General features: G+C 38.8%; 6 protein-coding genes across 8 annotated transcripts; 2 read left to right on the top strand and 4 right to left on the bottom strand.

Annotated features, from left to right (window-relative positions):
* Positions 1–7,909: 7,909 nt before the first annotated feature.
* On the bottom strand, positions 7,910–38,637 carry LOC141500234 (uncharacterized). Its single transcript, XM_074203254.1, has 2 exons — positions 38,592–38,637; positions 7,910–13,751 (listed from the first exon to the last, which is right to left on the bottom strand). The coding sequence occupies exon 2, from the start codon at positions 13,690–13,692 to the stop codon at positions 12,652–12,654; it is 1,041 nt and encodes a 346-aa protein (XP_074059355.1). The 5' UTR covers positions 13,693–13,751; positions 38,592–38,637; the 3' UTR covers positions 7,910–12,651.
* Positions 38,638–40,151: 1,514 nt separating this feature from the next.
* Positions 40,152–44,374, bottom strand: LOC141500235 (large ribosomal subunit protein uL2). Its single transcript, XM_074203255.1, has 6 exons — positions 44,272–44,374; positions 43,821–43,968; positions 43,040–43,181; positions 41,940–42,158; positions 40,859–40,974; positions 40,152–40,365 (listed from the first exon to the last, which is right to left on the bottom strand). The coding sequence occupies exons 2-6, from the start codon at positions 43,956–43,958 to the stop codon at positions 40,207–40,209; spliced, it is 774 nt and encodes a 257-aa protein (XP_074059356.1). The 5' UTR covers positions 43,959–43,968; positions 44,272–44,374; the 3' UTR covers positions 40,152–40,206.
* A 7,613-nt stretch (positions 44,375–51,987) lies between these two features.
* LOC141500237 (uncharacterized) lies at positions 51,988–63,727 on the top strand. Its single transcript, XM_074203258.1, is given in 6 exon segments — positions 51,988–52,068; positions 52,375–52,501; positions 58,067–58,168; positions 61,639–62,105; positions 62,108–62,700; positions 62,702–63,727. Coding segments are annotated over 6 exon segments (2,217 nt in total). The 5' UTR covers positions 51,988–52,035; the 3' UTR covers positions 63,597–63,727.
* Positions 55,722–56,521, bottom strand: LOC141500236 (ribonuclease H1-like). Its single transcript, XM_074203257.1, has one exon. The coding sequence runs from the start codon at positions 56,519–56,521 to the stop codon at positions 55,790–55,792; it is 732 nt and encodes a 243-aa protein (XP_074059358.1). The 3' UTR covers positions 55,722–55,789.
* A 9,216-nt stretch (positions 63,728–72,943) lies between the features above and the next one.
* LOC141500232 (uncharacterized) lies at positions 72,944–88,069 on the bottom strand. 2 transcript variants are annotated; one of them, XM_074203244.1, is made up of 6 exons: positions 88,031–88,069; positions 80,148–80,400; positions 79,211–79,299; positions 77,692–77,818; positions 77,063–77,176; positions 72,944–76,008 (listed from the first exon to the last, which is right to left on the bottom strand). In XM_074203244.1, the coding sequence occupies exons 3-6, from the start codon at positions 79,244–79,246 to the stop codon at positions 73,901–73,903; spliced, it is 2,385 nt and encodes a 794-aa protein (XP_074059345.1). In that variant the 5' UTR covers positions 79,247–79,299; positions 80,148–80,400; positions 88,031–88,069; the 3' UTR covers positions 72,944–73,900. The 2 variants fall into 2 exon arrangements, with proteins under 2 accessions (XP_074059345.1, XP_074059346.1); XM_074203245.1 differs by lacking the exon at positions 88,031–88,069 and having other exon boundaries at positions 80,148–80,907.
* Positions 88,070–88,193: 124 nt separating this feature from the next.
* On the top strand, positions 88,194–108,255 carry LOC141500227 (uncharacterized). 2 transcript variants are annotated; one of them, XM_074203229.1, is made up of 4 exons: positions 88,194–88,344; positions 97,211–97,333; positions 98,025–98,138; positions 101,193–108,254. In XM_074203229.1, the coding sequence occupies exons 1-4, from the start codon at positions 88,290–88,292 to the stop codon at positions 102,386–102,388; spliced, it is 1,488 nt and encodes a 495-aa protein (XP_074059330.1). In that variant the 5' UTR covers positions 88,194–88,289; the 3' UTR covers positions 102,389–108,254. The 2 variants fall into 2 exon arrangements, with proteins under 2 accessions (XP_074059330.1, XP_074059331.1); XM_074203230.1 differs by lacking the exon at positions 88,194–88,344 and adding an exon at positions 96,508–96,611 and having other exon boundaries at positions 97,207–97,333; positions 98,022–98,138; positions 101,193–108,255.
* The last annotated feature ends 3,988 nt before the right edge of the window (positions 108,256–112,243 follow it).

The raw sequence follows: 112,243 nt of genomic DNA, 5'->3' as shown, positions 1-112,243 counted from the left end.
CACATTCAATTTGGATCAATGTACAACATGGAAACAAAGTAAAGAATGACAGATTGCTTTCTGTGGGGGGTGGGGGAGGGAAGTAAGATGGGGGAAAAATTGTAAAACTCAAAATAAAATCTTTAACAAGAAAAAAAAATAAAAATAAATAGACATGAAACCACTAATCAAGAAGTCTGGGTCCCTGGGGCAGGAGTTCCAAAGATGAAGGGATTAACTTTCTCCAGGCTTTTCTTAAGGACATAGATTCTGGAGGTATAGAGTGCAGGGGTCTAGGTCAGATGGTTAGGGTGCTCATCCAGGTAAGTAGGCAAGTGTGAAAGAAGATAGTAGGAGGGCATGAGTGGGGTGGCTAGGTGGCACAGTGGATAAGAGCACTGGCCCTGGAGTCAGGAGTACCTGAGTTCAAATTCAGCCTCAGACACTTAATTATCTAGCTGTGTGGCCTTGAGCAAGCCACTGAACCATTGCCTTGTAAAAAGCCTAAAACAAAAAAAGAAAAGGAGGGCATGAGTGAAATTCGGAAGGCAGATGGATAGTAAGATGAAGAGCACAGGTGAAGAGCTGCATAAGTTGTAAAGATCTGGAAGTCTGTGGCCACCAAGATCCTGGAGACTAAGTGAGATAGTTTGCACTCACATAATTAAAACAGCTGGATCCCAGGAAGGGCTCAAAAAATGGTCATCCACTCTCTGCTTGAAGACCTTCAGTAAAGAAGAGCCTACTACTTTGCAAATTAAGTTTTTTTTTTTTTTTTTTTTTTTTTTTTACAGAAGACACAGAAAGGCAAAGGGAAGAAATACCCACCATGCTCTAGCCTGCCATACTGTGAAGTGAACTGGACCCTGATCTAAGAGGCAGGTATGGGACCAGCAGAGAAGAAAGCTGCTTGGACAGGCAACCCTGTGGATAAATGCTCTATCCTGTCAGGCCAAGAGTGAAAGGGGAATAGACTAGGCAGAGTCTGGCAGAATATATCAGGCAACCCTGTGGATAAATGCTCTATCCTGTCAGGCCAAGAGTGAAAGGGGAATAGACTAGGCAGAGTCTGGCAGAATATAAACCTGGGGCTTATCAGTTTTCCATTTTCCTGTATCAATGGGTGATGGGAAGAGGGCAGGCAGCAAAAATTAAACCCCCCCAAAATAAAATGAGATTTTCCAAAATGTAGCTTCGACCCAACAACCCCACAGCTGCTACTGCAAACACCTAACACACCTGCTGGAGTGAGTTGTCTGTGAGGAGGTAGCAGTATAGATCAGCATTAATTCCCTCCCCACCCCCATCCCCACTTGAATATGGGAAGGATAGAGCCAGTTCAGAATTGGACCATTTTTGCTTCATTTATGCCTTTGTGATTCACCTTAATTTTCATTTCAAGTAATGCCTCCTGCTTTGAGTTAATGTGTTCTCTGACTGCCTGTTAAGTGTTTATTAAGCATTATTATGTGGCAGGCCTTGTACTAAGCAATGGGGAAAGAAAGAAAGGTAAAAACATAGTACCCATCCTCAAAGAGTTCATATTCTAATGAGGGAGACATGCAAACAAGCGTGTACCTAAAAGATATATACAGTGACAGAAGGCAGGCACTGGTGGGGGGGGAGGGGAGATAGATGGGGACCAAGGAAAACCTTCAGGAGGTGAGATTTGAGCTGTCTTGAAATAGGCAAGAGAAATCTCTCTGGGGGAGAATTTGTGATTTTTGTTCCAGTTGACCATCCCATCCTCCTAATTACGCAAAGACCCTGAGGCAGCTTTAAGGGAAACACTAGATACAATTACATGCAAGAAAGTCTGGGAGAAGCAAAGAACTGTAATAACTAGGGAGGATTAGGAAAGGTTTTCCTGGGGAGAAGAGGGAGTACATTCCAGGCTTGAGGGACAGCCTGTGCAAAGGTGGGAGATGGAATGTGAAGCTCAGGATAATAGTTGGCCAATTTGGCAGGAATGCAAGGGAGTAATGTAAAGTTTAAGTCTGGAAAGGTGAGAGCTAATTGTGTAGGTCATTAAATGTCCAACTTAAGGAGTTTGTATTTGATCATAGAGGCAATGTGGAGTCAATGAAGATTTTTTTTTTTTTTTTAGTTTTTGGGTTGTTTTTTTTTTGTTTTGTTTTGTTTTTTTGCAAGGCAAGGGGGTTAAGTGGCTTGCCCAAGGCCACACAGCTAGGTAGTTATTAAGTGTCTGAGTTCTGATTTGAACTCAGGTACTCCTGACTCCAGGGCTGGTGCTCTATCTACTACGCCACCTAGCTGCCACCTGATGAAGATTTTTGACCAGGGATCTGATATGATCAGGTGTGTATCTTGGCAGCTGTATTGTGTAGGGGAGAAACTGGAATAAGGGAGCCTTACTAGGAAGTTATTGCAATAGTTCAAGAGATTCTGAGGGCCCAGTCAGTTACTATGGCCAGGTGAATGAAGAGGAGACAGAATTTAGAGATGTTGTAAAGGTAAAATAATAGATTGGGGGATGAAAGAGAAAAGACAAATTAAGGATGACTACTGGGTTGTGAACTGGGATGACTGAAACCATGGTAATACCCTCAAAAGAAAGGGAAAGCTTGGAAGAAAGATGGGCTTACATAGGAAGCATAATAAAGAGTTCTGTTTTGAATATGTTGGATTGGAAACATTAATCCAAATGCAGAAGTCCAGCAAGCAGTTGGAGATGTGGGATTGGAAACTGGGAGTATTTAGATATTTAGAGATGGATATATATATTTGGGAGTTATTATAGGGATGATAGTTGTACCCATGGGGGATGCTAAGATGAAATAAGAGTTGAGAGAGTGAGAGCGAGAACGAGAGCAAGAATGAGAGAGAGAGAGAGAGAGAGAGAGAGAGAGAGAGAGAGAGAGAGAGAGAGAGGTTAGACAGAGAAAGAGAGAAAGAAAAAGACATAGAGATAGATCCAGGGAGAATACTACTCTTAATGGAGAGGTTAGACATGAGAATGACATATAATGACATGAAAGCCAAAGGAAAGGAGTATTCGGGAGGATGAGATGGTTAACTGAGACAAATACAAATATTTGAAACAGTTATCATTTACTCCCTTAAGTCTTCTTTTTCTTCAGGAAAAACTTCCTATACCTCCAGGAGTCTCACCATCTAGGTCACTCTCTTCTGTTCATGCTCCAGTTTGTCAGTGTTCTTCCTAAAACATGATCCTGAGAACTGCATACAGGAATCCATGAGTTGCCTGACTCTAGGGAGGAGTAGAATGAAACTATCACCTCACTCATTCTGAATCCTGTGCCTTTTTTTTTAAAATCTTATCCCATTCTTATTGATCTTGTTTTTGCATATTTTCATTTCCAGATATATCCTTATCCTCTCTTCCAGCCAAGTTGATTTTTTTTCACAAAATTTAAGAAAGGGGGAAAAGTTAATCAGCACATCAACCATATTAGATAGTATATGCAACATGCCATATCCGTACCCTCTCACCTTGTTGAACTGAAAGTCTCTAGGATTCCAAAAGACTACAAAAAATATAAGACAATATAAAATTGACCTAAGCTGGCAAGATGTGGTAAGACAAAGTTGATTGTTGCCAAGTCCAAACAAAAGTCTTGTAACAGAAAGGAAAAAAGACAGAAACTAGAAATTCATCAGTTACTAAAATACCACTTAATAATTACAGTCATTATTACTCATACCTGTGGAGGAATGTGCTCCCTGCCAACATAAGCTTGTGTTCCAGACTTTTTTGAATTTGGTATCAAGAGATAAAGTGCATTTTTTCCCAATTCTTCTCAGACCAAATAATTACACAGAGTTCAGTATCTTTTCTTTTTCATTCTTTCCATTACCATTTAAATATTTCATTGACATATTTTTACATCACCGTAATTTATATATGCATACATATAAGAGTATATATGTGAATGTCTAATGTATACCCACATACACACATATGTATATGTATACACACACACACATCCAATCTCAGGGAAAAGAATTTTTTAAAAAGGCAGAAGGGAGAAGCAGTTCAGTAAAACTAATGAACACATCAACTAAGTCTGACAGTAAATACAATGTTTCAAGCCACAGTTTCCTACCTCTGCAAAGAAGGAAGGAAGGCACATTTACTCTTCTCTTCTTTAGGGTCAGGACATCACAGTGTTCAGTTTCATTATTTCTTGTTCTTTTTAAGATTTTTGTAGTCATTCAGTATTTTGTTTAACTCACTTGTATCAGTTCATATGTTTTCCCCAGGCTTCTCTGATTCTTCATATTCATTGTTTCTTATAGCCTAGTAATATTCCATTACATTTATACACCACAATTTTTTAAACCATTCCTCAAATGGATACCTCCCTTGTTTCTCATTCTTTGTTGCAACAAAAAGTACTACTATAAATATTTTGATATATATGGAATTTATGTTTGCCATCTTTGGAGTACATGTTTAGGAGCAAGATCTCTGGGCCACTGACAACATTTTAATCATTATATTATCATATTAAGCCATTCCTAATGCAAATCAGGATAGTATTAACTCTTATGGCTGCTGTCATACATATAGAGGCAATGTGGTTCAGTGGAAAGGTGGACTCTGTAGTGTTGGTCAGGATTTGGAGAAACACATAATTTGAAAGCTGGAAAGCATGTCAATAGCTACTGAGTCCATTCCATAATCAAAAAGAATCTTCACTATAATACTCTGAGAAGTGGTCATTCACCCTTCTCATTTCTGCTTCTTGAAAATTCTTCTGGTTCTTTTTAAGTTTCAACTCATATTCCACCATCTATATAGGCCAGCTGTCATGGTGCTCTAGGTTTCTAATATCTTCCTAAGATGACATTCTATCTATATTGTTAGTATCTTACATTTAACTAGCTCCATGTTGTCTCTATTTGAATGTGAGCTTCTTCAGGATAGATTGTTTTTTATCTTTCTTTGTCTCTGATGTGCTTAGTACGGTGATTGGTACATAGTAAGTAAAAGATTTTTGTTTGATGGGTCGATTGCTTAGCCCCAGCTTGAAGACCTCCAAGAAGGGGAAACCCACCACTTGAGGCAGCCCCTCCCATTTTGGGGATGTTCAAACCTAAATATGCTGTTTTGCAACTTCTACTCATTGTACTTGATTCTCTCTTTTGGTGCCAAGCAGAACAAGTCTTACCATTCCTTTATAGACCTTCAGAGATTTGAAAACAGTTAATGTGTCCTGATTCTTCTTTTCTTCATGTTAAATATCCTCATCTTTTAATAAATTCTCATATAATATGGGCTAAAGACCTTTTACCAGGGTTGTCTTCCTTTGGATATGCTCTAGTTTCTTGGATTCTTTAAACCATGGCATGAATGCAATACTTCAGATGAAGTATGATCAGGGCATGGGGTAACCCCTGATTCCTGAAAGTTGTTTCTCTTAATGTAGCCCTAGTTTGCATTAACTTTTATAGCTGCCATATCTCACTGCTGATTCATATGGAGCATATAACACATTGGCGACTCCCACATCTTGTAGAACTGCTCACTAGAACCTCACCCATCTTGTACTTGTGAAATTGATTTTTTTAATATAACTTTAACATTTGGCTTTTATCTCCACTGAATTAAAGCTAATTAGATTCAGTCTTATTAGCCATTTCTATCCTTTCCTTTCCAGTTCAAGGATTATTTATCTAAGCAGAGAACAGAAGCAAATGTTAACAGCATGTTTATGCCTTTATTTTGCTGTCAGTTATTATTTTCCCATTCACCATATCAACAGTTCTGCCCCTTATTTGGTTACCCTCTTCCATAATATGGCCTTTAAAAATTCCAAACTGTTTTGTCCTTCCCTAATTTTGCTTGAGAGCTGAGATGGAATTCAGAGTTTTAGCATTTCTGACACTTCTTATAGGACTATATATTGAGCTTTTAAATCCATCCTGTTACCTGTCCTTGCTTCTAGTTTCCCTATATTCTTTTAAAAATCTATTCAAATCAGATCCTTAAAAGAATCTTCTTTTTTGTTATTATACCTTTTTTTAAAGCTGAAATTATTATTAAGGCAAGTCAAAAAATTGTTATCTGCTATCTTTGACACAGGAAAATCTGGATAAATGGAGTTTCCAACACTACTGTATCATACCCCTGTGACACTCTTATTATCTATTTCCCAAACTCATTTACTTCCTCTTTCTTTCTAAGTATTCTATAGTAAATTTTGAACAACATCATTCATTTCTTCCTCCAATGATCTTTCATCACATTATTTCCTCCATGTTTCTCCAGATTTCTGGGTATCCTCATGAGTTTAACTTCCTACATAAAACATTACCCCACTTTGGATCTTACTTATCCTGTTTCTTTTGAATAAGATACACTAATCCACAATCATGGCCCACTTATGGGATTCCATTCCCCACCCCCATCTTAGCAATAATATCTACGGGATAAAATTTGCTTTCTTCATTAGGGTTTCTAGTTCATCTGCTTATTGTCTATACTTTGTACATTTATGAATGAATATTTGAAGGTCTAAAGCTTAGTCCCAAATATCAAATATAGATATCTAGATTTGGGAGTCATCTGTATATAGAGATAAAGGTTGAAACCCTGGGAGACAATAAAATTGCTAAGGGAGAGAATCTAGAGAGAGGACATAACACCTAGGATAGACCCTAGAGCAGTACCAACATTAAAATCTGGGGAAAGGATGAAGAGCTAACAAAGAAAAAAAGACAAGGGGAGTGGTTAAAAGAGGCAGGAACATCAGTTTTCTGGTAGGAAGAGAGCCCTTAGCAGTCATCTAATTCAATTCCCTTAATTTAGAGATGAGATCAAGACCCAAAGGACCCCAATTTAATCTGTGTAAAATGTAGACCTGAGAGTGAGATTTATAGGTCTTCTGTACTCTAGAGGTGCAGTTTCTAAAAAAATCAGGAGAGGATTAAATATCCAATAGGAGGGAATGATCAAGAGTCAAAAGTTGCAGAGGACTCAAGAAAGGGAATGAGAAAAAGCTGTTGGATTTAGTGATTAGGATACTTTTGAGAGAGCTAATTAACTGGCATGGTGGGATGGAAGCTTGATTGAAAGAAGATGAGAGAGAAGATAGTGAGGAAATGGAGGAAATGGGCATAGATGACTTTTTCATGATGTTTGGCAATGAAGGGAAGGAAAATGATGGTCTGGAGCTGAATGGGGTAGAAATATTAAGGACAGCTAGAACTGAGGAGCCCTAACAATATCCAATCTGACTTTCTCCCTTTCCCTCTGACCTTCACCCTTCTAATTTTTCTATGTCCTCCTTCACCCTCTCCTATGAATAGAAAAGTCAATCAGGTGGTCAACACACATTTAACAAGTATCTATAATTTGCTAGATACCATGCACTGTTACAAAGACAAAAGTGAAAATCCTTCTTTCAAGGAACTTATATCCTATGGGGGGAGTAAACATGTACATATATTCATAAATTCAAAATGAATACAGGATAGTATAGGGAGTAAATTGGATGGATCAAGAAAGGTTTGGGGTTTTTTTTTTAGTTTTTTTTTTGCAAGGCAAATGGAGTTAAGTGGTTTGCCCAAGGCCATACAGCTAGGTAATTAAGTATGTGAGGCAGGATTTGAACTTGTGTACTCCTGACTCCAGGGCTGGTGTTCTATCCCCTGTACCACCTAGCTGCCCCAGATCAAGAAAGTTTTAATGTAGAAGGTAGTGCTTGAGGTGATTCTCGAAGCAAATTAAGGATTCTATGAGGCAGAGATAAGAAAGGAATATTCCAGGTATGTAGGACATCTAATGTAAAGATGATGAAGTACCAAGTATAAGAAACAGCAAGAAGGTCCTCAAACTCAAAAACCCTTGCAGCGGGGGGGGGGGGGGGGGGCAGCTAATGGCACAGTGGATAGAGCCCATGCCCTGGAATCAAGAGGACTTGAGTTCAAATATGGCCTCAGACATATAATAATTACCTAATTCTGTGACCATGGGTAAGTCACTTAACCCCATTGCCTTGCAACCCCCTCCAAAAAAAAAACTTTTTGCAGGGCACATACTGATTTAGAAAATCATACATCAATGTTATCTGTTATAATTTTATTTATTTTGTTAAGCACTTTCTCAATTATTTTAATCTTTTTCATGAGAGCACAGTTTTGCTGTAACAGACTACAGGAAGAAGAGTTTTGTGTGATGAGACAGGAACAATAAGTTGGGGTCAGGTTGTAAAAGTTTTAAGTCATACATAGGAAATTCTATACAAGAATAGGGGGTTAACAGGGAGCCATGAGAATAGAGGAATTATATGCAGACCTATGATAGAGAAATCACTTTTGTAGTCTATTCTAGAAAGTAGTCTGGAACTACAACCACAAAATCACTAAACTCTGAATGCTTTCTGACCCAATGATACCACTACTAGGTTTATAGTCTAAGGAGGTCAAAAAAAAAAAAGGAAAGGGGCACTTCGGTGCCCAGATTGTGTATAAAAGCCCATTTTATTATAAATAACTATATACAAGGTAGGTACTCATCAGTTGGGGAATGGCTGAACTAATTTATGGTATACAAAGGTAATATAATATTCTGCTTTAAGAAATGAAAGGAATGCTTTCAAAGAAACCTGGATAGATTTTGTAGGAACTATACATAATAAAGTGAGCAGAATCAGAACAATTTATATGGTTACAATATTGTAAAGAAAAACTGAGATTTAAGAACTAAGATCAACACAATGATCAAGAATGCCCTAAAAAACTGATAATGAATCATGCCTTCCACTTTTTTTTTTTTTAGGTTTTTGCAAGGCAATGGGGTTAAGTGGCTTGCCCAAGGCCACTCAGCTAGCTAATTATTAAGTGTCTGAGACCCAATTTGAACCCAGGTACTCCTGCCTCCAAGGCCAGTGCTCTATCCACCGCGCCACCTAGCTGCCCTCTGCCTTCCACTTCTTGGTGCAGAGATGCCAAAATTATATAGAAGTCTTCAATGACATATTTCTCAATATTTAGAATTTATATATATATATTTGTTTTGTATGATTATACTTATCTGTTACAAGGACGGGTTCCATTTTCTCGGGGCAAGGGAAGTTGGGAAGATGAACTAAAAAAGAAAAAAAAGACTGTCAATGAATCATTAAAAAATAAAAGAGCATAAGGAAGTCCAGAAGGGAATGCAGACAAGAAGGGTTGTATTGGAACTACTATGTTAAATGTGAAATATTCAAGAAAAAACTTTAAATGTCACAGGAAAAAACCAAACATAACAGAAGTTCATAATTTTATATATAACCTCCATCTTATTTTCTTTGTATACTGAAATATGTTTGTAGATGTTTAATTTATGAGACAAAAATGTTAAATCACTTTAGTACTTGTGTGGAAGATGGACTAGCATACAGGACATGAGGTAAGTTGACCAATTAGGAGGTTATCTCACAATAGTTCAAACCATATGAGTAGTGAGAATGGAATGGATGCAAGATCTAGTGGGTAAAGAAAAATGAGGTCTATTTTAAACATATTGAGATATTTATGGGACATACAGTCTAAAAAGTCCAACAGCTAACTGGCAAAAAGAAGCTGGAGTTAAGGAAATAAAATGTAGTTGGATATCTGGCACTTAACTACAAAGAGATGGTTATGTTTGTAAAATGTCTTTGCAAACCATAAAAGGTTATCAGCTGTTAATAGATTATGACTTCAAAAGATCTAGCCACTGTATTTCTATCAGTCACAAGATCCTAGGCCTATAGGGTGTGACTAAACTTGTAAGCCAATTAGTTATGCAGTGCTTTTCTTGATGTCAAACTTCTTTTTTAGCATGCTCCAGAAATTACTTCCCAAACCCCATTATTCTTTTCATTTATCTTCATTCCAAGCTTCCTGTCATCTAAGCTTATTTTTTTTCCTGATCTGCTCAAGCACTGGTCCCTATCTTATCTTTCCTCTATGCTGACAGTGCTAGAAATCCCATGGGGCTATTACATGGAGCATGGATTTTGAGTGCCCAGCATACCTGGCCATACTCTATGAAAATCTTTGGAGACCAAATACAAGGATACCCAGCTTCTGGGATCCTGATTATTTGGTTTCATGTTTCATTGAAAAAAAATACACTGAGTTTTCAGGTTTATAAAACACTTCCCTCATAACCTTAGATGGTACATGTGCAAAAATCACTCTAAAAATGAAACAAAGGTTCATAGAAATGACACATGATCAATGATTAGATCCAAGACTGGAATCCTCATCCCTCAAACTTTAGGGCCAGTTCTCTTTTCATAACATGCTGGTTTTTTGATACACTCAAAAGTGTCAGTCAGCCCTAGGGGCAGTTAGGTGGTACAATGGATAAAGCATCAGCCCTGGAGTCAGGAGTACCTGGGTTCAAATCTGGTCTCAGACACTTGATAATTACCTAGCTGTGTGGTCTTAGGCAAGCCACTTAACCCCATTGCCTTGCAAAAAAACCTTAAAAAAAAAAGAAGTGACAGCCCTGGAGAGTTTGACTTAATTGGTCCATTGGTAGGAACACTTGGAATGGAAAAGAGCCTTGAGGGGGCAGCTAAATTGCCCAGTGGGTAGAGCACTGGCCCTGGAGTCAGGAGTTCAAATCTGATCTCAGACACTTGATAATTACCTAGCTGTGTGACCTTGGGCAAGTCACTTAACCCCATTGCCTTGCAAAAACAAAAAAAGTGAAAAATCAAAAGCATACAAAAAGAATGAAGCTTGAAAAGAGCCTTGGATCATAATCAACATTCTTGTTACTGACTTCCAATGACCTTCCTAACCTTGAACCAGTTATTTAACCTAGGATCATGGGATTAAGATTTGGAAGGGTCCTTAAAGATAACATAGATCCATTCTCATTTTACACATGAGAGGAAACTGAATCTCATGTGACTATCCACAATCACATATGTAGCAAGTAGTAGTGCCAGCTCTCAAATACATGTTTTTGAACTCCAAATTAGAGTTATTTTCAACATAATAAACTGCAACATTTACATACTTTAACTTCCTTATGGAAAAATGAAAGGATGAGATTAAATGGCCTCAAAGGTTCTTCTAGTTCTAAAAATATATTCCCCTCATTAAAATGTTATGGGACAGTGGTGGAAAGAACACAAAACATCATCAAGCACTCTAATAATGACAACTGGCAGACTAGTTGCCTATGAATCTATTCATTGATTAACTAAATATTTCTATATGGGAACCCTTCCTAATGTAACTACTGTATACTTGAAAAGAATATTCAATGCAATCAACATTTATTTAGCACATACATTCTACTGGCACTGGGTTAAGGGCTGGGAACATAAGGATGATTCACTCATCCGTATCACTCATCACACCTGCCCTCAAGGGACTTAGAATCTAATGTGTGCATATGCACACATGCATGCACACAGAAAGGTTATGGTATATACAGATATATGACAAGATAAAAATATGACTAGGAAAAAGGAGAGATCTATGGAGGTCAGAGATCACTTTCATGATGGAATCAAGAACAGTTTCAGAGAGGAGCAATCCTTAATGATTGTTTTTCACACGTCCTTGATTCTGATTGGCCTCACCTTTACTAGGATGATTCAGTGACATTACTATACATTACTGAGAAGTTCCTCATTCTGTGCTGGCTTCACTTGCTATATATTAATTCCCATCTATCCCTGTCTCACTCTGAACCTTTGGCTATCTTCTTCTATTCCATCTTCTATTCCTTTGAGTATTCCTGATGTTTCTCCTCTCCTAAAGTTTTTCTTTTTTTCTCTTCTGACCCACTTCAGTATCATAATAATGTATAAGATATTCATGATTCATATTTTCCCACATGTTTTCATTTTATTCTCCACTTGAATTTGATACCACCTCATTGGATAGAAGTCACCCAACATCTTCATAGACTTACCCAAGTGAAGCCTCACCTGTTGTAGGGTCAAACAAATGGAAAGGCTTTGAGAATAGTCCTCAAGATAAATGGCATATCTTTAGTTTGAAGACCAGTCAAACTAAGTTGGAAAGATTCATTTTCACCAGATTGATAAAGGGTAAGGGGCAGGGCAGGGGAACCATAGCAATTCTCAAAAACCACGTACTGAGTTGTAGAGTAGGAGTGATCTGTTCTGGTGAAGAAGATCCATACAAGAAGAAAAATCACAGATCCCTTGAGTATAAAAATATCCTTAAAACAAATAACAAAACTTCTCAAAACAAACCCCTATAAGGTTAATGAAACAGGTATTATTATCCACAATTTATTGTTTTGAAAATGGAGGCTAAGAAAGCCCAATTAACTTGCTGGAGATGCCATAAGTTGGGAAAAGATTTGGGACCAGAATCCAGGTATCCTGAAGCCACCTCTTTAGGAATCACTGGTCACTATTTCCACAAAACTATAAAAGTGCCTTTTTTCTCTCTTCTCCCCCCAGATGATGTTTCTGATGGAGAATAATGGGTAAACTCTAAGTAAAAACTTTCATACAATAATCCCATTTGTGAAACAAAAAAAGTATTTATTGAGGGATCTTTGTGCTTCTATAAATGGCTAAGATGCATTAGACAGTTTCTGTCCTTAAGTGACTTGGCAATTTTTATGAAGTTGTAATTACATGTGAATTTGTTGGTGAATTTAGCAAACTACAAGTCTGATTAAAGTTTTCTATCACATTCATTATATTCACAGTATTATTTTCTAGTATGAGTTCTCTGATGTTGAAGAAGTCCTGATCGCTGATTAAAGGCTTTCCCGCATACATTACATACATAAGGTTTTTCTCCAGTGTGAATTCTCTGGTGTTCAATAAGGGATGAGCTCCGGCTGAAGGCTTTCCCACATTCATTACATTTATAGGGCTTTTCTCCAGTGTGAATTCTCTGATGTTGAATTAGGGTAGAGCTATGACTAAAAACTTTCCCACAATCATGACATTCATGAGGCTTCTCTCCAGTGTGAATCCTCTGGTGATCTATAAGGTTTGAGCTCCGGCTAAAGGTTTTACCACATTCTACACATTCATAAGGCTTTACTTTAGTGTGAGTTTTGTGATGTTCAATAAGATTTGAACTACGGCTAAAGGCTTTTCCACATTCATTACATTCATAAGGCTTCTCTCCAGTGTGAATTCTCTGATGTTGAATCAAGGTAGAGCTATGACTAAAAGCTTTCCCACACTGATTACACTCATAAGGTTTCTCTCCTGTATGAATGCTGTGATGCTCCAGAAGAGTTGCGCTCCGGCTAAAAGTTTTCCCACATTCTATACATTCATAAGGTTTCCACACTGCATTAGTTTCCTGATATTCAAGAACAGAGCTCTTTTTGAGTGACTTTCCACCTTCATCACTTTTTAAAAGTTTCTTCTGTGCATGGATTTTCTGATGCTTAATTAAATCTGAATTCTGTTTGAAGCTTTGGCCATATGTATCACCCTGCTGAGGCTTATCTCCTATTGGAATTCTTGGATGTGAAAGTTTGGAGTCAGAACTGAAGCTTTTCCCAAAGTCATGATGTTCTTGGGCTTTGCCTCTTAAAGCATATATTTTGTGGATGACTGTTGCTTGCCTACAACTATTCTCTTGGGGAAAGAGCTTACTTGGTTTCTCCAGAATTTCAGTATTTGTTGACTGTTTCTCTAGCCTGCCTTCAAATTCACTGCCTTCTTCAAATTCAGGTCCCTGAGGGACATCTCCTGTGAGTTTTTCATATTTCACTTCCTTTAACTGCATGTCTTTTAAAATGTCCTGTTTTGGAGTCAACACCTTGTTTTCAGTTCTTGGCTCACAATCTGAAACAATTGACACAAAATGTAAATGTCAGTTTTGTACTTGGAGGAAGTGCCGGGGCAAGAACAGGACACTCCCCAAGAAGCAGACTGCTTCCATGAGCAGATGGTGCTGACAGATCTCAAATCATCCTCACAGTCTGGGGGAGAGGAGGGAAGAGAGGAACAGAAGAAAACAGCTGAGGGAGGGGTGAATGGCACACAAGGCAGGGGAGCCCAGGAATTCAGGAAAATGGGATGGAGGGTACCAAGATATTAAAGTAGATAGATTATAGTGAAAGAAATGGTGGGTACAGGTAACAAAGGGAATTCATAGAAAAGGATGAGAAGGGGAAGGAGGAAGAGAAAAAGTATGAGAACAAAGGGAAGCCAAGGCTGGTGAGCACAGCAGATAGCAAGAAAACAGAAAATGAAGTCTATTAGGGGTGGGGAGGAGAGGGAGGAGGTTGAGAAGAAGAAGAAAGCATGGAGCTAAATCCAAAGAGTAATATCAAGAACGAACAGATAAGAAGAGGAGTCAGCTGAGAATGGAAAGATGAGCTCTCAGTGGGGAATATTATAGAATGGGAAAGAAGAGGAAGAAATGGTACAATGACAGGAGTTGAGTGTCTGTAAATATGACTCTTAGCACCAAGTGAGCCTGGAGATGAAAAGGAGAGAACAGTCTGTCTGAACAGTCAAAGATGCTGAGGGGAAATATGCAGATAAATAAGATATAATACCTGCCTTCATGACATAATGACTATTCATTTTCACAGTACTTTACAAAGAACCTTTCAAATGGAATTTACAGTCTTATAGAGGCCACCTCCTATATACATAAGCTAAGTCTATCATGTGAAACTGAGGCAACCATCTCTTTGGCATTTCCCCCAATCCAGGTCTCAGCTCCTTGCATTTCCAAGACCTGAAGATAGAAGGAACACCATGTATCAATTAACCAGCAAGCATTTACAAAATGCTTACCATGGGCCAAGGCACTGTGTAAAGTGCTGGGGCCTCAAAGGAAAAAGTGAGTGTGTGCTCTTGAGAAGCTTCTTTTGTATCAGGGAGTGCTACAATATCTAAATGAAAGAGATTGGTGCTAGGGAATACAGGGCAGTGGACTTCTACCCAGTTCAAATCCTATATCAGATACTTACTAGATAAGGGACATCATAGAAGTATGACTTGATCTCTCTGTGCCTCAGTTTCTTCATCTGAAAAATAGAGTAGGAAGCTCAGAGTGGCAGACTCATTGGTCTCTAAGGTCTCTTCCAGTTCTAAATCTATGATCCTAAATATATACAAAAAAATACAATGTAATTTTGAGGATAGGACACTAGCAGCTTCAGGGATCAGGAAAGGCTTCATGGGCCAAGAGGTCCTTGACTTGAGTTTTGAAGGAAACAAAGGATTTGAAGAGAAGCTAAGGAAGGAGTGAATGCACTCTATGTGTGTGGGAGCATTGGTGCACAGAACAACCAGGAGCTGGAGTGTCCTATGTGATAGCTAGTTATAAGTCAGTCTGACCAGACCAAAGAAAGTGGGAGGAGTTGCCTTGTGTAACAAAGTTTAATGGGCAGGCTGGGAAGGTGAAGAAGGGTTTTTTAAGTACAAGAGGGGATTTTATATTTGATCCTAAAGGTGTAGAGTTTACTGAGTGGCAGAGAGACATGATTAAAATTGTGCTTTAGCAGTTGTATGGAGGATAGATCAGAGTGGGATGATGAACATGATGAAGGAAATCAACTGGAAGGCTATTGCAATATCTCAGGAGAGAGGTGATGAAAGCCTGAATTAGAGTGATGGTTGAGTGATATATGTATGAAATGTGGTGAAGTTAAAAATTATGAGATTTGGATAAGTGAGGTAACAATGAGGGGTCAAGGACAACAAGAGTTTGTGAACCTGAATGAATATGAGGATGTTAGTGGCCTGGGCAGAAGTGGGAAATAAGAATAGGATGTTTAAAAGAAAAGTAGGTTTCAGGGAAAGATAATGACTTCTACTATGGACATATCAAGTTTGAGATGAAGATAATTTATGTGAGAAAACTCAAAAATGAGAAGGGGAAAGCATGGTAGAGTATAGATCAATGGAAGCAGAAATAGAAGCATTATATGATAGACTTCTTGGACAAAAGAAGAAAACAGATGAGATATTCAAGGGATAGATCATAAATCTGGCACAGATGAGGAATTTAAATTATCTGGACTATTGGAGTTCTCTCTCTACCAAAGGCTCGCCAATTAATGATTTCTCAACTTGTCTTAATAACTAGCTCATTCTTCAAAAAGTAGAGGAACCAACAAAGAGCATTTTTATTCTAGACTTGAAGAGGAACTAGTAGTCCCTGGAGTGGGCCTGAGGATTTCAAAGATTTAAGAAAAAGGACAGGTAGTATCCCATGGACATAGAAAGTCAGTCTAGGAGGAATGAAAAGCATTCAAGAATGAAATTCTAGAGATTCAGAAAAATAATTCTGACGAGTATAAAAATGGGGAAGGTATTTAAAGGAATCAGTTTAAGATAGCAAGAAAAGCTAAGAAAACAAAAAAAGTTTTTTTTTCCCTTAAGTTACAATGGAGAAAAGAGAAGGATGAGATTGCTACCACTGGGACTGTGGCAAAGAAAACAAATGATAAGGTTTTAATTGTCTTTCTTTTTTAAGCCAAGGAAAATAAAAGATAATAATAATAGCAGTTAAATTATGCTTTAAACATTATTTCATTTGTTTCTCATAATAACCTTGGGAAATAGTTGTTATTATTATTATCAATATTTTATAAATGAGGAAATGGAAGCTGAGAGAGATCAAATCAATCAATAAATATTAAGTGCCTGCTATATGTTATGCTATGTATTGGGGATACACAAAAGAAGGGAAAAGACAGGCCCTGCCCTCAAGGACTCACAATCTAATACAGCAGATGACATACTAATATATAAAAAATTCATGTGGGAAAAATAGAAATTAATGAAAAGAGAAGGCACTAGAATTATAAGAAAAGTTGGAGAAAACTGCCTGTAGAAGATGGGATTTTACTTGGAGCTTAAAGGAAGTTGAAAAAGTCAATAATCAGAATGGAGGAGGGAAAGAGATCCAGGCCAGGGAGATAGAAAGAATGCCTAGAGTCAAGAAATGAAGTTATCTTGTTTTTGGAAGAGTTTGGAAGCCAATGTCACAAATTCAAAGAGTACATGATAAGGGAGTAAGGTGTAAGACTGGAAAGGCTTGGAATGCCATTGTATATTGAATAATGGAACTGATAGGAAGTCTCCCAGAGTTTATGGAATAAGGGAGTGACATAGTCAACCTTTCCAGTTTAGGAAAATCCCATTAATGACTGAATGAGGGGTGGATTGGAGTGAGGACAGATTGGATGAGGCAGGTGGATCCTCCAGTAGGCTTTTGTAATAATTCAAGTGAGGTAATGAGGGCCTGCACTAGTTGGGTGTCAGGGTCAGAGGAGAGAAGGAGGCATAGTTGAGAGATGTTACAAAGGTGAAATCAATAGAAACTGATTTTCTACAGCTAGGTGGTGCAGTGGATAGAGCACTGGCCTTGGAATCAGGACAGGAGTTTGAATCTATCCTTAGATACTTACTTAGGGAAATTATTTGACCCTGATTGCCTTATATCCAGGGCCATCTCCAGTTGTCCTATTCATATCTGGCAGCTAGAACCAGATGACTGTGGAGGAAAAAGTGAGGCTGTTAACTTTGCACAGCAACAATTCACTCAAATTCAATTTATGTGCTTGTCATGGCATCACCTCCCCTGATGTCATGGTCTTCTTGGAGAATGAAGGACAAACTTTAGGATGACTCCTAGATTTTCAGCCTGAGGAACTAGGAAGATGGTGTTGCTTTTTACAGTAATAGGGAATGTAGAGGTAGAGAGGAGGATTTAAGGGGAAAGATAATGAGTCCTTTTTTGGACATAGTGAGTTTAAGATGTCCATTGGTCAGGGTGGCTAGGTGGTGCAGTGGATAGAGCACCAGCCCTGGAGTCAGGAGTACCTGAGTTCAAATCCAGCCTCAGACACTTAATAATCACCTAGTTTGGCTTTGAGCAAGCCACTTAACCCCATTGCCTTGCAAAAATCTAAAAAAAAAAAAGATGTCTATTGATCAAGTCAATTCAAGATGTCTGAAAGGCAGTTGGAGATGTCAGACTGGAGCTTAGCAGAGAGGATAGGGCAGAAAATCTTAAATAGATTTAAGAATTAGCAGTATAGAGATGGTTATTAAATGCATGGGAGCTGATGAGATTACCAAGTTCAGAGGGAGAAAAAAGAGGATCCAGGACAGAAGATTAGAGGGTAGAATCTGGAGAAGGATCCAGCAAAGAAGACTGGGAAGCTGATAGGTAAATGAAAGGTCAAAAGATGAACACTTGGTAAAAAGGAACATGGCTATAAATGGAAGTAAATGCAAAGCTGTTTATTGAAGGTACAGAGGGCAGGATCCAAGCAGATTCCAGCAGTAGGTAGTGGGGAGAGCAAATCTTCTTTATAGGGTATTGGATATAGGAGGCAGGGTGGTATGGTTTCTATAGGGCAGTCCCAGTAGTCCCCAGCCATTGGGGTCTCTATAGAGGATGTGTTTTATTTGGGGTTCACCAAAGTGAGATTGTGTGTTGTTTGGAGTTTCTATGGAGGTTGGGGTTCATATCCTTAGGAAAGGATAATCAATGGGGCTCTACTGGGCAAGAATGAAGCTCAGGCCTGGATCCAACAGGTAGGAGGGAAAACCAGGAGAGTGGTATCCCAAAAAACTTAGAGAAAAGAGTAAATAAGGAAAAGAAGATGATTAATAGTGTCAAAGGCTGCAGAATGAGGACGAAGAAAAGATTATTGTTATCAACTATGAGATTATCAGAACTTTGGAGAGAGTTCATTTAGTGGAATGATAAGGTCAGAAGCTAAACTGTAAGAGGTAAAAAACAGTGAGAAGAAAGTGGAGGTATATATTGTAGATGGCAATTTCAAGGAGTATAACCATAAAGGGTAAAAGAGATAAAGGATGATAGCAGAGATGGAAGGATCAATTTAAGGTTTTTTCAGGATAGGGAAAGACACAAACATGTTTGAAGGCAATAAGGAAGGAGCCAAGAGATAGAGATTGAAAATAAGTGAGTAGAGGGGCTGCTAGGTGGCACAGTGGATAGTGCACTGACCCTGGAGTCAGGAGTACTTGAGTTCAAATCCATCCCAAGACACTTAATAATTGCCTAGCTGTGTGACCTTGGGCAAGTCATTTAACCCCACTGCCTTGCAAAGACCAAAAAAGAAAATAAGTGAGTGGAGATGAGAGCAAACAGGGAAAGGATGGCTTGAACAAGTAAAATGGTTGGTAAGGAAGAATATTCTCATGAGAGACGGTTAAAGGAGAGAGTGGCAGAAGTCATCTGAGTGATAGAAGATCAGGATAAAGATCAGTGAAGAAGCTTATGGTGAGTTGTCTCAATCTTTTCTGTAATGAGGAAATGTTTTGTGGGGTGTGGGGGGTGGTGTTTGAGAAAGGATAAAAAAAGCTTTAGAAGAGCCCTTCTATGAAGAGTAAGACAGTGAATTGATAAAGGAGTTATTGTAGAACTGCCCACTAGCAGTTAAGGTGATATAAGATAAATCTGTAATGGAACCAGTCAACATAGTTTTCTCCACCTTTGTTTAGTAGAACTAAGAAGTGTCTGAGGAAGGATCTGAATTCAGGTCTTCTTGACTAAAAGGCTAGTACTGGTCTTTGGTCTGGAAAGGATGGAAAAAAAATTGCTAATAGGCAGTTGTTACCCAAGAGAAGAAGGGAGACATAAAAATATGTCTAAATAAGCTGTTTCAAATCACCAGGCTCAGATGACATTTCATGATACTGAGAGAAGTGCCAGATATAACTACTAAGATATTGTCAGTGACTTTTGAAAGATCTCAGAGAATAAGAGAGAGATGCTACAAGACTGAATAAGGGCAAATATTAGCCTGATTTTCAATAAAGGGAAGGGAGTATATAGTCTACAAACTTTAGGTTTGTGAGACTAGAAGATAATTATTAGATATTAGAAAAGGATGCAATGATCACAAAGGTACAGCATCACCAAAAAGCAGGTTATACTTTTTGACTAAGCACAGCTCCTCTTCTGAGAGCACTACTAGATGGGTAGAGCAGGGGAAAGCTATAATTATAATTTATCCAAGTTTTAGCCAAGTATTTAACAAAGGTTTTCATGTCCCAGAGGGTTGAAAATTACAGAGGCAAGTTCAGTTAGATGAAAGAAAAACCTCAGGATATGCCCAAAGATTTGTCCAAGGTAGGATTTGGACAGTGTACATTTTCCTTGATTTCTGTCAAACTTATTTTGTCTTTGTAAAGTTGTTTTGTGTGTCTTGATGAGTTAGTGCCCAAACAACTGATACACTTTCATTACTATAAGGGCAGTTCTCATGCTCTTGGTGGAAGTATATAGAAATGAAGAATTTGGTAGGTGGGGGGAAGGCAGGGAGGGACTTTATATCCAGTCATTATTAGCTCCATTAACTTTTTTGATTGTTTTGAGTTTTTAAGTAATACTGTCCATAAGCAAAGATATTGTAGCTTCTTCACTGTTGATGGTTATCCATTCAGTTTTTTTTCCCATGATCTGTTCTTGCTAATATTTCTAGGTCTACATTAAACAAAAATAGGGAGGGTGACATTTCTATTTAGCATCAATTTTTTAATATGGATACTTCTAGTCTTTTTGCCATTGAATATAATATGAACCTCTGGATTCTGAAATATATTTTTGTTATCTGCTGGAAAGATACTTCAAATCATAAATTTGTGTTTCCAAGGGGGTAGGGCAGAGCCAAGATGGCAGTGTGAAGGCAGGATTTCCCTAAAACTCCTTCCCCCAAAAACTCCAAAGACCATCAAATTATGACTCTAGCCAAAATTTAGAGGAGCATAACCCACAGAAAGACTGAGTGATGCAATTTCCCAGTCCAAGACAGTTTAGAAGTTCTGCGGGAAAGGTGTGTTTCACTGGAATGGGGGTTGGAATAAAGCTGCAGCCCCAGCACAGCACAGGGATCACCAGGAAAGCTTGAAGGGGCAGTGAGAGAACTCTGATGCACCAGAGTGCAAGAGGACCGACCTCAGAACAGCCCTGCAATGAGAACCTGCAGGAGGAATTGGGGAAGCCAGTCTGTACCTTCAGAGCACAGCCCACGGATAATAATGGGGGTTGGGGGAGATTGCAGAAATCTCTCTGCTCTCCCCAGGGCAGGACTCTGCTGTTTGCCCACATTCAGATCCAGGTTGCAGTTTGGACTTCCATACTAAGATAGCCAAACAGGGACCTTCCTCACAGCTGCAGGGCAAAGGGGAGTGCTTGTGGTCATCTACATATCAAAGCACAGGCAAGAGAGCATAAGACCTTGAAGGAATAAAGGTCCCAGTGGGGTGTTACAAAATCCCCCAAAGCCTTGGAAGTGCTGTAAATCAGTCATAGGCTGAGAAAATGAGCAAACAAAAGAAAAAGAAGAATCTGATGATAGAAAATTACTTTGGTCCCATGGAAGGTTCAGATGATGACAAACTCAAAGCTTCTGTATCCAAAGCCTCTAAGAGAAATAGAAAGTGGGCTCAGGTTATAAATGAACTCAAAAAGACTTTGAAAAGCAATTAAGGGAGGTGGAGGAAAAATTGGGAGGAGAAATGAGAGTGATAAAGATAAATCATGAAAACCAAATCAGCAGCTTGATGAAAGAAATACAAAAAAAAATACTGAAGAAAATAATATGTTAAAAACCAGTTTAGGCCAAATGGAAAAAGCAATGCAAAAGGTAAATGAAGAGAAGAATACCTTAAAAAAGCAGAATTGGCCAGATGGAAAAGAAGACAAAAAAGCTCTCCTTCAAATGCAGAATGGAACTAAAGGAAGTTGATGACTTTGTAAGAAATCAGGAAGAAATAAAACTCTTCCAAAAAAAGCCAAAAATTAGAAGAAAATGTAAAATGTCTTACTGGAAAAAACAACTGACCTCAAAACAGATAGAGGAGAAATAATTTAAAAATTATTGGGCTACAAAAGGCAACAAAAATGTGCATAACCCAGCAATACCACTACTGGGTATATACCCTGAAGAGATGATGAAAAAGGGTAAAAACATTACTTGTACAAAAATATTTATAGCAGCCCTGTTTGTGGTGGCAAAGAATTGGAAATCAAGTAAATGTCCTTCAATTGGGGAATGGCTAAGCAAACTGTGGTATATGTATGTCATGGAACAATATTGTTCTATTAGAAACCAGGAGGGATGGGAATTCAGGGAAGCCTGGAAGGATTTGCATGAACTGATGCTGAGTGAGATGAGCAGAACCAGAAAAACACTGTATACCCTAACAGCAGCATGGGAGTGATGATCAACCTTGAAGGACTCACTCATTCCATCAGTGCAACAATCGGGAACAATTTTGGGCTGTCTGCAAAGGAGAGTGCCATCTGTATCCAGATAAGGAGCTGTGGAGTTTGAACAAAGTTCAAGGACTATTCCCTTTAATTTAGAAAAAAAACAGATATCTTATTGTCTGATCTTGTTATCTCTTAGACTTCTCATCTCTTCTTTAAGGATATGATTTATCTCTCATCACACTCAATTTGGATCAAGGTACAACATGGAAACAAAGTAAAGACTGACAGATTGCTTTCCATGGGGGGGGAAATAAGATTGGGGGAAAAATTGTAAAACTCAAATAATACCTTTAATAAAAAATAAATTTAAAAGAAAATTATTGGGCTACCTGAAAGTCATTATCAGGAAAAGAGCCTAGACTTCATTTTTCAAGAAATAATACAACAAAATGACCCCTAGATCCTAGAAGTAGAGGGTAAAATAGAAATTGAGGGAATTCATCAATCACCTTCTGAAAGAGATCCCAAAAGAAAAACTTCCAGGAATATTATAGCCAAATTCCAAAACTCCAAGTCAAAGAGAAAATACTAAAAGCTGTTAGAAACAAACAATTCAACTACCGTGGCTCTATAGTCAGAATTACATAGGATCTGGCATTAAGGGTTTGTAGGGATTGTAATATGATATTCTGGAAGCCAAAAGATCTTGGTTTGCAACACAGAATCCTAACTACCCAGCAAAATTGAATATTCTCTTTCAGGGGAAAAGTTGGACTTTCAATAAAACAGGGGACTTTCAAACTTTCCCAATGAAACAACCAAAGCTTAACAGAAAGTTTGAACTTCAAGTGCAGGACTCTGGTGAACCATAGAGGGGATGGATGAGAAGGACTAATTATGAGAAACTTAAAGATGTTGAATTGTTTGTATTCCTGCATGGGAAGAAGATACTGATAACTCATATGAACCTTGTCATTTATAAGAACTGTTAGAAGGAGCATATACAGATAGGACATAGGAAGGAGCAGAATATAATGATATAATATGGTAAAAAGATAGAATCAATGAGTGATAAAGGAAAGTACTGGGAGGAAATAAAAGGAGAGGAAGAAGGGGCTAAGATATTTCACATAAGTGTTAAGAAAAAGCTTTTTCAATGGAGTAGAATGGGGGAAGGTGAGGGGGAATGAGTGAGCCTACATTCTCATCAGAAATGGCTCAGAGAGGAAATAACATACATACTTAATAGGGTATAGAAATCTATTTTACCCTAGAGAAAAATGAGAAGAAAGGGATGGGATAAGGGGGAATGTGGGTAGGGAAGGGAAGATAGGTGATAGAAGAGAGGGAAGATTGTGGGAGAGGGTACTCAGATACAACATACTTTTGTCCAGGGACAGGATGAAAGGAGAGAGAGAGAGAATAGAATAAATGAGAGTGAGGAGGAGTAGAGAGGAGGGAAATACAGCTTGTGATAGAAACTGTGGGAGAAATATTGAAGCAACTTCTCTGGTGGACTTATGATAAAGAAGGCAACTCACCCCATTTGGAATCTGATCACAGACTGAAGTACATTTTTTTTCTCTCTCACTATTCTTGAGGTGTCTTATCTTCTTGGGGGGAGGGGGGTTTAATGCTTACTCTCACAACAAGATTATTGTAATAATATAAAGTAAAAAGTAAAAAAAGTAAAAAAAATTGTTTCCAAGATAAATTAATTATTTTAAAGGTCTCTGTAATGTGGTCATGTTTTTTTCTTTTATTGATAAGATGTATATTGATTTGTTTTCCCAGTATCAAATTACCCTCTTAATTCCCTGTGTAAAATCCTTTTCAATCACAAAAAAATAAGCAACGAAAAACTTCCTAATAATAGAACTTTCCAAAGTGCAATGAGATGCTCTGAACATGTGTGTATGTGCCTGTGGTTTCTGCTCCAGCCTTCTGACCCCTTCCATTCCCCATGCTGAAAATTCACATGCCAATAAAACCAGAACCAAGTCACAGAAGAGTATCCCCACTATTCACTAAAATGAATTCCTCTCCCTGGGCCCTTCATTCCTTTCCCTCTCTCATCCTGAGACATCGCTCCCACAGTCATCTTCCCCAAGTGATCTATTTTCAGTCTTATTCTCTTTTTTGAGTTCTTTCTCAGCTATCTATAAACATGCACAGATCTCCCTGCTCCCTAAGGGGGAAAAAAGCCTTCTTATGAGACTTTTAGATTATCCAGTTACTATCTCATTTTCCCCACTCCTTCACCATTACAAATTCTTTTCAAATTGATCTACAGTCTAATTGTCAAATTCACTGGCCTCTTTTCAGACCTCAACTTCTTTGCCCTCTCTAATGTTTTGTTGAAAATCCCCTCCTATTGGATTCTTTCTCTTGCCTTGACTTCAGAGAAACTATATTTTCTTATTTCCTCTACCCTACTTCTCTAAAAGTTGTCTATATTTTCCTAGTTCCTCCCTGTCTAAAAAGCATTCTTTTTCCTTTTCCTTGACCTTAATGTAGATGTTCCTCAAGGATCTGTCTTTGGTTCTTTTCTCCTTTCTTTGGTGATTCTACTGACTCTCAGAGTTCATCTTCTAAATTAATATCTTTAGCTTTGATCTCAGCATCCCCATATCTAAATATCTATAATGTAATTCCACCTGAATGACCACTGGCACCTCAAGCTCCACATGCCTACAAACTGAGATTACATTATTCTCTTATTCTGATCTTATTGTTTGTATCATAGTTCATCTTATCTCCCACATTCAAAACCTCTGACTGTTCTCTCTCATATCCTATAGGTTACATAACATCTTTGTCAACCATCACTTTTACTCTATACCATACTTTACACCACTCTTTCACTCTACTGGCACCACTTGTCTAGAGTACTGCAATAGTTTCCTAAAAGGTTTCATTATTTTCACTCTTCCTCCACACTTTTTTTTTAAAAGTTTTTGCAAGGCAATGGGGTTAAGTGGCTTCCCCAAAGCCACACAGCTAGGTAATTATTAAGTGTCTGAGACCGGATTTGAACTCGGGTATTCCTGACTCCAGGGCCAGTGCTCTATCCACTGCGCCACCTAGCTGCCCTCCTCCCCACTTTCAATCCTTATATTAGACTATCAGAATAAGCTTTCATATAACTAGTGATTTTTTTTTTTTGCTCAAAAACAATTTAGTGCTTCCCAAAGTTCAAATTATTCTATTTGCCATTCAAGGTCCTTCAGTATCTAGTGCCATCTTACCTTTCTAGCCTTATTTCATATTATTCCTTCTATACTTTGTGGATTCCAGTTAAATTATATACCTGTCTCCAGGTATACTGGATTTCCCATTTTGTGTTTTGGCTTATACTCTCGCTTATACATATTCTTTTTTTCCTATATGTATGTATATGTATATATATATATATATATATATATATATATATATATATATACTCTTTCCTCCACACCAATCTTAACTTAAATGCTACAATATCCAGGGTCCTTTTTTTCACCTCCCCCTGCCATCAAATCCCCCTTCCTCCCCAATTCCTTGTCATTAATGACTTCCTCCCTCTGACCTTAACTAACACATTTTTTATCTCTATAAATGTAGTTATCATAAAATGTTGTGGAATTCAGTTATTGCATTACATTATGAACATAGATTTCATGCATTATTTCAACTCTGTTACTCTCCCAAAGTCTAGCAGAGTTCACAGTATGCTGGAGTCCTTAATAATTGCCTCTTGAATGAATGCATGACTATACCTGGCTTTATGAACTTAAGAGCAGCCCAGGACCAGAAGGCATGAGTGATTATAATGCTGAAGAATACCTTGTTTGGGATCATGGAAGGGGAGCAGAACCTTGTGATGGCCATGTTGAGGCTATGTTCCAAGGGAGGAGGTGCTGATATGGGGCAGAGTTGGTGGAGATTCCAATACTACTCCAAGGTTTGTTATTGCCATCTCCTGTTGCTGTGCACTGTCTGTAACCTGAGGACCATTAGTGAAGAAGCAAGGGGGAAAGAAGGAAAGTTTGAAACAAAGAACACAGGATTTCTATTCCCTTAAGTCTTCAGAGGAGGAGGCAGAGCTTATGGCCTCAGCTTCAATTCCATCTAGGACAAGATTCCTCCCTAGTTCTGCTCTCAGGAAATAGGAAGATAGATTTCACAGACATAGACCACAGTTCCAGGAGGAAAAGCTGCCAGTGTCCAAGAAGTCAATCCAGGGCCTGTGGAGATGAGCAGTTCTCAAAGTACAATGCTAGATGGTATCAGAAAGGAGCCAAGAGAAACCACATCAGGGGAAGATTCAGGCTACATATGGCTGCTGTCAAATAACTATGCCCAAAGGACTGTAAAACTGTACATACTCTTTGATAAAGCAATGCCACTACCAGATCTGTATCCCTAAGAGATCACAACAAAGGGAAAAATAAACACATGTATATGCACAAATATTCGTTGCAGCTCTTTTTGTGGTGGCAAAGAAGTGGATATTAAGGGGATACCTCAATGGGGAATGGCTGAACAAGTTGTATCTTAATGTGATGGAATACAATTGTTCTATAGGAAATCATGAATAGGCAGATTTCAGAAAAACTTGACTTTGCATGAACTGATGCTGAGTAAATAACAGGCAAACTATACAATAATCAACTATGATAGGTTTAGCTCTTTTTAGCAATACAATGATCAAAGACACCTCTAAAAGACTTGTGATGGAAAATGCCATTCACATCCAGAAAAAGAAATCTAGAATTAGAATTATGACTAAAGGACATTATATTCACTTTAAAATTTTTTTCTTTCTTGTGGTTTTCTCTTCTGTTCTGATTTTTCTTTCACATTATGTCTAACAGGGAGATGCGTCTGACATGATTGTACAAGTTCAATCTATATTGGCTAGACTGGAAAGGAGGGAGGGAAGGAGAAAAATTTGGAACTCAAAATCTTATAAAACATGAATGTTGAAAACTATCTGTATTGTCATCTTTGATTCTCTCATACTGCTTAAGATCCTGTAACAACTGTCCTCTGCCTTCAGGGTAAATAAAGTCAGATAAACCTGTCTGGAATGCAAATTCAACATAAACTTATTAAGTGCCAATCTCATACAATGTTTATATTAGGCTCAGAACTAAGGCTATAAATAGTAAAGGGAAACAATCCTTTCTTTTAAAGACATAAATCATAGGAAAATAAATATAAGGAAAATTAAGGAGGGGAAAATCAGTAAAGAATGAGAGGGAGAAGGGGAAACCCTCACAAAAGAGATGTGTGCCATTCTGTGACTTGGCTCTCAGTCTATTAAAAAATTTATTTTTGTTTTTGCAAGGCAATAGGGTTCAGTGACTTGCCCAAGGTCACACAGCTAAGTAAGTATTAAATGTCTGAGACTGCATTTGAACTCAGGTCCTCCTGACTCCAGAACTGGTCTTTATCACCTAATTTCTCCCCTTAAATATCTGTTAAGCACCTACTACATGCAAGGCACTTAGGGTTATTAAAAAAAAAAGGAAAAAATGTTCCTTCCCTTGAGGAGCTCACATTTCTTTTCTTTTTATTTTTGAATTTTACAAATTGAATGTGTTGAGAGAAATCATATCCTCAAGAAAAAAAATAAAAGAGATAGCAAAATTACATAAGATAAAGTTGTTTTTTTTTAATTAAAGCTAAAAGCGTTCAAACTCCACAATTCTTTCTCTGGATACAGATAATATTGAGCTCACATTCCAATGGAGAGGATAACAGGAAAACAATTATGTACACAAAAGCTAAATGTAGAACAAACAGGAAATATTCCACAAAGGTGCTAGTAAAGACTTCTGTAAAAGATGAGATTTTAGCATGGTCTTGGAGGAAACCAAGGAGGTCAGAAGGTAGAGATGAGGAGGAGAGTATCCCAGGGATGGGGGAACAGCCAGAGAAAAGGTCCAGAGTTCAGGAGGAGGATATCTTGTTCAAAGAATGGGAAGGAATTCAGAGGGAATGAAGAGTGAATGCAGAGTGGGAAGAGGGTGGAGGGAACATAAGGATTTTGTATTTGTTTTTAGGAGTTCATAGGGAACCACTGTAATTTAACGAGTGGGAGAGTGACATAGTTAGACATACACTTTAGGAAATTCACTTTGGCAGCATCCTGGAGAACAAGTTGGAGAGAGGAAAAGACTTGAGGCAGGCAGGCAGACCCATCAGCAGGCTATTGTAATAACCAAGGCATGAGGTGCTGATAGCAGAGCCTGCATCTGAATGGGGACAGTGGGAGAGGAGAGAAGGGGGCTTATTCCAGAGACACTGCAAAGATGAAACTGACAGGCCTTGGCAGCAGCTTAGATGGGGGGGGAGAGAAAGTGAAGAATCAACAACTAGGTTGTCAGGCTGGGAACTGAGAAGATGGCTTTGCCTTCTACAGTAATAAGGAAAATGTATCTTCAGGGAAGGTTTGGGCTTCTATATAGGGGAAAAAGCAATGAAAGAAGTACACAGTCCTCCACAATGTGGTCCTAACCTACCTGTTTCCAGTCTTATTTCCGGATGCCCTATATTGAAAGGAACATACATTTGCAGTCAGGAGACCTCAGTCTGAATATACTGTCAGATACTTACTGAATGACATCCATTGAGGAAATGTATTAATGAAGTGTTTATATTCTAACAGGAGACGAGTAAAATGTTAATGTCTTCAAAGGTCACAGAGGGAGTTAAATAGTCAAAAAAGAAGGCTTGGGTAATATTTTATTCTTTTTGATGATATTAACTAATGAAAATAAAGGGAAGAGAGAAAGGATATACTAGAGAAGAAAGGAGAAGGAAAGAAATAGGCAATAGAATGCTGTGTGTAAAACAGATCAAGGCAGTTGACTGGACAGTACAAGTGTAAGATGGGGAATAATTTTTTTATTTAATTTTTTAAAATAAATGCATTTATTTTCCCAATTACATTCAAAAGATTTCAACATGCATTTTTTTGTTAAATATTTTGAATTCCACATTTTTCTCCCTTCCTTCCTCTCTCCCCTTGACAGCAAATAACTTATTGAGGTTATACATATTACAACTGTGTTAAATATGTTTCCATATTAGTCATGTTGTGAAAGAATCAGAACAAAAGGAAAAAAAATAGAAGGGGAAAAAAAGCATAAAACAAATTTTAAAAGCTAAAAATAGCATGCTTCAGTCTGCATTCAGACTCAATTCTTTCTCTGAATGTGGATGGTATTTTTCATCACAAATCTTTTAGAATTGACTTTAATCACTATATTGCTAAGAAGAGCCAAGTCAATCATAATTGATCATCACACAATATTCTGTTGTGTTCAACGTTCTCCTGGTTCTGCTCACTTCACTCAGCATCAATTCATGTAAGTCTTCCTGGATTTTTCTGAAATCTACCTCCCTATGATTTCTTTGTTTTTTTGTTTTAGTTTTTTGCAAGGCAATGGGGTTAAGTGGCTTGCCCAAGGCCACATAGCTAGGTCATTATTAAGTGTCTGAGGCCGGATTTGAACTTAGGTACTCTTGACTCCAGGGCCAGTGTTCTATCCATTGCACCACCTAGCCACCTCTCTTCCTATAATTTCTTAAAGACCAATAGTATTCCATCACATTTATATACCACAATTTGTTCAGTCATTTCCCGATTGATGAACAATTGGTAATACTATTTTTGTACATATGGGTCTTTTCTCCCTTTTTTATAATCTCTTTGGGATACAGACCTAGTAGTGGTATTGCTGGATCAATGGGTATGCTCAATTTTATTGTCCTTTGGGTGTAGTTCTAAATTGCTCCCCAGAATAGTTGGATCAGTTCACAAAGAAAATTTTTTTTTATTTTAGAAAGATTTTATTTATTTTGAGGTTTTTGTTTTTTATGATTTTGCAAGGCAAATGGGGTTAAGTGGCTTGCCCAAGGCCACACAACCAAGTAATTATTAAGAGTCTGAGGCCAGATTTGAACTCAGGTACACCTGACTCCAGGGCCAGTGCTCTATCCACTGTGCCACCTAGCCACCCCTATTTTGAGTTTTACTGAAGGTGAAATGCTAGTTTGGGATATCTTGGTAAAGAACGTCTAAAGCTAAAGAGAGGAATATATGAAACATAAGGATACAAAGTTAAAGGGCTGGGGCATAATTTAGAGTTAACATGATCTCAGACAAAGTGACAGTAAAAAATTAAAAGAGAAACGGGAAAATATATTATACTTAAAGGCATTATAGAAAATGAATTGGTATATGTACTTAACTGTTGCTGTTTGGATGACATATTATCAAAGAAAAGGAAAAGTTAATTTACATGGGGATATCAGTGTACCTATTTTAGACTTAGGTCTGACAAAAAGGTGAACAGGAAAGGAGTTACGGAGTTTAGGACTTAAACAGAATTACAGATAAGTCAGATATGAAATCTCTCTGGCAACTGCTAAATGGGAACAGAAAAGAATATACATATTTCTTAGTTGTAAATGAAAGTTTTTCAAAAATGAGTCATGTATTATGGTAGAAATGCAGAAAAGCAGAAATACCAAATACATCCTTTACTGGCTACAATATAATAAAAATTCTGTGAAATAAAGATTAAAAATTGGAGATATTTAATCTTAAAAATTTGTTATTTGAAGAATAAATCATAAACCCAATAGATAATTTCACTAAAGAAATTGATGATTTACTTATTCAGTGCCATACTAATTAAACTATCCAAAAATTATTTTATGAAGCAAGGAAAAAATAATAACAAAATTCATCTGGAAGAAGAAAAGGCCAAAAATATCAAGGAAATTAGTGAAAAATGTGAAGCCAGGTGGTCTAGCTATATTAGATCTCTAACTGTATTATAGAGCTGAAATTATCAAAAAGGTCTGTATCCCAAACAGATTTATTTTTTTTTGTTTGTTTTTTTAGGTTTTTGCAAGGCAGATGGGGTTAAGTGGCCTGCCCAAGGCCACACAGCTAGGCAATCACCAAGTGTCTGAGACCCCACCGAACCCAGGCACTCCTGACTCCAGGGCCGGTGCTCTATCCACTGCACCACCTAGCCACCCCTCCCAAAGAGATTTAAAAAAAAAAAGGAAAAGGAAAAGGACCTAAATGCACAAGAATAATTATATCAGTTTTTTGTGGTGGCAAAGAATTAGAAATTGAGGGGATGCCCATCAACTAGAGAATGGCTAAACAAGTTGTGGCATATGATTACAGTGGAATGCAACTGTGCTATAAGAAATGAGGAGCAGTTTGTTTTCAGAAAAACCTAGAAAGATTTACACAAAAACTGATGCAAAGAGAAGTGAGCAGAACCAGAATATTGTAACCAGTGATGATGATCACCTATGAATGTCTTAGCTATAATCTATACCAAAGTACCTGTCTTTTCAATAGAGGAGGAGGGAAAAAATTTGGAACTCAAATTTTTTTTTTTTTAGGTTTTTGCAAGGCAAAAAGGGTTAAGTGACTTATCCGAAGTCAAACAGCTAGGTAATCCAGTCTGAGGCTGTTTGTGATCTCAGGACTTCTTGACTCCAGGGCTGAGAAAACATCAAAACTTTAAGTTTTACTAAAGTAGTCCCTAGGGGAAAATTAATGTGGAAACACTTTTATTAATAAAGAAAAGAGATTGAGAATGTAATTGAAATAACTAGAAGAGGAGGAGGGAAAAAATTTGGAACTCAAATTTTTTTTTTTTAGGTTTTTGCAAGGCAAAAAGGGTTAAGTGACTTATCCGAAGTCAAACAGCTAGGTAATCCAGTCTGAGGCTGTTTGTGATCTCAGGACTTCTTGACTCCAGGGCTGGTGCTCTATTTACTGCGCCACCTAGCTGCCCCTCAAAATTTCTTAAAAAACGAATGTTAAAATTATTTATATGTAATTGGAAAAAAGAAAATGAAGAGAAAACATCAAAACTTTAAGTTTTACTAAAGTAGTCCCTAGGGGAAAATTAATGTGGAAACACTTTTATTAATAAAGAAAAGAGATTGAGAATGTAATTGAAATAACTAGAATAAACACTAAAACTGAAATGTTGAAAATCAAATTAACAAAATCAAAAGCAAAACCACAAATGAATTGTTTTAAAAAAACTAGTAAAAAAAACCCCATAAAATAGTTAGGCAACTAACCTAATTTTTTTTTAGGTTTTTTTTGCAAGGCAAATGGGGTTAAGTGGCTTGCCCAAGACCACACAGCTAGGTAATTATTAAGTGTCCTGACTCCAGGGTCCATGCTCTTTTCCACTGCACCACCTAATTTTAAAAGGGGGAATCACAACTATCTAAAACAAAAAGAATTCACAACAAATGAAAGAGAAATAAAATATATTGTCAGAAATTATTTTGCCAAATTATAAGCCAACAAAGATGAAATAGATGAGTACTTAAAAATATAAAATGTCTAGAATAACAGATAAATATAGAATTTAAATAACTTAATTGCATAAAAAGAAACTGGTTAAGTGGCCTGCTGAGAGGGTCACAGGCCTAGTAGGTGTCTGAGACCAGGGTTGAACTTAGGAACATGACTCTTCCTGACTTTAGGTCAGGATCTCTTATCTGCTGCATTATCTCATAGCCAGAAGTGAATACTGATGCAGAAATAGTAAGTATAATATTAGCAAATAGGTTACATTTAAAAAACAATTTTACCATGAGGTTGGATTTATACAAGGAATGCAGGTTGCTTCAGTATTATTCAAATTATAAACATAACAGATCATATCAGTAAGCATAACAATAAAACTATTTATCAGTGGTTGCTAAATTTTCTTCTCAAAACAGAACATTCCATTACTGTTAAAAATACTCAAGAGTTCAGGAATAAATGGACCTATCCTTAACATGGCAAATAGTGTCTTTTTAAAACCAATTCCAAAGCACTAATAATTAAAGATTTGAAAAAATAAAAGAATTCTGAGGTTACTACTCCTATCAGATTGGCAAAAAAAAAGTAAAATTAAGATTATTGGCAAGGCTATGGAAGATATACACCATAATGCACTACTGGTGGACTTGAGAATTCAGTCTTTCTGAAAAGCAATTTGAAACTTTAAAGGCATATCTTTTGAGTCAACAACCCCAAAGATATCATAAAAAAAGAAAAAAGACCCATTATGTATAAATATAGTTACAGATGCTTTATTTGTTGTAGCAGAATACCATTAACTATGTTGTTCAGTTGTGTCTGACTCTTTATGTCCCCATTTGAAGTTTTCTTGCCATTTCCTTCTGCTAATTTTACAGATGAGAAAACTGAGGCAACAGAGTAAAAGGACTTTCTCAGAATCACACAACCAGTATAACAGGATGAGGCCACATTTAAACACAGATCTTCCGGATACCAGGGTCAAGGTTCTATCAACTGTACCACCTAGCTGCTTTACTATAAACAAAAGATGTACTTATCAACTGAGGAATTGTTGAATATATGTGATAGAAGAGTACTACAAGTAAAAATTGATGAAATAGATAAGTTTCAGGGAAAACTGAAAATTTTTGTACAAAATGATACAGTGAAGGTGGTGGAACTACTAAACAACATTTAAAGACTTTAAATTTGGGGCAGGTACCTGGAACAGTGGATAGAGCACTGGCCCTTTAATGGGTCACTTATCCCCATTGCCTTGCAAAAACAACAACAAAAAAAGGCTTTAAATTTAAAGATCAATGAAATAGTCAATCTCCTGCCCCTTCCAGAAAACTCTACAGGGGCAGAATTTTATATATATATATATATATATATATATATATATATATATATATATATATATATATACACACACACACACACACACACACACACACACACACACAAGGTTACTGTATTTGTTTTGCATGTGCATTTACATACATATTCATTTATTAGAAGGATTTTTTTTTTATTTTTAATTGGGGAATTAGGGAGAAAAGGGAGCCTAGCAATCAAAGGGGGGAAAAAAAGTCACTGAATTATTTAAAATGCACAAAAGCAAACAGAAGTTCAAGAGGAAACATAGATGTGCAGGACAGCTTCTGAAAATAACAGTGAATCAACAGGATTAATGTGGAAATATATTAAACACAATTGTACATGTTCAACCTATATCAGACTGTTCCCTGCCACTAGGAGGGGACAGATGGTAGGAAAATATTGAACTCAAAAGCTTGCAAAAGAATGAAAGTTGAAAACTATCTTTGCACATAACTGGAAAAAATAAATAAATGTTTTGTTTAAAAAAAAAATAGGGGTGGCTAGGTGGCGCAGAGGATAGAGCACCAGCCCTGGAGTCAGTAGTACCTGAGTTCAAATCCAGCCTTAGACACTTAATAATTACCTAGCTGCGTGGCCTTGGGCAAGCCACTTAACCCCATTTGCCTTGCAAAAACCTAAAAAAAAAGAAAAAAGTGAATTAATTATATGCTTAACAGGAAAATCAGGTTGTATATAACAGAATCCTGATTTCATATAATCCTCACTTTCTGTTCAAACTTTTTATTTATCTATTTTTTTATCTTTTCAAGGCAATGGGGTTAAGTGGCTTGCCGAAGGTCCTGCAGCTAGGTAAATTATTGTGTCTGAGGCCGAATTTGAACTCAGGGCTTCCTGACTCTTGTTCTATCCACTGCGCCATCTAGCTGCCCCATCTGTTTAACTTTCTGTATGGAAATGCTTAGTTTATTTGATATTTAAGTTCTGGGTTTTAAAAAACAAATTGAAAAAGACTACTGAGTAGTCAAATAAACATTAGGAAAACTGACAGAGTAAGGTCCCAAAACCCAGAGAGGTCCTATGAAGAAAGATGAATGAAATGACCAAACCCCTGCCCTTCCAGAAAACTGTTAATAAATACTATCCAATGCCTGACAAAAAGAGGTAAAGTTCACCTCCAGAGAAGGAATTTATAAATAAAATAAGTATAGAATGGTTTTACACCTATATCTGTCTTTCTATTTATCTACCTATATCAAATGATGACATTTCTTTAATGCAGAGTGGGGAGAGAGAGAGGGAAGGGAGGCAGTATATAACTTAAAATAATAAAAATTAAAACATCATAAAAACACATGTAGAGGAATTTGGCTTTGGAGAACAATCAGTTCACTCCACTATCAAAGATTAAAGGAAAGGAAGGGAGTAGGAAATTATATCATAAGGTTTCAATACAGAGGAAAGGAGGGAACAAATCATAAAAGGGAATTAAGAGGTGACATATTCAGCTGAGATAGTAGAAGAGGAGGTCTTGGGAGAGTAAGGAGAAAAAACTCAAAACAAGAAGCATTTAGAAAACCCTACTCTATCAAGGAACTATCCTAAGGGCTTGTTTGATTCTCACAACCACCATGAGAGAGGGGTACTCTTATCCCCATTTTACAGTTGAAGAAACTGAGGCAGGCAGAGGTTAATGACTTACTTAGGGTCATACAGCTACCTCTGAGGTCAGATTTGTGAGAACATCACTGAGCTGTCTCTGTACAAACAGGATATACATACATACATATATATATATATATATATATATATATATATATATAGATGGAATATTGGAGATAATCTCAAAGAGAAGGCACTATTAATAATGGGGGTTAGGAAAGGCTTCTTGCAGAAGATGAAACTTTTGCTGATGCCTGAAGGAATACAGGGAGAGTGATAAAGAGGAAGAACTCCAAATACTGGGGACACCCAGTGAAAAGGTAATAAGTTGGGAGGTGGAGTATTATGTTTAAGTAACAGCAAGGAAGCCACAATGAATAGATGGAGGATGTGGAATAATGGGGGCCTGGGCTTGACTGAGGTAATATGTAATATGTAATATGTAATAAAACTGGAAAGATAGATCAGGTTATAGAAGGCTTTAAAAGTGAATAAATTTTATATATGAACTTGGAAGCAATAGGGGGCAGAATTGATTGAATGGAGGGTAATATGGTCAGACTTAAGCTTTAGGAAAATTTGAAGTAGCTTTTGTGGGGACTGAAATACAAAATCAGTAGGGAAAGAGGAATGCCTTCCTATGGTGAGGGTCTAATATAGGTTGAAGAAAACTATTGTAAATCTAAAGTGCTATATATTTTGGGTTTTCTTTTTTTGGCAAGACAATGGGAGTTAAGTAGCTTGCCCAAGGTCACACAGCTAGGTAATTAAGTATCTGACACCGCATTTGAACTCAGGTCCTCCTGACTGGCAGTGGATAGAGCATCACCTGGCTGCCCCTAAAGCACTATATAAATGTGATGTAATTATCCTGTGTGAATTCCATATTCAGATCAGTCTCCCTAGTATCCTTCTAGCCCTTCCCCATTCAACTGGCTATGCCCATTTTCACTCAATCCTTATTTCCTTGGAATGTCCTATTTTTTTGTCATATTCTGTCCACTCTTTAAATCTAGGTAAAGTTCCAGCCATTTCCTCAATAATTTATTTCTGTTTAAAGTTTTACAAAGTGTTTTCATTATACTTTAGTCTCTCCTTTCTCAATTTTCTTTTTTACTCACTTTATTTGTAAATATATATCCTTGAAAAAGGGATTGGTATTTTTTCCTCTTTAAAGTCCCAATCCCCAGCAAGGTGACATACACATTTAGACATTTAATGTTTGTTGAATTTTAATTTCTGACAGATTTAGACTTTATTCCAACAGCAGTTATAGTGGAGTAATTAGATATAATCAGAGGGCCTAAGTTTAAATCCCATCTCCCATCCCTCTGGGTGACCATTCCCATATGTACAAGGTGAGATAGTTGGAATAGAAGAACTTTTAAGATCTCTTTTAGCTCTAAATGAAACAGAGGATTCTTAATATGGGGTTCAGAAACCTGAAAGGATCTGAGGACAGACTTCAAAGTGTCCCTAAATTCATAGGGAGAAAATTATATCTGAGTTTTTACACCCAAAGGGCAACAAAAATGTGCATATCCTTTGACCCAGCAATACCACTACTGGGTCTATACCTTGAAGAGATGATGAAAAAGGGTAAAAACATCAGTTGTACAAAAATATTCATAGCAGCCCTGTTTGTGGTGGCAAAGAATTGGAAATCAAGTAAATGTCCTTCAATTGGGGAATGGCTTAGCAAACTGTGGTATATGTACGTCATGGAATACTATTGTTCTATTAGAAACCAGGAGGGATGGGAATTCAGGGAAGCCTGAAGGGATTTGCATGAACTGATGCTGAGTGAGATGAGCAGAACCAGAAGAACACTGTACACCCTAACAGCAACATGGGGGTGATGATCAACCTTGATGGACTTGCTCTTTCCATCAGTGCAACAATCAGGGACAATCTGGGGCTGTCTGCAATGGGGAATACCATCTGTATCCAGAGAAAGAACTGTGAAGATGGAACAAAGACCAAGGACTATTACCTTTAATTCAGAAAAAAAAAATTGATATCTTATTGTCTGATCTTGTTATCTCTTACACTTTATGTTTTTTCCTTAAGGATATGATTTTTCCCTCATCACACTCAATTTGGATCAATGCACAACATGGAAACAATATAAAAACTGACATTGCTTTCTGTGGGAGGGTGGGGAGAGGGAAGTAAGATTGGGGGGGGAGATTGTAAAACTCTAAATAAAATCTTTAATAAAAAAATAATCACATGAGTTTTATTTTAGCATTTAAAATATTATTCTATGTAAAAAAAATACCTAAAATATTATTCTGAAATAGAATAAAAGAAGTTCATAGATTTCAACAGAAGACCCAAGAGGTCCATCAAACACACACACACACACACACACACACACACAAATACGAAACCCTTGGTTTAGAGGACAGGCTGGATTTGGGAATCAGAAAGATCTGGGTCTCCCACTAGCCAAAGGCCTCTGGGTGAAAGTCCCCATTGCAACTCTGGAAGTCTTGAGCTGCAGAGCAGCTGTTGATCTGTTGATTGGGAGTTACCTAAAGCTGCAAAATTATAAGTTTCGTTTAAAAATAGAGCAGAAGATACAATCTAGTAGTGAAGCTCATAAGACAATGTACTTTTCAAATTTTAAAAACCACAGATCTAAGTCAGAGGGTCTGAAGTCTGATCCTTTCATGATGATTATTTTGCAGCCAGATAGGGAAAGTCCTATTTGGATCGCAAAGTTGAGTCTTGTCAAAAATAGAATTGATACCTCCCTGAACTTGTCTTTTATTTTCACTTTTCATTCAATTATGTTATCTATTTTTTTAGTTTTTTTTGCAAGGCAGTGGGGTCAGTGGCTTGGCCAGGGCCACGCGGCCGGGTCATCATGAAGTGTCTGAGGCCGGTGTGCCCTCGGGCCCTCCTGACTCCACTGCGCCCCCTAGCCGCCCCGCGTTCCTTTGCTTCACAGAGCCCCGTGCCCCGCACACAAAGGCGGCCCCCGCCAGCCGTGCGGGCCTCGGCCGCGGGCAGCCCAGGCTCGGCCCCTGGGCGTGCAGGGGCGGAGGCGCCTCCCCCGCCGCCCGGCAGCGGCCCAGGGCCAGGCCTGCCCCTCCCCGCCTCCCTCGGGCCCGGACTCACCCACCGAAGGGAAAGGCCCGAGACGCCCCCACGCAGAGCGCGGCCTCCGCCTCCGCCCACCCGGAAGAGACGCGTCCCGCGTCCCGACCCCCGACCCCCGACCCCCGACCCCCCGGGCGCCTCAGGCCGGACGGAGGGCCCCGCCCCTCGGCGACGCCGGGCGCCCAGTGCCGGGGCCGGGCCGGGGCCGGGCCGCCGGGCCAGGGAGGAGGCGGCTCGGGAGGCCCGCGGCCCCGGGCCCGCTCTGCGCCGGTGGAGAGGCCCGGCCCGCAGCGCTTCCCTCTACAAAGATGGCCGTCGCGGCCCTTCTCTTCCCTCCTCTGCCCCCGACAGACATGGCCGCCGCGCCTCCCGCCCGGCCGGCCGCCGTAGCCCGGCTTCTCTCCTCTGCCGCCGCGGCGGCCCGCGCAGCCCCGGCCTGCGCCCGCCCCGCCCTGGCCCGGGCGCCCCCGGCGGAGCCGCGCAAAGCAGCCTCGGGGCGCCTGGCCGGGGGTCTAGGCACGGCCCAGGCTGTAGCGGGGGGAGACCCTCTCGGGGGCGCCACGGGACGCAGCTCCGGGCCGGGCCGCCGGCACAGCGGCCTATCGGGCCTGGGGGCGGAAGGGCCCACTCTACACGCGCGGCTTGGCGGGCCATCCCCACCTGTATTATCCCTAGCATCATCTAGCCTGCTAAGAATATGAAGTGCCTGTGGGCACACACAAACAATACAGACACAATTTTTCATACTACTAGTTTTTCTATCTCAAGGGTATCTAATTAGTAAAGCCTAGCACAAGTAAATGATTAGTAGGAAGATAAAATTATAACCCACTTTTTTCCATGCCAAGACTTTTCCTGACGCCATTTACAATTTTTCTTAGCAAAATACTTGAGTGGCTCGCCACTTTCCTCTATTGTTTATTTTACAGAAGAGGAAACTGGGTCAAAACAAGATGAAGTGACTTGCCCATAATCAAGAGCTTAAATGTCTGAGATTTGTCAGAAACCCTACCCCAAGTTCACCTCTTTTTCCTAGAGCTAAGACCCAGTAAACAAACTGACCGAGTTTGGCACAACAATCCTTCTCACTAAACTCTCAACTGTCACAGCTAACCTACACAAGCCCTAGGTTGGTTGCTCCCCTTCAATGGAATAAAGCATTTTGCTTATGCCTGCTATTGATCCCATTTTCATTTCTTGTTATCTGGTTGTTATGACCTATGTGAGCTGTTAAGTTCCAGAGTTAATTGTGGTCATGATAACATGTGAGCTCCTTGGTCCTTTTTTTTAAAAGTTTGCAGTAGTTGTGACTTTTTGGTCATTTGTCTTCACACTTGACAGGCTACATTTGAACTTGGGTTGTCTTCTTGACTCCAGGCCCAGCACTCCCTTCTGTGCTACCACACTTTTAGGTGTTGCCTTTTACTGGAGTTTGTGTAGATCACTCATTTGAATCTTTTATTTTAACTTAATGGATCATATCCCCTTGTTCTCAGCTGATCACTCTACTTGGTGACTTTATTATTTAGTCCCCCAACACTGTTATTCCAAATTCTAAAGCAAGCACTAGGCGAGTCATAAATATAATTCTATTTATACAATTTCCAAAATAATTTTTATTGTCAGGATTTTGTATTTTAGTTCTCCTTCTCCTGTACAGTCTTGGTACCCCGGAGTCGACCTGTACGCCGAGCAGCAATAAGACCGACCTTTCGTCCAGCTGGGGCATCTCTTCGAATGGTGGATGGTTTTCCAATATGCTGGTGATTACCTCCTCCGAAGGGATGTTCCACAGGCTATAAGAAAAAAGTATGTTTTCGCATCAACAGGCATGCAAAGGAACCTCTGCTGACTCAATTTGGGAAAAGGAATAGACATCTCACCCTATCCCCATTTTCAATATAAACCCAGAGAGAGAACTGAAAAAGAATGCTTCTGTGTTGCTACAGTCTAATATAGTGGTCATATTTAACTGTTCTTCCCTTTTATTTGTTGCTATAGAGGGATAGTTTTTTGGATAGGGGTAAGGAATGCATCTGAAAATGATACAAAACTAGAAATAACAAATCTTAGAGAATTAACATAAAATTCCATCCTCATTTAGTTCCAAAATATCTGAGTAATTTCAGAGATGTAAATAGCCAATCAACTGACCCACCACATCTGAAAGAGTAGTTAATAATACCTGTAATCTTAATCTAGAGTGGCTTATTTCATAAATTCCCATCTAATACAAACAATACATGAAACAGACTCAACATCCCACCCCATAGTCCAGGAGATACTCACATTCATGGCCACACCCCGGACACGAGGCCAGCAATTTCTCTTGGCCTTATATTTGTGGTAGGCACGACCTGCCTTAAGGATGGGTTTATCAATACGACCTCCACCAGCAACAACACCTATGAAATAAATGTTAGGATCCAGTGATGTGACATATTAAAAAACTGGACGGCATTCCCTAAATAATCAGATTCTCGCTTCCTTTCTAATTTGATCAGAATGCTCTTTACAACAGTCCTTTTCTCTAAGTAAATTTTGAAGAGAAAATAAAAATATCCTCAGCTGGGGACAATTTCTCTATTCCAGAAACCCTATCCTGAAATTCTTGACTGGTTAGTATAACTTGTATAACTAAGGAAAATTATTTCACACCCAAACTTCAAGTTTCTAAGCAGTAATTCAGGGTTATTAATTCTGCTATGAAAATATACAACCTTTATTTACTACTGATAAGTAGACAAACCAACAGCTTTGTGTATACACAATATTAAACTTTCTGGGGCACCCTGAAGGATAATTTCCTTTTACTACAAAATAAGTTTCCTAACACAATTTTATACAAGCACCAATTAGTTAACCAGTTTTCATTTGTAACTCATTGAGGAGGTACTGGGAACAAAAGCTAAAATAACCCATAAGACTAAGGCATCATCCATGAATTTTGACAGGTAAAGAGGTTAAAAGGTTAAAATAATAAAAAAAGATGCCAGGAGAGGTGGACAGATGGAGTTGAACACTTTGAAAACCTTTAAAACTATGTAAATGAGACTTTTGTCTCTCAAATCCTAGTTGTGTCAAAATCATACTCTCTTGACCTAGTTCCTCTGTAAAGTGGAATTAACAAGCACCTATCTCAAAAGGTTGTAATGGCCAAATGAATAATGTGTATGTAATGTGTTTTGCAAACTTTATAGCTTCAAAGGAATGAAACAATTTGCTAGTTTAAAATATCTACCAGACACAACTTGTTTGCTACAAGGTCAAAGTTCATTTAGGAAGTTCAAGTAGAAAGTATAATGGGGTCAGTGATTCTACAATTCTTACACACATTCATCAATGAGGTACCTTGCCTCAAGTCACTTACCAACTACCGCTCTGTTTGCAGAGGAGATCACTTTCTTGGAGCCTGAAGGTAGCTTCACCCGTGTTTTCTTGGTTTCAGGATTGTGGGAAATCACTGTAGCATAATTTCCAGATGCACGGGCAAGCTTACCCCTATCCCCAGGTTTTTCTTCAAGACAGCACACTATGGTCCCTTCAGGCATAGTGCCAACTGGGAGGACATTACCAATGTTGAGTTGAGCTAAAAGACAAAGAAATCAACAGTTAATTCAATAAAAGCATCCTTGTAGCAAGGTACTGTGTTATGGATTAAAAAAACACAACAGACTGTTACTCAGATACCTTACAGTGGAACAGGGGAAAGATGATACATCAACTCCTATGATAAATCATTTTTACCTGGGAGCCAAGAAATACATGCTGGAGAAGACTTATCAAAATGATTTCAATTTAAATTCAGAACTCTTGAGGGACCAAAGGGTATAACCCAGGGCTGTCTAAAACCTGGTGAGCCTGTGGGTTTACTAAATGTTTTAGTAAAGGAAGCCAAGTAAATTAAAATATATTGTCTATTGTTTCAATAAAAATTTTTAAAAGGCTGGACAGCCCTATCTAATTGAAACCAGAAGTTTGGTAAGATTAAGAGTAAGGTCTTCTCAGAGAATGCTCACTAAGGGCAGTCCAGGATTAAAGCATGGTTTGAAATACCCTTTTTAAGGCAGTCTATGTTAGCATGTGAAATCTGTACGACCAGGTACAATCAAAGTATTAAGGATCACTGGTAGAGTAAGTGATGCTGTGGTCACAACATATACTTCCAATTTGTAGATGCACTGGGTTACACAAGATTCTTTAATATCTTTAACATTTCCCCAAAGCTCATCATTTATAATAAAACAAAAAGAAAACTTTCTGCCAGGAATACATACTATAAAAAAAGGTAGAGGAGCAGCAAAGTAAGTGCTAAACTTAGTAAAGTTAAACACAGTATATGACCAGACCTCAATTGCTTTCTGTTAAATAGACATAATACTAATCCAGTAAATCACATCCTAGGTGAGGTGACTGTGAGGCTCAAATGAATATTATCAACTATTATCTAAAGAAAGAACTACAACTTACCTTTTTTACCACAGTACACAAACTGGCCTGTATGGATGCCTTCAGCAGCAATGAACAACTCTGTCCTCTTTTTAAATCTGTAAGGATCCCGGAAAGCTACTTTTGCAAGAGGAGCCCCTCTCCCTGGATCATGGATAATGTCCTGGATGAACATAAGAATTTACTTAATCCTACCAATTGAAGTTATCTTTTAGCATGTATAAGTTAAAGCACTAAGACTATACTCAAATCAAAAATTGAATTGTCACAAATTAAGTTAAGAAAAATCATTACTGGAAGATAAGTGAATTGGAATTTCTGGTCTCTTCCTACTTTCCCTATCCTAACACCCCTTCCCTCTTAATCTATAATCCAGAATCTGTCCGATTACAACACTGCAAATACTCTGCCTCAAACAGCACTCCAGAGCTCTTGCCTGGAAAACCTCTCCATGACCAGGCTTTCTTCAAAATTTCCACCTTCTGTAGGTCTATCACAACCCTCCCTTAACCCCAACCGCTGGTGCCTTACTTTAAATTATCTTCCAATTATCAGGTATAACTGTTGCACACCGATTTCCTTAGAACGTCAAGTTGAGCAGAAATTGTTTCTTTTTAACTTTGTTTCTAACATTCAGCACACAGCTTACACTTGTTGAAAGGACTGATTTTCTGAAGTTACCCCATTGCCCTGACGCGGACAGAAGAAAGGGAACGGAGATCCGGACTGTTGCCCTTCTCAGGGGTTTGAGGCTTGGGACCTGAGGCCTTCTCCCAAGTGGCACCCAACTCTCCAGCCTCACCTTTACGATCCCCTTAATGTAGCCATGTCTCTCGGCGAAGTCCACAGCCCGGAGCTTGGCGGCTCCTTTCCTGTGCTTCACATGAGCGCGGAAGACGGAGCCCGCGCCCTTCCTTTGACCACGGATCACCCGGCCCATCTTGCGCGGTCTGGGAAAGGAGGGAGAAAGGGAGGTGAAGAAACGGAGCCCGTGGGTCGGAGGCCCCCAAGCCCAGGCTGAGCGGCCTCGCAAACCGCCAAGTCAGCCCGGCCGAGGGAAGGGTGGGGGCGCCGGGTCTGGCTCACGGCCGTCACCTCCTTGGGCCCGGGGAAGCGGCACCCCCAGGGAAGATTTGAAACAGGGAGTCCCCGCAATTGCGGGATCGCTGCTTGAGGGCGGATGGCGCTCCGAAGGCTTGGATTGGGATCGGATGGCTGAAGGCCACAGAGAGACCCAGCAAAGTAGCTCTTACCTGCCTCCGGACTTGCTAGAAAGAGGAAGTCAACCTTCCGACGGCGCTATATCTTCCGGGGCGAGATAATCCACCGGAAAAAAGGCGCAGGGGCTGACTCACCGGATGTAGTTTTAGGAGTGTTGCGGCATGGGACATGTAGTCCTGCCGCACTGCGCAGGGTCGCTTCCCGGTGCACCTCGGGAAATGTAGTTCACGAGGTCTTTGCTCGGGGGCATCCGGGAGCCGAGCTCTCTTTCCGGAGTTGGATAGTCTCCCTCCCTCACCCCTCCCACCCCTCCACCACGGCGCGCGTGCGCACTCTGCTGCCCGTCGTGGGGCGCCTGGCAGGTCTGTCGGGGTCGCGAGCCCCTAAGGGGCCGGTAGCAGCCCGGGGGCAGTGTCGGGAGGGAAGCACGGCCCAGCCCGGCCGCCCGCCGGCCTCGGGCTCCGGGCACCAGGAGCCCCCGGGGGCGGGGCCAGTCCGGTGCTGACCGGCTGGGGCCCCTCCCCCTCCCCCGGCCGGGGCTGGGTCGGGGCCGGACCAGGGAGGGACAAGCGGGCGAGCGAACCCGGGCAGCAGGTGCCAGGGCTCCTCCCGCCGCGGCTGCCCTCCGCGGCACGTGTCCCCGGCTGGTCTGTGGCCTTCAAACGTGACGAAACTGCCCCGGCCTGAGCTGCGGAAGCTGGGCTTTCTGGCTCACTTCACTGGGCGGCGTGACCCTCGGGACCTGGGTTTCAGGATTGCAGAAGCCCAACACAATTTTTTTTAGGGTTTTTCAAGGCAAATGGGGTTAAGTGGCTTGCCCAAGGCCACACAACTAGGTAATTATTAAGTGTCCGAGATCGGATTTGAACTCAGGTCCTCCGGACTCCAGGGCCGGTGCTCTATCCACTGCGCCACCTAGCCCCGCATCCCTAGACTTTTTCATAAGTGAATCACCTTCCCGATGCCCTACTTCTGAACTTGAGGTGTTGATTTAAAAACTAATAAAAAACTTAAGTGTAAAATCTTATTTGATCCCATGAAATTTCATCTTGTCAGTACATTTTTCCGGCCTCTTGATTTATCTGGATCTGAATTCTTTATGAGTATGTTAATTATCTTTCCAAGTTTTGGTCATCCCTCCCAATTGTTAATTGTGCCAACTTTTATGTCATTGATACAAATGAGGAAGGAAGAAAAGGAAGGGAAGGAGAAAGGAAGGAAGGGAGGGAGGAAGGAAGCAAGGAAGGAAAAGTCCAGAGCCAAGGACAGATCCCAGAGGCACTATAGAATTCCTTCCAAATTGACACTGAGCCTTTAGTAATTCAATCAACTCACTCCAAGTCCTCCTTTCTGAATTTGTCTTCTATTTCTCCAACTAAGGCACTCAGATCACAAGAGAAAAAATAGTTTCCTTAAGAAAGCATTTGACAGTGTCTTTAGCATTCTCCTCATTTTCTGGTCTGGTTAACTACCTTGCTTGAAGAGAAAATTAGATTTATCTGGGATGAACTAGGATTGACTTTTAGTGATTGTGGCTTCTCTTACCAAATGTTCACAAGCCACCCCTTTTAATGTTGTTACATATTTTTCCAGGAATAGAAATCAGGTAGACAGGTCTACAACACATGCATGTTATTATATTTTCTTTTTTGAAAATTGGTACAGCATTTCCCATCCTACATTTCCTATCCCATTATGATCTTTTTATTTGCATGGGGTTAAGTGACTTGCCCAAGTATCTAGTGTTTGAGGTCAAATTTGAGCTCAGGTCCTCCCGATCTGGAGTGGGTACACAATTCACTGTGCTACTTAACTGCCCCAGCTATCTACATACTCTTTAAGTTGTCATTGACCCTGGACCAGCACAATCATTTTGTAATTCTTTTAGTACTTTAGAACATTGTTCATCTTGGCTTTGTAACTGGAACTCATTGAAAGCAGCTTTTTTGCTGTTTACTTATCTCCTCATTTAAATTGAATTTCAACTTGTTACTAACCATTTGGTTCTCTCTAGATCAGATGTTCCTAACCAATTTTGTGTCATGACTCCCTTTGGGAATCTGGTGAAGCCCACAGAAGCCTCAGAATAATATTTCATAATTTAAGGAAATGCCAAATTTCAGTTAGAGTTAATAAAAAATAAATATGTATGGATAAAGCACCAGCCCTGGAGTCAGGAATACCTGGATTCAAATCCAGTCTCAGACACTTAATAAATACCTAGCTGTGTGGCCTTGGGCACACTTAACCCCATTTGCCTTGCAAAAAAAGCTAAAAAAAAATGTAATTTTTTCCCCCTTCCAAGTCTATGAACCCTTCCTCCCCCTCCCCCAAATCTACATGGACCTCAAGTTAAGAACTGTGATCTAAACCTTAGCAGAAAAATCAGAAGCAAAATGAGAACTGAAAACTCATTTTTCCTCACCATTATTCATTATATTCATTTTATTGAGTGACTCTGTTCCTTCTTTGATCCTGTTTTTTTTTCCTTGAACACAGTTTAAAAAAATAACCATACCCACAATCAGGTTAATCTCTTATTTATCTACTAAATGTTAGGTGCTAAGGATATAGAAGCACAAATGAATAGTCCTGAACTCAAAGAACTTATATTCCTCTAGGGGATATGATGGATGTGTTTGAAGGTTTCATCAAGAAACTTATTCCAGAATAAGCTTATTTTCTTTTTTTTATTAATTACTAAAAGAGTAATTCAAAGGTAGTGAAGTACTGTAATGTATAAAGCACCAGACTTAGAGTCAGGAAAAATAGAGTTCAAATCCTTCCTTATTAGTTATAAAGCCTTATGTTGTATATGTAGTTTATCTAGATTTTAAACAAAACATTTCATTAAATCCTTTAAGCTTTTCTTGTGGTAAAGATGAAGGAATGTAGGCTGTATGATAATGCAATTAGATGGGTTCAGAGTAGTAGAGAATGTCAATTTAGAAGGAGTTCTCCAGGACAGACCCCATGAAGTCAAGCTCAGGTCTGCTTGAACTTTTTTTAAACAAATTTGAATACAGGTCTGAATGCTTATAAAATTTACAGATGTCAGAAAGCCAGAACAGATACACATTGGATGGAAGAGTCAGAATCCTAAAAAATAGTGACAGATTTGTACAATAGGTCAAATCTAACAAGATGAAATTTAATAGGGGATATTAAAGTCTAATGCTTGGATAAAAAAAACACACAAAAGATGGTGGAATTATAGTAGGGCAGTTTCTCTGAAAAAATATGGGGCTTTAGTGGTTTATAAATTTAGTGAATGATAGAGTACAACTAAAGATAGAATATATATATATATGTGTATATATATATGTGTGTGTATATATATATATATATATATATATGTGTGTATATATATATAATGTGTTATTAGGCAACATTAAAGAAAACAGTATCCAGGCTAGGGAGATTATATAGCTTTACTATATTCTGCCTTCATCTGACCATATCTGAAGTAAATATAAAATTCTTCTTGCAACATTTTAGGAAGTAAACTGATAATCTGGAAAGTATTGAGAGGGGGACAAGTTGGTAAAAGCTTCAAATTTATGCCATATGAAAATTAGTTGATGGCAATGGGATGCAGTAACTTTCCTTAATAACATGAAAAGCTTTTGTGTGGAGGAGGAATTAGATTTATTCTATTTGACTTAGAGGGTAGAGCCAGAAAGAATGAGTAGAACTTGCAACTTGGGCTTGATAGTAGGGAAAAAACTATGTACCAATTAGAATCATCTTAAGGGAGAATGGGCTCACTATGGAGATGGTGGGCTGCCTCCCAGTTATATACAAAAACAAGTTTCAACATTTACCTCCAAAACTTTTGAGTTTCAAATTCTTTCCCTTCCTTCCTCCCTAGTCTCCCCTCATGGAGAAAGCAAGTTACTTGATGTATGTTAAAAATTATACTCTATTTTTCAAATCAAAGTTGGATGATCACTTGAGTATTTTGTAGAAAGGATTCTTTTTTAGGTATGGATTAACTTAGAGAAATGGCCCATGGGCTACATGAAGACTACTACCACTGAGTATAGTCCAAATCAGATTAAAAGTAATTGGGAAATATTTAACAAATTAAATAAAAAATAAGTGTAATATTACATTTTAAAACTAAGTCAATATGTGCCCCAAGGGGATCCTTATGTATAGTTTAGTGACCCTTGTTTCCATTTAATTTTGGCACTACTTGACTAGGTGCTCACAGAGATCACTTTTATCCCTGAAATTTACGGTGAATACAAGAAAAATTGAGGAGATAGAAACTATAGAAGAAAACTATGAAGACTTCATAGAGTAGGTGACACCTGAGTTGAACCTTGAAGGAAGGCAGGATTTCTGAGAGGTGGAGATGAAAGAAGAGTACGTTGTTGGAATGTCTTATGTGAGGGCATAGAAGTGGGAAATGGAGCATAAGGTCAGGGAATGACCAATACTCCAATTTGGATGGATTCTAGACTCCCTTTCGAGTTTTATTTTTGTATGCCCAGAACCTAGTAGAGTACTTTGCACACAGTAAATGCTTAATTGATGCCTATTGAATTGAATAGAATGTAGGATCAGTTAAGAGGCCTAGCATAAATGAGGTCCAGAAAGGGAGGTGGGAGCTGGATTATGAAGGTCCTTATGCTCCAAGTCAAGAAGCTTGTATTTTACTCACTAGGTATCACTGAGGTGTGGGAAGTTTTTGAGCACAGGATTGATATGGTAGAATCTGTGCCTTCATAAAATTATTTTGGTAGCTTTGTTGATGTGGATTGGAGAAAAGAATGTTGAGTTTGGAGTCAATTAGATCTAGGTTTAAATTTTACTATTAATCATACTTCATGAAGCAGAGGGGTAGTGCCTTGGATATGGTGCAGAAAGATTGCAGGTCAAACCCTGTTTCAGACATTGACTATCTGTGTGATCACAGACAAATTACTTAGCATCTCTCAGCCACAGTTTCATCATCTGTAAAATGGGAATAATAACAGCACCTACTCATAGAGTTGCTATGAAGATAAAATGAGATCATGTCTGTAAAGCTTAATAAACCCTATGGCAGAGTTTTGTGAGAATATGGATGAAAGTTATACAAGATGAGTGGGCATGGATGGATTATAATCTGCATCATTGGAGACAACAACCAAGTCAACATGAACATACCTACTGAGTAGTTTGTATATGGGATGTGCATGTGTAAGTTGTTTCTTTCAGTAGAAAGTAAACTCTTTGGGATTCCCCAAGATGGTGCCACTTGAACACCAGTTCCAAGAATGGGATATAGAGGCTCTCTTGGCCATTTCTCCAGATCTCCATCTGCTTGCATGCTAACCACTGTTGAGACACAGTGAGATGATGAACTCTATGGGATTCTTCCTGAAGCTGTCACTCACTCCCTATCCCACAATGAAGCCCACTTCTTATCTCCTGATGATGTCACTGAGTCAGCTATGATTACAACTCTGGTATTATGAAGAATGCTCCAAATTCAGTTTCTGTCTTTTGGGAGGGGGGGGATTTGCAAGGCAATGGGGTTAAGTGACTTGCCCAAGGTCACACAGCTAAGTATTAAGTGTCTGAGGTCAAATTTGAACTCAGATCCTCCTGACTCCAGGGCCAGTGCTCTATCCACTGCATCACCTAGCTGCCCTGAGTTCCTAGCTTGATAGTAAAAATGCCACATCTTCAAGTAATAATTTAGAATGTACTGACACTTTATCTCTACTGAGTCCTCCAGCTAAACCTTATTCCCTGGAGTCTCATCCATCACAGGTATCATCCCAGTTAACCCTTTAGGTGTGCCAAGTGCTACTCCAGACCTTCTGTGTGAAAATCTCCTTTGGAAGCTGTTAATTTAATTGAAGACATTGTTCTTGTTCTAGGTGTTCAGGCTATCTGAGCCTTCTTTCTCTACTGTGACTCCAAAGCACAAAACTACTGTATTTCTGTAATATTTAACATTAGAACATGGATTGTTTATGTAGTTTATTGAAACCAAAATATTATGTTTTGAGTTATTCCACTTGGAAGATTGTTTCAGGTTCTTTAAATCTCCAAAGAATATACATAGGATATTCTGCAGCATCTTTCTTGAAGAAAAAGAAATTCAATCACTTTTATACAATAGAAATAATTATGCTATTAAAGTTTGTAAAAGTGGGTAGCATTTATTTTACATGGATGCTGTTGTGGGGATTTTTTTCTTTTTACAGTTACATGCCCATTGTTGGATTTATTTATTTATTTATTTTTTAGTAATTAGTATCAAAACTATCCTGAGTAGACAGTTTAGTAATCTTTTTTCCTATCATGTTTTACATGATTTACATGCAAATTGAACAATAGTTCCCTGAATTCAAGCAAGTCATTTCCCAGTCTGGGCAAGAATTCTTCCTCATCTCAGCCTTTAAGAATCTTTGCCATTTTTGAGGGTAAGTTCATACTTTATCTCCTCTGTAAAGCCTTTCTTGGTTCTCCCTCAGCTGTTAATTCTTTCTATTCAACCTGTGTATTTACATACACACATACATACATACATACATATATTTGTTTATACACACTCAACACAAATCATATTTCCTAGAAGCAATGGTGTGATGAAGTTAGCTACTTTTCATTGTGAGCATTTACGCCTTGAAAATAAAGCAAATGCTAGAAATTAGGGCTTGATTTATTGTTTTGTGAATTGTCCAGACTCAAGAAAGTGATGAAGAAAATGTTAATAATTCAGATTAAACTTAAACCTATGTCCTTCCCCCCCACCCCCAAACTGTTTGTTAGGCATTTAATCACCATACCCTTGTCTAGAACTGCTTTGATTTTTGTTTAGACTAGAGACAATGTGATTGTAGAATGGATTATAGATTTGTAGTCAGGAAGAACTGAGTTCAAATATTGCTTCTGTTCTTAATTACTTGTGGGACTAGGAACAGATCACTTCTCCTCTCTGAGTTCAGTTTCCTCATCTGTAAAATGGGGTTGATATTAGCTGTGGTACCCACTGTAAAGGGTTATTGTGCAACTTAAAGAAAATATTCCACTTTGCAAACTTCAAAGTGATTAATCAATAAGCATTGATTAAGCCCTTATATACAACATAAACAGCTGCAAGGTAAGGATAAAAAGATGGGGAAGAATGTACCCTGTCTTAGCATCTGGCTAAATATAAATAAAATGGGGGAGCCTGCTGATAAATAAATAGTTATTTATAAGATGCACATAGAGTAGAAAGAGGATTACTTTAGAGGGGGGAGGTTCAGGCAACTAAGGACCAGGATAGTTTCCTGCAGAAAGTGGTACTTGAATAAAGTTATGAAAGAAACCAGGATGTCGAGGCAGAAATGAGAAGGGGGAGCTTGTTAGGTAATGGGGAACAGCCAATGCAAAAACGCAAAGATGGGAGCTCGAGCACTACCTAAATTTTGGTTATTGTCTTCCTTTGTTTCAACAAAACGTAAAACAGCATCCTACATGTAGAAGCTCCTTAATATATGTTTGTTATGCTAGAATAGGACTGTTATGTGGGGGGTCAGTAGAGCAGGGGATCCTGAAGGTAGTGAATCTCAGGTATAACTTCATAGTGCCTTAAGCAATTGGCTAAACATAGCAAGTTCCTCATGGATACACTCAATATCTGAAGTGCCTTGACCAGGGTCAGGATGGGAGTGGGGAAGAGCTAAAGAATGCCAAGCTAGCAAGGAAGCCAGAGGCCAACACTCATTTCCCTCCCATTTCCTTTTCTTTTCCCAGATCTACCTTCTAGTTTTCTACCTGTAAAGGATAGCCAGAGAGGGATCCAAGGGATGACCACCAAGTTATTGTTACCTAGGCTTCAGGTGAGCTGTCTGGAATTTCTGAGATCCCCATTGCTATAGTTTTTCATAACCTTTATCCTTTCTCTTTTCTTAGGTCTCTGTGCTTAGGAAATCCCTTTTCTTCAAAAAAGGTCTGAATCCCAATCTCCTTCACTGAGGGCAAAGGCTTCCATATGCATGTATTCCCATTATGGAGAAGAAGACTAGCTCTTTTGCATAACCCCATCTCAATCTTCACAATGATTATATGACTTGTAGACTTCTTTTCTTCCTCCAGCCCCACCCCAAGAACTATGTCTGTGATTGCAATAGGACTCTTGTTTTCAGGCATTGGTGACTTTCGAGGATGTGGCTGTGTACCTCACCCAAGAGGAGTGGGGCCATTTGGGCCCTGCACAGAGAGGCCTTTACAGGGACATGATGCTGGAGAATTATGGCAATGTAGTCTCACTGGGTAAGACCTCTCCCTGGGACTCAGATCTGAGAATCTTGGCTTTATTCTTTGTGAATACCTGGGGGGGGGGGGGGGGGGGAGTCTGAAAAGTTACAATGAACTATTTTAGAGCCAAGGCTTAGTTTTCTCATTTGAAAAAAAATCCTGACAAGAATGACAGCTACTTCATAAGATTTCTGAGATCATTGGGAAAGAATCAAATTCAATATAATGAATTCTGCTTCAGTAAGTCTTGATGTACCTGTTAAATGCAGAACTCTTCTTGACGCGGGAGGACATATATAATTTAGACTCACAGTCTAGTGAAAGGCTGTTAACCACATAAATAAACATAACACTCAATGAGCAAACTTAAATAAATTGATTGCTCTCCAAGGTGAAGTTTCCTTAGTGGATAATATTGAAGCTGGGCTCCTTCTAGATTCTCTGGTATTTGGGAGGTATTAAGGAAACAAAAGGTAGAATGTAAGCTTTTGTTAGGAATTGTTTCTTTTCTTTTGGGTTTATGTCACCAACTCCTAGTACAATAACTATACCTAATAAATGATTATTAAATACTTTTTGAGTTGAATTATAATGAAATCATAAAAGTACTTTGCAAATGCAAGCTTAAGACCTGTGTGAATGCCAGTTATTATTATTATTATTATTATTATTATTATTATTATTATTATTATTATTATTATTATTATTATTCCTAATCTTGCCTGGGCTTGATGATAGGATATTTCTGTCTTTTTATTCCTAGGGAATTGAATCTACATTTTTTAGTTTTCTATGAGCAGTGAATGTAGCAGTGGTCCAGCTTTGGTAACCCAGCTCTAGATTTTTTTTTTCTTAGTAGTAGATTACCATTCTATCAAGGAGATTATATTTCTAATGCCATATCACCAACCCTTTTGAATCCCTATCTTTTTTCTTTCCTTTTTTAAAAATAATTTATTTATTTATTCTTATTTTGTACAAATAATGTTTTTATACATTAATAAAATATTCTTGTTTAAGAGTACACAAAATACCCCCTCCCCCCCCAAAAAATAGACTCGCATAAGTGATAAAGTAAAGGGGAGAAAAAAATTAAAATTAAAAAAATAATAGTAATGTAGGTTTGGCCAGGTGGTGCAATGGACAGAGCACCAGCCCTGGAGCCAGGAACACATGAGCCCAAATCCGGTCCCATACATCCAACAATCACCCAGCTGTGTGATCCCATGCAAGCCATCCGAACCCCACTGCCCTGAAAAAACCAAAAGAAAAAAAAAGACCCGAAATAAAATAAAATAGTAATAATAATAATAATAACAGTAGGGGTGACTGGGTGGCAACAGAGCACCAGCCCTTGAGCCAGGAACACCCGGGTCCGAACCCGGCCTCAGACACCCAATGATCACCCTGCTATGCGGCCCCAGGAAGGCCACCCAGCCCCATTTGCCCTGCAACACCCCCCCAAGAAAAAATAATGATAATAATAAATGTGCTTCAGTCTGTGTTCCAACACCACCAGCTCTGTTGCAGGTGGATCACATTCTTTCTGATAAGTCCATCACAAAAGTTACTTCCATATTTTTCCACCGTTGCCATTGCTGATCGCAACTCCCTCCATTCGTACTTCTCCACTATCACATACTATATTTTCTCTCTCCTTTCACTCTGTCTCTGCTGTAGGGTAGCTGAGTGGCACAGCAGACAGATCTCCAGCCCTGGGGCCAAGAGGCCCCAAGCCCACATACCACCCCTTAGGCCCAGCATCCACCTGGCCCTATGGTCCCAGACAGGCCATTCAACCCCAGCCCCTTGCAAGAAGTAAAAAAGAAAATGTGTTATATCTGACCACTCTCCCCCCATGGTCCATCCTCTCCTCCATCACTCACATCCCCCCCTTCCCCCTGATCCCCCCCCTTCTTACTCCAGATGTCTATACCCCATTGGGTATATATGCTATTTCCTCTCCTAGCCACCTCTGATGAGAGCAGATTCCCTCATTCCCCCTTGCCTTCCCCCCTTCCATATCATTGCAATAGCTCATTGTAATAAAGAAAAATCTTATTATATGAAATATCTTAGCCTATTCCTCCTCTCCTTTTTCTTTCTCCCATTACATTTCCCTTTTATCTACTGACTCCATTTTTACACCACATTTTATCTTCAAATTCAGCTTTCTCCTGTGCTTCCTTCTACCTGCTCTGTTAATTGAGAAGGTTCAGATGAGTATTATCAGTTTCATTATTCTATACAGGAATACATGCAGTTCATCATCATTAAGTCCCTCATATTTTCCCCTTCTCCTCCAATCTCTATGCTTCACCCGAGTCCTGTATTTGAAGATCAAACCTTCTCTTCAGCTCTGGCCATTCCAACAGGAACATTTGAAATTCCCCTGGTTCATTGAAAGTCCATCTTTTTCCCTGGAAAAGGACATTCAGTTTTGCTGGGTAGTTGATTCCCAGTTGCATTCTGGGGTCTTTTGCCTTCCGGAATATTATATTCCAAGCCCTACGGGCTTTTAATGTAGTTGCTGCTAAGTCCTGACTGCAGCTCCATGGTATTTGAATTGTGTCCTTCTGGCTGCTTGTAATATTTTCTCTTTGACTTAGGAGTTCTGGAACTTGGCTATAATATTCCTGGGGGTTGGTTTTTTGGGATCTCTTTCTCGGGGAGATCAGTGGATTCTCTCCATTTCTATTTTTGTCCTCTGCTTCTAGGATATCAGGGCAATTTTTCTGTAGGAATTCTTTGAAAATGATGTCTCTTTTCCTGATCATGACTTTCAGGTATTCCAATAATTTTTAAATTATCTTTCCTAAATCTGTTTTCCATATCAGTTGTTTTTTTCAATGAGATGTTTCACATTTTCTTCTAATTTTTCATTCTTTTGGTTTTGAAGTATTGTGTCCCGATTCCTCGTAAAATCAGCAACCTCGGGGCAGCTAGGTGGCGCAGTGGACAGAGCACCGGCCCTGGAGTCAGGAGTACCTGAGTTCAAATCTGGCCTCAGACACTTAATAATTACTTAGCTGTGTGGCCTTGGGCAAGCCACTTAACCCCATTGCCTAGCAAAAAAAAAAACAAACTAAAAAAAAATCAGCAACCTCACTCAGTTACATTCTTTGTCTGAAGGATTTGTTTTCCTCAGAGAGTTTTTCTTATCTACTTTTCCATATGGCCAGTTTTGCTTTTTAAAGCATTCTTCTCCTCAATAACTTTTTTTTTAGCACTTGGTTTGCTCTTTAATTAGATTTTAAAAATTATACTAAGTTGAATCTTGAAATTTTTTAGCTCCTTCTCTTGCTAATCTATCAGCTTCTTCATTTCCTGGAAACCCTGAATACCAGGAACATGCATCCATTCAATGTCTATGCCTTGAATAAGTTTATCAAGCTTAATGAAGTCTTCTTTGTTAATCACATCTTTTCCTGTGCTTGTTTTCCAGCCATTTTTTTTCCAGTCTTTAACCCAATTCGTTATACCATTTATAGTAAACATACTATCTGTGTAGAGAACCAGCTTACTGATGTTTTGATTCTTGGCTTGTTCAATTGCTTTACAGGCAGCATGTATTTCTGCTCTTTGATTTGTCTGTCTCCCAGGAAGTCTTTCACCTATATTTAAGGGATGGCCTGGTCCCCAATAAACACCAATGCCTGCTCTTGCTTTCCTCTTCCCATTACTGGAGCAACAGCCATCTATGTAAACCACGGTTGCATCTCCCATATAAGAAAATTTATCTTTGCTAAGTAAAGGTTCAGAATCTTGTTTTGCAATTTTTTTGCAAGGCTCATCTTCATCTGATGATTCACAGGGTCTCTTGTTTGGTTTCACTTTGGGGTCCTCTGTGTTGCATTTCTTTGTCTGCTCTGTTGTAGGTTCAGGGCTTGAAGTATCTTGGACAAAGGCCCAAGCCTCATCCTCAGTAGCAAACTTCTTGAACCGAGCAACAGGAAATCGGTTCACTTGTGCTTGGCATTCACTCCAGGTGGGGAACACTCCGGTCTTGCGACCCCTCTTGATGGCATAGAACATGGCGGTGCTCAGGCGGCGGGCACCGCCGCAGCCGAGGACACCCGTTGCGACTCAGGGGAGCGCCACCCAGAGCCTCAGCATGGCCGGCTCCGGGGCATAGTGGGCGCTGGTAGCCGAGGACACGGGCGGGCCTCAATAACTTTTTGAACTGTTTTATCCATTTGACCTAAGCTGGTTTTTAGCATGTTATTTTCTTCAGCATTTTTTTGGATCTCCTTGACTAAGCTGCTGACTTCATTTTCATGTTTTTCCTGCATCTCATTTCTTTTCCCAATTTTTCTTCTATCTCCCTCACTTGATTTTCAAAGTCTTTTTAGAGCTCTGTCATAGCCTGAGCCCAATTTCTATTTTTCTTGGACTCTTTAGATGCAGGAGCTTGTACTTCCTCATCTTCAGATTGAGTGTTTTGATCCTTCTTGGGATCATAGGCAAAGTATTTCTCAATGGTGTTCCTCTTTTATCTCTGCTTACTTATTTTTCCATCCTGAGCCTGGTTTTTGGGGTGCTTCCTGAGAGCTTTTGAGTATTAGTGGGACACCTCCACAAGGATCTCTGTGTGGGAGGTTCTGTCTTTCCTCCTGGTCTGTGAATGACCATAAGCACACCCCTCTGCCATGGGGCTGAAGTGGGGGGGGTGCTGCTGTTCTATGGGGGGCCTAGACTGAGATCAGGATCTGAATGTGGTCAGAACCCCAGAGTCCTGTTCCACCGACAGAGGACAGAGCTCAGCAGTCTCTCTCCCCTCCCCTCCCTAGGCTCAGCACTCATGCCCTGGTGTCTCCTGCTTACTGGCTTCTGCTTCTGGTTCCTGGATCTGGGCTGCTTGCTGTGTGCCTTGAGGACTGGACTTCACATGCTCCCTCTGGCAGAGGTCCCCTCTCTGATCCCCCAAGTTGTGCCTGGTGCTCCCTGGGGTGTAAGTCAGGAAACTCCCCCGCTGCTGTGAGCCACGGCTCCCAGCACCCTGGGGCTGCCTCCAGGAGGCTGAAGTTCCTTTGCTCTGGCAGGCCGCCCCTCCAACTCTGGGGAGCAGAGCCTTTCTGCTCTTTTCCAGGTTACCTTGGGTTGGAGAACTGCCTCATTGGATCCCTCTGTGGGTTCTGTCTCTTGAAAATTTAGTTACAGTCCTTAATTTATAAGTTTTAAGAGAGAGCACCTAAGAGACATTCCTCTCTTGTAGCCATCTTGGCTCTGCCCCCCCATCTTTTTTTTTTTTTTTTTTAGGTTTTTGCAAGGCAAATGGGATTAAGTGGCTTGCCCAAGGCTACACAGCTAGGTAATTATTAAGTTTCTGAGACTGGATTTGAACCCAGGTACTCCTGACTCCAGGGCCAGTGCTTTATTCACTGCGCCACCTAGCCACCCCCCCCATCTTTTTTCTAAAGAATATAAAATTCTATCAGAGAATGCATGGGTCTTCCTATTATGACTTCCATGGATCTTGTCCATCTGTCTGTCCATCCCTGGTAGATTCAGTGGCTTGTACAGTGCTGGGGACAATTCTTGTACACAAAAACTAATCTAATTTTCGGTTTCTTTAAATAGGATTTCCAGTTGCCAAACCTGATGTGATCTTACATCTAGAACAAAGAGGAGAACCATGGTTCCTGGACATGCAGGGAACTGAAGCTAGGAAGATCTTAAAAGGTAAGTAAAAATCCTTGATTCACTGTCTTTAAACATAGGATTGTTTAGAATTCCCCTCTGAGCAATTCAATAAATATTTATTAAGTACCTACAATGTGCCAGACACTGTGATAAGAGATGGGGACATAAAAAGAGGCAAAAGACAATCTCTGCCCTCAAGCAGCTTACAATCTAATGGGGAGAGTGGGGGACACAACATGCAAACAAATAGAGCCTAAGCAAACTATAGATGTGAAGTAAGAAATAACGAACAATAGGACAGCACTGAAATTAAGCAGGGTTGGGGAAGGCATCCTATAGGAGCTGGGATTCTGATGGAACTTAAAAGAAGCCAAGAGGTCAATCATTGGAGTGGAGGAGGGAAAGTATTCTAGGCATGGGTTGCAGCCAGAGAAAATGTCCAGAGCTGGAGTGACTTTTTTATGGAACAAGTAGAAGCCTGGTGTCACTGGATCAAAGAATATATGTCATGGCATGGAACAAAGACTGGAAAGTGAGTGAGGTTAAGAAGGACTTTGAATGCCAAATGGAACATTTTGTATTTCTTCCTGGAAATAATAGGGAACCACTGAGTGGAGTGTTATATGATCAAAGAATTTGTATCTGATTTACTTTTTTCCATTGAAGGCTTGTATGCAATAGGAAAAATCATCTTTACTTCTTTTTCTGTAAAAATCATCCCCTAATCAGATTTTATTTGATTCTTCTTTCTCTAGGTCACAATGCTTTTTGTAGCACTCCTGTGTTATTTCTGGTAATACAAACATTTTTGTCTATGTCTTTAATTTTTTTTCTTTAATTTTTTACTTACAGAATGTGAATTTAATTTTTTATGATAACTTTTACCTAGCCCAAGTGTTCTTAATACATTAGGCTACTTTTTTAACATCAAAAAATTTTGTGGATCCCTTCCCCTATAATACTAGTTATTAATTTCCCTGATTGAGAAGATACATAACGGGCAATGAAACCCTGGAAACTTAAGTTCCTCAGAGTTTCCTGATCTGTAGATGGTGTCCTAGTTGTCAAACCCCAAATTCTTCTTGCTTTAGCTTTTTTTTTCTGGTCTTCAGAACTGGTTTAATTTTTACCTTGCTTGTGGTTTCAAGACTTTATTGTTCAAAAAAAAAATAATAGTGATGACAGTAACAAAGCTTGAATTTATATATGGTTTATAAAGTGCTGTCTTCCTGACAACCTTGTTAGATTTAGTAGTGTAAATATTGTTAACCATAATTTCCTTAGGCTAAAAATGAAATGACAAAGTTAGTTTATAAATGAAGTTTAATGCTCTAGGATCTTAACAAAATCCATGGGTGGATGGCATCCTTGCAAATGCCAACAACAGAACTAACTGAATAATCAATATTTATAGAATTTTGACATAGCATTGTAAAATTTTGGTGGCCAACCAATCAGGTTACACACCTGTACATGAAGGTGTCATTGATTACTTTATGATTCTCTAACCCATCCCATAAGGCCTGTTCCATGTCAAAACTGACAAAGACCAAATTAGCCCAGGACTACTGTCACCTCTTCTGTCATGATATTTCATGTTGTTATTAGATATGATATAGGCATATAAAACATTGAATTTTCTTCCTTCCTAAAATGTCCTAAGTACAAGAATTTATTCAGGTTCTCATTTAGATAACCAGAACAGTTCCTGCCTTGTCAGGATGGATCCTTTATTGATTGTTTACACAGCTTTTGCAGATGCAATTAGAAGGGCATTAAGATGTTTCACACAGAAAGAACCTCCCTTCAGATTTATAATTGGAGACACAGACCTTGTGGAGGGGCAGAGGAGAAAAATCCAGATTTACAGAACTCAATTAGAGGTTGATGGAACAACTTTTGTTTCAAAAATATAGTTCAGAAATATTTAAATTCTAAATTAATGAACATCAGATCAGATAGTATTAACCCCATTTCACAGATAATAAAACCAAGTCTTTGATAGATGAAGTGATTTGTCCAGAGGCATGTAGCTAGCAGATGTTCAAGCCAATATATTGACTCAAAGTCTGACATTCAGTCCAGCAACTTAACTGCTTCTGGTTAGCCTCTTCAAGCAAATGCTTTTGTTATCCAGAAACCATACCTGCATATTCCAGTCTGATGATATACTTTGCCAAACTGTAGCTAACCTATTACATGCTTCTATGTGTATAATTTGGATTAATATTTACTGTTCATTCTTATTTATTCTTATGTCTGTATCATATCTAATAACAACATGAAATATCATGACAGAAGAGGAGACAATAGTTCTGGTTATATGGTCTTTAACTGCTATTTTTTTCCTCTCTTTATTTAGTATTAAATTTCTACTCACACTTATTAACATTTTTACTTTGTTATTGAATACTGTCAATAAGGTATATGAAAACTCAGGGGAAAAAATGCTGGAGATAAAAACTTTGGGGATTATATAAGACTTTTACTTTAAAAGCTTTCTCCTTCATGTGCCTCACTTCCATGGCAATTTCAAGAAAAGTGGGGAAAAGTTTTCTTCCCAACATTTTTCTGGTCTTCCAAATCTTGAATTCTGAATAGCTAATATGTGTCCAATTCACTATATAATTTTAAGTTTCTAACTGTATAGATGAATTTTTATATTCATTCCTTATTTTCCCCTATAGTATACTTAATTTACTCCATATTTTCAGAAAGGGGAGGAGATTATATCAATATAAAGCTAATACTATTCAAGATTCATCTATCCCTAATAGTTTCATTTTTTAAAAAAAGTTTTATTTATTTAAGGCAATGGAATTAAGTGACTTGCCCAAGGTCACACAGCTAGGTAATTATTAAGTGTCTGAGTCTGGATTTATACTCAAGTCCTCTTGACTCCAAGGCCAGTACTCTATCTACTATGTCACCTATTTGTCCTTAGAATTTCATTTTTAAAGTATTTTTATTGAGTATCCAGTAGATAACAAATGCATAATATTTAATAACCTGTTTAGGATATCTAGAAAGGATTTACACAGTAAGAATGATTTTCCTTTATATTTTTTCCTATATTTTCATATATATATTTCTATTCCTATTCCTGTATTATTTCCTCTATTTTTTAACCTATTTATGCTACTCAAGAGCTCATTTTCCCTATCTCTAGTCAATCTCTTTTTTTCTCTATTGAAGTCTTAATATTCCTTTTTGTCCCTTCCTTCTCAATTGACTTATTATCCTTCAATTACTTTCCCTTGCTCTCTCTTCTTTATGGGAACTCCTCTTTCTCTCATTTTGGCTCTTCATCAGTACCTACCACACCCTCTTCCATTTTTTTCTTCCCTCTTCTCTCCTTTCTTCCAATTATGATGCTAATATTTAAATCTAAAAATGTCTTAAGTTTTCTAGGGAATAATTATTTTGAATTGTTTTGTTTCTGCCCCAGCTATTTTCCATTTCCCTAATGAAAGGTGACATTTACTTTTGCTTTTTTCCCAATATTTCAGATTATGAGACCAGGACTAAGATCAAGAAGTTGTTACCAGAACAGGAAATTCCAGAGGGAATGGAATTCCAGCATATGGTGTCCAAACAACTCACAGGGAATAGTCTGTAGAAGCCAAAGCTGAGAAAACCTTGGGAAGTTAAGGGAAAACTAAAGTCACATTGGGGAAGACTTTCAGAGGGGAAATTGAAGAAACCTCTTTACCATGAAAGAGATTTTAACCCATTGAAAACAATTCATAAGAAAATCTTTATGGGGCAGAGTGGCAAGGAATGTAATAAACTCAGAAGTTTCAGTCTGAACTCAAATCCTGTCGCACATAAGAAGAGAATTCCTATAGAAGAGAAGTCCTGCAAATCTAATGTATATGAGAAAGTAAAGTTTAAGCAGAATTTAGTCCTTATTGAAAATCAGAAAATTTTCTCTGGAGAGAAACCTTATGAATGCAATGAATGTGAGAAATCCATCAGTGCAATTCATCTTTTACTCAACATTATAAAATTCATACTGGGGAGAAACCCTATAAGTGTAATGAATGTGGGAAAAGCTTCAGTCAGAGCTCTCACTTTATTGATCACCAGAGAATTCACACTGGAGAAAAACCCTATGAATGTAATGAATGCAGGAAAAGTTATAGGCAGAGCTCTAACCTTATTCATCATCAAATAATTCACACTGGAGAAAAACCTTATACTTGTAATGAATGTGGGAAAGCTTTCAGTTACCACTCAGTGCTTATTCAACATCATAAAATTCATACTGGAGAGAAACCCTATATATGTAATGACTGTGGAAAAGCTTTTATCCAGAGTTCTAATCTGATCCAACATCAGAAAAGTCACACTGGAGAGAGACCTTATGAATGCAATCAATGTGGGAAAGCCTTCAGTGTGTGCTCATCTTTTATTCAATATTGCAAAATTCATACTGGAGAAAAACCCTATGAGTGTAATGAATGTAGGAAAGCTTTCAGTGCATGATCATCATTTATTCAACACCAAAAAATTCACACTGGAGAAAAATCTTATGAGTGTAATGAATGTGGAAAAGCCTTTGGTACCCGTTCATTGCAAAATTCACACTGGTGAGAAACCCTATGAGTGCAATAAATGTGGGAAAACCTTTGGTACCCGTTCATCCCTCATTCAGCATTGTAAAATTCACATTGGTGAGAAACCCTATGAATGTAGTGAATGTGGGAAAATGTTTAGTGCTCGCTCATCCTTCAACAGACATAAGAGAACACATATTGAAGAGAAATATTATGAACAAAATGAACATAAGAAACCCTGTGAGTGTAGGGAATGTGGGAAAACCTTCAGCTCACGATCATCATTTATTCAGCATTGTAAAATCCATACTGGGGAGAAACCCTTTGAGTGCAATGAATGTGGGAAAACTTTCAGTCAAAGTTCTAACCTTATTGATCATCAAAGAATTCACACCGGAGAGAAGCCCTATGAATGTAATGAATGTGGCAAAGCCTTCAGTCAACAATCTAGTCTTATTCGACATCATAAAATACATACTGGAGAGAAACATTATGAGTGCAATGAATGTGGGAAAGCCTTCATTCAGAGCTCCAATCTTATTAAACACCAGAGAATTCATACTGGAGAGAAACCCTATAAATGTAATGATTGTGGCAAAGCCTTCAGTGACCCTTCCTCTTTTATTCAGCACCGAAAAATCCATACAGGAGAAAAACCATTTGAATGCAATGTATGTAGTAAATCCTTTATCCTGAGCTCTAATCTTATTAAACATCAGAGAATTCACACAGGAGAGAAACCTTATGAGTGTAATGATCATGGGAAAACCTTCCGTGCACGCTCAACTCTTATTCAGCACCAGAGAATTCACACTGGAGAGAGACCCTATGGGTGTAATGACTGTGGGAAAGCCTTTAGTCAACACTCTAACCTTATTCAGCATCAGCGGAGTCATACTGTCACTTAATGATTTTTGTTCAGAAAATTGAACTCTGAAAGAAGTTTATTCATACTTAAAATTTAAAATTTGTATATTACCATTCTGTGACCGTACTGGGGTCCTATCTGTGATTTGAATTCCAAAGTGTTTGTTTGCCCTTCTTGATATTCCAGGTGGCTTTCTTCTAGCCTTTATAGATTTAATCATTGATTTTCTCTTTTATCTAAAAAGTATTAAACGCTTAAAAGTAATATTAAAATTGTTGAACTTAAGCAGATACTAAAGATACTATTTTAAAGCAAACGTTTTTTGGTTTTATCTTTATTTTTCTATTTGTTTGTTTATTTTTATATAAATATTTGTTTTCCAATTATATATAATAGTAGTTTCCACCTATAATTTTGCAAGATTTTGAATTTGAAAAGAAGGCAATCTAATAATCTTTACATTGTTTTCATGCTATTCATTGATCAAAATTGAATGTGTTGTGAGAAAAAAAAATCCTTGAGGAAAAAAGTAAAATATTAGAGATAGCAAAATTATGTAGTACATAAGACAACTTTTTTAAAATTGAAGGTAATAGTCTTTAGTCTTTATTTAAACTCCACTTCTTTCTCTGGATACAGATAGCATTCTCCATCACAGATACCCTAAAATTGTCCCTGATTATTGCTCTGATAGAATGAGTAAGGCCATTAAGGTTGATCATCACCCACATGTTGCTGTTATGGTAAACAGTGTTCTGGTTCTGTTCATCTCACTCAGCATCAGATCATGCAAGTCCTTCCAGGCTTCTCTGAAATCCCATTCTTCTTGGTTTCTAACAGAACAATAGTGTTCCATAATGTATATATATATCAGAATTTGTTCACCCTTCCCAAATGTTGGATAGTCACTTTATTTGCAATTCTTTACTAGCACAAACAGAGCTGCTATGAATATTTTTGTACAAGTGATGCTCTTACCCTTATTCATGATCTTTTTAGGGTATAGACCCAGTAGAGGTACTGCTGGATCAAAGAGTATGCACAAGAAATGGTTTTATCTTAAACTAGACCAATGAAGTCTCTATCTAGATCATACTAAAGACCCCTCTTACAGTAAACTTTTCCTGGTTGATAGAAGCCTAAGCTCCTTCCATTTATATTGACTTTCAGTTTAATAAAGTTATTTTTGCTATTACTTCCTGGCTCTTGTTTTCTCAGCATTTCCATAATCCTCAAATCTAGAACCTTCTCAGAATGAGCATGGAGAATATGTGAGTGAAGGATAGAGTTGTTTGTCCTTTTTTGTTTTGTTTTTGTTTTTGTTTTTGTTTTTTTTGCAAGGTTGTGAGGTTAAGTGACTTACCTAAACAACTGGTGATGGCTTGGGATGTGGTGGATAACTGATATCTTTGTTGTCTAACCAAGCTTAAGACTCCACAGCACCTGTTTCAACCACCTTCATGCAGTTAGAACAACTTGTTCTCATCTACTCATTTTGCCAGGCAAAGTCTTTACATGCTTTGGGTAGACATCCCCTTGATTTACCAAAGGTCCTCTTTGAGAGTGAAGGACAACAATCAACCAACCCCATACCTGGAATGCTCTCCTTCCTCATCTTTGCCTCCAGGCTACCCTGATTTCCTTCAAATCCAAACTAAAATCCTATCCTCAATAGGAAGCTTTTCCTAACACTTCATAATTCTAGTTCCTTTCTTCTGATACTTACTTCAGTTTACCTATAGCTTGTTTGTACATATTCATTTTCTAATTGTTTTCTCCATTAGATTGTGAGCTCCTTGAGGGCAAGGGTTGTTTTTTGCTTCTTTTTGTAATCTCAGCAATTAGTTAAGTGTCTGATTCATAACAGGCATAAATTAAATGCTTATTTACTGAATGATCAACAATTACTTTGAAATGAACTGCCTCAGGGCAGCAAGGCAGTGGATGGAGTACCTGGCCTGGAGTCAGGAGTACCTGATTTCAAATGTGACCTCAGACACTTAATAATTACCTAGCTGTGTGGCCTTGGGCAAGCCACTTAACTCCATTTGCCTTGGGGGGGGGGTGAAAGAAATGAACTGCCTCTGGAAATAATAGGCTTCCTCTCATTGATGGTCTTAAAAAAATCTAACTGACCTGGCAGATAGTAGTAGAAATTCTTTCTAATAATAATGTTTGTCCTTAATTTTTGAAGAAGACCACAATATCAGGGAGGTGATGCCATGACAAGCACATGAATTAGATTTCAATGAGGAGGTGTCACCAGTCTCACTTTCTCCTCTAGAGCCCTCTTCATCCAGTGGCCAGATATGAATCAGGAAGACTGGAGATAGTCCTAGATGTGAGGCAATTAGGGTTAGGTAACTTGTCCAAGGTAACAAAGCTGGTAAGGGTCAAGTATCTGAGGCTGAATTTGAACTCCTGTCCTCCTGACTCCAAGGTCAGTGTTCTATCCACTGTGCCACCCAGCTGCCCTCATCCTTTACATGGTCAGCTCTAGCCATGTCACCCTGCAGCTCCCTCTCCTATTGCCATGTTTTTGCAAAGGCAATATCCACTCTGCAGCAAAGCTTCCCTGCACCTTCATGCCCCTCTCTCCCGATCGGTGTAGGGGATAATTGTGTTTCTGAGAATTCTAAGATGTAGATGAACTCTCCTATAATCCTGACAGACAACTCAACACCTAGACCTCCCTCTCCATTACACACAGCTCAAATTGAAGGTATGACCTTGGGGGGATACTGGTGACCTCTACCTCCCTATGGAATCTAAGTTCAAAGTTAACATATAGAATCCCAGAGGACAAATACTACACCCCTCCAGCTGATAAAAACCACAATCCCCTTCCAAAGGACAAATCTCAGCCCCCCAACAGGCAAGTACTGCAGGCTCCCAGCAAACAAACAGCATAACCCTCACTCTGACCCTTCTAGGACTGCCTCTGTTTCCTCTGGTAGAGAACTCTCCAGAGCCACTCCTCCTGGAGCTGCTCAGATATCTGACCCATCCTTTACTCACCAAATTAGAGGTCTCTAACTAATAGTAATTTTGGAGACAGGTGTTCCTCCAAGTCCATACATCCTCATTGAGCTTGACCTACAGACTGTACCACCTCTAGGGTCCTTGCTGGCCAGAGCACGTTCCCTCCTGTTCCTCCTCTTCTCAACCTCCTCCACAGTGTCTGTGCTCAGATTCCCAGATTTAGTCTAGGGGCAAAGCAACAGAGGATGCCTGGCTTCTCCATCAGCATCTTGGGATCCCAGGATAGAAGAGCATCTCTAACCAGCATCCAAGAGATCTCTCCCTAATATATCCAAGAAGGTTGGAATGCCATCTGGGAAACCATCCTCACTCAGACTCAGATCCCTTGCCTATCTCCTGCCAGCTGTGGAGTAAACCTCCTTTGGAGCTCCTAGGTTTCTTTTTGCTCCTCCCTCTTGTAGACACAGACTCCCCTGTAAGCACTCAGCTGGAGTATTGAGATCCCTTCTGACTGAAATTCTGAGATTTCAGGATACCTTCCAGTTCTACTGATCTGGGCTTAGGTTATTTTGTAAGGTGCTCCTAGATTTTTAGCTTCTTTCCCAACTCCTTCACCTCCTTACATGAATGAAATCTGATTTTCCCCTCAGGCGATTCAGGCCTCAAACTTATCTTCAATAGATATTCTATTCTATTCTGTCCCTTCCATTCTATTCTATTCTATTCTATTCTATTCTATTCTATTCTATTCTATTCTATTCTATTCTATTCTATTCTATTCCATTCTGTTCTATTCTATTCTATTCTATTCTATTCTATTCTATTCTATTCTATTCTATTCTATTCTATTCTATTCCATTCTGTTCTATTCTATTCTATTCTATTCATTATGTTCTCTGTTAATACATATATAATACATGAAAAACTTTCCTAGAGTTTGGTTTAGTAAGAGACAAATAGAGTTAGGATAACAGCAAGTATTTATTAGTTCACTAGGTCCACAAACAATCATATATGAAAGGGAGTGTGTGAAAACTGAACTGAAAAAGGTTTTTAGAAGAAGCATAAGTACACTGGCAGAATCAAAAGGTGGGTTCTTCAGTAGGTGGGATTTTTGGTACTTGTCCAGCAAAGAAATTCCCTGATATGTTTTGAATCACATCCATCAAAGGCAATTCATTAAATTATTTTTAGAAAAAAGTCCCTTCTTCCTCCTGTCCTTAGGGTTTTTCAGTTATGCTAAAAGATCTTCACAAAGCAAAAGGGTAGACCTTATCAAAGTAGGAGTGAAGAGGGCTTGGGGTTAGGTCATATCTTGATGGCATTTAGGGAGGCATGTCTTCTCTACTCACATCCTGTGGCCTTGGGCTATCTTCTAGATGCTGAGACATTTAAGTTTGGGAGCTGCAGAAAAGATATGGGGTGGTCTAATGACATCAGTACCAAATTGGAATGAGTTTTCCTGGAATGGGAAACTGGCAGACCTGAATTTCTTTGCAGATGAGCATTTCCATTGTCATGTGGCTGTATGTACATGTATTATAGTTTTTTTTTCCCCTCTGTTAGTATAATCAATCAATCCTGGATATGTAGAAATGCTTGCTCTGTGTCCAGGAGGTAACTTGTCCTCCACAAATGTTAGTTTGAGAAGTATTGTCTTGTACCCCTAGTAATTTAATCTCAACTGTCTATTCCTTTCCTCTATATTCTTATTCTAATTCATGTTAAAAGAATATATATGTATATCCTCAGACCACATTTCCATATTTCCAGTATTAACAAAAGCTACTCACATTTTCAAAACTTTAGCTTTCTTAAAAAAAGGTTTTCTAATTGCTAAATTGATCTGATTACCAGGAGGTCTTTATATGAAAAATGACCTCCAACTAACTTCTCTTACAGGCACAGAAATAAGTAGAATATGAATGTGTGTTTTGTGTGTGTGTAGGACAAAATTCTTTGTTTACATAGGTTACTGTGCTATTCTATAAATAATTCTACACCACCACCTATTTTTATTATAGATCACTTAATAGGAAAAGATAGTCATCATTGTACTTTGTATATCTTAACACATTTATGACACTACATTTTAGTAAAGACACATTCAGAAGAATTCATCTGTCAGAGAGAGGGAAATATGAGAATCACTTAAAAGTATATTCTTGGGGCAGCTAGGTGGCGCAGTGGATAGAGCACCGGCCCTGGAGTCAGGAGTACCCGAGTTCAAAACTGACCTCAGACACTTAATAATTACCTAGCTGTGTGGCCTTGGGCAAGCCACTTAATCCCATTGCCTTGCAAAATCCTAAAAAAAAAAAAAAAAGTATATTCTCTTCAAAAAGAGAATTAGTAGAGATAAATTATTTTTTCTTTCCCTCCAATAGCTAAAGGGCTGTAAAAGGGAAAGGGATGAAAATTATTCTTCTTGCCATTAGATCAAAGCATTGAGCAGTGTATGGAAATTGCAGGTGGACTCAATAGTATAAACTTATTAATTAGAAATCTTCAAATCAAAATGGTGTTAACATTCCAGTTAGATTAAGTATTTCACAAGGGAGCATTATAAAGTCCTTTGTAGATGAACTGGATGGTGTTTGGGCACCAGGTGGTGGTGAACAAAGGAGACTAATAAACTTTCTTGACAAGTTAGATTTGCCACTATTGTGGAACTCCTAAGATTAGGCTACCTTTGGAGGGCAACTCAGATCAAGGTAAGCCCCTGGCATCTAGAAAGAACAAGGTTGTATTGTACAGATACTTAGAAGACTACATTATGAGTATTGTCATTTATCTGTCCCAGTGAAGGCAGCCCAGGGAACTGAATTTTTTCCTTTCTCTCAATCCTGTTTGTCACCTTTCAATTATCAGCTGGAGGGTCAGTCTTCTGCTGGTGAATATATGATGAAAAAGGTCTTTCTTCTTAAGAGAAACTAGGGTTATATCTCTGACATCTCAGCCTGTGAGACTCAGCTCTACTAGACTCACAGATGATTAGGAAATGATGGACACAACATATGGGATTCTCAGCAGAAAGGGAGTTCCTACCACTGAATTTCTCCAAACATAAACTGGATGATCACTCCTCAGGGATATTATGGAAGGTATTTCTGTTCAAGTACTGATTGGGCTAGATAACTTCTGGAGTCCTCAACTCAGATTCAGTAAATCTGATAACTGTGAATCACACAATTTCAAAGGAAAGAGAGGTTCACTTCTAATCACAATAAATTTGATTAATATTTAATGGGTATAAAATGAAAATTAGACTCCAAATGCAAACAGTTAATGTTAATTACTTTTATTAAGACACAAACTGGCAGAGCCAAGATGGCGACAAGAACAAATCGTGTCTTAGGCGCTCTCTCATAAAAGTCATAAGCTAAGGACTCTAACTAAATTTTTGAGAGACAGAACCCACAGAGGGACCCAATGAGGCAGTTCTACTCAAGGTAACCTGGAAAAGAGCAGAAAGGCTCTGCTCCCCAGGGATGGAGGGGCGGCCTCCCAGAGCAAAAGAACTTCAACCTCTCGGAGGCAGCCCCAGGGCACTGGGAGCCAGGGCTCACAGCAGTGGGGGAGTTTCCTGAGCTACACCCTGGGGAGCATCAGGAACAAATTGGGGAAATGGGGCAGGGGAACCTCTGCCAGAGCCCCCAGGGCATGAGCCCATTGAGCCAAGGGGGGGGAGTGAAGAAAGAGAGACTGCAGAGCTCTGTCCTCTGCCCCTGGAACAGGACTATGGGGCTCTGAACACATTTAGATCCTGATCGCAGTCTAGGCCCCCCCATAGAACAGCAGGGGCCCCCTCCACCTCAGCCCCATAGCAGGGGGGGGGGCATATGGTCATTCACAAACCAGGAGAGAGGATGGAGCCTCTTGTGGGAGTGTCCCAAAAGATCAGGAAGCACCCCCAAAACAGGCTTAGGCTTGGAAAATGAACAATCAGAGAAAAAAGAGGAACACCATTGAGGAATAATTTGCATATGAGCCCAAGAAGGATCAAAATACTCAGTCTGAAGATGAGGAAGCACAAGCTCCTGCATCTCAAGACTCCAAGAAAAAACAGAAATTGGGCTCAGGCTATGACAGAGCTCAAAAAGACTTTGAAAATCAAATGAGGGAGATAGAAGAAAAACTGGGAAAAGAAATGAGAGAGATGCAGGAAAAACATGAAAAAGAAGTCAGCAGTTTAGTCAAGGAAATTCAAAAAAATGCTGAAGAAAATAGCATGCTAAAAAGCAGCTTAGGTCAAATAGATAAAACAGTTCAAAAAGTTATTGAGGAGAAGAATGCTTTAAAAAGCAGAATTGGCCAGATGGAAAAAGAGATAAGAAAGCTCTCTGAGGAAAACAAATCCTTCAGACAAAGAACAGAATTCAGGGAGATTGATGAATTTACCAGAAATCAGGAATCAATACTTCAAAACCAAAAAAATGAAAAATTAGAAGAAAATGTGAAATATCTCATTGAAAAAACAACTGATATGGAAAAAAGATTTAGAAAAGATAATCTAAAAATTATTGGAATACCTGAAAGTCATGATCAGGAAAAGAGCCTTGACATCATTTTCAAAGAATTACTACAGGAAAATTGCCCTGATATCCTAGAAGCAGAGGGCAAAATAAAAATGGAGAGAATCCACCAATTCCCCGCCCCCCGCCCCGAGAAAGAGATCCCAAAAAACCAACTCCTAGGAATATTATAGCCAAGTTCCAGAACTCCCAAGTCAAAGAGAAAATATTATAAGCAGCCAGAAGGACACAGTTCAAACATCATGGAGCTGCAGTCAGGATCACACAGGACTTAGCAGCAACTACATTGGAAGCTCATAGGGCTTGGAATACAATATACCAGAAGGCCAAAGAGCTTAGAATGCAGCCAACAATGAACTACCAAGCAAGGCTGAATGTCCTCTTCCAGGGAAAAAGATGGACTTTCAATGAACCAGGGGAATTTCAAATGTTCCTGTTGGAATGGCCAGAGTTGAACGCAAGGTTTGATCTTCAGATACAGGAGTCAGGTGAAGCATAGAGATTGGAGGAGAAGGGGAAAATATGAGGGACTTGATGATGAACTACATGTATTCCTGCATAGAAAAATGACACTGATTATACTCATATGAACCTTCTCAGTTAATAGAGCAGGTAGAGGGAGCTTTTATAGTTGAAGCACAGGAGAAAGCTAAATTTGAAGATAAAATATGGTATAAAAATGGAGTCAGTAGAAAAAAAGGGAAATATAATGGGAGAAAGAAAAAGGAGAGGGGAAATAGGCCAAGATATTTCATATAATAAGATTTTTCTTTGTTACAATGAGCTATTGCAATGATATGGAAGGGGGGAAGGCAAGGGGAAATGAGGGAATCTTCATTCTCATCAGAAGTGGCTAGGAGAGGAAACAGCATATATACTAAATGGGGTATAGGCATCTAGAGTAAGAAGGGGGGGGACAGAGGGAAGGGGGGTATGTGAATGATGGAGGAGAGGATGGACCATGGGGGGGAGAGTGGTCAGATATAATGCATTTTCTTTTTTACTTCTTGCAAGGGGTTGGAATTGGATGGCCTGTCCGGGACCATAGGGTGAGGTGGATGCTGGGCCTAAGGGGTGGTAAGGTGGCTCAGGGTCTCTTGGCCCCAGAGCTGGGGATCTGTCTGCTGCACCACTCAGCTACCCTACAGCAGAGTCAGAGTGAAAAGAGAGAGAAAATATACCACATGGTAATGGAGTACAAAAGGAGGGAGTTACGATCAGCAATGGCGGAAAAATATGGAAGTAACTTTTGCCATGGACTTATAAAGAATGTGATCCACCTGTGACAGAGTTGTTGATGTTGGAACAAAGACTCAAACACATTTTTTATTATTATTATTTGGGGGTGTGGGGGTGTAGGGCAAATGGGGCTGGGTGGCCTGCCTGGGGCCACATAGCAGGGTGATCGTTGGGTGTCTGAGGCTGGATTTGGACCTGGGTGCTCCTGGCTCAAGGGCCAATGCTCTGTCCACCACCCAGCCACCCCTACTATTATTACTATTTTATTTTATTTTGGGGGTGTCTTTTTTTGGTTTTTGCAGGGCAGTGGGGTTCGGGTGTCTTGCATGTCACACGGCTGGGTGATTGTTGGGTGTACGGGGATGGATGTGGGCTCAGGTGCTCATGGCTCCAGGGCTGGTGCTTCGTCCATTGCGCCACCTGGCCATACCTGCAATTATTACTATTTTTTTTTTTAATTTTAATTTTTTCTCACCCCTTTATCGCTCAAGCAAGTCTATATTTATGGGGGCGGGGGTATTTCATTTACTCTTAAACAAGAATATTTTATTAATGTAAAAAACATTATTTGTACAAAATGAGAATAAATATTAAATAAAAAATAAAGACACAAACTAAATGTTTAGTTCTGTAATCACTTATTTTTCAACTTATAATAGCTCTAATGTAGATATTTTTTCTATAACAATGAACACATTTGATTCTATGACCTACCCTGTAAGACAAATACTCTAGGATCTGCTCCTTGTCCTTCTTATCCTCATCCCTTACCATATGACCCAGGTCTGATGACACTCCCTAAGCTTCTTCCAATTCTTTCCTCCTCCCCTGTCCCAGAGAAAAGGCTAAACTGGGAGAGAACACAATGTAGTTGGATTTCAGATCATGGATTAGAGTTGTAATGATCCTTAGGATCATCTATTACAATTCCCTCAACTTACAAAGGAGGAAACTAAAGTCAAATAAGTTTTCACTAGTGGAAAATCAGACAGGTAGCAAATTGCAGAGCTGGGAAATGAAGCTGAGATAATTTGCCTTTACCAAGAAAATTATTTTTTGATTGAGGATGCCTTGATTGAGGATGACTGAGGATGAGGAAATTCTGAAAAACTATTTAATAACCTGGATAGGAGTTTCACCTACAGACATCAGTTAGCAGAATCTCAATTGCAGGGCAACACACACCGACTGGTACAATCTTAATCTTACATATAAATTATACAGCAACCAGCAAATAATTAGGCAGGAATGGAAGAATGCTTTAAACAATTGGGGGGAGAAATCCCTAAACCCAACCATCAAACACCTTGTTATGGATGGTTGTGTCTATATGGAGAAAATAGTTTTAATGCTTATTTTATCTAATTCTTCATACATTTAAGTAAAAGGTATGGAAATTCATTGTTAGATATGAGAGGACTATATATCTTTTGAATCTCAGAGATTCATACCTGGACATTCAAGCCATATATTATAGACAGCCTTCCACCAACCAGTGATAATATTTCAAAATTAGAAGAATAAATCTTTTAGGGATAAACCTCTCAGAACTGCATTTTACAGCAGAAATAATGTAGTGACATAGCTATTACAGAATCTCTCCATTGTGAATTCTTTGATGATTAATAAGGTGAGAGCTCTGACGGAAGGCTTTACCACATCCATTACATTCATAGGGTTTTTCTCCAGAGTGAATTCTCTTATGTTGAATAAGAGATAATCGTACAGTGAAAGATTTTCCACAGTCATTACACTCATAGGGTTTCTCTCCAGTGTGCATTCTCTGATGCTGAATAAGCTGTGATCTCTGACTAAAGGCTTTCCCACATTCATTGCACTCATAGGGCTTCTCTCCAGTATGAACTCTCTGATGCTGAATAAGGTTAGAACTGAGAATAAAAGTTTTTCCACATTCATTGCACTGATAGGGTTTGTCTCCATTGTGAATTTTCTGGTGTTGAATAAGATTAGAATGTTGACTGAAGGCTTTCCCACATTCATTGCACTCATAGGGTTTTTCTCCAGTATGAATTCTCTGGTGTTGAATAAGGTTAGAGCTTAAAATAAAAGCTTTCCCACATTCACTACATTCGTAGGGTTTTTCTCCAGTATGAATTTTCTGATGATGAATAAGTTGTGAGCTTTGACGGAAAGCTTTACCACATTCATTGCACTTGAAAGGTTTCTCTCCAGTATGAATTTTATGATGTTGAATAAAAGATGAGCGGTCACTGAAGGCTCTGTCACAGTCATTACATTTATAGGGTTTTTCTCCAGTGTGAATTCTCTGATGTTTGATTAGATTAAAGCTCTGACTGAAGGATTTCCCACATTCATTACACTCATAATATTTTTCACCAGTGTGTATGTTATGATGCCGAATAAGGCCAGATCGCTGATTGAAAGCTTTTCCACATTCATTACATTCAAAGGGCTTCTCTCCAGTGTGAATTCTCTGATGATCAATAAGGTTACAGCTCTGACTGAAGGCTTTTCCACATTCCCTACACTGATGGGGTTTGTCCCCACTATGAATTTTACAATGCTGAAAAAAAGATGCACGCATACTGAAAGCTTTTCCACATTCATTACATTTATATATTTTCTCCCCAGTATGAATTTTGCTATGTTGAATAAAGTAAGAATGGGCACTGAAAGCTTTCCCACATACATTACATTTGTAAGGTTTCTCTCCGGTATGGGTTTTATGATGCCGAATAAGGCTAGAGCTTCGGCTAAAAGTTTTCCCACAGTCACTGCATTTGTATGGTTTCTCTCCAGTGTGAATTCTCTGATGCTGAATAAGGGTTCTATTTTTGCTGAAAGTTTTCCCACATTTGTTACATTCATATGGTTTGTCTCCATTGTGAATTTTATGATGATGAATAAAGGATGAGCGATCACTGAAAGCTTTACCACATTCATTACATTTATATGGTTTCTCTCCAGTGTGGATTCTCTGGTGTTTAATAAGGTTGGAACTTTGGCTAAAAAATTTTCCACATTCATTACAGTCATAGGGCTTCTCTCCTAAGTGAATTCTCTGGTGTTGAATACAGGATGTCTGTGCACTGAATATTTTTCCACATTCCTTACATTCATAGGATTTCTGCCCAGTGTGAATTCTCTGGTGTTTAATACCATTAGAAATCTGGCTGGAAGTTTTTATAGATTCATTACTTTTAAATGATTTCTGACCAATGTGAATCTTAGGTTCACTAAGAATTGGACTTTGCTTAAACATTTTCCTATATACTTTGGCTTTATAGAGTTTCTTTCCTTTATGAACTTTCTGGTGGTTAATTAGTTCTGCATTTTCTTTGAAGTTTTGGTCACATGTATTACATTGATGAATTCCTTCCCTTGTTGGAACCCTAGGATGTCTTACAGAGCTTGAACTCATACTGACATTTTCCTGAAATTCATTATATTTTTGGACTCCCTCCTTTGAGGATATTTTCTTGTGTATCATTGTCCTTGGTCTAAAATTTTTCTCTTGAGAAGACAATTTCATTAATCTCTCTCCCAAAGATTTTCTCTGACATTTCAGTCTGCCATTATGTTCATCTTTTTCAAACTTAAGTCCTCGGAGACTGTTTACTTTGAAATTTCTTGATATAGTCCCCTCTGATTCCATTTCCTCAGACATTGCTTGTTTTGGACTAAATATCTTGTTCATGATCTCAGTCTCATAGCCTGAAACAAAATACAAATGTTAACTCTTCTTTATTTAGGGAGAAAGGAAATAATAACAGAGGAAAAACACATTCTAAATGAAATAAACATCTTCTAAGAGGACATGACAATAAATAATCTCAATATTGTCAGCATTGGCACAGGAAAGTGGTACTGGGAGGATAACATAAGGCAAAATTAATGGGAGGTGCAGTGGACACAGGTGGCAGAGTGAGGTTGAAGCATGAAGACACCCCACCAAGAGGTTTGGGGTGTGTAAACAGTTTCATTAGGGAAGGTAAAGATAAATAGGGTATGAAGAAGCTGAACTAAGGATAATGGGTAAGGGAGATGAGTGTTCAAGGAGTTTATAAAAGGTGATTATGCTGGATAGTGAGAGGAAGGTATTAAAAACAGCATATTCCTTCTTCCCCAGATAGTTTGAGGAAAGAAGGGTTTTAAATAATTTGCTTGAAAATGTTAAATGAATGTTCATATATGCTCATTATACATATCAATAGTGGGGTTATGTCAAAACTGTCATGCATGCATGCATGAAATTCTTGTCCTCTGAATAATCTTAAGGTTAGGGTCATAAAGGTAGTCCTTTTAGTCACTGAGTAGCAATTGATAGAAATTTTTACAATGTTCAAAAATTGACTAAAGCAATGAAAAGTCCAAGGCAATGATTATGTTGAATTTTTTTTTAGTTTTTTTTGCAAGGCAAATGGGGTTAAGTGGCTTGCTCAAGGCCACACAGCTAGGTAATTATTAAGTGTCTGAGACAGGATTTGAACCGAAGTACTCCTGATTCCAGGACCGGTGCTTTATCCACTGTGCCACCTAGCTGCCCAGATTATGTTGAATTTTAATAAGAAACAACAATATTTTAACATTTTAAAGTAAATAATCTTTCAAATTTATTTGTATATTTATAACATTTATACTTCTTAAAAAATTAAATTGCACTAAAACTTTTGGGACACCTTGGGCCAAAAACAATCTCTGCTCCAATAAAACATGTCTGGTGTAAATGAATTCTAAAGGAATAAATGAAAGGCTTTTGCTTACTTACTTGAACAGTTAACTCTCAGGGCCTCTCTCCCCTTAGCCTCCTGTATATCCAGGACCCATGGCTCTTCTCCTTGCTCCAGTTGAGAGATGACATCAGGTTTGGGCATTAGAAATCCTATTCATGGGAAAAGAAAGGAGAACTTGTCAGTTTTTAGAACCAGAACTGTTCTGAAAATCATGTCTAAACCTTGGGTCTTCTAGGAAAAGATGGAAGGAGTTGAGCAATATCTAGCAAAGACAAGCCTAGAAGATCAATGGCAAGTCTGATATTCTCTAAATCCTGTTTCCTTGGGGTGTGGGAGTGGCTGTGAAAATCTAGGGGTTGGTGATCTGAGCACAGAAACAATTACCTCATGTAAATTTCATGATGTGAGGGGAGATTTCTAAAACTGGAGCAATAAAACCAAAATTGGAAGAAATGAGAATTGTAGACTTAAGAAATATTCAGGAAGTCTTCTGTACCCAACTGTTCAAGGACCAGATCTGGGACCTTTGTACTGAAAGCAGATACAGCTTTTCTGTGAATTCTGAGACAATGAAGAATCTCTAAGTCCTGAACTCTGAAATAAAACCTACTTTAGATAACAAAAAAGAGTCAAGAAGTTCAGTTGAATCTGTGTTGAACCTTACCTACAGAGACTATGTTTCCATAATTTTCCATCATCACAGTCCTGTACAGATCTCTCTCAGCTGGGTTCAGAAGACCCCACTCCTCCTGAGTGAGGTACACAGCTATGTCTTCAAACATCATGGAAGCCTGAAAGAACATATTCCTGCTGAACATACCAGCTATAGTAATAGCCCCAGTATAACGCCTGGTAATGAGAAGAGAGCTGATGGTTTTTGTAGTTTGGGAAAGTGCTTCAGAAATAGTACCAGAGTTTAAGTGTGGGAGCAGATGTGTTCAAATCTACATAAATAATAATGTGCATGCAAGTGTTATTGTGTGTCCATATGGACACACAATATGAAGAGAGAGTTGTATATGTCTTCTCTGATGTTGGTTGAGAGATGGGGTAAAAATGAATACATTTTGGAGAAATGAAGAAAAGCTACAGATAAAAGAGCACTGAATTTTCACTGATACCTGGGTTTAAGTGCCAACCCTTCCTCTAATAAACCTTGTGATTTTATAATATCAATCATTTCCTTAAGTCTCTATTTCCTCTTCTTTAAAAGGAAAGGGTTGGATGGGTTGATCTCTAAGATCCTTCTCCCTAACCTCTCTAGTGTGACTTCAAAGTGATTATAGAATCATCATATATCCCCTCCCCCATCACTGTTGCCAAAACTTTGTTACTCCTTTGAATTAAGACAAGATCAACAGTACTATACAAATTTTTGCCCCCCTGGATATGAGTACAACTATCTACAGATGCAATCAACTGGGAGGTGCAGTCACTTCTCTGATGACCCTTTTTTGACCTTCTGTTCTGTTTTACCAACATGAGGGAATTAAGGAAGGTTTCCTGTAGAACCTTGCATTTAAACTGTCATTTAAAGTAGCATTTCAAGACCATGATGAATCTTGGTGGGATGGGGAGAGGAGAAATGACTATACGTGTGTTTTTGAGAGGAAGACTTGAAAGACTACTGTCAGTGAAATGAAACAAGCTTGTTTCTGTGATGTCTTCTTTAACTCATTCATCATTTAGGATACTGTTACTTAGTCTCAATTTAAGTCTGAGTTTTTTGTTTCTATTTTTTTTTTAATCTGTGGAACCACCATCCATTTATGTTTGTAACTTTGGAGTTCATGTCTTGGATCCCTCATTTTTCTTCATCCCCCAGTTAAGAGATTCTGTTTATTTGATCTTTGTACATCTCTTTCTCTTTATTCACATTACAACCAACCTAGAATAGGAACCCTCACTCAAAAGAAGGCTTAAATGGAGAAAGATGATCTCAATTTTGTACACATTGTGTTTGGGGTGCCAGTGGAACATGCAGGTGAAGATGTCCTTTAGGTCATTGGAGATGCTCATATGAAGTATGTGCATGTGTGAATGAGAGAGAATATACGCAACATTTCATTTTCTAGCTCCTGGACAAGACATTAAGCTCTTTGGTTCTGGGGCAGGCAGTACAATTCCAAACTGAGGAGAGAAGCTGAAGCCACACCAAGCGATTCTCAGGAAGTTCTGCTCACCTGTTGCCCAACTGATAGGGTTTCGGCTGCCATCATTTGATCTCTCAGGAAACTCTTAGAGAGATCAGTAGGAATCTGAGAATTTAGAACTAAAGAAAAAGGAAAGAGCCATGAGTGAGAGTATATACCCAAGAAGACTGCCCTACCACCTTCCCTTTGGCTTCCCTATCTTCCCCTGAAAGTATTCAGGGACCTCTGATAAATTCCTCTTCTTATACTGTATTGACAAGAGAGCTCTAAGCTTAGCAATTGTGCAAATGATAGACTAGGAGGACAATGTCTGTGACCAATTCACATGCCGGACAAGGTGTGTGAATACTCGTAGGTTGTCCTATCTCAAGAGTGTCATAAAATATCACACAGGGATCAAGATGAAAGAATATTCAAACTGTAGTGATTACTGGGTGGTATCTGAAGTTATTAACTAGAATTTCAGGAAATTCAGTTGCTATTCAAAAATATATATCTAATAGAAAAGGAGCATCTTTTATCTTTGAATTCTCAGAGGAATTAGGGGTAAAGGGCAATAGGCCAGTAGCTAAAAAGATATGAAAGGAAGTTTTCAAAAGAAACACAAATGCTAAATCACAAATGTGAAAAAAGTTCAAACTCTTTAATAACTGGATATGAAAAAACTGAGATATTATCAATATTACAATGACTTTGTGATCCCATTGACATGCATGTTCCTGCCAATGATATGGATTATAATCAGAAGCATTGAAGTACTCAAAAACTTGAGATAATGTCTGAAAGGATCTGCTAACGGAGGCCTGCCAATGACCAAATTTCATCATAGAGGGCAGATGATGAAACACATTCCCTCTCAAAGTAGAGATGAAGGATAATGGGAGTTCAATGTTGCATAAACTGACTGACACGGTCAATTTATCTATAGATATTGTGCAGCTAGGTGTACAGTGGATAGAGCACTGACCTTGGAGTCAGGAGGATGGGAGTTCAAATCCAGCCTCAGACATTTGACACTTCCTAGTTGTGTGATCTTGGGCAAGTCAGTTAACCTTTATTGCCTCCCATCCAGGGCCATCTCCATTTGTTCTGATTCATATCTGGCCACTGGTTCTAGATAGTTCTAGAGAAGAGGCTGGTGACTTAGCATAGCACCCCCTCACTGAAATCCAATTCACATGCTTGTCATGGCATCACCTCCCTGAGGTCATGGACTTCTTCTGGAATGAAGGACAAATATCAATCAATTGTTTAACATTTTTCTTTATTACAGGGAAAGTTTGATGTTGAAAGGGGAAAGCATATTAGGAAATGACAGTGATGGAAAGAAAAAATTAAACAAAATAAAGAGATCTGCCATATACTACTCTAACTCAAGACAGAATATATTGAATTTCTCTTTGCTCAGGAGTGAGAAGTATAAGCAAGGATAAAGGGGCTGTAAGTCTCTGTTCAAGACGTCTAATATCCAAGATGTCATTTCATTTAGACTGAGAAAATAAAAATTGACACGATTTTGTTCCTTTAGTAGTAGTTTGCTCATTAGTCAGTGGACAAGGATCTTACATTTAACTTACCAATAGCCAAGCTGATAGCTTTAGGAGTTTAGGAGACAAAGACTACTCAAGGCTCAGGGCCATTATGTATCTTCTTTTGTTTCATGAATCTTCTGGGCCAGAGTTCATCATTATGTTTTTTTTTTTAAGGTTTTTGAAAGGCAAATGGGGTTAAGTGGCTTGCTGGAGGCCACACAGCTAGGTAATTATTAAAGTGTCTGAGGCCGCATTTGAACTCAGGTACACCTGACTCCAGGGCCGGTGCTCTATCCACTACGCCACCTAGCCGCCCCCATCATTATGTTTCTTGCCTACTTGCAATGAGGTACTCTGTATTTAGTGAGACTATTCCTCAGAAAGTAATTTGTTTCTCAATCTATGTGGCCAACTTTTCTAGAGCTTGCTCTGCTGTGGCACAGTTTTTGAAAATCTAGAGCCATTTCCCTCCAGGATGAAGCACTAGAGAATGTCTTGACAGAGAAAGACAGGAGGGGGGCGGCTAGGTGGCATAGTGGATAGAGCACCGGCCCTGGAGTCAGGAGTACCTGAGTTCAAATCTGGCCTCAGACACTTAATAATTACCTAGCTGTGTGGCCTCCAGCAAGCCACTTAGCCCCATTGCCTTGCAAAAACTAAAAAAAAAAAAAAAAAAAAAAAAAAGAGAGAGAGAGAGAAAGACAGGAGGGAGGAAATATGCATGACTTCAAACAGAGGTGAGCAATAGGGATCTTACAGAATTAGAGAACCTCAGAATTCAAAAGTACCATAAAGGCCATCTACTACAACCCAAATCCCCCAAATAATACCCTTTAATAGTCTCCAATAGTGATTGAGTAATCAGTCTTCATGTTTTATCTTCTTATGAGGGAATACCAAATGTTGTTGAACAGCCCATTCTACTTCTGAATAACTCTAGTTAAAAGTTCATGTCAGGGGGCAGTTAAGTGGTGCAGTGAACATAGTAAGGGCCCTGGAGTCAGGAGTACCTGAGTTCAAATCCCACCTCAGACACTTAATATTTACCTAGCTATGTAGCCTTGGGCAAACCACTTAACCCCATTGCCTTGCAAAAATCTAAAAAACAAAAGTTCATGTGAAAATCTGCACAGTAACAACTATATCTTAAATTTTTTTATTCTCCAGACTAAACATTCCCAGTTCTTCCAATCAATTTTCATATAGCATAATTTCAGAGCACCTTACTACCTTCCATTGAACATATTCCACATTGCCACTATTCTTCCTAAAGTAAACTGAAAATAGTATTCCATGTGTGGCCTACCTGGGATAGAATACAGTAAGACTCTCTCACTTCTCAAGTTTTAAATCCTATCTTTTCTCTTATTATATTATAGTATTACTATTAGCTTTTTTGACTGTCATACTACACTTTCATATTGACTTTCAACTTGATCTTTTTCACACAATTTGTGCAAATGACACCAAAGCCAGAATAATTGGCATTTACTTAGTGCTTTAAGCTTTGCAAAGCACCAGAAAATATTGTATTAATACAAACATCTCATTTTGTTCTCATAACATTGGGAGATAAGGGTCATTATTATACCAATTTAATCAACGGGGAAACTGAGGCAAACAGAGGTTAAGTAATTTGCCCAGGGACACAGATAATATATGAGGACAGTTCTGAATTTAGATCTTACTGACTCAAGTTTAAGCCTTCTATCTATCCATGGAAACATATAGCTTTGACAAATAGCTAAATGCCTTATTCCTAACAACTGGTGCTTGTCACAAGAACATTGCTGTCCTCTACAACTATAGATGTGATCAATACAATGAAGCTGAGAGCTAGGAAATAGTACCAAGACTTAAAGTCCACTGAAGGAAGATGTAGAGCCTCAGAGAAATGAGGGGCTGGAGAAGGTGAATAGCAATTGCCCAGCAGGATCAGGAACATCTTCAACAAAATATAAAACCAGTGGATAATGGTTTTTCTCTAGTAACATAGGTTATAAATAATTTCAATATTTTGGAAACCTCACAGTTCATTTCTGTGAATGCTTCTTTTCACTAAAGCAAATCAAATCTTGATTCCTTGAACTAGGATCATAGTTCTAGAGTTGAAAGTCACTTTAGAGGTTATATAGTCCAATGCCCTCATTTTACAAATGAAGAAATTGAGTCCTGGAGAGGCTAAGTGGTTTGTTCACTGGGTTCTTTCCATTGCAACATCCCCTAGACACTTTAATAGCACAATTCATCTCCAAACTTTTACCTTCAAAACAAAACAAACTTGGATGTCCCCAGATTCTATCTATCTATCTATCTATCTATCTATCTATCTATCTATCTATCTATCTATCTATGTAGTTTAGGTTTTTGCAAGGCAATGGGGTTAAGTGGCTTGCCCAGGGTCACACAGCTAGGTAATTATTAAGTGTCTGAGGCCAGATTTGAACTCAGGTACTCCTGACTCTAGGGCCAGTGCTCTGTCCACTGAACCACCTAGCTGCCCCCCCCCCAAGATTCTATTTAAACAATTTTGGCAGTCAAAAGGTAGACAATTCAGAAATACTGAAATGTTCTCTAAGATCTCCCTTTAAATGGAATTTGAAATCTCAAGACTAATTTCAAATCATTCCCACCCCCCCCTTTTCGTTTACAATGAAAGGTCCCATTTTAAAACTTGAAGGTTGTTAGCTGAAACTCATACTTTCCCTTTTAGAGTATGTTAAAGTTTAATAAATAGAGCTCTCATTTTCCAAAAATCAAGAATTTTTGTTTGAGACTTTCAGTGGCTACTACTTATCAGCAGAAGGCTTTAATAATTTGGTGCTATAGTTACAGTTTTGAAACTTTCCCATAAACACAGCAAGTAGGTGGTTTCATGAGTTATTATGACCAAAAAAATTTCATTGTTTCATAACTAGCCACTCAGTGATGAGATTCTTCTCATTTCAATAGAGTGGTATAGAGATAAACACTACCACCTTATATTTGGCTTATACCTGAAATCTTTCTGGCCCCAAAGTAACTTTCTAGTTTGTGTCTGTTTGTAATACTGAGGTGGCAGAATGGGACCTTAGTGGAAGTTATTAGCTGATTAATGATAAATGCATTCAATTCCTCAGAAGCCCACATAGCAAGATTACTGTTCAGTTCTCTATGGCTCCAGTGATCCTCTTCTGGCCAAGACCTTTAAAATAAAGTGTAGTGTACAATTCCATTCAGAGAAAGTCCCGGAAATTTGTTATGGGCATGAGAAGTGAAGAGACTAGGAAACCAGGCAGGTAATTTAGAATAGGTAGGCTAATGGGAAATGATAAAACAAATTACATTGGGTTTTAAGAGTTCTTTAAAAAGCTTTTCCTCTATCTTACCAAAAACTTCATCTTGACCATACTGTCATTTTAAGTTACCATCTACACCACTTTATTTTTAAATGTACAGATACTGATCATACCCAGTGCCTATACTGTCTTACTAAAACATGTTCCTTAATCAGCTTGCAGCCTGTATTACATTCCTTTATTTCTATTTGAAACTATTCTCTTAAAGATCATTTGTTCCTTACATGCTAAATCTAATCATCTTTTTTTCAGTTCTCAATCTTCACTCTGGTTTTTGATACTATTATTCCTATTCTTCTGGACATTTAAAAAAAACTCCTTCTTCAGGATGAGATACACTCTCCTGATTCTCTTATTTCTGTCTAACCACTCCTCTGCCTTCTTCATTAGTTCATCATCTTATTTTCTTAATGTAGGTATTAAGAAATTATCTGAAAAAGAAAAAAAATTATCTGGCCCTCTTCTTTCTAGACTATGTTCCTTGGTAATCTTGATCACTCTTTCAGCAAAAAAGATTATTAAGAAAGAATAGATACATTTAAGGAAATCTCTTCATTAAGAAGAGAATATCTAGAAGGTAAAGGAGGTCATTGATGGTGCCATAGACTGAAATAGTAATGTCAGGAGTTTTAAGGAGAAAAATGTTTGAATTAGGACATATTTTTTAAGTTTCATGTGCCCATTAACATCCGAGTAGAGATACCATGTGTGTAGTTGGAAAATGTGGTTGTGAAGTCAGACCTAAAAAAATAAAGTTTGGGAATCATCTGCACAGAGATGACTCCCAAATCCCTCCTACCATGCCCCTAACTTTAAAGTTATCTCTGAATTTACTTTCCCTTGACTATTAGTTACTAGATCCCATTGATTCTGTTTCTGTAATAACAACCAAATCTGCTTTCTCCTTTCTACTCCTACTGTTACTTTCTCCACATAAGATCTTCATTACCAGCTACCTAGATAGTTGTAAAAACATCCTTAAAGGTCTTCATGACACTAGCTTTGTAATGCTAAGTCACTTAAAAAGGATTAAAGGACACAGACAATTTTCCAAAAGAGAAACAAATTATCAATAGCTTTTAAAAACTATTGGGACTATGTCCTAAGGCTATATAGTGTTTCATTAACCTACCCAAGTTTGCACTTGTAGATTGGGGCTCCTAGGGGACAAATTCTTCAGGTTCAAGGTTTTCCATAGGTCTACATTCTTAAAGTTATAACTCAAAATCCTACCCCCTACCCACACTGAAATGTTTACTTTGCTTCCACTCATTCAGAGAACACAATGAGTTCAAGGCACAAATGTTTATTGAATTTTTAAAATATTAGCAGTAAGAAAACAAACCCTAATAAATGAGCATTGAATATGCCTACAAATACCCACAGTTTAAAAGGGAAGATACATAGGATTCATAGTGAAGAGACACACGGAAAAGCATACACATAGCCACCGCAATGTACAATCCTGGCAGGACCTCCTATGATCTCCTTAAAATGTGTCTATTAGGTAAGCTGCTCCACTGAACTTCTTGAACCTGCTCCAGGTTTAGGTGCTCGATTCTGATACTTAACCACAGTCTCCATTGGAACCAGTTTCAGGTTCAGCTGATCTTCTGATTTAGGATTCTGCCATGCTCTGTCAAAAAGCATTGGAATCCATAAGCTTATCATCAACAGGAGCCCAGGTTGAAGCCTGACATTTTCCTAGTAGGATCCCCCAATCCAGGCATGGGATTCTCAGGTCCTTGTTATCACAATTCAAACCTGCATATGAACCTGGATCCATTGTTTCCTATGTCCATGTACGAATTCTATAATCCTTACCCTCTGCCCTGTACTGCAAGATGGAAAAGACCTAAGGAAAAAGGTCAAGACCATCCTTAGTTTTTCCATTTTTTTCTTCACTCCTTTTCCTAAAAGTTGACTGTCATATCTAAAATAAAGACTGATTCTCAACCAGTCACCATGGAGCCCCTCCACTGATTTCAGTCAGTGCCACTAAGTTGCCTAACTTTTTTAAGTAAAAATTTTAAATTTTGATAGCTGCACTGCCTTTACAGATGTATGATTAGGTAGGGAATGGGAAGAATCTGATTTGTATAAAAAATAGCATTTTAAAAAGCAAACTGAAAATAAACCAGATGGCTAATGATGGGGGGAATGGTTCAAGCTGATATACAAAGTTAATGGAATATTATTATGCTGTAAGAAATGGAAAAAACCCCATAAAGAATACAATAATGAAAGACATTAGAAAGTTATGCAGAATGATATAGTAGAATCAAAATATTTAAATAATGCTTTAAGGTTTGCAAAAAACTTTATATAAAGAGGCAACCTGTTGCAGTAGAAAGAATACTGGAATTTTGAGTTGGGAGAGCTCTGACTTCATCTATTCTGTCTCATATATTTCCTAGTTGATTGGACAAGATTCTTAACCTCTCTCAAGCATTTTTTCTTATCTATAAAATGGGGATAATATTCGTATTACCCACCTGGATTCTAAAAATTAACAATTCACCTTCATATAGCACTCTAATGTTTAATCTCTTGCCCCATTGTCCTACTAATGTTGTTAACCTTGGTTTTCCCTTTATTCACCTCAGTTAAGAAAGTCATACAAACCTGTTGACTGGGTGCACAATGTAGTTATATTATCTGAACTTAGCCAGGTAACCCTTTCATCCTTCCACATCATCACATTCCTCACAGTTATTGTTCTAAATCTTGTTTTCTTTCTCATATCTGACAGCACTTCTTCCTCAGCAGAGGTTCTTGTTTAGCTTTACTAAGAAAACAGAAATCCCAACCTGAGTAACCTTTTCTCTCTCTCTTTTTTTTTTTTTTTTTTTAGGTTCTATGCAAGGCAAATAGGGTTATGCCCAAGGCCACACAGCTAGGTAATTATTAAGTGTCTGAGACCGGATTTGAACCCAGGTACTCCTGACTCCAAGGCCAGTGCTTTACCCACTACGCCACCTAGCCACCCCATAACCTCTTCTCTTAATGCAGCACCTCTAATCAGTCAACATTATCTCCCAATCTCTCTGTCAGTCCATCCTTTTGTCTGTGTTATGCCCGGATCCCGTGGCCTCCAGGAGTTTGCTCTTTCAAATATGCCCAGGTCTTTCCTAGTTTTTTTTTTGTTTATTTTTTTGTAAGACAGGGGTTAAGCGGCTTGCCCAAGGCCACACAGCTAGGTCATTATTAAGTGTCTGAGACCGGATTTGAACTCAGGTACTCCTGACTCCAGGGCCGGTGCTCTATCCACTGTGGCACCTAGCCGCCCCCTTCTATGTCTTTTCAGTCCTGCTTTGCCTCATATCCCGGGTTCCTGGCACGGCCGCCTTGGCACATGGGATTTCATTAATAGCTGGCTACCCATTGACTGCTTCCACGCCCGGCCTTTCCTGCCTTATAATCCCCAACCTCCCCCGAGGTGGCTGATGCCCTTTTCCTCCACAAGTGACTTTTTGTTTCTTTTTTAAAGGTTTTTGCAAGGCAATGGGGTTAAGTGGCTTGCCCAAGGCCACACAGCTAGGCAAGAGGCCGGATTTGAACCCAGGGCCAGCTAGGATGTGCCCGCCTCGGAACTGTCCCAGTCCTCCCGCCACGTAGCTGACGGCCCCGGCTGACAGACCCCTGCCTGTGGACGGCGGGGGTCTCGCACAGCTCGGGGAGGCCGACGTGGGCGCAGCAGACTTCCTCCGCGGAGGTAACCGGACAATGCGGGAAGAAGGCTGCCCAAAGCCCGGAGGTGAGGTATTCGAATTATAGGCCAACCCGCCGAATGGCTGCAAGCGAGGCCCAAGCCCCCCTCAACTCGCCTCGCAGCCCCACTTTAGCGAAGGGGGGAGTTGGGAGCTGTGACAGTCGGAGGCTGGACTGGAACTCGGGGCTCCCGACCACCCCCCGCGCGCATTCCCCTCCCCCAACTGCAGGCGCTCTCACACCCCTCCTCCCTCGGGTCCCGCACTCACCCTCGGGGCAGCGCCCTTCGCGCCCTCCGCGCCACCCGGCCGGCCGGAAGTACCGCCCTCGGGAGGGCCCGTCCAATCCCAGCGCGGGATGCCGAGGGGGCGGGTCCGAGGCGCGGCCGGGATACTTTGATTGGTGGCGGTTTCCGCTCGCCCGGAGGCCCGGACGGGCGCGCCCCTCTCCCCGGGGGCGGCCGCAGCGGCCGGGGGCCGCGGAGCAGAGGCGCCCCCGAGGCGGCGGCGGGGCCACAGCACCGGGCAGATGCCGGAGGGCGCGGCCCTTCCCGTCCGAGGCTCTGCTTCGTGGGAAGCCCAGGGTGAGTGAGCCGGCTCGGCCGGGGCGGGGGGCAGTAGGGAAGGAGCGGCCTCTTCCATCCCTCCCACCCGGGATGCCGCTTCCGCGTGGCCGACCCCCGAGCCGCCCACCTCCCCCCCGGGGGGCGCAGCCGCAGTGTGGCGCCGCCGTCCCCCCACTTCTAGCTTGGCCTCCCGGGGCCCCCGGGGGTAGTGCCCCGCCTCCGGTTTCCGAGCCCCAGAAACTCCGAGTTGTGTTCACAAGTAGCGGGGCCGGGTGTGGAAGGAGCCTTGGTCGAGCTGGGCGACCCCCGACGTGCGTCCCCCAGCCCGGGGCTGTGCTCGGCCCCCCCCCCCGCCCGGGGCTGTGCTCGGCCCCCCCGCCCGGGGCTGTGCGCCCCAAAGGCAGGACCACAGGCAAGTCCTCAGGGTCCCGGGGCAGAGGTGGCCCGCAAACCCCCTACTGAAGAGAAGGCTCCGGGCAGGGTCAGGGGAGGCATCAGAGCCGCCTTCAAACCTCGGAAGGGGGCATGCGGAGGAGGGGTGAGATTTACTCTAATTGAGGGAGAACAAAAAGCAAAGGGGTGCCAAGAGGCCTGTTGGGCTTTAATAATTAAAACTGTCCGGGGGCACCTAGGTGGCACAGTACATAGATCACCCGCCCTGGAGTCAGGAGTCCCTGAGTTCAAATCTGACCTCAGACACTTAATAATTACCTAGCTGTGTGGCCTTGGGCAAGCCACTTAACCCCAAAAACCTAAAAAAATTTTTAAAAATAATGGAATAATTTGTGATAATAAGTAATAAATAAACTAAAAAATAAGTAAATTAAAAATAATGAATAAAAATAATTTCAAGCTTTGAAAGTTACAGGTTGAATTTTTTATTTTATGTAAATATGTTATGTTTTATTAATATGTATTGTATTATATGTCATAATTACAAATGCTACTAGATAGGCTAGGTTGGAGGAGAGTTTCCAGCATAATTGAGAACCTCATCTCAGGAAATGGTGGGGAAGGGGATAGTTAAATAAAGGTAATAAACATTTATCCTGTATTACAAGGTGTTTCAAATGTCTTAGTGCAGTTTTAAGCGTTAGGACATGTATGCTACATATAATAATTAAATTTTGCTCTTAAAAATTAAAACAAGCTCTATATATAATAGAAATTCTTAAGTTTCAGTTACAATCCCCTCCTGTTCTATAGGATATACATTTCTCCTTTTACTTAGTGTTTAAGATAAACATTTTAATAATAAAAGGGAGAAAAGGAAAAAAATAGTTAGAACTGCCCCAAAAGGAAATGGGCTACTTCTTGAGGGTTGGGTTCTCACTCCTTGGAGGTCTTCAACCTGAGCTGAGTAACCACTTGTCAGAAATATTAATAGTGGGGATTCTTTTCCTACATGTATTGAACTAGATGGCCACTGAAGTCTCTTCTGACGCTTAAGTTCTGTGATATTTTTTTATTCCATAGTAAATGCTTAATAAATTACAATGACTGAATCTATAAATATAAGTTTTAAAGATTTCCTCGCTTTTGTATGTTAAGTGATTTTTGTATTGTCTTTATGATAAGGTACAAATTCCTTAACTTGCTATGAATGTTATGAAAAACCTTCTATAATCTACCTCCACCATACCTTGTTCTCTTTATTTCACATTCTACAAACCAACCAAATTGTTTTTCTCCATTCAATTAGACTGTAAGCTCCTTGAGGGTAGGGACTTATCTTTTTAAAAAAATGAACTTTTATTTGTATCTTCAGTACTGGTACATAGTAGGTGTTTAATAAATACTGGTTAATTTGATTTTCATTCCATCTCCTGTTTTCATTATCTTGTTATCTCCTATCCCTGTAATTTACTCCCCTTCCCTACCCCGGTTCTTTTTTTTTTTTTAGGTTTTTTTTTTTTTTTTTGCAAGGCAAACGGGGTTAAGTGGCTTTCCCAAGGCCACACAGCTAGGTAATTTATATTAAGTGTCTGAGACCAGATTTGAACCCAGGTTCTCCTGACTCCAAGGCTGGTGCTTTATCCACTACGCCACCTAGCTGCCCCTCTACCCCTGGTTCTCTATCTTTCTTCCATGCTCCACTTTCTTTCACATCCCTCAGTTTTGGTGCTTTCTCCTTGCTAAAATTACCTTGTATTTATCTGTCTTCTGGTTGTTTTATGCCCCAGTAAAATATTAACATCTTGAGGTCAGGAATAAGCTTATTCTTGCCTTGCATATTGAACACCTAGCCTACACATTCACATTCTTCCCATTTTCAGTTGTCTATATGACTTCGCAAATTGAAGTCTCATAGAAATTTTAAACACAAACCTCCAAACTTCCATATTGTATTTGAGGGTACTACCATCCTCTCAAGTCACCCAGACTCAGAGATCTCATTCTTAACTCCTCACTTTCTCTCACTTCTCATTACCCAATCTGTTAAGGCCTGTTGAGTTTATCTTTGTAATATCTTTTGAATATGCTCCTTTCTCTGCTCTGAATCTGCCACCACCCTGGTACAGAGGCCCTCATCACCTTGATCTTGAACCATTGCAATAGTAAGTTGGTCAACCTGCCACAAGTCTCTCCCCACTTCAGTGCATCTTCTACTCAGCTTTCAAAGTGATCTTCCTAAAGCAAAGTCATATCATCTACTCCAGTGGCTCTCTATCACCTTCAGGATCAAATGTAAATGTAAAATCCTAAAAAAATTGAACGGCATTCAACACCTCTCATAACCTAGTTCTCTTCTCCCTTCCAATCTTCTCACACCTTATTCCTGGCTAGGTAGGCATGTGGTACTGGCCTCTTTGCTGTTCCTTGAATAAAACATTCCTTGGCTCCATGTCCCATACCTGGAATGTTCTCATTTCTGACTCCTGGCTTCTTTCAAGTTCCAACTAAAATCCCACCTTCCACAAAAAAACTTCCCAACTCCTCTTAATTTTAATCCTTTCATTATTTATAGCCTATTTATTTAGCTTGTTTGTAAATAGTTATTTGCTGGTTGTCTCCCTCATTAGAATGTGAACTTCTTGAGAGAGGGACTGTCTTGTCCCTTTTTGTATCTACCCCCCCCCCCCCAGCATTTAGCGCATTGACTGTCACAGTTTGAGAACTTCTTCCAACAATAATTATCACTTAATCAGCAAGCATTAAGTGCTTACTTTGTGCCAGGGTTGATAGAGAGGCAAAAGTGAAAAGACTCCTGTACTGAAGGAATTTAAAATGAATACAAAGCAATTTGTTAGTGAACTTGGGGAGTGGGAAAGTACCATCTACTGAGAAGACCAGGAAAGGCCTTTTAGGAAGTGACTCTTGAATCAAACTCTGAGAAGATGGGGATTCTGAGAGGTGGAAGTGCATTTCAGGCATGGGATACAGCCAGTGCAATACAGTCAATGTGATATAGCCATTGCAAAGGCAGAGAGTAGAAATGGTATGTCTTTAAGAACAACAGAAATTCAATTTGTCTGGAACCAAAGGAATGGGGAAGTTCTTAACAAACCTCAGTTGGTAAGTATTCTCCCTCAGTTATTGTCTTTCATTCTTTTTTTAATTTAATATTTGGGGCGGCTAGGTGGCGAAGTGGATAAAGCACAGGCCTTGGAGTCAGGAATACCTGGGTTCAAATCCGGTCTCAGACACTTAGTGATTGCCTAGCTGTGTGGCCTTGGGCAGGCCACTTAACCCCATTTGCCTTGCAAAAACCTAAAAAAAAAATTAGTTTAATTTAATATTTATTTATTCTTATTTTAACAAAATATTCTTGTTTAAGAGTAAACAAAATACCCCCTCCCAAAAAAGTATAGACTCGCTTGAGCGATAAAGGGGAGAGAAAAAAGTTAAAGTAAAAAAAATAATAGTAATAATTGTAGGTATGGCCAGGTGGCACAGTGGACAGAGCACCAGCCCTGGAGCCAGGAGCACCTGAGCCCATATCCGGCCCCGTACACCCAACAATCACCCAGCTGTGTGATGTGCAAGCCACCCCCAACCCCACTGTCCTGCAAAAAACAAAAAAAGAAGAAAAAAAGACCCAAAATAAAATAGTAATAATAGTAGGGGTGGCTGGGTGGTGGACAGAGCACTGGCCCTTGAGCCCAGAGCACCCAGGTCCAAATCTGGCCTCAGACACCCAATGGTCACCCTGCTATGCGGCCCCAGGCAGACCACCCAGCCCCATTTGCCCTGCACCCCCCCAAAATAATAATAATAAAAAATGTGCTTCAGTCTGTGTTCTAATAACACCACCAACTCTGTCACGGGTGGATTACATTCTTTCTGATAAGTCCATCACAAAAGATACTTCCATATTTTTCCACCATTGCCATTGCTGATCGCAACTCCCTCCTTTGGTATTTCTCCACTACCATGTGCTATATTTTCTCTCTCCTTTCACTCTGACTCTACTATAGGGTAGCTGAGTGGTGCAGCAGACAGATCCCTGGCCCTGGGGCCAAGAGGCCTTGAGCCCCCATACCACCCCTTAAGCCCAGCATCTACCTGGCCCTATGGTCCTGGACAGGCCATCCAATCCCAGCCCCTTGCAAGAAGTAAAAAAGCAAATGTGTTATATCTGACCACTCTTCCCCCATGGTCCATCCTCTCCTCCATCATTCACATCCCCACCCCTTCCCCTTGTCCCCCTTCTCTCCTTACTCCAGATGTCTATACTCCATTGAGTATATATGCTATTTCCTCTCCTAGCCACCTCTGATGAGAGCAGATTCCCTCATTTCCCCTTGCCTTCCCCCCTTCCATATCATTGCAATAGCTCACTGTAATAAAGAAAAATCTTATTATATGAAATATCTTAGCCTATTCCTCTTCTCCTTTTTCTTTCTCCCTTTACATTTCCCTGTTATCTATTGACTCCATTTTTATACCACAATATATCTTCAAATTCAGTTTTCTCCTGTGCTTCATCTATAAAAGCACCTTCTACCTGCTCTGTTTATTGAGAAGGTTCATGTGAGTATTATCAGTGTCATTTTTCTATACAGGAATACATGGAGTTCATCATCATTAAGTCCTTCATATTTTCCCCTTCTCCTCCACTCTGTATGCTTCACCTGAGTCCTGTATTTGAAGATCAGACCTTCTGTTCAGCTCTGGCCATTCCAACAGGAACATTTGAAATTCCCCTGGTTCATTGAAAGTCCATCTTTTTCCCTGGAAGAGGACATTCAGTCTTGCTGGGTAGCTAATTCTCGGTTGCATTCTAAGCTCTTTTGCCTTCTGGAATATTATATTCCAATCCCTATGAGCTTTTAATGTAGTTGCTGCTAAGTCCTGTGAGATCCTGATTGCAGCTCCATGGTATTTGAACTATGTCATTCTGGCTGCTTGTAATATTTTCTCTTTGACTTGGGAGTTCTGGAACTTGGCTATAATATTTCTGGGGGTTGGTTTTTTGGGATCTTTTTCTCAGGGAGATCGGTGGGTTCTCTCCATTTCTATTTTCCCCTATGCTTCTAGGATATCAGGGCAATTTTCCTGTAGTAATTCTTTGAAAATGATGTCAAGGCTCTTTTCCTGATCATGACTTTCAGGTATTCCAATAATTTTTAGATTATCTTTTCTAAATCTTTTTCCCATATCAGTTGTTTTTTCAATGAGATATTTCACATTTTCTTCTAATTTTTCATTCATTTGGTTTTGAAGTATTGAGTCCTGATTTCTGGTAAATTCATCAATCTCTCTGAGTTCTGTTCTTTGTCTGAAGGATTTGTTTTCCTCAGAGAGCTTTCTTATCTCTTTTTCCATCTGGCCAATTCTGCTTTTTTAAAGCATTCTTCTCCTCAATAACTTTTTGGACTGTTTTATCTATTTGACCTAAGCTGCTTTTTAGCATGCTATTTTCTTCAGCATTTTTTTGAATTTCCTTGACTAAGCTGCTGACTTCATTTTCATGTTTTTCCTGCATCTCTCTCATTTCTTTTCCCAGTTTTTCTTCTATCTCCCTCATTTGATTTTCAAAGTCTTTTTTGAACTCTGTCATAGCCTGAGCCCAATTTCTGTTTTTCTTGGAAGTCTTTAGATGCAGGAGCTTGTGCATCCTCATCTTCAGACTGAGTGTTTTGATCCTTCTTGGGCTCACAGGCAAAATATTTCTCAATGTTGTTCCTTTTGTTTCTCTGCTTGCTCATTTTCCCAGCCTAATCCTGTTTTTGGGGTGCTTCCTGAGCTTTTGGGACACTCCCACAAGGATCTCAGTGTGTGAGGTTCTGTCCTCCCTCCTGGTCTGTGAATGACCATATGCTCCCCCCTCTGCTATGGGGCTGAGGTGGAGGGCGTCCTGCTGTTCTATGGGGGGGCCTAGACAGCGATCAGGATCTGAATGTGGTCAGAACCCCAGAGTCCTGTTCCAGGGACAGGCCAGAGCTTGGCAGTCTCTCTCTTCACTACCCTCCCTCAGCTCAATGGGCTCATGCCCTGGGGCCTCCTGCTTACCAGCTCCACCTGCTTATGTTTCCTGGATCTGGGCTGCTGCTAGACCAAGTTCCTTGGTGTGTGCCCTGAGGGCTGGGCTTCACATGCTCTCTCTGGCAGAGGTCCCCCTCTGTTCCCCCAGCTTGTTTCCGGTGCTCCCCGGGGTGTAGCTCAGAAAACTCCCCCACTGCTGTGAGCCTCGGCTCCCAACACCCTGGGGCTGCCTCCAGGAGGCTGAAGTTCTTTCACTCTGGGAGGCCACCCCTCTGGTGGGCCACCCCTCCAACTCCAGGGAGCAGAGCCTTTCTTCTCTTTTCCAGGTTACCTTAAGTAGGAGAACTGCCTCATTGGGTCCCTCTGTGGGTTCTGTCTTTCGAAAATTTAGTTAGAGTCCTTAGTTTATAGTTTTATGAGAGAGCGCCTAAGAGATGTTCCTCTCTTGTCCATATCTTGGCTCCACCTGTCTTTCATTCTTGAAGAGGACCAAAATGACTTCCATTTGTCGGAATCTAGGTACAGTGAGTTTCCAGCTGTGCTTGGTCAGAACAGTGAGTTCAGAAAACTGTACCCCAGTTCTGACACGAATAATCCACATGCACATTTGGAGTGGAGATGTCTCTAAATTTGTGCATCTCATGTTTCTTTTGAACTACTGTAGTTTTTTTATTTTGCTCATAGAACACAGTGCCTTCATTGATATGGGCATGCCATACTGGGTAGTTCTGTGCCCATGTCACACAAAGTTCTTCAGAGAGATCTTGAATGTGTCCCTGTATCTTCTGACTCCTTCCCTATGAGCTCTTCCCTTGTATAAGTTCTCCATAAAATAGTCTTTTAAGCAAATGTAAATTTGACATTTGAACAACATGACCAGCTCATCAGAATTTTGTTTTCTTCAGTAGAACTTGAATGCTTGGCAATTTACCTCAGGAAAGGACTTCAGTGTCAGTTACTTTATCTTGCCAAGTGTTTGCTAAGACAATTCAAATGCAAACTACTCTGTTTCCTGGCCTGGTACTGGTAGACTGTCAAAGTTTCACAAGTATACAATCATGAGGTCCACACAAGTTCTGTAGACCTTCAGTTTGGTAGGCAGTCTAATACCTCTTCTCTCATGCATTATTCTTAAAGATTAGGCTATAAAACTAATTCAGGCAAAGTAAGGAGATTAATTCTCTTTGGAATGGTGGGAGGTGGGAAGATTGGGAAAAGAAGGGAAGATTTCATGAGAAAATTAGCAAGTGAATTTTTTTTTTTTTTTTTTTTTTAGATTTTGCAAGGCAATGGGGTTGAGTGGCTTGCCCAAGGCCACACAGCTAGGTAATTATTAAGTGTCTGAGGCCGGATTTGAACTCAGGTACTCCTGACTCCAAGGCCAGTGCTCTATCCACTGCACCACCTAGCCGCCCCAAGTGAATTGGTTCTTAAAAGATTATGAGGGGCAGCTAGGTGACAGTGGATAAAGCACTGACCCTGGAGTCAGGAGTACCTGGGTTCAAATCTGGTCTCTTGGATCCTTAATAATTACCTAGCTGTGTGGTCTTGGGCAAACCACTTAACCCCATTTGCCTTGGGAAAAAAAATCTAAAAAATAAAGATTATGAGATCATGAATTTAGATCTGGAAGTGCCCCTAAGGGTGATGCCCCTAAGGATGATTTGCTGAAGGCTGAAAAGGATTTCTGTAGTTGTAAGGCACAGGTTGCACTTCTCCCTGGGGTATTTATTCCCCTTTATTGTATCAGTATCTGATATCACATCTTCATTCTCTTCCTTCTGAGATTTTTTTTCCCCCCCAGGTTCCTTTTCGAGAACTAGGGAGGACTGCTAACTCTTGCCATTAAGCCCCAGGTGAGCATCCTTCCTGAGATTCCATGCTTTCTTTGAATATGGCCTTGAGCCTTCCCTTTTACCAAGAGGCTTCTCAGTGACTCTTAATTGACCAGGGGGCCTGAGCCCCAATTCCTTGCCCCTCCCTACCACTATTCTGGCTAGTAGCTGGGGTTGACCTAGGATCAAGGCTTCCTTATTGCTTGAAATTTGATGGGGTTCCTGTCTGTTCATCTGTCTTACTGACCAAGATAAGCCCAACCTGTATTTTTGATAGATTTTTAGAAAAGTACTTTTCTGTACATGGGGGCTTCAATCTGTGTTCTAATCTGATGCTGGAGGAGATATTCTATAGTCTTTAACTCTTCTTTCCTCTAAAATGATATGGAAATCCTGAGAAAAAGATCATTGCCATAATTATCACATGTGCATATGCCCCTTCCCCAGTTCCTGTGCATATACCACACATACTTTGATTCATACCTGGATGTATTCATTGAAATGCTTATATTCAGGAGCTCTTGTAGTGGCAAACATACCTGCAATTCATCAGATTTGCTTGCCTTACCTCTCCCCTCCCACTTCTTGGAACTATATTAGCAACTTGTTGTTTCAGGTAGACATGATATTTGAGGATGTGGCTGTGTACCTTACCCAGGAGGAGTGGAGCTGTCTGGGTCCTGCTCAAAGGGGTCTCTACAGGGATGTGATGCTGGAGAATTATGGGAACATAGTCTCACTAGGTAAGACCCTGCCCTCAGTATACATATTTGAGCTTCTTGGTTTTGGTGAATAGTCATGGGTGTTTAAAGGATTTAGTCAGGCTGAGGAATCAGATTCCCAATTACATCTGGGCTTGTCACTTGTCACACCTAAGTCTGGTATAGAACTGAAAATGATGAGTACCTCCGAGCCTATACTTTTTTCCAAACTCAGAATAGCTTGTTTCGAGCCCTGAACTTCTGCCCTAGGCATAGAATCACAAAATCTTAGAGTGGGAGGTTCAGAGATCATCTGTACTTAAACCTAAATAGGAACCCCTTCTAAACTGCTCCCTATAAGCATTTATCCATTTTCCTCTTCAAGAACTCTAGTGATGGAGAACTCACTGTCTTATGAAACCCTAAGCATCTTTCCTTTATATAGAGGGAAATATAACTCTTTGCATCCTCTACATATTCTTCTAATAGCAAGGTTTAATAGAAACATCCCTAGATATTGAGTTCCCCTGCATTCTAATGGGAAATAAATTGTTTCCTCTGCTTAGCTCAACAACTGATTGATCCTTTATTGTCTTTTAGGATGGTAGTCCTGAAATCCCTCCAAATAGCACTCAGACATTTCCAGGACTTTTCTATCATGACTTTTTTGGATATATTTTTTCTCACTAATCCTCACATATTTACTAGGTCTCATTCATTTTCTGATAAGCAGGATTTCCAGTGTCCAAACCTGATGTGATATCCTTACTGGAACGAGGGGAAGAGCCCTGGGTCTTGGATAGGCAAGGAGTTAAGGGAAGAGAGATTTTTAGAAACAACTACTTAGGTAAGTGAATGTAATTTTTTCTTTCAGTAAGTATATTTTATATATTTACAGAGCATCCCCCATTTACTCAGTGTGTTACTAGGCAGGGATCACAATCTCATTAAGCTGTTAAACTGAAAAACACCTTAGAGGTCATCTAGTTCAGGGTGCTGAGACAGAGAAGATATATGATTTATTTAGGATCTAAACTCTTGGCTCCAGGATTCTTTTTACTTACACCATAGCTATTTCCAGGTATTATAAACCAATCTATAAACCAATCCAGCCTAGGAATGATATTATTATGAATAAGTGGTCTGTTGAGAATCCTGAATTGGGGTAGCTAGGTAGCACAGTGGATAGAGCACCAGCCCTGGAGTCAGGAGTACCTGAGTACAAATCAGGCCTCAGACACTTAATAATTACCTAGCTGAGTAGCCTTGGGTAAGCTACTTAACCCCATATGCCTTGCAAAAACCTTTTAAAAAAACATAATCTAAAGCTAGAATTTGTGCATTTTTCATTTTTACCATAGTTTTCCAGTATTAACAAGTGTTACTCTAATAATGTAAACTCTATGCAGAGGTGGAATTAAGATAGCAGGGTGAAAGGAAACATTTTAGCAACATTTCTTTTCCCCTACAACCTAGAAAACACTTCTGATTAGGAAAGTCAAGAAGTCACATTGAGTCATTTTTCCAGCTCAGAATAGCTTAGGAAGATAGAGAGCACTGCATACACTAGAGTAAAGGTTGGCCTTGAGTGCAGCATGGAAGCATAGGGAAAGGAGCACACAGATCCTAGGGGACACCTGAACCAGTGGTGGGAGCAGGAATGGCTGGCCTCAAACAGCTCTGTCTGTGACCCAGTTCAGGGTCATAGATCCAATGCAAAGAAGAGTAACATGACTAAGTCCAGAGTCCTAGCTGTAGTAGACATAAGCTAGGACCAAAGGAGAGACAGTAAATCAGTTGCTCTGAAACTGCAGAACTCCCTAAAGAGGCTAAATGCAGTAGCAGTCTACTGAAACTCAACTGTACATACAAGCCAACAGATCAAAAACTTGGGTCAGGAAGTTGCCGAATCTAGATCAGGAAGGCAGGGAAAACTCTCCTCTATGGACTACAGTACTTTGGAGGTACTGAAAACTTTCAGGCCCCCAGACTAAGCTGTGAAAGTAGCAGAAGTTCAGGCCAGATATCCCCTCTCCCCATCAGAAATGAGCAGAACCCAATATTAACACAAAGTCCAAATTCAAGAAGGAGGCGGGAAAAATTGGCATACAAAAAGACACTGTGACAGCATCAATAGAACTATACTTTATGAAAATCACTTTGACAGCTGTATCAAGGATGGACTGGAATAAATGATTTTTGCAGTCCAGGTGGTGATGAGGGACCAAACTGGGGTGGTGGCTGTGTGAATAGAAAGAAGAGTTTGACTAGTTATGTGACCAATGGGAAAAATATAGAAGTACCCATCTCAAGATTTTTCTTCAGATGAAATATACTATATAAAAATACTTTATTAATCTTACTATAGTTTGTTAGAAACCCTCTATCAGGTGGATCTGGGCAGCTTGGTGGCGTAGTGGATAAAGCATTGGCCTTGGAGTCAGGAGTACCTGGGTTCAAATCCGGTCTCAGACACTTAATAATTACCTAGCTGTGTGGCCTTGGGCAAGCCACTTAACCCCATTTGCCTTGCAAAAAAAAAAAAAGCCTAAAAAAAACAACCCAAAAGGAATATCAGGTGGATCATGTTTCCAGTACCATTCCTAATAATTTCAAAGCAAAATTTCCTGATAGAAAAAAATCATTATTATGAAGTATGTAATGCCTATTGTCTCCCATTGAGTCTGAATTTTCATATAACTGAAATTTACTTCTTTAAACTTCTAAAATTTCATTATAAACATTTTAGTGAAACATTTTTTACAATAATTTTATACAACTTTTTAATTAAACAATTTATACAACTTTTTTTTCCTTTTAAATTTTACCTTACTCAGATCACATCTGGAATGTTATTTTTGTTTCTGGATACCACATTTTAGGAAACACTGGAACACACTTATTGGAGCATAACCAGAGAGGTGATCAAAAATGTTACAGAACCAGAGATCATACCATTCTGGATCAAATGAAGAATCTAGATAAAGTTTAACCTAGAGTAGAAGACTTAGGGGAACATAGCAGTTTGACTTCACTTATTTGAAGGATTTTTATGTGGAAGATAGTGTTTTTGATGCTTGGTTTTTAGAGGACAAAACTAGAAACAGTGACTGGATGGTTGCAGAGATACAGATTTTGACTCAATTAAGAAAGTTCTTATCGATTAAAGCTGTCCTAAAGTTGTTTAGGCTCCTTCTGAAGGTAGCAGATCCCTATCACTAGAGATGTTCTAATAATTCCTAGTTAGGAAGGACTTCCTATTTAGGTGCAAGTTACATTATGTGGCTTCTGAAGTTTCTTCCAGCTCTGAGACTGTATGATTCTAAACAAAGTATACTGAATATAATTTAACCTTTTCTTTGATGACTGATGGTAGTCATCATAAACATTAGTTATTGGGAGGGCTCTGATCTTACCAACACATAACTTAAGAGTAATCATAGCTGTGTCACTAACTCCCTTAACTCTCTGGACCTTATTTTCCTCATCTATGTTGTGAGGTATCAAACTAGAAGTGGTGTCATTTTGTAACTCTTGGCAGTCCAGTGAAACCTATGAACTCCTTCTCAGAGTAATGTTATACATAATGACACATAAAACAAAGTATATAGGATTACAAAAGAAACCATTTATATTTTAAGTTCTATCAAAAATACTTAAAAAACTCAGCAAGTTTAAAGTCTTCAGGTTAACCCTTGGACTAAAGCATTTTTAAGATTCCTTGCTTATTGACTGATTGGCTGACAGGATGATTGACAGCTCTGACATTCTATACTTTTATGATTCTTTGTGTTCCCAAAAAGTCATTTGCTTCATTAACTTTGAACTATTCTTGCCCCCAATAGTTTACCTTGATACATAAAATATAACCTGTAATTTGTGAATTTTATATTTATTTTAGTTCATGGAACTAGCACTGAGAAGTTACCTCAAAAGCTGGTACCTTTTACAGAAAGGAAATTGCATGGAGTGATGTCCAAGGGAATTGCAGAGGATATCTTCCAGGGATTTGATTTTGAAGAAACCTGGGCCTACGAAAGAGAATTAGAAAAACATCCAAAAAATCTTGCAGTTAGAATACTGAAGAAATCCTTTTGCCAAGAGAGGGGTTTTGGACCAAGCAAGATCTGCCAAAAAACTTCTATAGGTCAGAGAAATCAAAAGTGTAATGAATTTCAAGAAAGCTTCAGTCTGAGTTCAAACCCTGTTAGACATCAGAACATTCCTATAGGAGAAAGACTTCATCAAGAATTTACAGGTGATTTAACTTTCAAACAGAATCCAAACCTGATTAAATATCAGAGAATCAATATGAGTGAAGAATCCTATAAATCTAACGTACATGGGAAAGCATTCAGAGAGAGTTCGACCTTTATTGAACGCCAGAAAATTCACAATGGAGAGAAACCTTATGAATGTGATAAATGTGGGAAAACTTTCAGTCAGAGCTCTAATCTTATTGATCATCAGAGAATTCACACAGGAGAAAAACCCTATGTGTGTAAAGAATGTGGGAAAGCCTTCAGGCAGAGCTCTAACCTCATTAAACACCAGAGAATTCACACAGGAGAAAAACCCTATAAGTGTAATGAATGTGGGAAAGCCTTTAATCAAAGCTCCAATCTCATTAAACATCAGAGGATTCATACAGTAGAAAAACCTTATGAATGTAATGAATGTGGGAAAACCTTCAGTCAAAGCTCACATCTAATTAGCCATCAGAGGATTCATACTGGAGAGAAACCATATGAATGTAGTGAATGTGTTAGAGCCTTTAGTACCCGATCATCTTTTATACAACATTGTACAATTCATACTGGAGAGAAACCTTATAAGTGTAATGAATGTGGAAAAACCTTCAACCAGAACTCTAACCTTACTAAGCATCAGAGAATTCACACTGGAGAGAAGCCTTACAAATGTAATAAATGTGGAAAAACCTTTAACCAGAACTCTAACCTTACTAAGCATCAAAGAATTCATACTGGGGAGAAACCCTATAAATGTGATAAATGTGGGAAAGCTTTCAGTGCTCGTTCATCTTTTATACAGCATCATAAAATTCACATTAGTGAGAAATTGTACCATGAATGTTGAAAAACCTTCAGCCAGCATTTTAATAAACATCAAAGAATTCATAATGAAATCTTACAAATGTGGTGAATGTGAGAAATGCTTGAGGGATAGGCTCATTCTTTATTCCACAATCTAGAAAGCATACTGAAAGTGAAAATAAATAATAAAAATGACAAGTGTAAGAAGATTTTGTGTGTATAATTATTATAGGAAAGCTTTTAACCTCTGTATGTGTTGAATTTTTTAAAACACTAAGAATTCACAATTTATAATGGAAAGAAAACCTATGACTTACAATGAATAATGCAAAATATATCAGGAAGATCTCTGATCTAGTAAATGTCTGAAAGTTTACACTGGGGCAAAACTGACTCCCAAGAGAAACTTTTAGGAATGCCTTGGGCTTCATTTAAAAGCATAACAGTCATTATGGAGAAAAAAGCAAGTTCATTGAATCATTTTTAGTAAGAGTTTAGAGGATTCATTTGAGAGAAATCTGATAAAAAAAATATTTGGATACATAGGTTGGACTGTGATTTCATCAGAGTGAAATCTGTCATCTACCCATGACCTTAAGAAATAATTTCTATGAAGCAGCAATTGAACCCAAATTTTCCTAACTCCAAACCTGGTACTCTACCCACTGTATCACACTGCCTCTAACTTGAAATGAAGATAATATTTTGGTGATATAATGCTTAAAAGTTTGTGATGTGCTTTAAAAATAGTTCACAATAATCTTGTGATATCCTGTAAATATTACTGTTCTCAATTTACAATTGAGGAAATAAGCTCAGAGAGCTGTAAGGGTTAGAATTTGAACCAGTGTCTCTTTGACATCATTTCCAGCACTTTAATCTACTGTATTATATTGCCATTCTTAATAAAGATGAATTATATATGCATCATATGGCAAAGCAGCTAAAGACTTTAAAGAAAAAACTTACTCAAAAGCCAGAACACCTCAGAAAATAAAATCCCTGACATTCCTCTTTCAGATCTTTATTTTAAGAAAGAAGAAGGGGCGGCTAGGTGGCACAGTGGATAAAGCACTGGCCCTGAAGTCAGGAGTACCTGGATTCAAATCCAGTCTCAGACACTAACTGTGTGGCCTTGGGCAAGCCACTTAACCCCATTTGCCTTGCAAAAAATAAACCTAAAAAAAAAAGAAAGAAAAGGGGTGGCTAGGTGGCACAGTGGATAGAGTATTGGCCCTGCAGTCAGGAGTACCTGAGTTCAAATTCTGCCTCAGACACCTAATAATTACCTAACTGTGTGGCCTTGGGCAAACCACTTAACCCCATTGTCTTGCAAAAACATTAAAAAAAAAAGTATTATAGATCTAATGATATTAACAAAACTCAAGTTGATAAATCTATATTGATTATAGAATAAGAGTAACAAGATAAGTTTTTTCTTTAAAAGTTATTTTTAATTACATGTAAAAACAATTTTTAACATTTTTTTAAAATTTTGAGTTTCAAGTTCTTTCCTTCCCCCTTTCCTTGAAGGCAGTTTGATAGATTATACATATGCAGTCATGCAAGACTTATTTCCACAATAGCCATGTTGCTAAAGAAAACACAAAAAAACACAAGAAAAATAAAATTTTAAAAGTATATTTTGATTTTTATTCAGATTCTCAACAGTTATTTTCCTGGAAGTGGTTAAAATTTTTTATCATTAAATTTTCTTAGACTACTGCTGAAATTCCTAAGTCATTCACAGTTGATCTTAGCATAGTATTGCCATTATTGTATATATTGTTCTCCTGATTTTGCTCACTTCACTTTGTACCTAATTCATATAATTCTGACCATATTTTTTTAAAACCATTTTGCTTGTCATCTCTTGTAGCACAATAATATTTTATCATAATCATACTACAATTTGTTTAGCCATTCCTCAGTTCATGGACATCCCCTTACTTTCCAGTTCTTTGCCACCACAAAAAGCTATTGTAAATATTTTTGTACATATAGGTCCTGTTTTAATTTCTTAAATTTAAATACCTAATAGTGTTATTGCTGGTCAAATGTTAATCACAATTTTATAATCCTTTGCACTTAGTTCCAAATTGCTCTCTAGAATGGTTGAATTGGTTCATAATACCACAATGTATTAATGTCCCAATTTTTCCACATCTTCACCAGTATTTAAAAAAAAGTTCTCCCGCCATCAAGCAGCTTATATTTTAAGGAAATAATATGTTTGCTAGTATAAAATTATTATAAAATAAACTTTGAGTTATTTCAGGGGAGAGACAATAGTAGCTGATGAGATCAGAAAAGACTCACAGGAGAACTGATTTGAGCTGAGCTTTGAAGGAAGCTCAAAATGCAAAGGGAGTGAGAAAGAGGTACATTTTAAAAAAGGTGAAAGCCTGTGCAAAAGCATAGAGATGGAAACCATTACTGAGAAACAAGGTCAGTTCAACTAGACCTTAGTTTGGGTGAAAGCAAGTAGTTTATAAAAAAATCTAGAAAAAATGCTAGAGCTACATCATGAAGGGCTTTAAAGGCCAAATGGATCTTTCAGGCAATTTGGAGCAACTGGAGTTTACCAAGTAGAGAGTGATAGTTAGACCTATGCTTTAGGAATGACTATAAATACAAAAACTATATAAAATACATAGAAATAACTAAAAATCCTATTTTTCTTGTTTTAACATTTTGACTGCTTTTTACTTTTAAACACCTATATAAGTTTTAATATATCTGTCCCTTATAAGAATGTTGAAAAATAAATATTAAGAGTCTATAATGTGCCAGGCCTGGGGATATGAAAAGAGGCCAAAGACAGCTCTTAAGGGGTTATAATTGAATGTGGGAGAACTTAAATTATTTTTAATATGATCAACATAGTAAAATTAACCAATATAAGTATATTATTACATTCTATTCCATGTCCACAGATCCCTCATACCCATGCAAAGACAAGAGGAAAGTATATTTTCATCCTTTGGTGCCAAGCATGGCATTTAAATTCAATTATTTTGTTCCATTTATGTTGTAGTAGTCATTGTATATGTTGATTTCCTCCTTATTTCATTTTTCAGTTCTTATAAATCCACCTATACTTCTTTGAAGTCTTCATACGAAATATCACTTTGGTAGCTATGTGAGGTTGACACGAAGTAGAGATACCAATTAGGAAACTTACAATAGTCTAGCAGAGGTCAATAAACATTAAATGCCTACTATTTGCCAGGCACTATACTAAGCATTGTGAGATACAGAGACAAAAGGTAATCCCAGCTTTTAAGGAGTTTACAATCTAATGGGGTGATGAGTTAGAGCAGTCACTTGTATGAGAAAAAAGAATTTCTGCAAGAAAGGTGGAGGTAGAATTAGTGAGACTTAGACAACCAGTTTACTATAAGATAATTGTAAAAATATTTAGCATAATACTTGGTACATTTAAAAATTATTAAATATTTTATTTTCCCGATAATATATGCAACAGTAGTTTTAAACAATCACTTTGCAAAGTTTTGAATTTTACATTTTTTCTACCTCCCCCCTCCCTTCCCTTTCCCCTCCGTGGTCTACATTTAAACTCTACTACTTTCTTTGGATATGGATAGTATTTTCTATCATAAGTCTTTTAGACTTGTCTTTTATTATTGTGCCACTGAAATTGGTGCATTTTGAATTGTTTGTTGTGTCCAGCTCTTTGTGACCCCCATTTTGGAGTTTTGTCAAAAGATGCTGGAATGGTTTGCCACTTCCTTTTCCAGCTCATTTTACAGATGAGGAACTGAAGCAAACAGGGTTAAGTGACTTACTCAGAGTCACACAGTAGATGAGACTGGGACTTGAACTCATAAAGATGAGTTTTCCTACTTCTAAACTCAATGATCTATCCACTGCATCACTTAATTAACCATTGGAGCTATATAAATGTATATTCCCTTTCCTTCCTCCTATGTGGGGTGAGTGAGAGGTGTTTAGGATTATTCACTCTAAGGCTGTGAACATAGGATTGGAAGGATGGTGGTATCCTTTACCAAAAATAGGGAATAGGGGCGACTAGGTGGCACAGTGGATAGAGCACTGGCCTTGGAGTTAGGAGTACCTGAGTTCAAATCCGGCCTCAGACACTTAATAATTACCTAGCCATGTAGCTTTGGGCAAACCACTTAACCCCATTGCCTTGCAAAAACTAAAAAAAAAAAAAAAAATAGGGAATATCAGGAGAGGGGTAGGTTTTCAGGAAAAAATAATGAGCTTTGTTTTGGACAGGCTATGTTTGAGGTAGCTATGGGACATCCAGTTCAAAATATTCAGCAGGTGATATGAGCCTCAGGAAAGTAAAATTGAATGTATAGATTTTGGAATTGTCTACAAAGAGATGACAATTGAATGTGTGGACATTGATGGGACCATCGGGAGAAAAAGAGGAGAGCCCAGGAAAGAAACTTGAGATACACCCAGTAAATGGGGGTATAGAATGCTGACATAGCAAAGCAAATAGGAATGGTCAGAGTAGCAAAGGAGAACCAAGAAAGCAATGTGAAAATATAGAAAGAGAAAACCAGGAAGAGAATATGATTGGCTGAAGTATTATAGAGAGATTGAAAAGGATGAGAACTGAGAAAAGGTTTTCAGATTTAACAAATAAGTTTATTGGTAACTGCAGAGAGCAGTTTTACTTTGGTGATGAAATAGGTAGTCAAATAGGTATTTAGAAGGGACTGAAAGCAGGGGAAGAGAATGCAAAACTTAACTAGGGGTAAGTCTTTCCCTAGGAACTTTTAGTTATGAAATACTAATTTAAAAGAGGAAATGAATTCTAAATACTACAATTTCAGAACAAGTGAGTAAGCCATAAGTTCCATAATGCATTTGAAGAGCAATTCATCTATATGCTACTATATTAACTCCCCCAAAATAAAGATGGCATTCTTCCAGACTCCTTTCATTAGAAAAATATGGTCATCATACCTAAACCAGAGAGCTATAAGGGAAGGCAGGGCAAAACCATAGATCATTATCTCAATATCAATGTAAGTAATTTAAAGATTTTATTTTTAATATGGTCAAAGTTGATTTACACTAGGGATACAAGGGCAGTAAAAGATTTTAGGAAAATAGCATAATTAATCATTAAAAATAAAATATAGAACCAGTAAAAGCCTTTGGCAAACTCATAAAACATATTAAATATGCCAACCAAAACAGATATGAAACCAGGAGCTATCATTTGTATTGGTCAAACATTAGTATTCCCAGTTATTAAAAGTAACTATTATTTGATAGTACAAGAAAGACCAGCTATAGCAATTAAGGCAATAAGCATTGATATGGAGAAGGCAAAATTCCAGTTTGCAGATAACATTTACTTAGTAAAACTTAAGAGTATAAAAAATGGGACATTCAGTAGGAAAAAGATTATAGCATGATATCCAAAATATCTAATTTTTTTTATCTTAACCACCAAAAGTTTAGAGGAAAAAGTGACAAATTCTACTTCAGATAGACCCCAAATGCAGAAAATATCTGGAAGTTAACCTACCAATGTATATACAAGTTAAATACAACCAAAGATAATGTTTATATTAAAAAATGGAAGGCCTAAAAATTTGAGAGGTTGTGCTATGTGACTGGATAATACAATATAGTAAAAGTAATGATATTGCATAAATTAAACTGCCATTTTAGCACTCTACCAATCAAACTGCCAAATGATATTTGAATCAGATAAAATTCACATGGAGGGGTAAAAGTTAAAAAGTACTAAATTCACATATATGGATGTATTGGTACAAAGGATGGATAAATAGATTTAGAGGGTATGTTTGGAAATAAAGATAATTTAAAAAAAACACTTGCAATTATGAATTACTATGTGAAAGGCACTTCATCAGGCACTAAGAATACAAAGAATAAAAATATCCCAAAGTGTCCCTGCCCTTTAGGACTGTAGTATTTTCTACTAGACAATACAAGATAATTTAAGGTAGAAGAAAGTACTAAGAATTAGGAGTATCAGGAAAGATTTCATGGAAGACATATTACCTGAGCTTGAGCTGTAAAGGAAACTAGGAATTCTAAGATAAGAGAGATGACCAGGGAAAGTATTCTAAGCATGGAGGATAGTCACCCAAGCTCCCAACCCAGCTGTCATTCTCAATTCAATCACTCATCCTACATATCCAATTTGTTGCCACATACTGTTTATTCTACCTTTGCAACATTTCTTGAATATGCTCTCTTCTCCTCTGATGTACAATTACTATTCTGCTTTTGACCCTTATTACAGGGACTACTGCAATAGCTTCTAATTGATCTCCCTGCCTAAAGTCTCTTCCTATTACAGTCTATCCTATACTCATCTTCCAAAATGACTTTCATAAAGCACAGGTCTGATAATATCAGCCCCTATTTGGTAACTGTAGTGGATCCCTATTAGCTCCAGAATCAAATATAAAATTCTTTGCTTCTTAAAGCCCTTCCCACCTTTTCAGTTCTAATATTTTTACTTATCTTTATGTACTCTGATCTGTTAATACTAGACTTTTTATTGTTCCATCTCCTGATAATGTAGCTTTTCATTGGCAATCTATATACCTGGAATGGTCTCCTTGTTTATTTCTACCTTCTGGTTTCCATCATGATTCAGTTCAAATTCTACAAAGGCTTTCTGCAAGAGAATTTTCTTGATCCTCCACTCTGCTAACTGCTAATGCCTTCCCTTTGAGACTATCTTATATATGCATTGTTTTCATGTTAACTCCACCATTAGAATGTAAATAAACAGGCAGGCAATATTTTTGCCTTTCTTTGTATCACCAACAATCAGCACCATGTGGTAGAGGAAAAATTGGGAAGAGAAATGAATGATACAAGAAAATTATGAAAAGAAAATTAATAGGTAAAAGAGGCACTGAAAAATACTGAAGAAAGCAATTCTTTAAAAAACAAGATTGCTTGATGGTAAAAGAGACACAAAAATTCACTGAAAAGAAGTAGAATAGGTCAAATGGAAAAGGAGGTACAAAAACTCACTGAAGGAAATAATTCCTTAAAAATCAGATTTGGTCAAGTAGAAGCTAATGACTCCATGAAACATAAAGAAAAAAGGCAAAAAAAAAAATGTGAAATGTCTTATCAGAAAAACAACTGCCTGCAAAATAGATCAAATTAAGATAATTTAAGTATTATTGGACCACCTGAAATCTATGATAAAAAAAAGTCTGGACATCAATTCCAAGAAATTATAAAAGAAACCTGCTATCTTAGGTTCAGAAAGTAAAATGGAAATGTAAAGAATCTCTTCTTTCACAACATGACTAGTATGGAAATGTGTTAAACATAATTTGAACATATATAACCTATATTAGATTAATTGCTGTCATGAGGAGGAAGGGTGAGGGAAGGGAGAAAAGGGAGAGACAGAAATGTGGAACTGAAAAGCTAACAAAAAAAAGTGGGGATGACAAACAAGTTTGTACTAGGATAAGCGGTGAGGGAGAGATAGAATGGGAAAATTTTCTCACAGAAAAGGTATACAAGGCAGAGCTTTTGTGCTGGAGGGGGAAATGGGGAGAGTGGGAAATACCTACCTCACTCATCAAAATTAGTTCAAAGAGAAAGAATACACACACACACACACACACACACACACACACACACACACACACACAGGTTTTCTAAAGGGAAGTAAAATTTGATTATGGATGACTTTCTAAAATCTGAGTCACAAAAGAAAATAGATGATAGAGAAGAGTTGGATCAAGTGAGGGTTTTTTTTTTAAGAATAGAAGAGACATGGGCATGTTTGTAGGCAACAAAGAAGCATCCAATGGACAAGGAGAGATTGAAGATTATTAGTGGGGATAATAGCTAATCTGCTGGAGAAGACGGACCATATTAGGATCACTTGTGCATGTAGAAGGGTTTATCTTGGCAAGAAGGGTAACTTTTTTTATGTGAGATAGTGAAAGAGGAAATGGGGAAGGAAGAATAGATTAATGTGAGATAAAAGGAGACAGAACTTTTGCAAATCACTTAAGTTTTTTAAAGGGGTGGTAGTAGGGGTCACTACTTTGCATATTGTCTACTTGGTGGGGAGAGCTATTTTGATCCTAGGTTTTCCTCTTAATTGGCAGTAAATTTATTGGAATCCTGGCTCCTTAGAGCACCATTACTTTATATGCAAGTTACCTGACTAATAACATCCAATAGCTTTGTTGACATCATACTTTTTTTTTTGACATCTTGTGATTTCATTAGTGTGAAATTCACTCAACCAATGTGATAAACAACATTTCTGTAATTTATAGTCTTAGAGCCTGGGGCACTGAGAGATTAAGTGATTTACTTGTCTAGGATCACACATGTGATCTTAGTATGTGTTTATAGGTAGAACTTTAATACTGGTCTTCTGTACGCTGAGACCAGATTTATAATCACTACATAATAACATATTAAATATAAAGTGTAATATTATTGTAGTAATCAAAGAATTAAATTGGCTAGAGAGTTATATGACTGAAGTAGGTCTAAGGCAAAAACTGGCTTAGATTTATGGTCATAAAGAATGATAACATGGGTGGCTAGGTGGCACAGTGGATAGAGCACTGGTCCTGGAGTCAGGAGTACCTAAGTTCAAATCCGGCCTCAGACACAATAATTAACTGGCTGTGTGGTCTTGGGCAAGCCACTTAACCCCATTGCCTTGCAAAAACCTAAAAAACAAAAACAAAAATAAAGAGTGATAACACATCTGATAAATCATGGGAAACTAAATACTTTAGTCAAGAAACAGTTCTAAAATACAAAAAATCTTATATGAAGTATGTACATACAAGATGTATATATAGTAGATGGAAGATAATCTAAGAGGGGAAGGCATTAGTAGCTGAGGAAATGGAGAATGGGGCAAAGTTTCTTGCAGTAAATAAGATTTGAGTTTAGTCTTGAAAGAAGTTGGAGAAATTAAATGGAAGAAATGAAAAATATCCCAGGCAAGGGGAGAGCCAGTGCAAAGGTACAGTGTTGGGAGATGAAGTATCTGTGTACCAGTCCTTCCTTGGTAGATAATATAGTAACAATCTATAAATTATTTGTGATTAAGGTGGGTTGGAAAAGGGGAGAAGAAAAGAAAGAATCATAGATGGATTATAAAGGAAGTTTAGGATCTATTAAAAAAAAAAACCCTTATAGATGTCAGGAAGTATTTGGGGCATTATTAGGTAAGATCAAGAGGACACATCCTCTGGGATGAATAAAGGGAGGGTGATCTCAGATTCCACTGAGTACCCCGGAGTTTTTCAATGGGAAATAAAACAAAGGAAGTTGTAAGTAAACAATGTGCTTTAATTGCTTTCTCTATTAGTTTTCAGGAGAGCCTAATCATATCTTTGCAAAGAAATCTGATCCAAGATTTCTATGAAATAACTAGATCTGGTTTGTAGCTGTGATAAAGCATCAATAGAGATGTGAAGGTGAAAGGAGAGAAGGGAGAAAGGAAGACTATCTGCTTTTTGGGAGTGGTATGTAATGAAATACAGATCCCTGCAATGAAGATTTTAACTTGGGATGGAGACTCTTTCCTTTAACAGTCACAAACCAACTGATGACAGGTCATATAGACTGTCTTATACTTCCAGGAAGCTATGAATCTGGAAATATTGCTTTAAACTGAAAAGATCTATCTTGTTTCTGATATTCTCATAGGAATAATGTTATAATAGGAAGTGCTTTGCATTTCTAGTTAAAGGATCTACAACAGAATTCACATGAGTACTAGGTTTCCTCAGTGCATCTCACTGCAATGTTCTGAGAGCAATGGTTTTCCTAAGTCAGGCTGTATGACATCATCATAGTTTTTCCTGAAATTGAAAAACTTTTCCATATTGCTTACCTCAGT

Source organism: Macrotis lagotis, chromosome X, assembly GCF_037893015.1.
Source record: "Macrotis lagotis isolate mMagLag1 chromosome X, bilby.v1.9.chrom.fasta, whole genome shotgun sequence".
Lineage (NCBI taxonomy): Eukaryota > Metazoa > Chordata > Mammalia > Peramelemorphia > Peramelidae > Macrotis > Macrotis lagotis.
The sequence above is the reverse complement of the archived record's forward strand: the minus strand, read 5'-3'. Positions and strand labels throughout refer to the sequence as shown.

What these genes read in the sequence shown, in the direction of transcription:
- LOC141500235 (XM_074203255.1), bottom strand. Translation starts at nt 43,958, where the DNA reads ATGGGCCGGGTGATCCGTGGTCAAAGGAAGGGCGCGGGCTCCGTCTTC. An exon ending in ACATTAAGGGGATCGTAAAG is followed by an intron (nt 43,182 to 43,820) that starts GTGAGGCTGGAG and finishes ATGTTCATCCAG; the next exon opens with GACATTATCCATGATCCAGG. An exon ending in TGTGTACTGTGGTAAAAAAG is followed by an intron (nt 42,159 to 43,039) that starts GTAAGTTGTAGT and finishes TTTGTCTTTTAG; the next exon opens with CTCAACTCAACATTGGTAAT.
- LOC141500227 (XM_074203229.1), top strand. Translation starts at nt 88,290, where the DNA reads ATGCCGGAGGGCGCGGCCCTTCCCGTCCGAGGCTCTGCTTCGTGGGAA. An exon ending in TGGGAACATAGTCTCACTAG is followed by an intron (nt 97,334 to 98,024) that starts GTAAGACCCTGC and finishes TCTGATAAGCAG; the next exon opens with GATTTCCAGTGTCCAAACCT. An exon ending in TTTTAGAAACAACTACTTAG is followed by an intron (nt 98,139 to 101,192) that starts GTAAGTGAATGT and finishes TATTTATTTTAG; the next exon opens with TTCATGGAACTAGCACTGAG.
- LOC141500232 (XM_074203244.1), bottom strand. Translation starts at nt 79,246, where the DNA reads ATGATGGCAGCCGAAACCCTATCAGTTGGGCAACAG. An exon ending in CCCTATCAGTTGGGCAACAG is followed by an intron (nt 77,819 to 79,210) that starts GTGAGCAGAACT and finishes ATGTTCTTTCAG; the next exon opens with GCTTCCATGATGTTTGAAGA. An exon ending in CCTGAGAGTTAACTGTTCAA is followed by an intron (nt 76,009 to 77,062) that starts GTAAGTAAGCAA and finishes ATTTTGTTTCAG; the next exon opens with GCTATGAGACTGAGATCATG.
- LOC141500236 (XM_074203257.1), bottom strand. Translation starts at nt 56,521, where the DNA reads ATGTTCTATGCCATCAAGAGGGGTCGCAAGACCGGAGTGTTCCCCACC.
- LOC141500234 (XM_074203254.1), bottom strand. Translation starts at nt 13,692, where the DNA reads ATGCAGTTAAAGGAAGTGAAATATGAAAAACTCACAGGAGATGTCCCT.